At 42.2% G+C, this 118,585-nt stretch overlaps 17 protein-coding genes, 1 non-coding gene and 2 pseudogenes across 22 annotated transcripts; 8 read left to right on the forward strand and 12 right to left on the reverse strand.

The window, feature by feature from the left end:
* The first annotated feature begins 964 nt into the window (after nt 1-964).
* LOC115679011 (glucan endo-1,3-beta-glucosidase-like) lies at nt 965-2,466 on the forward strand. Its single transcript, XM_030602532.2, has 2 exons — nt 965-1,123; nt 1,389-2,466. The coding sequence occupies exons 1-2, from the start codon at nt 1,051-1,053 to the stop codon at nt 2,336-2,338; spliced, it is 1,023 nt and encodes a 340-aa protein (XP_030458392.1). The 5' UTR covers nt 965-1,050; the 3' UTR covers nt 2,339-2,466.
* A 13,382-nt stretch (nt 2,467-15,848) lies between these two features.
* On the reverse strand, nt 15,849-21,671 carry LOC115679181 (uncharacterized; annotated as a pseudogene).
* A 2,280-nt stretch (nt 21,672-23,951) lies between these two features.
* Nucleotides 23,952-26,906, reverse strand: LOC115679130 (protein TRAUCO-like). Its single transcript, XM_030602703.2, has 2 exons — nt 25,494-26,906; nt 23,952-24,464 (listed from the first exon to the last, which is right to left on the reverse strand). The coding sequence occupies exons 1-2, from the start codon at nt 26,656-26,658 to the stop codon at nt 24,199-24,201; spliced, it is 1,431 nt and encodes a 476-aa protein (XP_030458563.2). The 5' UTR covers nt 26,659-26,906; the 3' UTR covers nt 23,952-24,198.
* Nucleotides 26,907-28,574: 1,668 nt separating this feature from the next.
* LOC115679255 (uncharacterized) lies at nt 28,575-30,488 on the forward strand. The gene is made up of 2 exons (XM_056309909.1): nt 28,575-29,579; nt 29,676-30,488. Exons 1-2 carry the CDS (start codon nt 28,755-28,757, stop codon nt 30,231-30,233), a joined length of 1,383 nt encoding a protein of 460 aa, XP_056165884.1. The 5' UTR covers nt 28,575-28,754; the 3' UTR covers nt 30,234-30,488.
* Nucleotides 30,489-30,623: 135 nt separating this feature from the next.
* On the reverse strand, nt 30,624-34,824 carry LOC115679254 (protein RETICULATA-RELATED 4, chloroplastic). The gene is made up of 8 exons (XM_030602861.2): nt 34,220-34,824; nt 33,144-33,212; nt 32,530-32,661; nt 32,380-32,433; nt 32,245-32,289; nt 31,733-31,869; nt 31,079-31,204; nt 30,624-30,991 (listed from the first exon to the last, which is right to left on the reverse strand). Exons 1-8 carry the CDS (start codon nt 34,778-34,780, stop codon nt 30,955-30,957), a joined length of 1,161 nt encoding a protein of 386 aa, XP_030458721.2. The 5' UTR covers nt 34,781-34,824; the 3' UTR covers nt 30,624-30,954.
* A 2,714-nt stretch (nt 34,825-37,538) lies between these two features.
* Nucleotides 37,539-40,326, reverse strand: LOC115679079 (phenylacetaldehyde reductase-like; the record flags this gene model as incomplete). The annotated part of the gene is made up of 5 exons (XM_056309615.1): nt 37,539-37,851; nt 38,301-38,487; nt 39,017-39,181; nt 39,453-39,642; nt 40,129-40,326. Coding segments are annotated over 5 exons (885 nt in total), but the record flags the coding sequence as incomplete, so codon positions are not given.
* Nucleotides 40,327-41,535: 1,209 nt separating this feature from the next.
* Nucleotides 41,536-42,971, forward strand: LOC130137687 (NAC domain-containing protein 1-like). The gene is made up of 3 exons (XM_056309616.1): nt 41,536-41,779; nt 42,028-42,338; nt 42,465-42,971. The coding sequence occupies exons 1-3, from the start codon at nt 41,536-41,538 to the stop codon at nt 42,969-42,971; spliced, it is 1,062 nt and encodes a 353-aa protein (XP_056165591.1).
* A 1,084-nt stretch (nt 42,972-44,055) lies between these two features.
* On the reverse strand, nt 44,056-48,941 carry LOC115679076 (phenylacetaldehyde reductase-like). Its single transcript, XM_030602626.2, has 6 exons — nt 48,721-48,941; nt 47,561-47,730; nt 45,965-46,156; nt 45,513-45,675; nt 44,773-44,959; nt 44,056-44,368 (listed from the first exon to the last, which is right to left on the reverse strand). Exons 1-6 carry the CDS (start codon nt 48,845-48,847, stop codon nt 44,224-44,226), a joined length of 984 nt encoding a protein of 327 aa, XP_030458486.2. The 5' UTR covers nt 48,848-48,941; the 3' UTR covers nt 44,056-44,223.
* Nucleotides 48,942-54,408: 5,467 nt separating this feature from the next.
* Nucleotides 54,409-58,002, forward strand: LOC115679077 (phenylacetaldehyde reductase-like). Its single transcript, XM_030602627.2, has 6 exons — nt 54,409-54,604; nt 55,533-55,702; nt 56,415-56,606; nt 56,825-56,987; nt 57,265-57,451; nt 57,670-58,002. The coding sequence occupies exons 1-6, from the start codon at nt 54,478-54,480 to the stop codon at nt 57,812-57,814; spliced, it is 984 nt and encodes a 327-aa protein (XP_030458487.1). The 5' UTR covers nt 54,409-54,477; the 3' UTR covers nt 57,815-58,002.
* A 216-nt stretch (nt 58,003-58,218) lies between these two features.
* On the reverse strand, nt 58,219-59,350 carry LOC130137770 (uncharacterized). The gene is made up of 2 exons (XM_056309908.1): nt 59,114-59,350; nt 58,219-58,882 (listed from the first exon to the last, which is right to left on the reverse strand). Exons 1-2 carry the CDS (start codon nt 59,234-59,236, stop codon nt 58,403-58,405), a joined length of 603 nt encoding a protein of 200 aa, XP_056165883.1. The 5' UTR covers nt 59,237-59,350; the 3' UTR covers nt 58,219-58,402.
* Nucleotides 59,351-59,475: 125 nt separating this feature from the next.
* On the reverse strand, nt 59,476-70,053 carry LOC115679253 (phenylacetaldehyde reductase-like; annotated as a pseudogene).
* Nucleotides 70,054-73,665: 3,612 nt separating this feature from the next.
* On the forward strand, nt 73,666-75,518 carry LOC130137833 (NAC domain-containing protein 2-like). Its single transcript, XM_056310235.1, has 3 exons — nt 73,666-73,930; nt 74,357-74,673; nt 74,773-75,518. The coding sequence occupies exons 1-3, from the start codon at nt 73,678-73,680 to the stop codon at nt 75,391-75,393; spliced, it is 1,191 nt and encodes a 396-aa protein (XP_056166210.1). The 5' UTR covers nt 73,666-73,677; the 3' UTR covers nt 75,394-75,518.
* Nucleotides 75,519-76,952: 1,434 nt separating this feature from the next.
* LOC115679075 (photosystem II 5 kDa protein, chloroplastic) lies at nt 76,953-77,520 on the forward strand. Its single transcript, XM_030602625.2, has one exon. It carries the CDS (start codon nt 77,054-77,056, stop codon nt 77,390-77,392), a length of 339 nt encoding a protein of 112 aa, XP_030458485.1. The 5' UTR covers nt 76,953-77,053; the 3' UTR covers nt 77,393-77,520.
* A 449-nt stretch (nt 77,521-77,969) lies between these two features.
* On the reverse strand, nt 77,970-82,531 carry LOC115679073 (sulfite reductase 1 [ferredoxin], chloroplastic). The gene is made up of 8 exons (XM_030602623.2): nt 82,298-82,531; nt 80,643-81,425; nt 80,254-80,550; nt 79,886-80,083; nt 79,233-79,367; nt 79,020-79,136; nt 78,770-78,928; nt 77,970-78,604 (listed from the first exon to the last, which is right to left on the reverse strand). The coding sequence occupies exons 1-8, from the start codon at nt 82,496-82,498 to the stop codon at nt 78,398-78,400; spliced, it is 2,097 nt and encodes a 698-aa protein (XP_030458483.2). The 5' UTR covers nt 82,499-82,531; the 3' UTR covers nt 77,970-78,397.
* Nucleotides 82,532-85,007: 2,476 nt separating this feature from the next.
* Nucleotides 85,008-87,277, reverse strand: LOC115679074 (uncharacterized). Its single transcript, XM_030602624.2, has 2 exons — nt 86,962-87,277; nt 85,008-85,464 (listed from the first exon to the last, which is right to left on the reverse strand). The coding sequence occupies exons 1-2, from the start codon at nt 87,173-87,175 to the stop codon at nt 85,217-85,219; spliced, it is 462 nt and encodes a 153-aa protein (XP_030458484.2). The 5' UTR covers nt 87,176-87,277; the 3' UTR covers nt 85,008-85,216.
* Nucleotides 87,278-97,901: 10,624 nt separating this feature from the next.
* Nucleotides 97,902-100,443, reverse strand: LOC115679229 (uncharacterized). 4 transcript variants are annotated; one of them, XM_056310001.1, is made up of 2 exons: nt 100,073-100,443; nt 97,902-98,754 (listed from the first exon to the last, which is right to left on the reverse strand). In XM_056310001.1, exons 1-2 carry the CDS (start codon nt 100,276-100,278, stop codon nt 97,983-97,985), a joined length of 978 nt encoding a protein of 325 aa, XP_056165976.1. In that variant the 5' UTR covers nt 100,279-100,443; the 3' UTR covers nt 97,902-97,982. The 4 variants fall into 4 exon arrangements, with proteins under 4 accessions (XP_056165976.1, XP_030458691.1, XP_056165977.1 ...); XM_030602831.2 differs by having other exon boundaries at nt 100,283-100,442; XM_056310002.1 differs by lacking the exon at nt 100,073-100,443 and having other exon boundaries at nt 97,902-98,483; nt 98,612-98,748.
* Nucleotides 100,444-105,557: 5,114 nt separating this feature from the next.
* On the forward strand, nt 105,558-107,658 carry LOC115679218 (chaperonin-like RbcX protein 2, chloroplastic). Of its 2 annotated transcripts, XM_030602817.2 has the most exons (5): nt 105,572-106,250; nt 106,508-106,599; nt 107,066-107,123; nt 107,334-107,399; nt 107,474-107,658. In XM_030602817.2, exons 1-5 carry the CDS (start codon nt 105,909-105,911, stop codon nt 107,594-107,596), a joined length of 681 nt encoding a protein of 226 aa, XP_030458677.2. In that variant the 5' UTR covers nt 105,572-105,908; the 3' UTR covers nt 107,597-107,658. The 2 variants fall into 2 exon arrangements, with proteins under 2 accessions (XP_056165762.1, XP_030458677.2); XM_056309787.1 differs by lacking the exon at nt 107,334-107,399 and having other exon boundaries at nt 105,558-106,250.
* A 486-nt stretch (nt 107,659-108,144) lies between these two features.
* On the reverse strand, nt 108,145-111,921 carry LOC115679217 (putative pentatricopeptide repeat-containing protein At3g23330). The gene is made up of 2 exons (XM_056309786.1): nt 108,900-111,921; nt 108,145-108,663 (listed from the first exon to the last, which is right to left on the reverse strand). The coding sequence occupies exon 1, from the start codon at nt 111,847-111,849 to the stop codon at nt 109,282-109,284; it is 2,568 nt and encodes an 855-aa protein (XP_056165761.1). The 5' UTR covers nt 111,850-111,921; the 3' UTR covers nt 108,145-108,663; nt 108,900-109,281.
* Nucleotides 111,922-112,066: 145 nt separating this feature from the next.
* On the forward strand, nt 112,067-112,148 carry TRNAS-GCU (transfer RNA serine (anticodon GCU)). Its single transcript has one exon. It is a non-coding gene; the product is annotated as a tRNA-Ser (tRNA).
* Nucleotides 112,149-113,636: 1,488 nt separating this feature from the next.
* LOC115679252 (transcription factor MYB46-like) lies at nt 113,637-116,554 on the reverse strand. Its single transcript, XM_056309184.1, has 2 exons — nt 116,187-116,554; nt 113,637-114,914 (listed from the first exon to the last, which is right to left on the reverse strand). Exons 1-2 carry the CDS (start codon nt 116,468-116,470, stop codon nt 114,215-114,217), a joined length of 984 nt encoding a protein of 327 aa, XP_056165159.1. The 5' UTR covers nt 116,471-116,554; the 3' UTR covers nt 113,637-114,214.
* Between the last annotated feature and the right edge of the window lie 2,031 nt (nt 116,555-118,585).

The raw sequence follows: 118,585 nt of genomic DNA on the forward strand, positions 1-118,585 counted from the left end.
ATCCGGGTATTATTGACACCCCTACTCTTTTGCCCGTATCCTCAAGGAATATGGCCAAATACCTTACGCACTCATAAATTGCCAAGCGGCAACATCTTTTTCATCGGCATCTCATAAACACTTTCTCGGGACTAGCTATTGTCTTGACTTCTTTGATCAATTTCACTCGATCACAGTAACTATCGAGTTTTACCTCAAAATTATAATTGTTAGGTGAATCTTCATCATGTCATTTTTCATACGAAAACAAAGCACGGTAATGAAGCGCGATTTCCCCAAACGGTTCACAGAGGCAGGCCGCGAATAGATGGATGTGTTCCATCTTTCGTGCTCGCTCTTGGCACTTTTCTCAAGTCAATTTCCTAAATGAAGAAGAGAAGATACCTGTGAATTGTGATCGTTCCTAAGGATCCAATTTGACCCCCTTAAGTCTAAATTGCCACGTGCCATGCTTTCTATCGTCAAGAGAACCTCAACACTTTGGTGTTGCACTTAGTCGTGCCGTGTTCTTGGAGATACTTGCTTTGAATAGGGGCGGTATGTCGTACTTGCAATTACCAATCTTTGATAATCGAAACGCAAAGTCATTCAACTACGAACAATGTAGTAGAAGCCTAGCTTTTGTTGGACTCATCTAGTATTTATTTAGGTTAGGCATGTTGGACCGGCATCCTTAGCAGCCTGAGGTAGATGAGAGAAGAAGAAGCAAACAAGGGTATGTCTCTATCAAAGAAAATTCTCCCGCCAGTTATGGCGAAACGAGAGAACATGCACATGGCCACGCAATTTCATCAGGTGTCTATCCTGCATCATAAACATCCAAGAAACTGGTCGTACTATGTTACATCACATTGAGTGATTGACCTGGCAAGAAATCGTCTGCTGATCATCTGGAATGATAAGGTCTTAATATTCGAAATTTAGGCCATTGAGTTGCATATAAATAGATGGTTTAGGTCTATATACAAATGCTAAACCGGATATCTTTGGAGATCAGCAACTGGGGTTCAGCTCCGTTCCCTTAGTTTTTCTCATAGTCATTTCGACAAAATGAGTAACAAGAATGTTGTGGCTTTGCTAATGCTCGCTCTCGGCCTGCTACTAGCAGGAACAGAAATGACAGGTTCTTCTTCTACTTTGCCTTGAGCATGTCTCATTCTGTAATGAAAACAGATGTTTTCTTCGACCCGAGGTATCAACCAACAATATTCATGACATGTCGAAGTCTACATGGTGATTGATAGAGTGATTGGTGTAGATGCTTCTATCGAACACTATAGTAGAAACAAATTCATTTCCTAACCGTGCTTAACTGTTTGATTGCTCATGAAACTATAAAAAAGGTCACATTCTCGTTTCATCACTGCATCATTTCATTTCCTATCTAGGTGCACAATCTGTAGGCGTCTGCTATGGACGGAATGGCAACAATCTGCCCAGTCAAGCGGAAGTGATCGAGCTATTCAAGGCAAACAGCATTGGAAGGATGAGGATTTATGATCCAGACCAAGCTACTCTCCAGGCTCTGAGAGGATCCAACATCGAACTCATCCTCGGCGTTCCTAATGACAACCTCCAGGCCCTAACCGACGCCTCCATGGCATCCAACTGGGTCCAAAACAATGTTGCAGCATTCTCGTCCGATGTCAAAATTAAGTACATCGCAGTCGGGAACGAAGTCCCCCCAGGTGATGCAAAAGCCCCATACGTCCTCCCCGCAATGCAGAACATCCAAAATGCCCTCGCATCTGCCAATTTGCAGGGCCAGATCAAGGTCTCCACGGCAGTTAAATCGGATCTGCTAAGCGAAGGATCCTACCCCCCATCGAATGGGGCATTCAGCGACACCGCAAGTCAATTCATAAACCCCATAATTAGCTTCTTGGTTAATAACGGCTCACCGCTCCTAGCCAACATTTACCCCTACTTCAGCTACACGGGGAATATGCAGAGCATTGATCTTGCCTATGCTCTATTTACATCACCAGGAGTGGTGGTAACAGATGGTGCATATCAGTACCAAAACCTTTTTGATGCATTGGTGGACACGCTTTACTCTGCCTTGGAAAGAGCTGGTGGGTCAAGTTTGGCAATTGTTGTATCGGAGAGTGGATGGCCATCAGAAGGTGGCACTGCAGCTTCACTAGACAATGCAGGCACTTACTATGCAAATTTGATCAGCCATGTGAACCAAGGCACGCCCAAGAAGGCTGGCCAGGCCATTGAGGCATACTTGTTCGCGATGTTTGATGAGAACCTAAAAGATGCCGGGTTCGAGCAGCATTTTGGTCTCTTCACTCCCAGCAAGCAACCCAAGTACCAACTCACTTTCCCTTGAGAGAAAAAACCGTGTGAGACTATAATTATAGTTGTAATAAGGGCGCTTTTCTGCTCCACCACTGGAAATGTAGCTGGGTATGATTTCGAATAATAAGCAAATATAAAATGTGAACTGATTGTGTACCATTACAAGACAGATATGTCAACGTTTACACTTTGATATTCCTAGTAGAAACCATGAATCCTATTGTCCTCCAATAAAGATAGCTCACGAAGAGAAGGGAAAGTATGTCTGCTATCTACGAACAGTGATCTACGAGCATTGAGCGTCACATGAGACTGAAGGGTTTCGTGTTCTACTCATTTAAGTCAGATTCTTACCGAGCAAAGCAGTCCACCAAATGAGTAGGTCATTTACTTTTCATTTTCCAAGGCAATAACACAGTCAGACTACTGTTGTCGGAGTAACAAACAGCTAACGACCTAAAACAAAAGACTGAAATCTCCAGCTGCTTGATAAGGGTGATAATCCAGTCTTTGTAGAACTGTGACTTGTCAGAGCAATGGAGCATGATTCCCGATCTAATTTGGAGCTCATAAGAAAAATAATAGTCTATAGGCACTGACCTGTATCTCCGCCTCTGATGACTATAGATCCATAAACCAGTCTAGTCTTTAGCTAAACGAAAGAATGTGGAAAATTTGTTTTTCACCTAAAAATGAATGATGAAAAGAGGCAGTCAAGCTTACAGCGAAACTACAAGAGATCCACGCACTCTCTCACCGTGGTCTTAAAGAACTCCGAAACTGCGTTCTGTATAGGCTTGTATAACCAGCAGCAAAGCCCCCGCCGCTTCCACCAGGTAAACCTGGTTTATTTAGCCTCGGGCAATGGCATCTTTCCTTCTCCAAATTCCATTGAATTGGAACAAGCAAGCACTACAAAAAAACTAGGATTTTGCCACGAAAATTTGCGACGAAAAATTTTTCGTCGGAATTCGTCGCTAATTTCCAACGAATTTAGTTTTCGTCGCAAAAGTCGTCGCTAATTTCCGACGAAATTTGCGACGATTAATTTTTCGTAGCAAATTTCATCGGAAATTTGCGACGAAAAATTTTTGTCGCAAATTTCCGACGAATTTTGCGACGGAAAAAAAATTTGTCGCTAATTTGCGACGCGGAAAATAATTTTTATGATATCCATCCTCACCCCCAATTTCTCTCTCTCGACTGATTCCTCATATCCCTCTCACTGTTCTCTCTCCCTCTCTCTCTTTCGTTTCTCTCGATTTACCTATCTGCGCACGGCAAATCAATCTCGGTAAAGCTTTTACGCCGGTAAGTGTCGTGGCTAATTTTGTTAATAATTGGTGACGAAAACGGTTCGTCGCAAAACTATTCATCGCTGGATTTGTATTTTTTGGTGTTATTGAAATTTTTTTTTTCCCTTCCTTACTGGTTTGGCCGGTCGCCGGAGACATCGCCGGCCATGGGGCGAGGTCCAGCGGCCTGGCCATGGCCGCCGGTCCACCTCGCCGACGCCCAGGTGGCTAGCCTCGCCATGGTCGGCGAGCTCGAGATCTGGGCGAGCTCGGTCCTCGCCAGTGCCGGCGAGGGCTAGCCTCCCATGGGCTGACGGCGAGGGCCGAGCTTGCCATGGCCGGCGAGCTCGAGATCTCGGCGAGCTCGAGCTTGCCGGCCATGGCGAGCTCGACCCTAGCCAGTGCCGGCGAGGGCTAGCCTTGCATGGGCCTCGCCATGGCCGGCGAGCTCGAGGCTCGCCCCGGGCGAGCTCGAGGCTCGCGCCGATCTTGGCGAGGAACTTGCCCTGCGAGCTCGAGCTCGCCCAGAACTTGCCCGGGCGAGCTCGACGGCCATGGCCAGCTCGAGCTCGCCGGTCGCCGCACCGGCGACCGGCCAAGAAGAAAGGAAAAAAATAAAAAGAAAAGGAAAAGAAAAAGAAAGAGAAAAAATAGAAAATAATTAAAAATTGCATCTTAAGTAATTTGTTTTTATTTTAGGTACGTGTCCATTTGAAGGACACACAATCCAAGTAAACGTTGTAATTCTCATCAAATTGACCACTTTCTACTACAAAAATTTCAGTCAAATACTTGGTAAATCTTCTTGACATGGTAATTTTTTTTATTTTTTTCAATTTGAAAGTAAGTGTTTCGTAAAAAACTAAATTTTAATTTTTAGAAATTTATGGTTTTAATTAACAATATTAAACAATAGATATGATATTTTTAATATTTTACGAGAATTTTTTTATTTTTATACAGACACAATGCAAAGAGACAGGGGTTGGATGTATAATAAGAACTTACCTGGACGTCGAGGATTGACCGATGAGTTTCGTATCGGGTTGGAACTATTTTTGGACTTTGCTAGTAGTAAATATGAGTTCATGGATGGAAATAAGTTAAGGTGTCCATATAAAAAGTGTAGTAATGGAAAATTTCAAGACATTATAAAGTTAGAGAACATCTTTGTAGATTTGGGTTTACTCCGAACTACTATAATTGGACTTGCCATGGTGAACCATTTATATCTGATGACGGATATCGAAGAAGCGACCAATTTTTAGTTAGGGAAGATCCAGGCAATTATGACCAATTGAACCCATACCAGAGGATGGTATTTGATGAAGCCGGTCATAATTTTGTTTCAGAATCGAATCATGCAAGTACTAGTTTTACTCCTACACTTGAACAAGTGGGAATTAGTCATGCATCACAATTGGAAGAGATAGGAGTTACAGGTTTTGATGAGAATGTGTGTGATGAAACTTTTCAATCTAATCAGTTCTGGGAAGTGTTGAAAACAGCAGATGAACCTTTATGGGCAGGTTGTGACAACCATACGAAGGTATCATGTGACAAGAGCGTTAAATATCAAGGCGAGCATAATGTGTTCGTGGATTGCTTCAACTCTTTTGTTGAAGTAATGCGGGAAACAATGCCTCGTGATAACATCATGCCAAGTGACTTTTACGATATGAAAAAGCTAGTGGATAACTTAGGTCTTCTAGTTGTAAGGATTGATGTATGTAGTAGGAGTTGTATGTTATATTGGAGAGATGATGAAAATGCAGAATCTTGCAAATTCTGTAGCCAACCTAGGTACAAGATTAACAGGAGGCAGGATCGTAATTAGAAGCGTAGACCATGTAATCAAATGTTTTATTTGCCCTTAATCCCCAGGTTGCAAAGGCTTTATGCGTCTCAAGCCACTGCTGAACACATGACTTGGCATGCAAATCATGAAATAGAAGAGGGTCTAATGTGTCATCCTTCAGATGCAGAGGCATGGAAACATTTTGATAGAACATACCCCGAGTTTGCGATAGAGCCTCGAAACATCAGGTTAGGTCTGTCTGCTGATGGATTTGCCCCATTTGGGAAATCAGGAAAAAGTTATTCATGTTGGCCAGTTATCTTAACTCCGTACAATCTTCTACCCGGTATGTGCATGAAGACACCTTATATGTTTTTGACATTGATCGTGACTGGCCCGCAAAATTCGAAAAAGTTGATAGATGTTTATATGCAACCATTGATTGAAGAGTTACAACGGCTATGGGATGAAGGTGTCCCTACGTATGACGTTTCTACCGATCAAACATTTGTAATGAAGGCTGCTCTTCTTTGGACGATAAATGACTTTCCAGCTTATGGAATGTTATCTGGATGGACTACAGCTGGGATCTTAGGATGTTCGATATGTATGGAGAGATCGAAGTCATTCAGATTAAAACATGGTAAGAAGCCTAGCTATTTTGACTGTCACAGGCAATTTTTGCCGCTAAATCATACATTTAGAAGGAATAAAAAAGAGTTCATCAAGAATAGGATCGAAAAAACACATCCACCATTGAGGTTGACCGGTGAGCAAATTTGAGAGCGAGTGCAGGAGTTTTCAACTGTTGTTGAAAACCCTCACGGCACAACTATTGCGTACGGAAATACACATAAGTGGACTAAACGCAGTATATTTTGGGATCTATCATATTGGAACGCCCATCTTATTCATCATAATTTTAATGTCATGCACATAGAGAAGAATGTTTTCGACAATGTCATAAATACTGTGATGGATGTTACTGGAAAAACAAAAGACAACTTGAATGCAAGAAAAGATATGAGGGATATTTGCGATCGGCCAACACTAAATGCGGATGCAAGCGGCGGGGGACCAAAACCAAAAGCAGTTTATACATTGGACAAGGAGCAGAGACAGGTCGTTTGTCAATGGTTGAAATCGGTGCGATTTCCTGATGGATATGCTTCGAATCTCGGAAGATGCGTTGATTTGAATGAATGCAAGTTGACAGGTCGGAAGAGTCATGATTGTCACATATTTATGGAAAGACTAATTCCAATAGCCTTCAAGGAACTTCTACCAAACTTTGTTTGGGGCGTCATTACAAGTTAAGTAATTTCCTGCATGATATTTGCTCAACAGCGTTGAAAGCATCACACATGGAGAAACTAGAGAGAGATATTCCAATTATTCTTTGCAACTTAGAAATGATATTTCCTCCATCGTTCTTTGATTCAATGGAGCATCTCTTAGTTCACTTGCCTTATGAGGCCAAAATTGCAGGTCCCGTCCAATTTTGATGGATGTATCCATTTGAGAAGTAAGTTTTTTTTAAATAAATTTGAAATTACTTCATTATATATTATGTTCCAATAAATTTTTTTCTATTGCAACTAGGTTCTTATATCATTTGAAGAAAAAAAATGAAGAATAAGGCATGTGTCGAAGCTTCAATTTGTAATGCATATATTGTGGAAGAAGTGACAACATTTGCATCATACTATTTTGAGCCGCACATGCAGTGCAAGAGGCGGAGAGCAGGAAGAAATGATGAGGGCCCCATTGATCTCAATTGCAAACCATTCTCTATTTTCAATTATTTGGGTCGACCAAGCGGCGCATGTAAGTTTTGTCACTTAACAGGTGAAGAAAAGCAGGCAGCCCATACATATATTTTACTGAACTGTCCAGAAGTTCAGCCATACTTCGAGTAAGTGTACATTTGTAAGTATAAGTATTGTGTGTCAAACATTTGCTAATATATAAATGGTATTTGTTAATAGGATTTTCCAAAATTCAATGTATGGACTACCACCAAATGAGTTTGATCGTTTGTGCGAGGAATAATTTGCAACATGGTTCATAACATATGTAAGTTGTATATGGACGAAATCCAAGTTATTCGAATTTTTTATACATCATATATTAAAATATATATTATTGACATTGCGTGTGTGACCTTAGATTCACAGTAATCATGATCATGTTGGAGAGCAAGGATTGCTATATCATCTGTCGTGGGGTCCAAAGTCAAGAGTACGAAGTTGGCCAACATATTTCATAAACGGGTATAATTTTCACACTTGAAAATATGGAATGGGAAAAGCCACAATGAATAGTGGTGTGTGTGTTCAGTCATCCAATGGTGGCAGTTCGAAATATGATTTTTATGGCTTGTTGGATGAAATCGTAGAGATAGAGTACCATGGACCATTAATGCGGGTTGTGTTATTTAAGTGTATGTGGTTCAACCCCGTCAAAAGAATGAATGTGCATACGAAATTTAATTTGGTTGAAATAAATCACAAGAAAAGATATATGAAATATGAACCATTTATCTTGGCACAACAAGCAATTCAAGTATATTATGCATCATGTCCTAGTTTGAAACGTGACAAAGCCGATTGGTGGGCTGTATGTAAAACCAAAGCACGAATAAAAATCGAGGAACACTGGAAGGACACAGCATATCAACAAGAGGAAGTTCGTAACACGTTTGAAACTGATGAATATAACATTTCAACTTTACGAGATCCATGTGGAGCGATGATCGATGTGGATCCAACTGAAATTCGCGAATCAAATTTTGAAGTAGGTACAGAATTTGATTTTGAGACAAATGATGAAGATGATGCTCATGAAGAAGATGAAGATGAAGACGGAGATGAAGACGAAGATGAAGGTGAAGATGAAAGTGAAGATGAAGATGAAGATTATGATTTTTAAGACTTTTTACTAATTATGTGTGATTATTATTATTATTATTGCGACATGTGTTTTTTGTTGTTGTCATAACTTTTATTATTGTTGTTGTTGTAATTATTATTGTTGTTGTTGTCGTTGTTGTTATTATTAGAATCCGTGGCTAATTAGCCTCAGATTTAGCCACGGAATTGAAATAGTTGGGAAAAAGCCACGCGACTATATTTTAGTGGCAAACTTATCACGAATTTAGCCATGAATTTTCCCACGAATATATTTCCGTGGGAAATTTCCCACAAATTTGCCACGAAAATAGTCTATTGTGCAATACTTGCCGGAAATTTGAAATTGTGGCAAAATTCGTGGGAAATTTCCCACGAATTTTGCCACAATTTCAAGTATATAGGAGAATTATATATTGCCTCGAGGTTTTTAAATTCGTGGCAAAATTCGTGGGAAATTTCCCACAAATTTTGCCACGAAAATAGTCTATTGTGCAATACTTGCCCGGAAATTTGAAATTCGTGGCAAAATTTGTGAGAAATTTGCCACGAATTTCAAGTATAAAGGAGAATTTTATATTGCCCCGAGGTTTTTAAATTCGTGGCAAAATTCGTGGGAAATTTTCCACGAATTTTGCCACGAATTTCAAGTATAAAGGAGAATTTTATATTGCCCCGAGGTTTTTAAATTCGTGGCAAAATTCGTGGGAAATTTCCCACGAATTTTGCAACGAATTTCAAGTATAAAGGAGAATTTTATATTGCCCGAGGTTTTAAATTGTGGCAAAATTGGGAAATTTTAAATTTTAAAAATAGTGGCGAAATTTGAAATGGAAAATTGGGAAATTTCCCACGAATTTTGCCACAAAATAGTCTGCAATAGTGCTGGGAAATTTATTAATTTTGCCAAATTTCAAGTATAAGGAGAATTTTATATTGCCGGTTTTAAATTGGTGGCAAAATTCGTGGAAAATTTCCCACGAATTTTGCCACGAAAATAGTCTATTGTGCAATACTTGCCCGGAAATTTGAAATTCGTGGGAAAATTCGTGGGAAATTTTCCACGGATTTTGCCATGGATTTCAAGTATAAAGGAGAATTTTATATTGCCCCGAGGTTTTTAAATTCGTGGGAAAATTCGTGAGAAATTTCCCACGAATTTTGCCACGAAAATAGTCTATAGTGCAATAATTGCCCGGAAATTTGAAATTGGAAATTCGTGAAATTTCCACGAATTTTGCCACAAATAGTCTATTGTGCAATACTTGAAATTTGAAATGGAAAATTGTGGGAAATTTCACAATTTTGCCATGAATTTCAAGTATAAAGGAAAATTTTATATTGCCCGAGGTTTTTCGGAAATTTGAAATTCCAAGTATGAGCGGAAATTTGAATGTGGCAAAATTCGTGGAAATTTCCCACGAATTTTGCCTAGAAATTTCCACAATTTTGCCAAAAAATTATAGTGCAATAATTGCCCGAAATATTTGAATTTCGTGGGAAATTTCCCACGAATTTTGCCACGAATTCCAAGTATATAGGAAAATTATATATTGCCCGGAAATTTGAAATTCGTGGGAAAATTCGTGGGAAATTTCCCACGAATTTTCCCACGAAAATAGTATATAGTGCAATAATTGCCCGGAAACTTGAATTTCGTGGCAAAATTCGGAGAAATTTCCAATTTGGCAAAATTTGTGGCAAAATTGCCCGAACTTTGGCGTGGAATTTACACGAATTTTGCCACGAATTTCAAGTATATAGGAGAATTATATATTGCCCCGAGGTTTTTAAATTCGTGGCAAAATTCGTGGGAAATTTCCCACGAATTTTGCCACGAATTTCAAGTATATAGTGCAATAATTGCCCGGAAACTTGAATTTCGTGGCAAAATTCGTGGGAAATTTCCCACGAATTTTGCCACGAAAATTGTTCATTGTACAACATTTGCGCCGAGACTTGACTTTTGTGGCAAAATTCGTGGCAAATTTGTCACGAATTTTGCCACGAAAATAGAAACACGTGTTTATATTCTTCAGCCGTCCACCCCGCGTCTACGGAGTAATTTTGGCCCAACCAAATATCCTTCCCGCCGTCCTCAGCACCGTCCTCATCGCCGTCGATTTCGCCCAGAGTCGACGCCGTCCTCCTTGCCGTCGCCGCCTTCGCCGTCCACCTCGCCGTCCTCCTCACCGTCCACCTCGCCGTCCGGGTCGCCGTCAAGTTCGCCCAGAGTCGACGCCGTCCTCCTCGCTGTCGACGCCGGCGTCCTCGCCGTCCACCTCGCCGTCGAGTTCGCCTAGCGCGGTAGGTAAGCGAGCTCTATTCCTTGAATAAAATGGTGTCGCGGCCGTGATTCCAGGGGGAGGGGGGGTCGCGGCCGAGTTGGCCGGTGGGGGGGTCACGGCCGAGTTGGCCGGATGGGGGGTGTTGCGGCCGAGTTGGCCGGAGGGGGAGGGTGTCGCCGCCGAGTTGGCCGGAGGGGGGGTGTCGCCGCCGAGTTGGCCGGAGGGGGGGTGTCGCCGCCGAGTTGGCCGGAGGGGGGGGGTCGCCGCCGAGTTGGCCGGAGGGGGAGGGGTCGCGGCCGAGTTGGCCGGAAGGGGTGTCGCCGGCGAGTTGGCCGGAGGGGGGGTGTCGCCGCCGAGTTGGCCGGAGGGGGGGGTCGCCGCCGAGTTGGCCGGAGGGGGGGGGTCGCCGCCGAGTTGGCTGGAGGGGGAGGGGTCGCGGCCGAGTTGGCCGGAAGGGGGGGTCGCGGCCGTGATTCCGGCACTGTTGTCGATTTTTTTTAATGATTTTTTTGCTAAGATCTAAACTTAGGTAAAAGGAAGCTTAAACAGGGAACAAATTAATGGGTTGCATTCGTGGCAAATTTGCTTGTTGAACATAATTTGTGATCTTTTTTCTAGGTCTGTACTAGAACTTTGCGAAATGGGATATTCGGGGCATAAATTTGTACAAATGTGGCATTAGACTTGATACTTGTTGTAATTCGTTTTGCACATTTAATATGCTTCCTTTTATTTTTCATGCAATCTGATATGGTCAAAATTTCAATAGGTTCCTCCGACGAGGGCCAAAGATTGCTATTTATTAGAGGCGATAGTCTGTTTGTTTCAATTTCTCAAGTTTATTTATTGCTCTCTGAAACAAAATGGTAAGCAAAATGACTTCGTCATTTTCTGTCCCTAATACATGTTCATATTTTTAAATATATCTGTCTAACCTTTTTACTTGTTAGTATAAACGTGGATGTCTCATGCGTGGTGCGGTTTCACAAAGAAGACCAGCCCCTTCCGCTTCCTCGTCCTCGTCCCCGTCCCTGTCCTCTTCCCCTGCCCTTCATGTAACCCTCAACCACAACATGTTCATGGACAACACGGACACATTGGCCCATCCTCCGACCCTCAACAACATATTAGGGGAGAACTTGGGGACATGCGAACTTCAGTTCCATCTCCTTCAGTTCCATCTCCTTCGATTCCATCTCCTTCGGTTCCACCTTCTTCTTCAGTGCAACACTCGAATGACGAAGAAGATAGCCGATTCATTATATGCCCATATGGAGATTCGTAAGTACTTCATTTTTTTACGTATATGTAAATTATGGATGTAAACAAAATTGTCCATGTTGCGAATTATTCGTATGCTTCATTGTCTCATTGTCCATATTGTTATAACATGTTTTCAGATTCACGGATTCTACGTATGTTATGAGGGAACTTAATAGAATAGTCAATAACTGTTGGATGGGGCAGTTTACTACTTTCAGCAGCGCTCCTAAAGAAGTAAAGACTTTGTGGTGGAATGAGTTCAAGGTTAGTGTTGTCCTTCTATTTTTTCACAAACTAAGTTCGGTGTAGCATACTGATGGTCAATAATGAATTTTGTTACGAATTGTCTGGTGCATTGTAATGGATATGTGACCTGTGACCCTCATAATAACTTTCAGTTGCTTTTCTATTGATTGTAGCGTAAGTTCATGTGGGATGAAATGGAAGAGTATGAGGTTAGAAGAATTTTCAAGAAGAAAGTCGGTGATCACATGCGATATGTGATAAATAGAGCGAAGAGAACAAAAGAAAAGCCGGCTTTTTTTACAGCTGACAATTGGACGGAAATTACGAGGACTTGAGAAACTGAGAAGCATAAGCAAAGGTGTGAACAGAATAAGAAGAATCGAGCTTCTAGTTCTAGTGACGGGTCTGCGTCTGCCACATATGTTAGGGGCTCTATCAGCATCGGGGAGCATAAAAGAAAAATGGTAAGTCTGTTTAAACATGTTAGTTCATTTAATTCAATGATTACTCATGTATGTTTCTATTTTGTAGGCAGATGAATTGGGGATGGAACCCACATTTACGGCTACATTTGAACGCACATTTCAAAAAAAGGATAAGACATGGACTGGCGCTCGAGCAAAAGCTATTAAGGTATGTAAGGTTATAGTTCGGACTTTATGGAAACTAGAATGAAAATCATGAATGTTTTTAATATTTATGGTAATATATATGAATTTATTTTATTCCATCTATATTGTTAATATAGGAAAAATATGATGAACTTTTAATGAGCATTGCTAGTGGTGATGGTGGTGGTGATGATGGTGGTGGTGGTGATGGTGTTGCCCTGTCTGAGCCATCGGTTGACAGTATGGCATTATGGGTGGAGGCAGCGGGTGGGATGAATGAGGAAAAATATTTGGGATGGGATCCTTGTCAAGGATGTACAAAACGAAGGCTGCTGCAACTTCATCCTCCAATGCGGCTGTTTCAAGGAGGACACGACATGAGGAGCAAATGACTCAAGAATTGGGCCAACTGAAACAGTTGCTTGTACAGAAGGACGAAGAACTGAAGCATTTACTTGGACAGAAGGACGAAGAAATAAGGGTGATGCAACAACAAATGCAAATTATCATGCGACACCTCGACATCGATCGCAATGAGGTTCCTCCTCTACCTCATATTAATCCAATAGGTGATGGGCATAATGCTGAGCCACACAATGATGCGGCGATTGGTGATGATGATGATGCTGATGATTTTATTGTCAGTCCTTCCTAGTTCATTCTCTTTGGGGCCGACCAGTCGTTGTGGTCGTCCCCTTGCGGCGAGCTGCCTCGTCAGTCCGAGGACAAGCTTCAGGTGACGTCCTCGTCTCTCGGCTTTAGGAGTTAGAATTGTGACGTTGCTGCTGGTTTCATATGTTCTTCTAATGGATGTGAAAGTTGACTTATATTCAAATGTAAGAACATTGGTCCTTCGACGTTTTTTTAAAATCCTCCTACTTATTTTTTTTATAGCTAGTTCCACGTCCATGCATAAATGCTTTTTTAATATTTTGGACAAATTCGATATCTTTATTTATGTATCCATATTTCATCAGGTGTCGATAAAGGTGATTGTTCCTGATGTCCTGCCGAGTACCAAAGCTGCCAACGTTTTATGGTTGTCCCGCGTTCTTTCAATGTTTTGAATGTATTACATGATGTTCGTTAGTGCTTAGCTACCTCTATGTATTATGAGATTGAATATCGAATACCATCATGTGAGATTTTGCAACTTATACATTGTAGAAATTAATATTGCTAATAATTAGATTTAAAATCGAAATTGTCCCTAAACAAAATTCGTCGCAAACTTAGCGACGAATTTTGTCACGAATAGATTTCGTCGCAAATTACCAACGAAAATTGAAATTTTTTGTCGGAAAAATTCGTGATTTCCCACGATTTTTGCAACGAATAATTTGCGAATGCAACGAATTTTGCCACGAATTTTGTTTTTGTCGCAAATTACCAACGAAAATTGAAATTTTTTGTCGGAAAAATTCGCAATTTCCCACGATTTTTGCAACGAATAATTAGCGACAAATTTTGCAACGAATTTTCCAACGAAGTTAGCCACGAATTTTGTTTTCGTCGCAAATTACCAACAAAAATTGAAATTTTTGGTCGGAAAAATTCACGATTTCCCACGATTTTTTTGCAACGAATAATTAGCGACAAATTTTGCAACGAATTTTCCCACGAATTTAGCCACAAATTTTGTTTTTGTCGCAAATTACCAACGAAAATTTAAATTTTTTGTCGGAAAAATTCGCGATTTCCCACGATTTTTGCAACGACTAATTAGCGACAAATTTTGCGATTTGCATGAATTTTGCGCATGAATTTTGTCCCAAAATTGATTTTCGTCGCAAATTACCAACGAAAATTGAAATTTTTGTCGCAAAAATTCGATTCGAACACTCAATTTTTTTCATCCCTAATTTGTGGGAAATTCGTTGTGCCACGAATTTTGCCACGAATAATTAGCGACGAATTTATCCACGATTTTTCCAACGAATGATTAGCGACGAATTTTGCCACGAATTTTGCAACGAACTTTGTCACGAATTTAGCCACGAATTGATTTTCGTCGCAAATTACCAACGAAAATTCAAATTTTTTGTCGCCAAAATTTGCGAAAAAAAATTTGCGACGAATTTTTTTGTTCGTCGCTAATTTCGTGGGAAATTCATTTGCCACGAATAATTAGCGACGAATGTTGCCACGATGTTTGCAACGAATAATTAGCGACGAATTTGGCAACGAATTTTGCAACAAATTTAGCCACGAATTTATCTACGAATTTTGCCACGAATTTTTTTTCGTCGCAATTTACCAACGAAAATTTTAAATTTTTTGTCGCAAAAATTTCCGACGCCGAATTAGCGACGAATTTTTTTCGTCGGAAATTAGTTTTGCCACGAATTTTACCACAAATAATTACCGATGAATTTTGCCGCGATTTTTGCAACGAATAATTAGCGACGAATTTTGCAACGAACTTTGCAACGAATTTAGTCACGAATTTTGCCACGAATTTTGTGACGAAAAAATTTCGTCGCAAATTACCAACGAAAATTGAAATTTTTTGTCGCAAAAATTTGCGACGACGAATTTTTGTTCGTCGCTAATTTCGTTGGAAATTCATTTTCCAACGAATTTTGCCAAATTTTTCGTGGCAAAATTCGTGGCAAAACCCTTGTTTTTTTGTAGTGAAGTGCCGCTTTGGTGTGACTATTCAATACGATTCACCTCATAACAACATATCTTTCCACTTTCTTATATATCCTAAAACCTTTAGTACTGGTTAATCAATGGCAAGGACGCCCGATATTAACTTGTTTACGAACCGAAATACAATCCTCGGGGTATTTGTTCAATTTATACCCACATTAAACACTATGTCAGCGTATAATCAAGACTTAGTAAAAGTATACAATATGTATACATATATAGTATGAGAACATCAGTATTAGCTAAAGAAAACAAAAGAAGATGGAAAGTCAGAGAAAAGCAGAAGAAAGGAAAAACTAACCATTATACTCCAGTATGCAAGATGTATACATATACAGTATGAGAACATCATTATACGGTTTGGATATCAGTTTTTTTTTCCTCAAAACAAAAAAAGTTGCGATCATAATTTCTTTAGTGTTCTTATACTATTATTTAGAAATCGCCAATGGGAAGGATATACCGTAATATCTAGCTTTTATACGAAATTAAGTATGATTTATACCACAAGTAGTTCACTGTTTGTCTAATTTACAACCACATACGAATGACGTGAGCGTGTGATCGCCATCCATGCTGGAAATATTCTAAGTAGATGTAGTATCATTTCCCAACAAAAAGGAAGAAGAAGATAGCCAAAGAAAAGAAGAAGAGAGGAAGCAAAATGGGCCAATTATACAATGACGCTTGGCATCAACAAACAAATAGGAAGTGGCAACACCATCTTGGAACTAGATCATGCACGTCATGGCAAGTTCTTGTGCTTCTCCATTATTGCTTCGAATTTGGAGGGTGATATTTACAGTCATGATGCCATAGCAGTCTAGTAGTTCGCCACACATAAGCTCGTCGGCGTCCCTATAATACGCGACCATGCCCAATCCGCTTCTCCTAATTGTCGCATCTCCGCCAACTGCCACAGAAACATCATGTGAGGAGCAATATTGGATAACTGTGATTCTGGTTATGGTTTTTCGATTCACAGGTATCATGCTCTAAGGTTATAATGGCTAAGCCATTATAGTCATTGATCTAATGTTCAGTTTTTGAGATGTACTCTAGACGTTCATGTACGTAAACTATGGGCGACATATCATGTTTGTAATGGTAAGGCAATAGTGGCTCACCCTTCCGTCTTTTAGCTCAAAGATCACCGAGTCATCAGAAAATGGAATTGGCCTTGTGGGGGCGACCTGTAATTTGAATCACAATGGGTGAGTTTTGACAAAACTTGGTGTCCAAGCAAGACATGGCAGTGATGCATGAACTAACCTTTGTGTCACAGTTCCTGTTGAGGTGTTCCTTCTCGACTGCAGCATTAGTATCTTCAGGGACGCAAACTGCATCATTCACATCACTTACTTTTGTCTCTCTCTGATCCTCAGAGGCTGTGTTTCCTACGTATGGGTAACCAAAGCTTTTCCATTTCCATGTCCTCTCTTCCGTGTACCTTAGATATACTTCTCCGTCTGAACCGATCACGAATAATTGATTATTCTCAAAGCATGGACCCGGTGGATTTACCAATGTGACGGCTTTATGTGGTGTTCCATGTTCCACCCAATTCCACCCGTCGACCGCGCTCCATTGATATTCCACTAATCCACCGTCTCTAGAAAGAATAAAAATGGAACCTTCTAAGGATAGCGAGGATGGACGCATCACGGTTCCAGGTGACCTAGATAAGAGCAAGTGCCGAGATTGGTAATGCTCATGCCACAACTCTGTTACTTTGTTGTACTGATATAGTCTTCCATCTGTGCCGACAACAAATACTATATTTCTTCTGAATAGTTCCTGATCTATGATGCACGAGACCTTTGTATTTGGAGGGTTTCGGCAATCTTTCCATTTGAACTTCCTCATGAAAACCTGCAAATATAGTTGAGTATTACATTGCAATAATTTATCTTAAACAAGTTAGTGCAATGAAAAATCAACAGGGGACAATATCTATATCCATCTTTGTTCTGTCAGGGAACGTCTAGCAATTTGAAAATTGAAGCAACATTGTGGATCATTTTCATTACTGAAAGAAATTCTTGTCAACAAGTAATTCTTTTGTGCTGTCTGCCCGACCATGTTTGTAAGAATCCTCTGCTACTATTTTAGCAAAAAAAAAAAAAAAAGAATCCTCTGCTACTAGATGGAATATGTGAACGCACAAGGATGCGCGAGAAAATCTTTGATTATTCTGAACGATTTGAATCTTAATCATCATTGCCATTTCAGCAAATTAAGACATAAAAATAACTGACCTATAGGTAAAGGCATTCTAGTTGGATGTGGACTACTCACTGTGAATTGCATCAATCTTCCACCTTTGCTCACGAAGAAGAGCGCATCATCTACTGCGAGTTTAATTTCTCTGCCTGGTATACCATCCCACGGAGGACCTGCTATAACTTGTCTTCCTTTCCTCATAGCTGTGCAATTCACCCACATGAGCTCGTTGCTGCTTCTCTCTCTTATCAGCAAACTCTTGTAAATGTCAACAAGAAATAGACTCCCATTGTAATTCCCTAGCGCCCCTTTCATTGGTGTTGGGTGGTCGTGCCGCAGCCAAAACCAAATATTCTCAGCATAGAGATACTCAAAGGTCAAACCACCATCTGTTATGAGGAAAAATGATTTGCTTCCGTGCATCACTCGCAGCCGAAAATTAGTGTTAATTTTATCATCTGGGAAAGTATGTTGCTGCACATTTGTTCTATCTGATGTGCCTGGAAGTAAGTAACTTTGTTGCGTTGCGCTTGCCTTTCTCCTCCTTGTTACTGTGCTTGTAATTCCTGAATCATTTGGCTCGTCTTTAGTGCCTGTCATGCAATTTGCAGGTCCACGTTCTTCAGTGCAATACTCTGCATTCCATCCTTCACTTTCTGGGGCATCTAATATTGACCAGACATACTTTGTCGATGGTTTCTTCCGGATGTTGGGTTGACCAGGGCCTGAGTTTTCACCCCCGAGTCCCGGTAGGTGTAGCTCTGCAAGTCTGCCATCATCAAGTGGGAAAATTACTCTTCCGATCTGTAACTGTACTCCAGAAATACCTCTTGCAGCTTTACCATGCATCGGATGCACGTGATTAGCCCAGGCATCCATAAGTGGCTTTTGGACCACTTCTATGCAATTCCAAGGCGAGGAATAACATAATAGCAATAACCAACCACAGAGAAAACATTACTGGTGAGTTCGAGATATACATTTTTTAGCTCCAATGCCAAATAAATTCTTTATTGACGTGAAGACAGATTTTCTTTTTCATGTAAATGCATGATGAGGTTTCCTAATGCCAATACCTGAATGTTTTGGTATTCTATATTCCAAAACATATCCTGAGGATGTCGTGAAGAAGAGAGAGTACATGTTTTCACTGGACTCATGTTGTAGAACTAGGGTCATGGATGTCAGATTATGATCCTTCGGACTTCCATGAGATATCCATTTCCACTTCTGTTGGTGTATTCGCCTTTCAATGAGATCACCAGCCTGTATGAGGAGTTTGTCGATATAAAGCAAGCAAGAGATTTGCAAACATACAAATATCTTAGTTTTATCGATAAGTAGCTCTTCACTTTGGTCCTTTAGCACTTTCTAAGATCCTTACAATTTCAATACATAACATCAGCAAAATGTTGAAAAGTTTAGCGCAGCATTTGGCAAAGTTCATGGATATCTCCAGCTGACATCTTCAAAGGATTTGTCCTTATCCATTCATATAAATGTGACATGAAGCATGCCTTATTTCAGTATGGTCACTTTTATCATGTCACTTCAGCAACCTGGATTACTCCTGAGATATATCTACAAAAGATAGATTGGTACGCGTAAGTAGAAGTACCTTTGTAAGAAGAAATATGGAAGCGGAATGATCTCCATTCATCCCCAGTAAAGTACAACCCCTTGCGACTGTCAGAGAAGCATCTTCTTCTCTTCCCTGTTTCATGATGTGCTTCTTCCATGGCGGCTTTGAGCTTTTATCATACTCGTAAAGATCACCTTTCGAGCTGCATTTAATATCTCTTGCTCAGTTGACTCAATATAGGCAAGTTGGAACAGTTCATCAAATAATTCAACTGCACATGCTTACTAGTACACATTTTGTAAGTGAAGTCTTTTGCCAAGTTCGATCTGGTCTGGTCGTATAGTTAAGTTTTATCAGATTGTGTGTTGGTATGCCAACTGCTTTGGTTAAGTTTACTGGCAGTGATATCAAGGGACAAAGGCAGCAAGAGATTCTACCTTATGATAAATACTGCTTCTGGTCGCAAAGTGCCCGCATCAGTTATCGCGGCAACATTAGCACCAGGGGGTCGGCTGTGATTTACCCATCTGTGCTTAGAGGACATACAAGCTAATGGCATATGAGTTTCTTGACAAATAATCTAAGAGACGAATTTAAAATTCATGTCATTTCCTTCGCTACGATATTTGTCTTGTGTACAATATCACATATCTGGTTCTTACCTTGGAGGCTCTATGTCACTCAGCTCCAACAATGCTCCGTTCTTTGTGCAGAAATACACTCTCCTGGAAAAAGGTGGTCTTATGTTCAGTTGTTATCGCGAGATGTCCGACTGTGTTAGTCCCCATTACAATTAACTGACTATGTTCTTTCAGTTCCTATGGTTGCATACTGGAATTTATTTACTCACATTCCATCAAATGAAACAACACCTGACTTTATTTGGGTGATTGAAGCCTTTTCCTTCTCTCGACTCAAGCTCGAATTGAACATAACAGGGACCTCTACCCAAATTGGCTGTGAACTTTCACCAAGTTGCATCTGGGAAAGATAAATAAATGCTTAAGTCAGCTTACTTCAATTCAGAATTTTACGATACTCTGCCTTCAGTTTTGCAGGGAAGAAGAGACGAACAAGTAAAAAGTTAATTCATCTATGGGCAAGTGCAACCAATCTCTCGAAACTAAGAGAGATTAGTAGATGAGATTAACTGCGAGGAGATTACAAACTGTCATGCTCTGACAAGAGATCAACAGCTGAACTAAGAGCAGATAAGCGAGATATGCCTCGCACATCAGACTTAACTGACCCTTGTACTCGTCTTCGTGGGCCTAAAGAGCCTCCTCTTCTTCTTTGTGATTTCGGAGTTTTCTCTTAGCATCCGAAACAAGTTTAAAGAAATAGAACTCTACCTGGTATAGTTGACCCGCTTCAGATAGAGCAAGTATCGTCTGGTTGACGATGAAAACCGATACCGCACGACCTGCTGACATGGTGAAATCATGGGGTGCCAGAACCCATTGCACTCCGTTCCAGAACCTCTCATAGATAGACCCGCTCTCGCCCGTGATCCAAATCGACGTCTCAGACATCTTAGTAACAGAGAGCCTCTTTCTGAGAGGCAGAACCACGCCGGAGCCATCCGCCGCTTCTCCTCTGTCATCTTTAGTCGACACCTCACTTTGTTCAGGAGCATGGGATTGCCTTTCGCATCGCTCCTCATCGCGCGACCTCCGACCAATCAAACCAACCTTGGTGCAATTGTCATGAGCACAGGCCACCAGGTCATAAGGCAGTTTAACTTCAACCCAGTGGTTGGTGTGCTCATCAAACTCCCAGAACCGATCAGTTTTCTGCTCGAATTGCCGGACGCTATGCTGGATATACTGATGAGAGTACCACGAAGCGGAGCCACGCCCGACCGGATGATTCGCCGACCCGGCGACCCAGATGAAGAACAGCACCACCCGCGCAGCACACATGTTGGAGACGCAAAAGGCCCTTTACAACCGGGACATGGAGAAGGCGTCAGGGACCCGATATGGTTGGACGACCGTACTCGATGTGGTGACCCATCAGGCACGGAAGCATCAAAAGGCCAGGGGGAACCGAACTACTCGACAGGACCAAGTACCCAGTTTGGCAAACAGAGAGCTCTTCTCTTGGGGGTCCATGCTGGGGTAGAGTGGCAGTAACGAAGGTTCAGGTTTTTTTATAGAAGACACCTACCTCTGTGGTGAACTCCTCTGCGTTTGTCAACTCTAGATGGTAAAAAATTATACTGAAGCATCAGCCCTCCCCCTTCGATGGGGTTAGCTTAACTGCTTATTCTCCTTTGAGTACCTTTATTTCTTCTCTTACCTAATGCCAATGACTTTTTGACAGTCACAGGGTTGGATTTTCTTTACTTTTTCACCCGTTTCCAATCAGTTGAAAGTGAGGATGCATGATTCAATGGAGCAGCAGAGAGGTTCTTGGCTTTTCAGTAAAGTGTGTGATTATGATGAATCCAAGATATCGATATCTCCTTTTGAAATTCCTACACTGAATCCATTACAAAAGGCATAGATTCAGGGGTTCCGTGTGGATGTTCTGCCCAATCCTGTCGAACCGTCCGATGAGCATATCCTTTCTTTTATCTTTTTTCCCTTTTCTTTGTTGAGCAAGTGTCTTCGTGATCACGTAACCACACGACACACGTTGTTCCCGACAAAACGCTCAAAAATCAAAGTATTGGGTTGGGGAAGAGAAGGGTGCTTATCAGCTGAGGTAAGATGTCACTAATTCTCTTTAATGTAAAGCCATGGCTTCCAAATGCAGACATGTCACAAGTGGGACGTCCTTGCTAGAGATTGGATCATGGTTCGCAGACACATCGCCATTTATGGGTCCACAAGTGATCATCGTGGGGGCCATCCGCTTCTCACCAATTATAAGAGTACTCTTGACATCTCGTACCGGACTTAACACAATTTACGAATGTCAATTTCATATTACCGAGAATAATACTCTCCAAATGCCCGAAAATTTCGCGCTTTTACGCTAGACCCCACATACGCGTGGATCATCGCCTTGTGATGGCATGATTTCTTAATAACCCAAATCTTATGGAATCGATGCGATCAAATGGCCAAGCCTTGGTTTCGCGGCCAAGCCTTGGTTTCGCAGCCAAGGCATGTGGGTTGAGCTGTGTGGATCTCAGCTCTTTTGTTCATTGATTTGGAATCTTGAGATCGGCCGGACCCGAAGAATCTTAGCTTTCCGGGTTAAGTGGCTCTCAAGATTCCCTGCTTCATTATTTTTATTTGGTACTTTGTACTTAACTATAATTTGACTTCCGGTATCTTGTATCGATATTACTCTTTCAGATATTTAATAGATTCTTGATGGGGACTGATTGGAACTTCGTACATGTTCGTCTGCACCTGAGAGCGGGTCCTTCATTTGATATTTCGCCGTGACTTTTTTACTTTCCAGTGGCGGTTGAGGAGTTGTGATGTGATAATTGCCGTTTCATAAACGTTCTAGAGTGATCCTTACGGGTCTGATACGGAATCATTGAATCCTGCTTACGGGTGGGGTGACTCATCTGAACAACAGAACGATCCTGTTCCATTTCGCAAACACCAAACGATTAACGGGATATCACGACCCATTCGAATTCGGCGGTGGATCGACTTGGCGTAGCGAACCGTTCTCTTTTTCGAGCCTGCAGAGATCTAATTCTGTGCCTGATAGAGCTTTGTGATTCTCTGCAGTCAACCAAATGGCTAGAAAAAAGAGAGGAGGTTTCAACAGACTTGAGGACGGGGCATAAACAGTTGAACCACAGGGCAGACATTTTCTGCTTGACAAATTGACACGACACACGACCTTAAATTCTTACGTCTATACGCCACTTTCCCGCCAAAGTTCAGACAAATGACCCTTATTGCTTGACCCGCTGTCATAAAACCAGAAATCTAGATGGTCCTATCGCAATGTCTGCACCATGAATTGGTGGCATCCCAAATCTTGACTTTCACCAGAACGGTTTGATTTCGGCGAGAACATATCATACGCATATCTTGACTTACTACGACGTGGACGAAGTGCGAGATCACGAGAACTTGGGGTTCAGCAATGAAAACGTACAGATAAACATGAATGTCAAGATTGATGAGGTAAAAGTGAATAAGAGAGTCACTACTATGCTGAGGTCGTAAGGCAAAGATTGATGAGTTTTGAGCTTTATATCTAAGGAAACGCCGTTCCTTAATAAATGAATGTCAAGATCATCCAAAAGGGAGGTTTCGTCAGCTTGAAAGAGAACCATATAGCATAATTAGGCACAGAACAAAGAAAGTGGTCCATACAAGAGGATATGGGGACTCGAACGCATCTTTCTGGTAGAGCTACATAAATTATAGATGCTGAACTTGATCTATTAAAACATGTTTGGGCAATATATTCTAATGGAAAGAAAAATCATACGCACTTATTCTATCATGAATACGATATGCAAAGTCAAACATAGTTTGCTACCATGACGAGTTTTGGATTTTCTTTTTATGTGCGGGCCTAACATGAGTCTCACCATCTTGTGATGTGCCAGTTGTTTAATTTATTCTTGGACAAGCTAAGAAGAATCATCTGACAGATTAATTGTGCCCAGTTGAAATCAACTTTATGATCAGGAGAAATTAATGACTTGGGAAGAGAATTATAATCAACGGACAAAACCCAGTGACTGGGCCACAAAACTTCTTCTGTATGTAGTGTTGAACAGAAGTTTCGAAAACGTACCTGGAAAAAACCAGAATGCAGTACCTGCACAGAACAAGAACCTAGAGTCTGATAGAGATCATACGTCAAACCTCAAATAGAAGGATAAACGCGACTAGTTCTAATCAAGTTCGCTGGTCTAATACAGTCACAGATTCACTTTTCATGACCCAAACGAAAAGCTTTACACTTTACATCAAGTTGCGACTTTTCAAGCCCCAAATCCTAGTAAGACCTAAACAAAAGGTTGAATGCAACTCCCAGTTCTCTATTCCACAAAAAGGAGCTCATTAACCAAAGCAACCCCTCCAAAATGGCTAATTCTTCTTTTCGGGGGGCACATCATTCTCAACCGGGTTCACGACCCCATGGTAAGGCACTTCAACCATCAGCCTAGGGAGTGGACGTCCCTCAAAATCATCAGGAAAGCATTCAAGTTCAGGCCCGAAATTGAACCTGACCAAACAATTAGGTTGATTAGGAAGAGTATACATTGAAGCAGCTGGGTAGTATCTGCCTCCATACAAATCCTTGAAAGCAACCCCTTGGCAAACCCCATTTTTGAAGAAAGAAATCTCGCTCCCTGCATTAGAAGATTGCAATTACTGATGAGTAAAGTATAGAAAGGATGCCACTGTTTTGGCTACAATAGCCTCCTGAGGAAGGATTAAACAAACACTAAAATCCTACTAAACATGGAGAATGTCAGGTTCTTTGGCCATTGGCTATGAATGCAGGCAAACCTGACCTCAAAGGATCAACGCACATCGGTAGTCCAAGAAAAATCAAAAGATCCTATGAATATGTTTTATCTCCGGACTGTTAAGCTATAAACTGGAAAATTGGGTGGCGCCATTGTGGCAAGTTCTAAGGGCTGCCAACCATAAAATCCAGCTCATCAATTTAAGTAATGGCCTCAACCTATTCAAGAGAATGAAGTCTATAACATTCACTTTATTTTACTCTCGTAGTATGTCAGCTAATGTTTCTTATCAGTCCACTTGAATTGAGAGTGCTTTAAATTTTAAACTGTCATAATTCATGTACACAAGCAGGACTGTAGGACAGGCTGCTGGCCAGTTACTGTTATGAGATGAAGTTCTTGTATAAAGTAAAGAGTCTCTGTATACTAAACTCGGCTCAAACATTTATAACATGATTGATCGGCAGAACTAAATGAATAAACCCAAAATAAAGCTTTACACTTGACCATACCCAAAACCTTCCATGTGCTACAGCAATGTACAATCCAGGCATAGATCACTTGACTCCAGACACACATTAGCTGAGCTTGACAGAACTTGTGTCATATTTAAAGCACGAGCTTGTACTGCTAAGTTTCTTACTGCATTTAAACAGAAAAAGAAAGTGTCATTCAGCCGTGCCTTACCTTGCTGCTATAAAATTGATCTCTCCGGCAAAAGTATCATTTTGGAAGTAAATCCCACGTACACCAGCACAAGTTGCCTTAAATATTTAGACAGAGTCACTACCAGAATCCTAATATTCCCGACTATTTCATTGTGCAATGGTTACCATAAATAAAAATAGCGACGCACAATCAACAACTTACATAAACACACCCCACAGAAGCACTGAATAACCAACTCACCAGGCACCACCTTGGGCGGATCCTCCTTCGGGTCGGCCGTGGAAACATATCTCTGCCCCTTAAACAGCACCAAGCGCGGCGGCTTTGGGGCATACCGCTCACCGTCGGGCAAATTAATGTAGAAACCAATGACATCACCTTCCTTGTACTCTTCATCTCCATACTTCTCCCTGAGAGCCTTGTGCACCTTACACCCATCAATGTCCCTATACCCATAGCTATTCCCATCATACCCAACAGGTGCCTGCAAGTCACCTTTCTCTGTAGACCACCCTAACCTGGTGTGCCCTGTGTCACCCAATCTCTCCACCTTTATTTCAAAGTACCAAGCGCCCTCCACAACCCCTCTTGTGGCCCTCACCATCCTGTACCCCTTCGTGCTGCCGGCAGTCATCCGGTCCTCGCTCAATTCGACTTTCTCCGCCTTGTAGAACTTGGATAGGCAGATCCCCATCTCCGGGTTGTCGTCGGTCTTGTCGGGGAACCGCGGCAAGGGGGCTACCAGGACCTTGTCGCTGATGGCCGAATTGTGGGCATTGTTGGTGTTGTTGGTGCCGTTCTTGCTCTTGCTCTTTTTGCCCTTCCGGGTGGACTTGGGGACCCACACGTTGCTGCTCTTCTTCTTGCTCGATTTCTTCCCATTGGTCGTGGTCGCAGCCGCTCCGTTTTCGGCGACGCCGCTCGCATTACGTTCCACAGAGCCGGCCTCGGCTTCTTCTTCTTCTCCTCCTCCTCTTCCTTTGGTATCTGCCGGGTCTTCGAGTTCTTGGCTTCCGGGCGGGTGAAGGGCGAGAGAGGACGAAGGCTTCTGCTTCTTGAGAGACGGGTCTTCTTCCTCTTCTTCATCCTCCTCCTCCTCGTCCTCCTCCTCGTCCTCCTCTTCTTGGTCGTCGTCCTCGTCGTTTTGGGAAGTTCTGGGTCGCTTGGGGGATCTTCGGGGCTCGTAAGAGGCAGGGGTTCCTTCGTCGTCAGTGGATGAACCGTCGGAAAAGGGTCGGGTCTTCAGAGGGGTGGGGTTCTCCGGCGCGCCCGTCGTCGTCGTCGGCGGCGGCGGCGGAGAGGGTTTGTCGGCGGGGGAGGGAGGAGCGGGGGGCGGCGGCAATTCCCCTGTTTCGTCGTCGTCGTCGTCGTCGTCGTCTCTGTACATGGCTTGGAGAGAGTCCATCACAAAGGTGATGTGGGACTGCGAAAACAGCCGCGGAGCGCGTGAAATGAGAAACAGAGGAGGAGCTCTTTTGGGTTCAGCTTGGCAGGGAGAGGCGAGGGAGGGAGGGAGAGATGATGGAATTTGCAGGGGAAGATTTGGAGGAGGGAAGGAAGATCAGGCGAGCGCCATTGAAAGCGGGATGGGAAGACGCCGTTTTGATTTTTGGGAAGCCGCGGTGTGGTGTAGTTTCTGTGGGGGTGGGGTTTGCCTTTGCCTACTACTATGGTGTCGTAGTTAGGTCGTGAAATAAATGAAATGAAAAATTTGAATATGGTTCGGAAGGCAAGTAATTAAGGAATAATTTGGAAATGAAGATGGCATAACAGACATACTAAGAATTCGGGATAATTGGTACCTGAATTTTGGGCCCGATATACAATGTGGTCCCCTGAACTTTAGCCCATTATATAATGTGGTCCATGGATTTTTTGTAAATGTTCAATTTAGTCCATAGAATTTATGATTCGAATTCAGGGATAATATCGAACATTTTCATATAATCTAGGAAATAAATTGAATATGCACCAAAAGTCCAGGGACTACACTACACAAATTAAAAATTCGGGTATCATATTGCACATTGGGTTAAAATTAAGAGATCACATTTAATAAATTAAAAGTTTAGGGACCATGTTGCATATTAGGTCAAAATTCATAAACCATTTGTGTCATGTATTTGTTGCAATTATAGATGTGGAATTTCGTGAGTCCCAACTTTTTGATGACTATGGTAATTTCGATGCTTTAATTGCCGTTTTCAACGGAACTTCATCTTCGATAATCATGGATCGTCTCATTTTAATAGGAAAAGGAAAAAATAATGTCATTGAATCAAATTAAACCAAAGAAACTTCTTCCGTGGGCTAAAGAGTAAATAACTAAGTTTATTTATCGGACATATAAATAGGTTTGGGGATGCCCAAAACAGATGAAAAGAGACTGCGGTTAATGAAGATGTTAATGATTAGCAGAATCCTTTGTTACTGAAGATGTTAATGCTAAGGCAGCTTCAATATGGAAAGATTAATGAAATTCGTATCTAGATGTACTTAACTATATTAGATGGCAAAGGCGATTGTGACTAATATTTCGGGTATATTTCTATCGAAAGCCATAACTTAATTAAATTTAATGTATCGACGTAGAGAATTAAGAATTCCAATTTGTTTCGATCTAAGGTTATGCCCTGAATTAGAGTTCGTCAGAAAATCAAGTAAGAGTGAGCATGGACCGGTCCGGTTCTTAAGTTTCGAAAATTGGGGAACTTGTTCTGAATGGCAGATTTCAAGTGGAAGTTTTTGTGTTTTTCTTGTTTTATATCTTCACATGATCCTATAGCATTCTATGATATTCGATGATGAGTGTGTAATTTGAAATCACTAATATGAGCTTCCATTTCCAGCGATATTCTATGATTGAGACTTTTACTTTGTTAATGTTTCATGTTCTTTATGTGTCTAAATATGAATCGTGATTAGTAGATTATAGCAAATGATGGTCATTAAAGGTAATGATTCACTACAATTGTTCAATTAAGAGTACATGTAGAAGCTAGGTAGATCTTGAAACCTATGGTAGGGTAGGTTCTATGTTCCTAGGCTTGCAGGGCAGATTTTGGGTTCCAAAAATTACGGAACCTGTTTGAAACCTTGAACCCTAGAATCTATAACCGCTTACCCCTAATATCAAGCAAGTTATAGAGTAAACTAATCTTCTGGTGCGATCTTCATCCTGTCTCAGTTGCGTGATTATGCAAGTCTGTTCAATCTCAACATGCATATCATCACCAACCACTCACGAGGAAAGCATAAACCATCTCATCTTTCTCCATACGCTTCACAAGACGCACGTCAAAATTATCGAAAAGGTTACACAGCTTCACATGCATTTGCACATCAAACCATGCGAGATGCAATGGCTTTCACTTGTAAAAAAGATACAGTTTTGAATAGCTTAATTAAGTGATGAAGTATGTCTTCTATGTGTGATTTCGCGCTTCGCTTGTCTACATAGTTGTTCTCGATCTATTTTTGATATCCCTTCCGCTAGTCGAGATGTCGCGAGAGATGTCGCTCTATCATAGCGCGGCCAAGCAGAAACTCAGCCATTTTTCTCTGGGAAGTTCATGCAGATCGGTGGCTATTTCAGGACTGCTTTTGCTCCTGTTCTACACGTTCTCCTTTAACTACCACAACAGCCAATCTCCGGTTGCCTCTTACCTTCCCTTCAGGCTCAGTTGGCTGTCATCCAGTCCCGACCCCTGCACCGACACTCCTACTAACATCAGCCACCTTGTATTCGGCATAGTTGGCTCTGTGAAAACATGGAAACAGAAGAGGCCCTACATCGAATCGTGGTGGAGACCAAATGTTACTCGTGGGTATCTCTTCCTGGATCGAGCTCCTTCGAAAGAGCTTCGAGATTGGCCTCCTTCTTCGCCTCCTTTCCGAGTGAACAAAGATATAACTAAGTGGGAAGTATCCCGGAAAATCGCGGCACCTGTCCAAGTAAGGATTTTCCGAACGATCTTGGAGACGTTTAGACAGGGAGACAAAGATGTGAGATGGTACATAATGGCGGATGACGACACCGTACTCTTCCTGGACAACCTCGTGGAGGTTCTGTTGAAGTATGATCATACCAAGTACTATTATATCGGCTCGAGCTCAGAATGTGTCATGTCCAACTTCTTCTTGTCCTTTGAGATGGCGTTTGGAGGAGCTGGCTATGCTTTGAGCTACCCTCTGGTTGAGATGCTGGCGACGGAGTTGGATGCTTGTATAGAAAGAAATCCAAGGTTGTATTCGAGCGATTTCATGTTGCATATATGTTTAACCGACTTTGGAGTTTCCCTGACCAAAGAGAGAGGATTTCATCAGGTATGAGTCACAAATTTGAGAATCTACTTGGCCTATATAATCTGGATTCCTAAGATTTTTCTTTTTTCCTAAGAGCAATACTTTTCCTTGCCACAGATTGATCTCCATGGTGATATATCAGGTTTTCTATCGGCTCATCCGCAATCTCCTATCTTATCGCTCCACCACATCGATACCATCGACCCAATTTTTCCCTCCATGAACCGCTCTGAAGCCATCAATCAGCTCATGAAACCTGCACAAGTCGACCAATCTCGTCTCCTGCAACAAACCATCTGCTACCAGAGGGAAAGAAACTGGTCAATCTCTGTATCATGGGGTTACTCTACTCATATATATGAGAACATACTTTCTCGAAACTTCTTACGGCGACCCCTTGAGACATTCAGGCCATGGATGAAGAGAAACAAGTCACCTCTCTATTTGTTCAACACGCGGATCCTCGAGGACAATCCATGCACAGTTCCTCATGTATTTTTCTTGAAATCCATGGAGAATGCTAGTCGTAACGAAATTGTTACTACTTATACTCGAGCGTCAAAGAGCGGATTACCAGCTTGTGCACTTGGTGGAAATCATTCTGCAAATCCCATCTCCAGAGTTGAGGTATTTTCACCAAGACGAAGACACATTGAGGTCAGTGTTTTCATTTAATCTGCATACGAGCATGCAACAAGCTGTCGTATTTGACACCAATCATATATGTCAACATATTCATCTTTGTCCATTTGCTCTTTCAGGCAGGAAGAATAGAGTGCTGTGATGTTCTAGCTGACAAACAGAACACCACGAAGGTCAGACTAAGGCCCTGCATGTTCGGTGAAGTCATTGCCTAAGAACCAAACGACATGAATGTGTCGTCAGTTTCAACATGTTTTTCAGATTAATGATATCTCGGATCTTAGGATGAATACTAATATATTCATCCATTTCAAAGCCAAAAAATTTGGTAGGTTGTGGAGTTGATAAAGATGCAATGGTCCGACTCACGAGAGAAATTGCTGCCAAAAAACAAAACCATAGTGGCAGAATATACAAAAAATGTTTGTGCTCATGATGATAATGGAAACTTTATCATAAATTCTTCAACTCTTCCAGAATTACAACCGTATAGTACTGCTGATGTCCGAACTACATATATTTCTTAGAGCACTCTTGAGACCCATAAGTAAGAAGAAATCAGAAAGTTAAATTGAAGGTCATTTATTTGTAGGATAAATCATGTGTACAATAAACCAGTCATATTGAGAGAAGCCTCGGTTTGAATGAATCAAAACTGGCGGCAGCTTCAGGGATTGCCGCATGCTGAGGACATGTAGATTGATGTTTCAAATGCCTTCACAAAGAAAATCAAACAAATTGTTTGACCTTGGGTCTACTGAATACCTATCCAACGTGCATAATCTACCCACCTGTCAAATAATCATGTAGTTCAGTTCCTTTAACCGAGGGAGTACAAACTCGATTAGTCAAAAAGATCCAGATAAGACAAGTCTTACAATAGTGAGCCCAAGAATGTGTTGCCGGTACGAACAGCGAAGCAAATAGCACTAAGCATTAATTTGTGTTGGTGTAGCAAGGGCTCTAACATCCTCTGCTCAATTACACCAGCCAGCACTTGGTACCTGTTGAACAATTAGAAATTTAAATGCAGGCCAAAAACATAATCTTGACATGTAGCTGGACAGGTATAAATGACTAGTTCTCTTTCGTCACAAGTAGCAGCAACAAGCAAAACATAATAAACCTTGGATTTCATGAACAAGTTTTTAGATTCAAGTAAAAAGAAAGATAGGTCTTCAAGTATGGTTCATTTGATGGCAGTCCTGCCAAGCTCTTCTGACTAGTCTAAAGAAAAGTGCATGCTTTGCATCGGGTCTTGATGAAACATCCAAGCAGAATGAGCCAGAATGTAAAAGCACGGTACTTTTCTAAAAAAGACCAAGAATTATACTCTAAAATCAGAGATACAAAAAAAATCCCTGTCAAACTTTAATCCTCTAAAGAAATTGACACCCTCTGTAAGTGTGGGCTGTTCAAAACAGACAAACATTGATGTTTTCCTAGGAGGAGTCACAAGAAAACAATCCTTTACGAGAGAAAAATTATATGAAGGCAACTGCGGATGCAGGTATTGGGTAAAGGCGGCAAACCTGAGATTACTTGAAACAGCCATGTAAACACCGTAGGCAGCACTTGTTGACAGAATCGGTACATTTTCCACTTCAGCAGAAGCGTTATCAACAGCCTTCCTTGCGTTAATCAAGGCATTTGTCACAAATGTACCAACCTGAGTAGCAAGAAAACTTTGATTATCAAGATTTAGAAACCGTTATATGCAGAATTAGAGTCCCTTAATTTTCCTTTAGCTAATCTAGTCCTTACAATCTGCAATGATGAAAGAAGAAAGATAATTGCACTTTCACCTTCACTTAATTGACATGAAGTTAAGGAATATGGAGAGAAGACCTCTTTTCAGCATCCAAAGATGAGAAAAGACATGCCATGATGTAATTCCTTTTTAAGCTACTGTGTTAATTGTCCAACAATGAGTTAGACAAGTACAACTTGCATACGAAGTAGAAGCTAGGACTAGGCTACAGTGATGACATCTTTGATTGCTGGATTGTAGTGAAGATGTCCTGGAAGAGATATGAAAACTCACCAACGATGATGCCGTACCGACTGCAAAAAGCTTTGTGCCATTACGCTGCATGATATTAAAATATGAGGCTTAACATGCACAACTTCAGAAAATGGGCATATGAAGCAACAATTGAAAAGGGAGGGAAATACTTACCAGTATGGAACCTATCCTCTGTAAGAATGAATATGATATTCCAGGAAGTGCAATCTGCAGATGACCAAGGATAAATTAGTGAATAGTACAGAAGCAAGGCCCAGAGATCTTCATTGAAGAGCAGCTGAATGTAATAGAGGAAGCAGTAACCTGAAAAGCATTGTCGGGACAGCTATAGAAGAACTTTGCCAGTGACCCTGCATTGGTTGCAAGAGCAGGGCGAAGAGAAACCGTAGGAGCAGGGAGATAAACAAGCATGAAATCCGCAAGTATTGCCATTACCTAAGAGAGCAAGAGTTGGAAGCATAACCAAATCGTATCATTAAGTCTTCATCTGTAACAGGCATGTCACTACTCGGGTAGATGGGAAAGTGGGACCAAACAAAATCAACATCTTCTGAAATTCAACAGGAGCACTTTCAAAATTTTACTAAACATTCATAGCTGGGAACATTTTCTCATTCACTCGAGAAAACACAGAAAAAGACATATGAGTGGGTATGTTGGTGTATCTTCACGTGCTTAGATATAATTTCATCCAGTAAAATAAGGGGTGTTCTTTGAAGTACAATGCCTCCAGATTAATCTATTTGTTTATTTGGAATAGACGGTATCATAAACACAAAAACTTGTGAAATCTTTGAAATTGCTGTGGAGAGGATGCCCAAGTTGGTTTTACAAGGAATCCTACCAGTAATTGATGAACTTGCATTAATACCAACATTCTTAACGAAGACTTATAATAAGGGGCAGCCAATCCATACCACATCGGCGAAAACAATTTCCAGCTCGTCGAAAAATTTCTCTCCCCGGCGTTGATACTCCGCGGCGGTCTACAAAGAGACATAAATCCTTGTAGTTGGTTTGTTTCACGAAAAAAGAAAGGAAAAAGAAAGATAAGCGGCACATAAAGAAGAGGAATGTGTGTGCAGGAATTATCAGAAGATCATCACCATTCATCTATCAATCACATCAGTTTAAGGAACTCACCCTCGATCAGGCAGGAACAAGCCCATGGCAGGGCAGTAGACAAAAAATCAACCTAATAATGTAAATTATTATTAATAGCAGATATTATGTGAAGGATCCTGTTAGAAGCACTTGTCAAACATGCTTTATAAGAAAAAGAATACAATTTTCGATGCATTGACTGTGCATATCACGAGGACAATCGGTGAATTGGAAACTGCAAGATTTCCTTAATTCGTTACTTAGCAAGTGCTCATGGACACTCGAGAACAAAATCCTTATGCAAAATAGCTGCCCCAAAGGGATGCCCGAGGCTCTGACATTCACTTCGAATCTGTAAGAGTTGACTCGCTGCTAAGGCGATGGGAATTCATATACTTACTTAAGAGGCCATAGAAAATTCAACTTTTTTCATCATGGTTCAATCTTTTATCTGTGCAGCGCTCTTAAAATTTGTACGTAGCAGATTTATTTAAAGTTATAGAGTCTTTCCCTCGGTCTTGACATAATGAGATATACAGAACCCTATTAAAGAGCAATTAACCAGATAGTCAGCTCAAACGAAATGCGATCTTTTTCTCTCCTCCCTAGACCAAAAAGAATGGAACTTAAAAGACTAATCTCGCATCAGACAGCAATCCAAAGTAATGAATACTTTCAGCAGAGTCAAAACTTGGATCACTAATCACGCAGAATGAACCACACAAATGTCAAAAGCGAACTACAAACCTTAAAAGAATGGAACTCAAAAGACTAATCTCGCATCAGACAGCAATCCAAAGTAATGAATACTTTCACAAGAGTCAAAACTTGGAGCGCTAATCACGCAGAACGAACAACACAAATGTCCAAAGCTATAACTACTACACACCTTAGTGAAGAGCCCGACGCCACATTCAATCCCGACCTTGGCCAAGAACAGATCATCAGCCAACAATCTTTCCTTGAACCCACCGAACTGAAGCAACCAGCGGACCAGCGCCGACTTCTCCAGCTCGAAGTACCTCGTAACCACCGACCCCGGGATCTTCCCCGCGCCAAGAGCCGCCGCCAAGTCGCCCGGCAAGCTCTCCACGCCTCGGCCCCCCTCCGCCAGCACCATGAGCGCCTCTTTCTTGTTCTTGCCGCCGGCATTGTCGCCGCCCCCGGAGGAGGGGGACCCGCCGTCGTCCCCGCCCCCGCCCCCGCCGCCGGAATGGCCTCCGCCGCCGCCGCCGCCGGAGCAGAGGGCCACGTGGAGTGGCGGGCGGCCTTGGTGGGTGGCGAGAGGGGCGGGGGAGGCCGGGGAGAGGCGGAGGCGGAGGCGGAGAAGGGGAGGCGGCTGCGAGGAGGCGGGGGCCTGGCGGCGGGGGCAGCCGTCGTTGTTGACGGCGGCGGCGGCGGGGGGGCTGTGAAGAGAGACGGTGGGGTTGAAGAAGGTGGCGATTGCCATTGTTGCCCTCTCTCTCTCTCTCTCTGTGAATTGCGCGGGCTTGGAGGCCGTTCTTTTTGTCTTCGCGATTCTGTTTTCGCAGCGAGCGTGTTGCGTGCTATGTAGTTTTTTCGGGCGTGGAAATCGTAGCGATTTTCTGAAGAATCACACAGTTTCTCAGCTCGGGGCGCGTGGAGCCCGCGCCCCCAATTTATTAAAAATTTAGGAAAAATGTTTTTATTACCGCCGCGGAATAAATGGAAATCATAGTTGGTGGGTGGGACAATTTTTCCCCATCCAAACGTGAATTGTCTGAACTACATATGACTTTTCTTACCCCCCCCAAAAAAAATATTTAAATTTGGAATTTTTTGAATTAATCATATATCAATAATTATAATCTTAAGCGCAATCTGAAGCGAAAGGCCGACGGTATATAAATCTTAAGCTTTTCTTATTTGAAATTCGGATTTGCAGATTAAATAGTTCGTGTGTGATAAACTCGTTTCGGGACATTCAAAGTAAGTGCTGAAAAATTTCGAGCGCCGGAATTTAATTGTCGAAAATCGAAATTAGAAAGTTTGTTTAATGGCGATTGACAATTGATAACTGAATTTGATCAATTTCGTACCAAAGATAGAAATGTGATCATGTTTCAGCATTATAAAGTGATTAGATTTTTTGGTTGTCATCAACTATTTTGGCTATTGAATGAACTAAGCAACTACTGCTCCTCACTCATCACGTCATGTGCAATTTTTTTTGACTTAGTTGAGCCTACGAAGTCAATGTTGCGTAAGGTAATTAAAGTAAATTTCATCTCATTAAATGCAGGATTTTCAATTTTCAGTATTTTATAAGAGAGGCCATAAGTTTGATTGGTCCAAAAGAGAAAAAAAAAAGATAGAGGGAGAATTCAGACATCCTAGGTCTCCTACCCGATTGGACGGTGGGAACACGCGCTCGAAGCGAGCGTGATGCCGTGAAGTTGGAAACGGCCGGGTTTTGGTCGGGGAGTCCCACCCATTGTTCCAGTGGGCCCCCTCTGGATTTAACAGTTAATATCGACTAAAAGAAAATCGATTTCATTTTCTTTTTCGAAGAAGCCGTTATTCTTCTGCGCCCGCTTTTGTTTCGTATTCTCACTTCGCGCCCGCCGATTTTCCCCGTCGTTTTCAATTTCGCCCCTATCGGCTGGCCCATGGGAACGTCGCTGGTCAGATATGAGCGTGGTTGGGGGTCTCGCGAATCGATCTTTGAAGGAATTACACCTGTGTCATCATCGGTCGCTCGAAATCATGTCGCTGTCCTTTCGGATGACCCCGAATAGCTTCGAGATGACAGTGCGCGCTTGGCCATGGAATTCGTATTATATCGTTCCGAGGACAGAATCCATTTGACTTTGATATATGATGGATTATTGAACTCATGGCTGAGCTAGGAGGTTCAGGCTTTTCTTTTTCCCTTTTAGAATGTTGATCGCAACAGAAAATTTGCCTTCTGGAGAGATGCGGCTAATGTATCGTGTAAATGCCGCGTACGCAAATTATTCAATGCTCGAACATTTAGGTCAATTCGTTGTCGGCCTCCCGTTTAACTAGTCTATGACTCTTCTGTTTTTTTTTTTTTATAAATAAATTATGCCGCTTAGAATTTTTCAACGTAGAAGTCCTGGTATTTATAGGCTCCTTTTATATATGAACCACATGGGTCACTTAAGTTACTCGTTGTCCCGACACCGTCTCATCATTTCACCATATGGTTATGTTCGCAAATAGGACTAAATGGATGTTTAGTGTCGATTTTACTTTTTAGTTTATGAATTTTTCTTTTCACAATTTCAGAGCTTGAAACCACACTTCTCATTTGATGTTGGATTCCTTAAACATTTCAACTAATGTAACGATGACATAATTAACATATGAACATCGCCCCTAATTTTTTCATGTTGGTGTAAAAAATTCTTCTTCTTTTTTTTTAAATTTTTAGGGAAAATTTGAATGTCACTTAGTGGGTGGTTTAAAAGCTCGTTCAAATATCCCGCTTGCCATGTACAAGTGCGCGTGAGAGAGAAAGAGTCGAGTTTATGTGATGCACTGAGGGCACATGAAAATGTAAAGTCGCATGAAAATGTATGGTCGCGAACGCGAATTAGAGAAGTTTAGGGTAAGGAACGGCAATAAACACGTTACCGAGGGGGGGCCTTGATGCAAAAAGAGAGAGCATTCAATTGGTGAGCTGGAAGCCGACAGGTAGGGCGGGGCATGGGTTAGGTGATTTCTCCCAAGAACTCGGGAAGCCCAGACGTGTGTTTTATTTGTCACCTCGGCAAGTCCGTCGGGGGTTGAAAGTGCTGTGTCGGGACGAAATAAATATCAGAGGATTCTCGGCCCGCAAAGACCGTTCGACTCCTCTTTGCGCGCGTCTGGTTCAACCAACGACGAATATATGGTGCGGTGTCCGTCTATTCTGTCGTGCTTACCAGGTTATAGTTGGCAAATTGGGAAGCAGTGGTTGTCGATTAAATGAATGAATCCTGCTGTCGCTCTGCTTCTACGAGGTTTCGTTTGCCGCTAGAACTGATTATTCTGTCAACTGTTAAAGGGGTGTGACCTCGAAAGTTCGTAACGAGTTACACTACCGAGGACCGCGTGAATTTCACGAAGGGATAATTTCGAATGCCCTTCCCGCGCGCTATTGGCCATGGACCTAATAAGAAGATCGCCATCAGTTGGACACTCGGTGCGTCCTGACTCAGCGGCGGTTGAGAAAGAACGCATCGATGGTATTCCTTGTTTTATTACTACGAAGATGAGGACAGAGGAGCAGGAAGATTCATGATTCCTGCCTTTACCTATGTTCATATGCAAACACATTTCATGGGAACAGACAGCAAGTATAGGTGAAAAACCTCTCGTTTACATTTCTGACTTGGGAAAATTCTCTATCAAAACTTAACAAATCCCTTCTCCTTCAGGCTTTCCACAGTTTCCTTCAAACACTGCCCTGTATCAATGTACTCGATCCCCAATCTGTTTGCTTTCTTCGTGGACACCCAATAGATCGGCATGTAAGGCTTGTCGTCCTCACACCTGCGAAGCGAATTTCAAGTAAAATCAGCTGTCTCCCGGGGAAGCAAACCGACGCAAGATACACATCATGGGGAAAATGAGACGTAGGCTTGGTAACTTATTAGTCGTGCCTACTTAGCAGCCATCAATCATACTCTCCTGATTAGGAGGAAGTGGATTTTAGAAGAAGAGGAAGAGTCATATTTGACTGAAATTAGAAGAAGAGGAAGAGTCATATTTGACTGAAAGGTGGCTTCACCTTCGAATATATATATGTGAGATGGTAACTCCAAAAGTTTCTACCACCAGAAATTAAAGTTAATGAAACAAAATTGAGTAAATCAGCAGCACATGATTTCGAAACAATGGCATCTCCCAAGAAAGACTTGTCTACCTTCACACAATAATAGAGAAACCTCGATACTCTACAGCTCACTACACACTTAAAAGGTAAAGGTCTAACTACTTACTTTTCCGGAAGTTGAAGAGAAGGGTAAAGCACGCGAAAGAAACGCACGATCTCATAGTAGTGTGGAACACACTCAACTAAACAATATCTTCTGCGGGCTGATGGGACCACAAATGCCAGTATATGAGCCTTTGCAACATCTTTGACATTCACCCATCCACAACTTTCATCTGGAAAAGTTGGTGCACCTGAGTTGGAATCACATGCACACCACATTGGAAAGAGAAAATCCTGTTTAGAAGGGATATAACAAAGCTTCGAAGATACTAGGCTGCATTTAACAAGGATGGCTATGGTATGGTGAAAACACAACCAGAAAATTGATGGCAATGAAGTAGGTGATGGCGTACCTCAATTCAACTAAAATAAAAATATCCACCTTGACCACAGCACATACTTCATAAGTTTGATATACTTTCTCCTTCCTCCCCGGAAAAATCGTAGAAACAATCAAAATCACACAAAAAACCAAGATGAGGACTTCACCGAGTAGGACAGATACCGCCGACGCCCCATAACTAAATTGGTAAATCGGTACAACAGTAACTTCCAACAGATACAACTGAATTGGGATGGTAAAGAAACAAAATAGCAGTGCCAGCTTCCTTGTTAGTTAGGGCAGAGAGCTATTTGTCAATGCAATCATGCATGATCGATGCAATGAAACACAAAACAACTCTAAAATCTGGAGAACTTTCATGGTTACTGCTGAATTACCATTTATCAAATTTACGATCGCCGCAACACTTGTGTTAAGTGTTGGCTGCAAAAGAGGACCAATCACCATACCCGGGTTGATTGTGACCATGTCAATGCCCTTTTTTCTCAAAAATTCACAGGCTGCTTCCTCAGCCAAAGTCTTTGAGAGCTCATACCACATCTACATGGGGGCAAAAATGGGAGAGATAATGCATTCACAACGAAAAAGAATGGCATTATGAAAACCACTGAGATGTAACAAAATGCAATGGACCAACTCCTCCACCAACCAGCCAGCTGGTTTTGTGTCAATAACCAGAAATGTAAAATGGGAAAGATCGCTTTAAGAGGAGTGGTTAACAGTGAATGGTTAAATTTCACTCATGTTGAAAATCTCAGCAGGAGTAGAAAATAACGCATGAGAATGAAATCAAACTGGCCAAGATGCGTATGTTATTTTTCCTACACAAGTCTGGATCAGAAAACCAATCTTCATCCACCTCAACATTGGGTGTCAGTGGTGTTCCATCATGCTCAACTGCAGCCATAGATGATGTCAAGACCACACGCTGCACAGAAGGTGTTTTGGAACACGACTTCAGAACATTAAGAGTTCCCTTCACAGCAGGATCCAGTAATTCTGCCTGAAATATGATGACAATTAATTAGCCAAAAGAGAAAAAAATAGCAGAAATAACGAGAGACTAAATTACGTTACTATATCTCATAGAATTTTTTAATGCATCCTTAGAACTTGAATTATAAATCCTACTTCGGTTTTTTCCCCTCGCCAATTCAAGGTTTCTCAGCAAGGAACAGCCAGAATTTTGACATCCACAATCTTATAATATGACAAAGAGAAGAGTACGGTCACTTCAACTACAGTTTGCAGGCACCCTTCATTCCCTTTCGTAATCAAAAGGCAACGCTAAACTAAAAAAAAACTGACAGGAGTGACCATGTTAATGAACTTGGTTATGGTTACTATTGAATAAATTCCTACGCTCTCAGGATAAGCATAAAGCATGCTAGTTGGCCTCAATATAATAAACTGTGGCAAAAAAGGACTAACGAAAAAGGGAAAAAAAAACTACTCTGCAAGTACTAGTGTGTGAATTCTGGAACCAAACCTGCGGATCCTTGACATCATGATAAAAGGGTGAGGCAGTGTGAAAAACGCCCGCACAACCCTCAACAATAGGATCAAATGAACCCTCTTCCAGCAGGTTTGCTTTGAACAGTTGAAGTCTCTCCTTCGCTCTGTCAAGTGCAAGCAGATGTTCAGTCTTTTTTGGATCATCTGTTGGAGAGGCAAGAACAATCACTGTAAATTAGCTGTTTGGATATAGGGAAAGCCGCAAAATTCAATGACCATAACTCATCCACCAAACTGGAATGGCTCGAGTCAAACAACATCACGGCTCTTCAACAAAAGTTCGAATGAAGCCATTTTCACGGAAGTCGAAGATATCTGGCTTTTTCCCCAGAAACTAAATGATTTGGAGCATGGCACTGTTATTGAAATTTGACAGCCTCATGTAACCCAAGATCTCGTAACTTTTTCAAAGATTCCTGAATGTTCTCTTTCATTTGCCTCGCCTACCAATGCAGGAATGATATTCGAGTAACAGCTGCAAGATCATTCTTAATATAAACAAATACAAGCCATAAAAGATAACTGGCATACCACACAAATCACGATCTTATTGAGGAATGTCTTCGGAGCTGGCAAAACAATCCTAACTAAGGCGCAGTTACTCTAGTTCTGGAAAAATGACCTTGCGTTCGGCATGTGCAGGCCAAAAAAAAAAAAGGTTTAATTAGATTGATTATATCTCTAGCCACCCTCATCTGGTGATCAATAATCTTGCGAGATGACTCCTCTATACTATAGAAATGCTCGGAAAAGAAGCCGAAGGAAAACCTTTCTAACTATTGATTTTTATATTAATCGTCGGTACGAGGGTTTGGCTTACCGTAATAAATAAAAAAAATTTAGTTGGGGTCCCACGTAATGCCCCCTCCCCCCATGCATCAACCAAAGTTTCTTGAACGACGATAAGATAATTTCCAACTATTGATTTCGTTTTGTTTCCTTTTCGTAATCTCATTTGATAATTTAAACTTTTAATTGGGCGAATTCACCCCCCAACCAAGATGCATGAAGAATTGCAATTGAAGGTGTTCAAGCTTTAGGATACTTCCGTGCCTCGAAATTTACCCAAACATCTCATTAATCTCGAAGCGCTGAAGTGAATGTTGATAAATAATCTTATTAATGATCAAGGAATTACAAAGATATTTTCCACCTTGGAATTGAATTCTTAAAGTTGAGTAGGTTTTCCAGTTTAAATCAGTTAAAAGGATCTGTTATTTTGGATTCAAATATTACTTGTGTACATATAATAGGCGGGTGATGATTTTTCACCTATTTATTTTATTATTCGATCGCTTGTTTTTCGCGACACCGACGATGGAGAATAACGATCAGAGCCGTGACGGTGATTGGGATGATCGGCCTAAGGGAATGCGTGTGGATGGTCAAACGAAAGTTGGTGTCGACCCATGCGTGCCCTCTTCGCCGAGACCTTGGTGGCGACGCGCCGCTGCCGCTGTCATCTGAGGCCGAGTTCCTGCTCGAGTTTCCGCTCGAGTTCCCACCCACGGACGAGGAGCTCATTCTCTATTACTTGAAGCCCGAAGTCATGTGCGATCCGTTTCCGCTCAGCGGCTTCTTCGCCGACGTCGATCTCTACAAGTTCGACCCCAGAAAGCTCATTGGTACGTACATCTTTGAATTTCTCGGCGTTCTTTGAGCTTTGTTTGGTTTTCTCTTTCTTTGACTTTCTTGGCCTTTCTTTGATCCTTCCTTAATTAGAAACTGGGTGGCAAATTCTTTGTATAAGTTCGTGTCAGTGCAAGCTCGTGCTTACGTGAGATTGCAATCGCTCGTTTATATTATGAGAAACTACGTGCATGGAAATGCTAAAGAAATTACTCTGATGCAACTCGTTTCTACGATTCTCCAGAGAACCGCAAGGGAGCGGGCAAAGATGAGGAGGAGTGGTACTTCTTCAATCCGAGGGACAGGAAGTATCCGAACGGGTCGCGGCCGAATCGTTGCACGCCTGGCGGGGTTTGGAAGGCGGCCAGGAAGGATAGCATCGTCCTGATGAAGAACGAAACGATTGGATACAAGAGGTCGTTGGCCTTTCTACGAGGAACCTCGGAAAAACGAAGCGACGTAACAGCCTTGAATATGCATGAGTATAGATTGGAGGAGGACGAGAAGAGGAGCCACACCAGTACAGATAAGAGAAAGGGAGTGAAGAACGAGAGGGTTTGGATTCACACGTTCATGTTGACATCATAGTATGTTAGTTTTCCTTGCCATTACAGTTAGCGTGAATTTTGATGTCTTTGTGATGTTGTATTGTGGCAATTGGATGAGTGGGTTCTGTGCAAGGTCTACACGCCCAAGCATGCAAAGCATTCGAAGAACGGCCAGAAATCTGATCATCCACCAAAGAAGAGGAACAAACAGAATCATGATCGGCCGAACGACAACAGTGACAATGCCCCGACGACGGCCGGAAAGAATCAAGGCCTGAAAAAGGCTATTATTGTTAATGATGGTTACTTGCAAGAGCTTCAATCCGTGCCAAATCACGAGCTCAAGACGAGCCGGCAAGTCGACGTGGCCAACAATTATCAGCCGCCTCAGAGTTCTCAGATCAGTGCTCTCGGCGGTCCGGAGACCAATCAACCGGCCTACAATGTTCTGCCTTATCGCAGCCATTCGCACCCCAACTTCGCGGCACATCGCCCGAGTGGGACGCGGATCAGCTTGCATCTACCAGTTCAGCATGTGGTCACGCAGCCCGCGAGCTATCTCAGGCCTCCTATTTGGCAGCTGACCGACAATCCTCCTCCCGAATCCCACCCAAGCGGAAGCTCTTGCCTTCCGGGGTGATCCACTCAGCCAAAATCCTCGTCCGGTGGCGGTGTATAACTTCCACGATTTAGTCGGCACCAACTCATATCATTCGTCACCAAATTATAGGTGATTACTATGCAAGCGAGCTCTTATGATATACATTGACACTCAAGGTTGATTAATTCACTCGTGTGGTTTTGACCATTCTTTTTTCTCGTCATGCTCTTAGATTGTTTTTGGACGGATACCCAAAATATGCTTCTTGAGCGTCAGAAAATAACGCGCAAAGAAACTTAACTTTGGAATCGTGACAAAATCTATGTATTGAGGATAGATAATTATGTGTTTGATAACGATGCTCGGTACAAACTCTTAGATGCAATGCAAATTAGAGAATTGTATGATAAGGAACGACAAGAAAACATGTAATTGAGGGGGGCGCACCATTCTATTGGTGAGCTGGAAGCCGACGTGTCGGCCGGGGGTATGGGGCAGGGAGAAAATATTAGGTGCATTAAATATACCACGTAGGATTTGTATTAAACCATACGGTGATCGACACCTGTCAGAAATGTGGTCAAAAGTCGAAGTTCAGACGTGTTTCAATTTTACCTCGGCTAGTCCGTCAGGGTCGCGCCATTTAGAGAAAAAATAATATGCGAAAAAAGAGGAATTTCATACTCGAAGACCGTTCGACTGCGCTTTGCACTATAGGATCAAGCGACCTTCTGTTCTGTTGTGTTGCCAGATTATATGATCATACTATCACTGCGATTCAACGAGGTCACATTGCCTCTAAAACTGATTTCAAACGACCTTCTGTGCTGTCGTGTTGCCAGATTATATGATCATACTGTCACTACGATTCAACGAGGTCACATTGCCTCTAAAACTGATTTTTAGGTCAAACTAGAACTGATTGTTATGTTAACTATAAAAGGGTTTAAACTTGAAAGCTCTAAAAAGTTATAAATAACCGAGGATTGGCGAGAATTTCGTGAAGGGATAATCTCGGACGCCCTTCAAGCAAACCATTGACCGTGGACCTAATAAGAAGATCACCGTCGGTTGGACACTCGGCGCGTCCTGATTCAGCGACGATTGAGAAAGAACGCATCTTGACGGGTATTTCATTGTTTTATTATTACGAAGATGAGGACAGAGGAGCAGGAAGATTCATGATTCCTGCCTTTACCAATGTTCATATGCAAACGCACACTTCATGGGAAGAAACAGCGAGTAGGGGAAAAGCCTCCCATTCACATGTTTGACCAGGGAAAATTTTCTATCAGACTTTAACAAATCCCTTCTCCTTCAGGCTTTCCACAGTTTCCTTCAAATTCTGCTCCAGCGGAATGTAATCGATCCCCAAGCTTTTCACTTTCTCCCTGGACACCTGATAGATCGGCACGAAAGGCTTGTCGTCCGCAGACCTGCGAAGGCGAATTTCAAGCAAAATCAGCTATCTCCCTTGGAAGCAAATAGAGGCAAGATAGACATCATGCGAAAAATGAGACGTGGACTTAGTAACTCACCATTCGTGCCTAGTTAACAAGCACACATCTTAGTCATTGGTAACACTTTCAAATATATATATATATATATATATATATATATATATATGTGTGTGTGTGTGCGCGCGCGCGCGGGGTGTGCGTGTGTGAGATGGTAACTCCAAAAGTTTCTACCACCAGAAATTAAAGTTAAAAAAGAAAATCGTGTAAATCAGCAGCGCATGATTTCCCAAGAAAAACTTGTCTACCTTCACACGACAATAGAGAAACCTTGATACTCTACAGCTCACTATACACGTACAGGTAATGGTCTAACTACTTACTTTTCTGGAAGCTGGGGAGAAGGGTAAAGCTCGCGTAAGATCCTCACAAGCTCGGAGTAGTGTGCAACCCTCTCAACTAAACAATATCTTCCACTGGCTGATGGGACCTCAAATGCCAGTACATGAGCACTTGCAACATCTTTGACATTGACCCATCCAAAACTTAAATTTGGAAAAGTTGGTGCACCTGAGGAGGAAGCACAAGCAGAATGGATATCAAACTAAAATACTCCTGGTTACAAGGGATACAGCAAAGCTTAAAAAAAAAATAGGCTGCATTTAACAAGGATGGCTAATGTATGGTGAAAACACAAGCAGAAAATTGACGACAATGAAGTGGGTGATGGTGTACCTCAATTCAACAAAAATAAATATATCCACATTGACCACAGCACATACTTCACAAGTTTCATATCCTTTCTCCTTTCTCCCAGGAAAAATCAGGACTTTACCGAATAGGAGAGATTTTGCTAACACCTCACAACTAAATTGGTAAATCGGTACAATTATATAGTCATCATTTGTGAAGAAGTTACAATAGTAAATATTCATCTTTCCTCCTCTCAAATAATAACTTCCAACAGATAAAACTAAATTAGGATGGTAAAGAAACAAAATAGCAGTGCGAGCTTCCTTTTTAGTTAGGGCAGAGAGCTGTTTGTCAATGCAATCATACAAGATCGATGCAATGGAAACACAAAACAACTCTGTTATCTGGAGAACAGTTACTGCTGAATTACCATTGATCAAATTTGCAACCACCGCAGCACTTGTGTTAAGTGTTGGCTGCAAAAGAGGACCAATCACCATAGCTGGGTTGATTGTAACCATGTCAATGCCCTTTTCTTTCACAAATTTCCAGGCAGCATCCTCAGCCAAAGTCTTGGAGAGCACATACCACGCCTACAAAGGGGCAAAAATTAGAGAGATATAATACATTCATGACAGAAAAGAAAGCCACTTCCAAATTGATGCCGTAATAAAAGCCACTGAGATGTAACAAAACGTAATGGAACAACTCCCCCAACCAGCCCGCTGGTTTGTGTCAATAACCAGAAATATAAAATGGGAAAGATCACTTTAAGAGGAGTTGTAAACAGTGCATTTTGACATTTCAACTCATGTTGATCATCCCAGCAACAGTAGAAAATAATACATGAGACAATTTAACTAAACTGGACAAGATGCGTACGTTGGTTTGCCTGCACAAGTCTGGATCAGAAAACCAACTTTCATCCACCACGACATCAGGTGTCCGCGGTTTCGCATTGTATGCAACTGCAGCCATAGACGATGTCAAGACCACACGCTGCACAGAAGGTGCTTTGGAACATGACTTCAGGACATTAAGAGTTCCCTTCACAGCAGGATCAAGTAATTCTGCCTGAAATATGATAACAATTAATTAGCCAAAAGAGATAAGATAGATAAAATAATGAGAGACTAAATTGTGTCACTACATGTCATAAAATCTTTTAGTACATACCTAGAACTTGAATTATAAATCCTACTTAAGTTTTTTCTCCTCACCAATTCAAGGTTTCTCAGTGAGGAACGGCCAGCATTTTGACATCCATAATCTTATAATATGACAAAGACAAGGGCATGGGATCAGGAAAGGCTACATATTTGACTTAATGATCAGTATTTTCTGAAAAAAATAAATCTAGAGGAAACTTCCCATTGAAGACCTTTGACATACTCATTTGGCCTGGATAGACAAGCATTAATTAGCAAGGCACTCAGGAAATATGACATGTTTTAGTCTTGTAACTGATTACCTAACACATCACGTAAATAAGAAATAAAGTGCTGAAGAATTTAATTAGTATCAAAAACATAGTCCACTTATATCATGGAGACACCTCATTAGTAAATCAAAATTCAAAATATCTTTCAACTCTGCCTAACTTCACAAACTTTAACCTGGTACGTACTCAATAATAGAAGGATCTCCATTGGTTCTGTGTAGTTCTAGTCAGAGAACTAGTTGTACGTATCATTGTAAGTAGCGCAAGTATGAGGGAGGTCCCCATATAAATGACGTTTCTCTCCCAATACACAAAAACTGACAGAAGTGAACACGCTACTCTATGATCCCGCTCGTTCATAAAAGAAATATATCCAAGTCGAGAGAAATCTAGTCGTAAACAGGTTTTGTTATCATCAATTATCAAGTAAAAGATGTCACGAAATAAATGAACATTTAAATCTTTCTGAGTCTGAGGGAAAAATTATGTAAGGTCCTAGGACTCTTATTTCCTTGCCTGTAACTTATGAATGTAAGGAAACATAATGAGATAGACAACCAAACTATTATCGCACTAAAAAGAGAATACATTAGCGGATACTAGAGTAGAGGTATACAAGCGAACAACCAAAAGATAAGCCGAACAAATTAAAATCCTGCATAGAATTGATCCTAAACAATTTTCACAAACACTTTGCAAAGCTGTACATTAGAAGGTGGTGAGAGATGTGCTTGATGAGAATATCAGATTATGCAAATCAAAGAGCAGAAGAGTACAGTCACTTCAACTACAGTTTCCAGGCACCCTTCATTCCCTTTGGTAATCAAAAGGCAAAGCTAAAGTATAACAAAACTAAACGGGAGTGACCATGTTGATGAACTTGGTTATGGTTAATATCGAATAAATTCCTACTCTCTCCAGATAAGCATGAAGCATGCTAGTTGACCTCAACATAATAAAATGTGGCAAAAAAGGACTAATGAAAAAGCGAAAAAAACTACTCTGCAAGGAGTAGTGTATGAATTCTGGAACCAAACCTGCGGATCCTTGACATCATGATAAAAGGGCGAGGCAGTGTGAAAAACGCCTGCACAACCCTCAACAATAGGATCAAATGAACCCTCTTCCAGCAGGTTTGCTTTGAACAGTTGAAGTCTCTCCTTCGCTCCATCAAGTGCAAGCAGATGTTCAGTCTTTTTTGGATCATCTATTGTAGAGACAAGAAGAATCACTGTAAATGGGCTATTTGGATATAAGGAAAGCCGCAAAATTCAATGACCATAGCTCATCCACTAAACTGGAATGGCTCGAGTCAGACAACATAATGGCTCTTCAACAAAAGTTCGAATGAAGGCATTTTCATGAAAGTCGAATAAATCTGGTTTTTTCCCCAGAAACTAAATGATTCGGAGCATGGCACTCTTACAGAAATTTGAAAACCTCATGTAACAGTACCGAGAGAACAAACCCAAGATCTTGTAACTTTTTAGAAGATTCCTGAATGTTCCATTTCATTTGCCTTACCAATGCAGGATTGAATTCGAATAACAGCTGCAAGATCACTCTTGATATAACTAAATACAAGCCACAAAAGATAACCAGCGCACCACACAAATCATGACCTCGTTGAGGAACGTGTTGGCAAAACAATCCTAACTAAGGCACAACTACTCCAGTTCTGGAAGAATAAACCTTGCATTCGGCATGTGCAGGCCAAAAGAAAAAAAGGTTTATTCAGATTGATTATACCTCTAACCACCCTCGTCTGGTAATCAAAAATCTCACGAGATGACTCCTCCATACTCTAGAAATGCTCGAAAAGAAGCAGAAGGAAAAAAAAAACCAACTACACCCCCAGTTTCAGTCAAACCCCACTACTCAGCTGCTAAAACCTCGATTACTTCAAAGCAATCCAGCCAAAACAGAAACTACTTCACCCGGCCACTGTCCGAAACTGCATATGCACGAAACATCCATCTACGACATAGAACTACACGAAACGACGACGACGAAATAGGCCGCGCCGCACGAATATGCATACAACGCGAGAGAGAGAGAGAGAATCAAGACCATCGGGACGCAAAATCAGTCGATCGGGGACGATCGACGGCCGCTCGTCACGCAAAGGCACGGCTCGAAGCCGGAAAAAAACCAAACTCGAGACGAGAAGCGGAAACGAGAGGGATCGAGAACGGACTGGGATCGCGAACGGAGGCCTTGACGGTGTAGCCGCGCTGCAGGAGGAGCTTGACGAGCCACGAGGCGATGTAGCCGGACGCTCCGGTGACGCACACGGCCTTCCCGGCACCGATCGCCGCGCTCATCTTCGTCTCCTCCGGTCCTCCTTGCCCTTCTTCTTCTTCTTCTTCGTCTCGAGGAGGCAGCGGCTATCGCTCCGCAGCTGCAGTTGCTGTTGGCGTGCAACGCCCGGGCGCCCTTATATAGAGGAGCAGGGTGCGCTTTTCAATATCCATTTCCGAAAAACGCTGACGCGCGTGGAAAGGAGCGACGCCACGTGGCGCCATATCGGCCGTGGGATGTGAAGGGGACCCACTCCGAAGTCGCAAGGTATTTTTTTAATAAGTATTTTTATATTCTTTAAAGGGGGGTTTAATTGTCGGTATGACGCGTCGGCTTACGGAATTTAAGCCAGGCTTTACGTCATCACTCAATTAAAATTGAATTTTCGAGTCACCAAGTTATACGTCTCCTCTCTTATAGCAGACTTACCACTTTGTATCGATTCAGTGACTTATATCAATGATGAGAATAATCAAACGGAGAGATATCGTTCACATACTAATCTCTAATTGTGATGATTTCACTGCTATTGACCAATGACTCGAAAAAGTAAAAAAAATAAATAATAAGACCCTGGCTCGTTTTGAATTATATACGCGTCTGCCAAACCTTATCGAAGTAGAAAGAACTCCGTGAGTGAATTTGTATAAAATCACTAGTAAACAAAAGCAAAGCGTATTAGAGTTTCTTCATATAAATGGAAAGATTAATATCACAGAAAATCCCAAATGGGTATATACCACAATTACCCTAAATTAATTTTTTATTATAAAAAATCTCCAATCGATATACCCATGCTACACTCGTTGCCACATTTACCCTAAAACAAATCCCGGTACGAGTACGACTATACCAGTCCGAGGCAAATGTGGCATAGACTTATCTGTTAGAGATAATTAAGATAATTCTCTATAATATTTTCCTATATTATAGATAATTAAAATGTTTCTGTTGATTTTCTGTATCTCTCAAGATTGTGCAATATCCCCTTTGATTGTGCATATCTTTATTGATAGACATTGCCTTTGATAGTTTCTCATAAAAACCTATAAATAGGCTGATGCACTATTTATTATAATATATCGAAATATATATAATTTCTCACATTTCTCTTTTCCGCAATTCTTATATTTAACTGTATCAGTTCGGGAGTTTTTTGCATTACAAAAATTAATTTGGAGTAAACGTGGCACAAATATAATGGTTTGTAAATTTTTCGTGATATTAACCCTAAATAGAATCGGAAAATGCCTTGTGCATATAACAAATTTTCTCGAATAACAACAAAATAATGTCCAAACTATTGATTTTTGTTTTCTTTCGGTCTCCATAATTTTTTTTTTCGACAAGGAAAAAGACTGATGGAGTGAAAGATGCTTCCATTGAGACATGCTAATTGCTAGGCCTGTTTTGGATGTAGGGCCCGTTTGGTTCGGCTTTTCAAATGTAACTCGGGGGAATGCAAATACCTTTAGGTGAAAGCCACTTGGGGAAATGTAAGTGGTGTTTGGTAAAAAAAAATTTGTGAAGCTACTTTGGCCTAAGTAATGTTTGGTAAATTTTTTTTTGCAAAGAGCTTTGGCAATTTTTAGTTTTAATATTCCGGTTTTGTCACTATTACTGTTCATCTTCTTCACCGGCGAGGGCAGATTTGGCCGACGAGGGTGGCTGGCGAAGCGCCGGCGAGGTCACCCGACCCAGGCGACGGCCTCCTGGGGTCGGGCGACCGCCTAGGCCCCGTTGCCTGGGTCGCACGACCTCAGGCGACGTCGGCCTGGGTCGGGACCCAGGCGGCCGTCGCCCGGAGTTGCGCCACCCAGGCGGCCGTCGCTTGGGTCGCGCGACTCCGGCGACGGCTGCCTGAGGTCGCGCAACCCCAGGTGACGGCCGCCTGAGGTCGCGACCCAGGCCGACGTCGCTTGGGTCGGGCGACCTCGCCGGCCTTTCGCCGGCCACCCTCGCCGGCCACCCTCGCGGTGAAGAAGATAAACAGTAACAGGGGCAAAACCGGAATAAAGAAATTTGAGTGAAGACAATTTGGAAAAGAAAAAATAGGTTTCAGCATTTGTGGGATGCTTAAAGCCCAAAGCTGGTCCGGACCAACTTTAGGCTTTCAGCATCCCAAATGCTAACTTTCGGCTTTCCGTTCTCCAAATGCTGAACCAAACGGTTCAGCATTTTGGGAAGGGGCTTTTGACCCCGAAAGCCCCTTCCCAAAGCTGAACCAAACGGGGCCGTAATGGTATCTTTACTTTTTGTCTCGACACTTCCTTTTTATTTTCTTGTTATTTTTTATATAATTTCCGAAATTACTCGTGGCAATGAAGATTGAAGTTGTTGACGGCTATGGAGACGCATGACGATCTTGCTTACCCTATTTAGGCCAATCTTAACATCACTCAATATGAATTGTCATGTGCTGTGGACTGTGCGGAGCCGCCGTGTTAGATCCAATCATTCTTGCGACTGCATCAATAGTCAATAGTCAATATTTATAGTAATCAACAGTGCGATGTCATTTCTTGAATGGTACCGCCAAAAATAGTAAACTGTTACACCCTTGACAGATTTACACTTAACTAATTTTCATCCGACGTCCCGTTAAAATTAGTGACGTGGAAACACACATGGTGTGCAGCTTGCCCCACACGGATCCGATGTGGAAATTCAAAATAAATGGCTCTCTACAAAGAGCGTTGTTTTATAAATTCAAGCTCGTTATCCCAATCTTGTGAGAAAGAGAAAATCTTGGAAAGAGTCATGGGCCGTCTTAAGGCGAGCATTCGAATCCTAGCAATGTATGTCTTCGCAACTTATGAAGCCTCATAGTCATAGATTCTCCCTCACTTTATCTCTATCCAGTAGTATCGCCATCTTGATGGCCGCGGATAGCAACTCCTCTCCATTCTTGCCATCTCCAGCAGCTTCCTTTCCAAACAAGAGCTCCCTCTCATTTTGCAAATTCGCTGAAATCCCTAATTTTACCTTAAGATTTTGGTGATTTGGGAGAGAGTGAGCAGATTCAATTTTGCCCTAATTCCCAATTCCAGTTCATTTTCTTTGGATCTCGTTTCCCCATGAACTGTTTTTGTTGAATTTCCATGTCTGATCCACGTCAAACAAGTCACTTGTCACGTGTGTTTTCACGACAAATTATCACCAAAACAACCGAATAAGAGAGAACCAACCTTGAAGGAAGATAGAAAGGAGAGGAGCGAGAATGTACTTGGATCGTGAACTGAGGCGTTGATGGTGTAGACACATTGCAGGAGGAGCTTGACAAGTGATAGTTGCTGTGTGAAAACAAACGTGTGACAAGTACTTCGTTTGACGTGAATCCGACTTGGAAATTCAACATAAACGGTTCTTTTAATGACATCGTCATGGGGAAATTAAATCCGAAGAAAATGAATTGGAATTGGGAATTAGGGCAAAATTGAATTCGCTCATTCTCTCCTAAATCACCAAAATCTCAAGGTAAAATTAGGGATTTCAGCAAAATTGCAAAATGCGAGGGAGCTCTTGTTTGGAAAGAAAGCTACTGGAGACGGCAAGAATGGAGAGGAGTTTCTATTTGCACTACCAGATATATATAAAGTGAGGGAGAATTTACAAGGCTTCATAAATTACGAAGACATATGTTGCCAAGGATTCTAATACTCGCTTTGAGACAGCCCATAACTCTTTTCGAGATTTTTCTCTTCCTCGCAAGATTGGGATAACGAGCTTGAATTTCTAAGGCAACGTCCTTTGTAAAAGCCATTTATGCTGAATTTTCACGTTGGATCCGAATCGGACAAGCAGCTCACCATCTGTGTTTCCACGTCAGAAATTCAACGAGATACTAGATGGAATCTAGTGAAGTGTGAATTTATCACGATACACCAGTTTATGTTTTTTTATGATACAAAAATTAATCCGAGACAAATGCGTCGTGGGTGTATCATTCCAGAATTTTTTGTGGCAACGACAATAAATTTTGATAAATATCGTCGTGCACGTTACAGTTTGGGATTTTTTACTGTACTAACCCCCATCTTGAGTGATGTCTCATCGTTGATTACTATAAAATGTTGACTTTTTTTTTGGGGGGCGTAAGCAAAATGTTGACTATTGACTATTGATGTAGTCACCAAAACGATTGGATACAACTCAGGCTGCCCCACGGTCCACGTCATAAAACAATTCCATATCGAGTGATGTTAAGATTGGCCTAAATTGGGTCAGCAGGAACGTCATGCAGCTCGACTGCATGCTTGTCGGTAGCCGTCAACAACTTCAAATTTCATTACCACTACTAAATTCGGAAACTTAAAAAAAAAAAATAGAAATAAGATGAAAGGAATCGGCCAGACTCCAAAGAAACAAAAGGTACAGACACCATGCATCAAAAAAATCTCTCAAAGGATGCATCTTTTGCTCTTTGTTAGTCTTTTCCTGTCGGAGAGAATATATGAAAAACCGGAAACTTTGTTTAATACCACTAAAATCTCCCAAATGAATATACCCGTGCCACATTTTCCCAAATTAATTATTGTGTTGCAAAAACTCTCGATACACTCGTGACGCATTTACCCTGAATTAATTTTCGTGTCACAAAAATATGGCATGCACCAATTTGGGGTAAATGTGATGCGGATGTACTGGTTCGAGATTTTTTTCTTTGATAAATGTGGCACGAGTATATCGGTTTGAGATTTTTTATGGGCACAAACACTAGGGCAAATGTGGCAAGAGTGTGTCGGTTTGGGATTTTCGGTGGCATTAACTCATATATTTATATAAAAAAAAACTCAATTAGTTTTCTCCTTTTTTTTTTCTTTGTAAAATTATACAAGTTCACTCACTGAGTTTTCTTTTAGGTTAATACCACAAAAAACCCCAGATTGATACACATATGATAAATTTACTCAAAACTTATTTTTTTAACCACGCATAACCCTAAGCTGGTATACCTGTAACAAATTTATCCAAAACTAATTTTTTGACTACCAAAAACCTAAAATTAGTGCATTTGTGACAAATTTACTCTCCGTTATATTAGATAATACCACGAAAATCACAAATTATTACACACGTGACAAATGAAGGGTAAAACCCGAAACAAATACGTCAATTGCCTCGTGTCATTTAATTCATAAATTTGTGAGTAAAATATAATGAAAGGCGACGAAGAAGTAAATTTATTACGGATGTACCAATTAAAGTTTTTAGTGATTTAAAAATTAATTTCGAATAAATTTATCACAAATATATCAATTTAAAATTTTTCGTGATATTCACCATTTTCCTTTTAACATCTTCACGTAATGACAAGATAAAAGTGGCAGGGCTAGGAGAGAGGAGATATACAAGTTGGCCACTCTCGCTCGATTTACTCGAGTGATGACGTAAGGCTTGGCTTAAATTGCGTACGCCGACACGTCACACCGACAATTAAACCCCCCCTAGAAGAACATCCGCCACGTGGCGTTGCGCTTGGGTCGGCGCCGACGGGCGCCCGCGTTTTTGAAATGGGACATTGAACCGCGCGGGGGCTCTGCTATAAAGAGCACTCGTGGTTGCTCGCCAACTTCAACTGCAACTGCAGAGCGAGAGCCACCTCCACCTCCTCGAAACGAAGAAGGACTAGAAGAATAGGAGAAGGACGAAAATGAGCGCGACGGTCGGTGCCGGGAAGGTCGTGTGCGTGACCGGAGCGTCCGGTTACATCGCCTCGTGGCTCGTCAAGCTCCTCTTGGAGCGTGGCTACACCGTCAAGGCCTCCGTTCGCGATCTGAGTCCGTTCTCTATTCAACTCGTGTTTCTGTTTTCGTTCGAGTTCGTTTTTGCTTCGAGCCATGCCTTTTTGCGCGATAAGCGACCATCAACTGTCCCTGATAGACTGACTTTGCTTCCTGATGGTCTTGATTCTCTCTCTCGCGTTGTGTGTATATTTGTGTGATGTGGTCTACTTCGTCGTCATTTCGTGTAATTCTATGTCGTGGATGAATTTCGTGCATGTGCAGTTTCAGACTGTGGCCAAGTGAAGCAGTTTCTGTATGGTTTTTTTTTCCAACGACGTGCTTTGTAGAAAGGTTTTCCTTCTGCTTCTTTTTCGAGCATTTCGAGAGTATAGAGGAGTCATCTCGTGAGATTCTTGATTACCAGATGAGGGTGGTTAGAGGTATAATCAATCTGAATAAACCTTTTTTCATTTCGCCTGCACATGCCGAATGCGAGGTTATTCTTCCAGAACTGGGGTCATTGTGCCTTAGTTAGGATTGTTTTGCCAGCTCCGAACACATTCCCCAACGAGGTCATGAATTCTGTGGTATGCTCGTTATACTTTATGGCTTGTATTTGGTTATATTAAGAGTGATCTTGCGGCTGTTATTCGAATTCAATCCTGCATTGGTAGGCAAGGCAAATGAAAGAGAACATATATTCAGGAATCTTCAAAAAAGTTACAAGATCTTGGGTTTGTTCTCTCGGTATTGTTACACGAGGTTTTCAAATTTCAATAACAGTGCCATGCTCTTCTGGTGAAAAAACCAGATATCTCTGACATTCGTGAAAATGAATTCATTCGAACTTTTGTTGAAGAGCCATGATGTTGTCTGACTCGAGCCATTCCAGTTTAGTGGATGAGTTATGGTCATTGAATTTTGCGGCTTTCCTTATATCCAAACAGCTCATTTACAGTTATTCTTCTTGTCTCTCCAACAGATGATCCAAAAAAGACTGAACATCTGCTTGCACTTGATGGAGCGAAGGAGAGACTTCAACTGTTCAAAGCAAACCTGCTGGAAGAGGGTTCATTCGATCCTATTGTTGAGGGTTGTGCAGGCGTTTTTCACACTGCCTCGCCCTTTTATGATGATGTCAAGGATCCGCAGGTTTGGTTCCAGAATTCATACACTACTCCTAGCAGAGTAGTTTTTTTTTTCCCTTTTTCATTAATCGTTTTCTGCCACAATTTTATTTATTGAGGCCAACTAGCATGCTTCATGCTTATCCTGAGAGGGTAGGAATTTATTCAATATTAACCATAACCAAGTTCATTAACTTGGTCGCTCCTGTTTAGTTCTCTGACTAGAACTACACAGAACCAATGGAGATCCTTCTATTATTGAATATGTACCAAATTGAATTTCGTGAAGTTTGATGGGGTTGAGTGATAGCTTGAATTTTGATTTACTAATGAGGTGGCTCCATTATATAAGTTGACATTATTTCTGATACCAATTAAATCCTTCAGCATTTCATTTCTTATTTACATGATGTGTAACGTAATCAGTTAACATGACTAAAACATGCCGCGCCTTGCTAATTAGTGCCAAATGAGCACTTCATACCAAGTCAAACATGTAGCCTTGCCTTGTACCATGCCCTTGTCTTTGTCATATTTTAAGATTATGGATGTCAAAATGCTGGCTGTTCCTCACTGAGAAACCTTGACTTGGCGAGGGGAAAAAACTTAAGTAGGATTTATAATTCAAGTTCTAGGTATGTACTAAAAGATTTTATGACATGTAGTAACACAATTTAGTCTCTCATTATTTCATCTATCTTATCTCTTTTGGCTAATTAATTGTTATCATATTTCAGGCAGAACTACTTGATCCTGCTGTGAAGGGAACTCTTAACGTTCTGAAGTCATGTTCCAAAACACCTTCTGTGCAGCGCGTGGTCTTGACATCATCTATGGCTGCAGTTCAGTGCAATGGAAGACCGCTGACACCTGATGTTGTGGTGGATGAAAGTTGGTTTTCTGATGCAGACTTTTGCAGGCAAATGAACGTACGCATCTTGTCCAGTTTAATTTTATTGCCTCATGTATTATTTTCTACTGGTGCTAAGATGATGTTAACCACAAATCCAGCTGGGTGATTGGTGGAGGAGTTTGTCCCTATCATTTTGTTACATCTCAGTGGTTATCATAACGGCATCAAATTTGGAAGTGGCTTTCTTTTTCGTCATGAATGCATTATATGTCTCTAATTTTTGCCCCTTTGTAGATGTGGTATGTGCTCTCCAAGACTTTGGCTGAGGACGCTGCCTGGAAATTTGTGAAAGAAAAGGGCATTGACATGGTTACAATCAACCCAGCTATGGTGATTGGTCCTCTTCTGCAGCCAACACTCAACACAAGTGCTGCGGCGATCGCACACTTGATAAATGGTAATTTAGCGCAACTGTGAAAGTTCTCCAGATTACAGAGTTGTTTCGTTTTTCCATCGCATCAATCATGTACAATTGCATCGACAAACAGCTCTCCGCCTTAACTAACGAGGAAGTTGGCGCTGCTATTTTGTATCTTTACCATTCCAATTCAGTTTTATCAGTCGGGAGTCACTATTCAAGGGGGGGAATGATGAATGTTTACTGTCGTAACTTCTTGACAAATGTGATTATTTAATCGTACCAAGTTACCAATTTAGCAGTGATTCCAACTCAGGTGCACCAACTTTTCGAAATACAAGTATTGGATGGGTCCATGTCAAAGATGTCACAAATGCTCATATACTGGCATTCGAAGTCCCGTCGGCTAGTGGAAGATACTGTCTGGTTGAGAGGGTTGCACACTACTCCGAGATCGTGAGGGTCTTGCGTGAGCTTTACCCTTCTCTCCAGTTTCCAGAAAAGTAAGTATCTAGACCTTTTACCATTTACCCTGTCATGTGGGTAGTGAGCTGTAGAGTATCAAGGTTTTCGGAAGAGTATGATGTATGGCTGCTAACTAGGCACGAACGATAAGTTACATAGTCTACGACTCATCTTTCCCATGATGATGTCTATCTCGCGTCTGTTTGCTTCCTGAGGGAGATAGCTGATTTTTTACTCGAAATCGTCTCCTTCGCAGGTGTGCGGACGACGAGCCTTTCAAGCCCATCTTCCAGGTGTCCAAGGAGAAAGTGAAAAGCTTGGGCCTCGACTACATTCCCCTGGAGCAGAGTGTGAAGGAAACTGTTGAAAGCCTGAAGGAGAAGGAGTTTGTTAAATTCTGAGAGAATAATTTTCGAGTTTTCCCAAGTTAACAATGTAAGTGGGTGGGAGGCTTTTCACCCACTGTACTGGCTGTTGGTTCCCATGCTATCAGTGTTTTTGCAATATGAACAAGGTGAAGGAAGGCAGGGATCATAGATCTTCCTGCTCCTTTGCCCTCATCTTTCATTAATAAAACTGAGTAATGACATGTTTATTGGGGTTCCTTACCCTACACTTCTCCAATTTGCAAGGGTTTGTACCAAGCATCTTTATCAAATATAGAATTATCTATCCACGATACATAAATCTTTTCACGATATCTGAAGTTAAGTTCCTTTGCGTTAAAAAAACGTTCGAGGAGCATATTTTGTGACCCAAAAAAATCTACGAGCATGATAAGAAGAAATAATTTATCAAAATCATATGAGTAAATTAATCATCCTATTTCTTGTAAAACCTCCTATTTCAACCGCTGATCACAGATAGAGTCAATGGTATTATCATAAGAGCTCGCTTGTATATCTAATCACGTACGATGCTATAACGAATGATACGAGTTGATGGTAATTAAATTGGCAAAGTTATTCACCACTACTCGACGAGGATTTTTAGTGAGTGGATTGCGCCGGAAGCCAAGAGCTTCTGCTTGGATGTGATTTCGGGAGGAGAATTGCCGGTCGGCTACCAAATAAGAGGCCCGAGGCTCGCGGGCTGTATGACCATATGCTGAACTTGTAGATGCAAGCTGATCCGCATCCCACTCGGAGCTCGTACGATGTGCCATAAAGTTGGGGTGCGTACGGTTGTGATATGGCAGAACACTGTAGGCCGGTTGGTTGGTCTCGGGACTTGTTGGCTCGTGTTGAGCTCGTGATTTGGCATGGGTTGAAGGTCTTGCAAGTAGCCATTAATAGCCTTTTTCCGGCATTGATTCTTGCCGGGGTCATCGGGGCACTGTCGCTGTTGCCGTTTGGCTGATCACGGTTCTGTTCGTTCCTCTCCTTTGGCGGATGATCAGATTTCTGGCCGTTTTTCGAATGCTTTGCATTCTTGGGCGTGTAGACCTTGCACAGAACCCACTCATCCAACTGTCACAACGCACCATCACAAAGACATCAAAAATTCACGCTAACTGTAGTAAATAACAAGGAGAATTAAGATACGACAATGTCAACATGAACGTACGAATCCAGACCCTCTTGTCCTTCACTCCCTTCTTGTCTGTACTGGTGAAATGAGGATTCACTTTTGAAAAGAGAAACCTCGATACCCTACAGCGCTCACTACACACATAAGAGGGTAAGTGGTAAACTTCATACTTTTCTGGAAGCTGGAGAGAAGGGTAAAGCTCGCGCAAGATCTTCACGGCCTCGGAGTAGTGTGCAACCCTCTTGACGAGACAGTATCTTCCGCTGTCTGGCTGATGGGACCTCGAATGCCATTATATGAGCATTTGCAACATCTTCGACATTGACCCATTTCCCTATCTCTATCTTGGTATCAGAACTGGTGATAACAGTTTAATTAATCTCGGATTACATATCATTCGGATATTCTGATTGTGCTCTGATTCTGGTGCGAGCTAGAACAACTAGCAGTGAACTGGGTTAACAAGTTAAAACAAACGAAGTTGTCCTACTAAACTATTAGCACCAATAAAAAAATATTTGGGCCGTAGGCGTGGGACCTCATAAGAAGACTCTTGTTTATTGCTCAGTCCATCTTATGCATATATCAGCAACATTCTTTTTCCTTATTATCAACAGGAGTAAAGATGAACAGGGAAAATCCCATGATTCCTTCCTTTAAGATGTTCACATGCATAAAACACTTTCAAACATGAAAGAAGATAGCAAATAGGTAAAACCTCCCGTCTACATTTTTCCTAACTCGGGATGGAATTTCCTATTCATCAGAATTTAACAAGTCCCTTCTCCTTCAGGCTTTCAACGGTTTCCTTCAAACTCTGCTCCAGAGGAATGTAGTCGAGCCCCAGGCTTCTCGCTCTGTCCTTGGACACCTGATAAATCGGTGGAAAAGGCTTGTCATCCGCGCACCTGCGTGGAAAATATCGAGTCATTTTAGAGGAAAACTCATCTACCTTCACCTGAATCATGATACGAAAATCGAGTGAAGTCAATGCTCAACAGCACACCACGCACGCGGCGATGTGATTGCTCAAGTGTTCGATACTTGTACGTTGGAATAGTCAGACCTCAGACACGTGCATGTACACATGCAAAGCTAAACCAATGGCTAGTACTTGAACTGCTTACTTTTCAGGAAGCTGGAGAGAAGGGTAAAGCTCACATAAGATCCTCACGATCTCGGAGTAGTGTGCAACTCTCTCAACTAAACAATATCTTCCACTGGCTGACGGGACCTCAAATGCCAATATATGAGCGTCTGCCACATCTTTAACGTTCACCAGTCGCAGACTTGCATTTGGAAAAGTTTGCATTCCTGAGTTGAAATTGCACCGGATTAGAAGGAAAAATATTCTCTTGATTAGAAGGAACGGATGTAATAAAGCTCAAAAAATATTAGGATGACCTCTGTAATCTGGAAAACCTTCATGGTTACCACTGAATTACCATTTACCAAATTTGCGACTGCCGCAGCACTTGTGTTAAGTGACGGCTGTAAAAGAGGACCAATCACCAAGCCCGGGTTGATTCACGATCGGGTTGATTCGCGATCGGCTGGCCAAATCAAATCCGTCACCTCCCTAAAATCGGCCCACACTGGCCCAAAATACTTTCCCGCCATTTCCCGGAATCGGCGCCCGATTCGCGATCGGGTCCCCGGTCCACGTACCGTTTTCCTAGTTAGCCTTTTCCATTGGTCAGTATCCCGCGAGGGGCCAGCTTCGGGCGAGACGTACTAAAATCAAATGAGAAATAATATCCACTTCGTTAGATCCCGGAAATGGGTCGAAATTCAGGATGTTACAACTCTTCCCCCTTATAAAAATTTCATCTTCAAAATTTGTACTGTAAACTTATTTCATCAACAACTGGGGGTTTGACGTCATATGGCCTCTTTGCTTTTCCCAAACGGCACCTTATGTCCGTTGGTGCTCCCAATACACTTTGACCACTGGGACTGTCTTATTATGTGACCCATGATCCTTTCTGTCCTCAAGCTACACTTGCCTCTCCAAGTACGACGCTTCGTCGTCCACGTCTGTCTTCTCTTAACTTGGGTCATATTTGGTTCATATTTTCTCCACATCGACCGGTGGAATACGTCATATACTTAGGATAGATTAGGCGGCGAGGTAAATCGATAGGTCAGTTTTCTAATCTTTTCCAAAATATCAAACAATCCGACATACCTCGGCTCAACCTTTCTTTCTTGTCGTATTAGGGCAATCTTTTCATAGGGAACACTTTGACTCACATTTGGTCCCCAATCTCAAGTTCTAAAAGTCGTCGTTCCCGATCGTGTAATTTTTCTGACGACTCTACTTATCTGTCCGTCTCAAAGTCCCTTTCGCACTGCCAAAAGGTGCGCAGACCTAATCGGTCTATCAGCTATCCTCTCAACGGATCGTGTCTTTTCTGGCTTCTCAGCAATTCCACTACAACATCCTTTGGGGCAAGTTCCCATTTCTACATCGGAAATTTCCGACGGTCACATTAGGCTTCCCGGCTTATAGTGCTGTGCCTTTTCTCATGGGCACATCACACACTTGGTCATAAGCTTGGCCACATTTACTTTCACCCCATTTTTCCGGCAGTGTCGCCACAAATCCTAGCACATTTTGTACTGCCCGTGTGAACGTCGTAATTACTCTCATGGGTCTCAAATAAAATTTCTTTCTTACTCCCTACGTTGCTGGACACACCTTTGTGCTACTCGGGTGAACCTTATGCTTACTGCGGAAATTTCCATTCAAATTTTTCCTCCTCGAGTTTCGCCTCATCGGGTACACACAATCATTCCTAGAACCTCAAGATTTCTATCCCCGAATATATGGAAATCTGACTTCCTCTTATCGGCATTCACCTCAATGACTCTTCGTATCTCGTGATCCACATAATGCCATTTCTTGTTCTGGGCCTGGATTTCCAACTAATCCTCAAGGCGGTCAACAGATTCCACATCCAGTTCACCTCAAATTTAACTTCCAAGTCCCTGAGCCCTCCCAACGAGGTTCATTCCTTGATCACCCCATACGTCCCAATCGACTCACGACTTAGCGTATCTATTACTCATCCAGTCTTTCCATGGCGATACAGGGTGTTGCAGTCAATTTTCCGTTATGCGTCGGGTAATTCTTTTCACGTGGCCTCAACTGGCACGACGCATAATTTGCTACTCTACCGTGTTGCATCAACACACACCCAAGTCTTCTTAATGAAGCGTCACTATAGACCTCGAATCCTCCCGGTTCAGGTTGAATATTCAATACCGAGGCAATTATCAGCCTACGCTTTAGCTCTTGGGAACTCCGTTCACAGTGATCATTCCATTCAAACGGATTTTCTTCTCAATCAATCGTGCCCATAGCACGACTATCAACAAGAATCTTCTACAAAACGTCGATAATCGTCAGCTAAATCTAAGACACTGCCAACCTCCGTTATTGGCATCAATCTTGGCCACTTAGTCATCACCTCAACCTTAGTCGGGTTCACTGTAATTTCATTTCTCCTAGATTATATGTTGAGGGAATATTGTTCTATTGAGCCAAAATTCGCACTTGCCATACTTGGCGTGGAGTGCGTGTTTTCTCAAGGTTCGCAACACCTCAGTCAGACTCGCTTCTTGTTCCCAGGCTCCTCGAGTCTCCCAATACATCATCAACGAAGACCGTTATGAACTAATTCCATAATTCTTGGAACACTCGGTTCATTAGGTCCACAGAAGCAGCGAGGCATCCCTTAGCTCAATGGGCATTACTATGAATGCGTAGTGCCCATACCTCGTCTGTTAAGCAGTTGTAATTACATCCTCTTTCATGTCCTTAACGGAAAATTTCCAGTCCGTAACACAATCTTAGGAACATTTTCCTTTCGGAGTCTCCATTGGTGACATCAAGTTCGTGGTTCAATCTCGGAGAACACTGAGGTCCTTACAATTGATCAGATAGATCATCGATCCTCGGCAGTAGGTACTTACTATTTACCATTGACTGCTTCAACTGCCAGTAGTTTACATACCATCTCGATGTCCCGTCCGTTTTCCTTATACATAATACAGGAATTCCCCACGGGGGCACACTAGGGCGAATAAAATTTTACCCACGAGTCCTTACATCTGGACTTTCAATTCCTTTAATTTCCAACAGGGACATTCAATACTATCTCCTCGAAATTAGTTCCACTCCGGGGCCAATTCTTTCACGATTCCACTTCCCGTTCTAGTGGCAACCCCGAGATTTCTAAGGAAAGACCTCGGAAGGTTATCCGACTTTAGTTCCGTCATAGTCGGGTCAACCACATTCACCCCGTATCCTTTGCAACTATTATCGGATATCTAGTCACCTCAAGCGAGGGCATTCAAGGAATCGAGATTCCTCCTCGACTTTCCTGAAGATCAAACCTAAGACATCCAACCGGATTGAACTGGATCGTCCTATAGTGGCAATCCATAAAGGCTTTCCGTCTTATTAGCCAATCCATTCCAATTTTCAAATCAAAATTGTACCTGACCAACACTGTCAGGTCGATACTCTTTTCTCTACTCCCGGTCACTATCTCATAGTTATGACGCCCCAATGACATCAACACCTTATCATTCGAAAAGGGGTTCGTTATAACAAGCGTGGGTGCAAGCGCTATAAGCTTAGTCCCAACCGATCGAACAAATTCTCCAAGTTTCCACCTTTACTATTGAACTTAAGAAAGTTCCACTCGAGAGATTATTCCACCAGTTGATGCACTCGCCTATTGGCCACTATGTAAGCTTAACCCTACTGGCATTATTTCCGTTCATAGTAGTAATCACTGCTACCTCACCAAGACGACCGAATAGGAGAGAACCCAACCTCGAAGGAAAACGGAGAGGAGAGGGATCGAGAACGTACTCGGATCGCGGACGGAGGCGTTGACCGCGTAGCCGCGCCGCAAGAGGAGCTTGACGAGCCACGAGGCGATGTAACCGGACGCTCCGGTCACGCACACGACCTTCCCTTCGCCGACCGTCGCGCTCATCCTCGTCTTCTCCGATTCTGCTGCTTCTTCTTCTTCTTCTTTGCTCGCTGCAGTTTCGCGAGGTTCCTTCCGTCGCTCTTTGCTTTTCAATGGCGGCAGTAGCGCGCTTCGATGTCCATTTCACAGGCCGGCTCGTACGAGGACAATTCAACGTTGCGTAGGGACGACAACGTTTGACTTGTTCGGGTGCTTGTATGGTTAAAGCGAACGTGTATAATATTTCCCATAATAAATAGCGACATAGCGGCATTAGGTTAGGTTAGAATATTATAGTGATAGATTAAGAAAGGAGTTAAAATCCAACCAGGAGCCACCTCCCCATTGTGCTAGTCATACCACAATCATCTAAATATATGTAACATTCTGTCAAACCACTTTTCAAGAGGAAATTGTCCGATCACTCTTTAAAAAACTTACTATACGGATGTCCATTTAATCATATACTTTTCAATTTTGCCAGTTTAGTCATAAATCTTTGCGTCGAAATTTCAATTTAACCCTTCAGGCTAATTGTCGCCGGAAATCGACGACATGGTGGGTTGCCGCGCTGGACGGCTGGCAATGGCCTGAACACCACGTCAGAGGATTTCGGCGAAAATTAACTGGGAATACTATGTTGGAATTTAGCACAAAGATTTAGGATTAATTGGCAAAATTTTTATCCTCGTCAAGTTGCTGTGTATAACTTCAACGATTTAATCAGCACTGAACCATATCATTCGTCACCGCATCATAGGTGATTACATATACAAGCTAAGCGAAGGTCTCTAATATATACAAAAATTATCTACAAAGTCTTAAATATATTGTACTTTTATCAATTCAATCATAAATCTATTAATTATGTCAATTGAATCATAAATATTTTTCACGTTTTTCCAATTTTGGCTGAAAATCGCTGACGTGGATGCCGGCCGTTGTGGATAATTTTAAATAATATTTTAATATTTTATTGAATTTTTTTGAATTTTTCTTTTTCTTTCCTTCTTTTCTTTTTTTTCCTATCGTGGGCTGGCCGGCAAGGGCCAGAGACCCTCGCTTGGTCTGGGCGAGGGCCTCCAAGCCCTCCGCAACGCAGTCCTCGCCTGGATCTTGGCGAGGGTTGTGATCTTCACTACAAAAAAACTGGATTTTTGCCACGAAAATTTGCGACGAAAAAATTTTCGTTGCAAATTTGCGACAAATTTTCCAACGAAAAGTAAAATTCGTTGGAAATTTCCAACAAAAATTTTCGTCGTAAAATTCGTTGGAAATTTCCAACGAACTATATTTCGTCGCAAAATTCGTTGGAAATTTCCAACGAAAAAATTTTCATTGGAAAATTAGTTGGAAATTTCCAACGAAACAAAATTCGTTGGAAAATTCGTTGTAAATTTCCAACGAATTACAAAAACCCAGTCTTGTTCGGCATTTTTATATTCGTTGGAAAATTTGTTGGAAAATTCCAACGAATTTTTCAACGAATTTCAATTTTCCGGGCAATTATTTCAGTTTGTGCAATTTTCGTTGGAAAATTCGTTGGAAATTTCCAACGAATTTTCCAACAATTTCAATTTTCGGGCAATTATTTCATTGTATACAATTTTCGTTGGAAAATTCGTTGGAAATTTCCAACGAATTTTCCAACAATTTCAATTTTTGGGCAATTATTTCATTGTATACAATTTTGTTGGAAAATTCGTTGGAAATTTCCAACGAAAAAATTTGTTGGAAATTTCCAACGAATTTTCCAACGAATTACAAAAAACGGTACCGTTCGGCCACCGCCACCGTCCAACCGACTCGATCTCTCTCTTCCTTTCTCGGCCGCGTGAGGCTGCGAACCGCCGCCGCCGGTCCGCGGGCCTCGCCGGCCATGGCGAGGGCCGAGCTCGCCATGGCCGGCGAGCTCGGCCCTCGCCGCCGGCAAGGGCCATTTTTCGGCCAAAAAAATTTTTGAAATTGAAATTTTTCGACCAAAAAAAAAATTTGATGGAAAAAAACTTTCCACGATTTTTCAATCAAAAAAAAATTTGTAATTTCCAACGAAAAAAATTCGTCGGAAAAAAAATTCGTTTCAACGAATTTAGTCACGAGTTTTCCAACGAAATTTCCAACGAAAATATTTTCGTCGCAAATTTCCAACGAAAATTAAAATTTTTCGTCGGAAAATTTTCCAACGACCTATTACCAACGAATTTTTTTTCGTTGGAAAATTCGTTGGCTTCAATTTTTCGTTGGAAATTTCGTCGGAAAAAATCAGTTTTTTTGTAGTGCTTGGCGAGGGTTGTGATGCTCTCGCCCAGGCTAGGCAAGGCGTCGCTGGCCCTCACCTGTGACTGTGATGCAGAGTTGTAAAAAAAAAAGGGCAAAATGATAAAAATTTGAAAAATAATATTATAAAAATCTCGGGTGAAAATCTATGATGCTGGCCTTCATCATGCAATTGCTCCCGTGCAGAAACACTTGAAGACGGGAACGAACAGCCTCCAACTGACATTTCTAACTTGGGAAAGTTCTCCCTCAGGCTTTCAACAGTTTCCTGCAAACACTGGTCCAGCGGAACGTAATCGAGCCCCAAGATTCTCACCTTCTCCTTCGACACCAGAGAGATCGGCACGAAAGGCCCGTCGTCCGCGCACCTGCGGAGACAAATTTCCAAGTAACATCAGCTATATATCTCGCTCGGAAGCAAGCAGACACAAGTTACGCATCATGGGAAAGAAACCGAGACGTGGACTTCAGTAACTTCTCATTCGTGCCTAGTTAACAACCATACATCATTCTCTCCTGATTAGGAGGAAGTGGGTTTTAGAAGAAGAGGAAAAGTAACATTGACTGAAATGGTAAAGGTCTGAGCTACTTACTTTTCTGGAAGCCGGAGAGAAGGGTAAAGCTCGCGTAAGCTCTTCACGATCTCGGAGTAGTGTGCAACCCTCTCGACTAGACAGTATCTTCCGCCGGCTGACGGGACCTCGAATGCCAGTATATGAGCATTTGCAACATCTTTGACATCGACCCTTCCCATCGCTGCGTTTGGAAATGTGGGTGCATCTGGGTTGGAATCACACGCACGCCACATTAGAAAGAGAGATACACTCCTGGTTAGAAGGGATGTAATCATATAACAAAACTTCGAAGATATTAGGCTGCTGCATCGAACAGGGATGGTAGAAAATCGATGGCAATGAAGCGGGTGATGGTGTACCTCAGTTCGACTAAGAAGAATTATATCGACATTGACGACAAGATGAGGACTGTACCGAATAAGAGAGGCGCTGCTGACGACTCAATCAAATTGGTGAATTGGTACAATTAAACAATCGTGGTTTCAAGAAGTTATAGCGGTATTCATCTTTCCTCCCCTCAAATGGTAACTTCCAACAGATAAAACTGAATTGGGACGGTAAACAAACAGAGTAGCAGCACGAGCATCCTTGTTAATTAGGCCAGAGAGCCGTTTGTTAATGCAATCATGCATGATGTATAGAATGGAAACACAAAAACAACTCTGCAATCTGGAAAAATTTCACGGTTACTGGTGAATTACCATTTATCAGATTTGCAATCATCGCAGAACTTGTGTTTAGTGTTGGCTGCAAAAGAGGACCAATCGCCATAGCCGGGTTAATAGCAACCATGTCAATGCCCTTCTCTTCCGCAAATTTCCAGGCAGCGTCCTCGGCCAAAGTCTTGGAGAGCTCATACCACATCTACGAGGGAGCGAAAACGAGAGAGATAAGACATTTGTGACAAAAAAGAAAACCACTTCCAAATTGATGCCGTTGTGATAACCAGATGTAACAAAATGAAATGGAACAACTCCACCAACCAGCCAGCTGGTTTTGTGTCAATAACCAGAACTATAAAATGGGAGAGATCGCTTCAAGAGGAGTTGTCGACAGTGCACTGTTAGATTCCATTCATGTTGATCATCTCAGCACCAGGAGAATACAATACGAGACTATACAAAATTAAACAGGACAAGATGCGTACGTTATTTTTCCTGCACAAGTCTGGATCAGAAAACCAACTTTCATCCATCACAACATCATGTGTCGATCTTCCATCGTACGCAACTGCAGCCATAGATGATGTCAAGACCACACGCTGCACAGAAGGCGTTTTGGAACTTGACTTCAGAACATTGAGAGTTCCCTTCACAGCGGGATCAAGTAATTCTGCCTGAAACATGATAATGGTTAATGAGCCAAAAGAGAAAACCTAGCTGAAATAATAAGAGACTAACATGCTACTATATGAGCTATTTGGCTAGTTCATAAAAGAAACATATCAAAGTCGAGAGAAATCCATTCGTAAGCAGGTTTTGTTTGTCATCAATTATCAAGTAAAAGATGTAAAGAATCAATGAAAATTTGAATATTTCAGAGACTGAGGTAAAAATTAGGTAAGTCCTATTATTCACATGCTCTTATTTCCTGGCCTGTAAAACTTCCGCATGTAAAGCAACAAAATGAGATAGACAGCTAAACTATCATTGCACTAAAACAAGAATACATTGGCGTGATACCAGACTAAAGGTACAGAAGCGCATAACCAAAAGAAAAGCTGGACAACTTGAAATCATATATGGAATTGACCCCAACCCATTTTCACAAACAATTTGCAAAGCTGTACATCAGAAGGTGGTGATAGATGGACTCGAAGAAAATATCAGACTATGCAAATCAAAGATCAGAAGAGTACGGTCAACAGTTTCCAGGCACCCTTCGTTCCTTTTCGTAATCAAAAGGCAAAGCAAAAGGTATGGCAATGCTAAACATGAAGCATGCTAGTTGGCCTCAATAAACAAAAATGTGGCATAAAAGGATTAATGAAAAAGGGCACAAAAACTACTCTGCAAGAACTAGTGTATAATTTCTGGAACCAAACCTGAGGATCCTTGACATCCAGATAAAAGGGCGAGGCGGTGTGAAAAATGCCTACACAACCCTCAACGACAGATCAAACGAACCCTCTTCCAGCAAGTCGGCTTTGAACAGTTGAAGTCTCTCCTTCGCCCCATTAAGTGCAAGCAAATGTTCAGTCTTGTTTGGATCACCTGTTGGAGAGACACGAACAATTACAGTGAATGAGCTGCTGGAATATAAGGAAAGCCACAAAACTCAATGGCCACTGCTCATCCACTAAACTGGAATGGCTCGAGTCAAACAACATCATGGCTCTTCAACACAAGTTCGAATGAAGGCATTTTCTTGAGAGTCGAAGATGTTCAGTTTTTTCCTCAACTAAATGATTCGGAGCATGGCACTCTTACAGAAATTCGGAAACCTCAAGCAACAGAGGAAACAAAACCCAAGATCATAACACATTAGTGTTCTCTTTCATTTGCCTAGCCTACCACTGCAGGAATAATTTGAATTACAGCTGCAAGATCACTCTTATTATAAACAAATACAAGCCATAAAAGATAACCAGCGTATCAGACAGATCATGGACTCATTGAGGAATGTCTCTGGAGCTGGCAAACAATCCTAACTAAGGCACACTAATCCAGCTCTGGAAGAATTACCTTGTATTCGGCATGCGCAGGCCAACAGAAAAAGGTTATTTAGATTGATTATACCTTCAACCACCCTCATCTGGTAATCAACAATCTCACGAGATGACAACTCTGTAGTCTAGAAATGCCCGATAAAGAAGCAGAACGAAAACCTTTCTACAAGGCACACCATCGGAAAAAAAAGCAGCCACTACAGGATAATTGTAAAAACCTACTCAGGTAAAACCCACCAGCTCCTAACACCTCGATTACTTCAAAACAATCCAGCTAAACAGAAATTACTTCACTCGGCCACAGTCTGAAACTACTTATGCACGAAACGTTCATCTACGACATCAGAATTACACGAAATGAGACGACTTAGAAGCTGTCGGACAAGATACACAACACGGCCGAATCAAGATCATCAGGAAGCAAAATCAGTGGATCATGACCAATTAACGGGAACGAAAGGTATCGAGAACGGACTCAGATCGCGAACGGAGGGCTTGACAATGTAGCCACGCTGCAAGAGAAGCTTGACAAGCCATGAGGCGATGTAGCCGGACGCTCCGGTCACACACACGGTTTTCCCGGCACCAACGGTCGCGCCCATTCTCCGTCTTGGCCGATTCTTGTTGTCCTTCTTCTTCGTTTCAGGAGGTTGTTCTTGCTCTGCAGTTCGGGAGTCGCCATCGGTGCTCTTATGCCAGAGTTGCGCTTCAAAATAAAATGGATCCGACCTCTACAAAGTCATGTTCGACTTGCCGACAGGAGCCAAGATGTCTGTTTGCCGGCATCGATTAGGTAGTGGCGTTTGCATTTGTATTAATCTCAAGATTCTCAACTCAAACTTAAAATAAGAACAGTGGTGGGAAACACACAAACAACATTATTGATTCTAATACGTACATGACAAAACCATGCAAAAATACAAAAATAAAAAACAAAACCTTTCTACATCCCAAATAAAAAGACTTGGCGTCATGAAAAAGGTCGGTATAAAATAATAACAACTTGTCCAAATTATTCGGTCTCTCCGTTAATAATTACTATGGCGATACGTGTTCCCTCGCCACTCTATATAATCAATCTAAAACAAATGCTTATTAATTTAACCCTAATAAAATCGCTTTCCGAAAATTACGGACATGAAAAACACAATTCGGACCTTCTGTGTACTACGAAGTTAGTAATCCAACTGAGATTCCACAGGTAGCTTTATATCCTACGTATTATTAACTGACGTCGGAATTTCCAGATGTCGCATACCCGAACCAAACCAAAACACATTCTCGTCCACGAAGAATGTGAACCCTTCCAAGAACATCTAAGCGACACTGCGAACCAAACTATGAACTCCAAGGCTCGCATTATCTCAACTCATCATACCGTCCAATTCGACTGTAAATGAAGAATTCTCCCAGAAAATTTTAATTCACCAGTGAATATTGTCAAAATGTTATTTCACAACCACAAAGTATACACACGCAGACAAACAAAAAAAATTCTCATGGAGGAGGGAGGGAGATAGGGGTGTGCAAAACGGACCGCCCGGACCGGACTGGACCAGCCGGTTTGGTCCGGTTCCCGAGAGTGTCGGTCCGGTTCTCGGTTCCTAAAAGTGAAATCAGTGTCTAGGTGGTCCGGTTCTCAGTTTCAAGGGGGAACCGGCCCGACTGGATCGGACTGACTACATATACTTCTTTTTTTTTTTATTTCTTCAAAAAAATTAGTAAAATATGAACTAAACCTAAGTGAACTTCATTGACATAGATTCATTGACAAAAATTAGTAAAACATGAACTAAACTCTAAATGACCGGTTCCATTAGACCGAACCGGAACCGGATCGAGAACCTATCACCCCTAGAAAGAGATCATCAGAGAGTGCAGCCACAGAAGACAAAGAAGAAGCAGCGCATTGCAGCCAGGGCTAGGGACTCTAGCACCACGATGACCATTCAGAGCACATCGTCCACGACGAAGTCGATTAGCCTGAAGCTTCGTGTCGTGAGGTGCGAGAAGAAGCCGAACTTCGGCCAGCGGAAGACCGACGTCGGTAGCGAGAACTATAATTCCGACAGCCTTTCCGATCACCGTAGACCACTACACGTACATTGGGCTAGAGATTCCGCCGATGCTGGTGACTTCACTACTGTAATGATTCTCTCTCTCCATGTCTGGGTAGGTTAGGATTCTTTTTTTAAAGAAAGAAAACCCGATCCTTGAATTGAACCGAACTTACTGGAACTGTGTTTTCGGTTCGGGTCACAATAACCATACAACAAACATGTGCTGTTTGGGTTGTGTCAGATGGAAACCAACTCAAATTGAATCAAACAGTTGACACTCTATGCGCCAAGCTCTCTAGCTTTGATATCATGAAAGATTTTTTGGGATTACTGCCAATCGTTTTAAAGTATGAAGCTATGTTTGGTCACCTGGATTTCTAGTCTGGATAAGACTGGATAAGAGAGGATATGAAATTCATGATTTTTTTTACATCCTATCCACTGTTTGGTAAATCGCAATTATAAAGCCGGATTTATTCACATCCTATTATGTCTATCGTTTGGTATCAACGGCATATCGGTACAAATGAATCTAAAAATTGCACAAGCTAAGACGGTAAGAATCTCTCAGGTCATTCTTGCCCACTTCATTTTTATTTGCTTATTTTCTTTATTATTTTTTCCTCTCTCTTTTAATTCTTTTCTTTTTTTTGTTCTTTTTTACTCTTCCATCATTCTCTAATAAAATTTTATTAAATAGTAAACTATACTAATATATCTAAAATACTGAAATACCTGAAATATGTAATAAATATAAATATTAAATATATATTTAATAATATTATAAGATCGAAAGAAATCCCATCCACCTTTATCCCAACTTCCCTGTGAGAAAATTTTATCTGGGCTATATCCCTCTTATAATTCTATCCGACTTTATCCTATTTTAAATAAGATCCAAACACATGATAGGATAAATTTTATCATATCATGAATTTTATCCTGACTACTAAACGTAGCCTAAGCTATTAGATGGAGATGTAATTTGATATTCAAATATTTCAACACTTTCGAAGTTATGGTTTTCAAAAAACTATTCTAAAAACGCGTATTACTAAAATATATGTAAGGTACACCAGTTATAATAAGTGCTATCCAAAATAGACCCCTAAAAACCTTAAAGAGTCCTTTAGTTTAGTTTAGGCTTCTTTCTACTGTAATTGGGCTTTTCAAGACTAACTTAACAAGCAATAGTTGGGGTCAAAGTCATTGGATTGTCGTTTACTGATTTCGGAGCCTAAAACTAATTGGGGTTGAACATAAATTAAAATCAATTAAACAACTTTTACATGTAACAATTAAAACAGTAAATCATCTTAGTTGGGTGAATTGACCCCATCAAAATACATAAAGAATTGCCATTAAGGTGTTTAAGCCTCAATATATTTACAGAACATCTTATTAATGTTGAAGCAATAAAGTTCTAGATAATGCTAAGCTATATATCAAAATCACATATCATCAGTTAATATCAATTTGTCTGTGAAATCACGGACATGTCGGTACAAAACGGATAATCAATTAAAATATATTTTAGAGCGATTTGCATCTTAATCGATCACTAATTTTGGTCGGTGTCTCAAAATCAAAGAGGCAAGTTTAGTTTTTAAGATTGAGTTATGTTATGTTAAACTCAAAAGGTGCGGGGGCAACTATAGTTTAAATTTTTTGAAGACAAATTTATTCAACGCCTAATAGAAATTCCTACGGCTACGAAAATTCGCCAAAGTAATTTACGGAAATTTATTAAATGATAAAGAAATCAAGAAGGAGAAGATGATTGTTAGGTTCCTAAACCCTTCCAGATATACTTCTCACGTTGGAGTTGGATTCCTAGCTTGAGTCGGTCAATCCAAATATTATATACAAGAGGCGGGTGATGGTTTTTGCCCATTAGTCAGCGGAGGAGTTTTTTGCCATGACAAAAAATTGCGAGGCGTGTTTGTGAATTACTTCCCGAAGAAATCGCAAGAGTTTTGAAGCCAAGAAGTCTAGTGGAAAGATTTCTTAAGTCTTTGGTGAGATTGAAAGATTGTTTTGTCAAAGATTTTTCTGTTGTTCTTCACATTAGGTACACACTTAGAGCAAGAGAGGCACTATCATTAAGGCAAGATGGAGAACAATGATCGGTGCCACGACCGTGCTTGCGATGATCAGCCAAAGGGAATGCACGTCAACCGTCAACGGGAAGTCGGTGTCGTCCCATGCACGCCGTCTTCGAGCCAAGAATTGGTGGCGGCAGCGCCATCATCCGAGGACGAGTTCCCGCTCGAGTTTCCATTCGGGTACATATTTGCCCCCACCGACCAGGAGCTCATTCTCCATTACTTGAAGCCCAAAGTCATGGGCGATCCAATTCCGCTCAGTGACTTGTTCGCCGACGTCGATCTCTACAAGTTCGACCCCAGAAAGCTCATCGGTACGTACATATACGCGGCCAATACATAGACTCGAATTCTGTGTGTGTTTTGTCTATCGTTTCAGCATTCAATTAGGCTTGTAATGTACGTGCATGCATGCTTGAAGATGAGATTTCTTGTTCGGTCGTTCCTCTCTCTTTGAATTTCTTGGCTCTCTTTGGGCTTGTTTGGTTTTCTCTTTCTTCGACTTTCTTGGCGTTTCTTTGATCTGTTTTTTTTATCTCTTTCGGAATGTATTTGAATAGAAACTGTTTCTTATTTTACATGCACGCTTGGCGTAAATAGATATGTCTGAGTGTATAGGTAGAGTGCCATACACAGTGAACGAGTCTTGTTAAAGAGTAGTTTATTCGGCGGTATAGTTAGAAACTATGTGCAAATACCAAAGAAATTACTCAGATGCAACTCATTGTACGATTCTCCAGAGAACCGCGAGGGAGTGGGAAAAGATGGAGACGAGTGGTACTTCTTCACTCCGAGGGACAGGAAGTATCCAAACGGGTCGCGGCCGAATCGTTGCACGCCCAGCGGGGTTTGGAAGGCGACTGGGAAGGATAGCATCGTCCTGATGGAGAATAGAACGATCGGATATAAGAGGTTGTTGGCCTTCTCTCCTTCCTTTCGGGGAACCTCGCAAAGACGAAGCGACGGGACGGCCTTGAATATGCATGAGTATAGATTGGAGGAGGACGAGAAGAGGATCCACACCAGTAGAGACGAGAAGGGAGTGAAGGACAAGAGGGTTTGGATTCATCCGTTCATGTTGACATTATCGTATCTTAGTTTTCCTTGCCATTACACTTAGTGTGAATTGACGTCTTTGTTTTGTGCATTGTGGCAGTTAGATGAGTGGGTTCTGTGTAAGGTTTACACGCCCAAGCATGCAAAGCATTCGAAGAACGGCCAGAAATCTGATCATCCAACAAAGAAGAGGAACAAACAGAACCATGATCAGCCAAACGGCAACAAAGACAATGCCCCGACGACCGCTGGCAAAAATCAAGGCCAGAAAAAGGCTATTATTGTTAACGATGGTTACTTGCAAGAGCTTCAATCCACGCCAAATCACGAGCTCAACATGAGCCAACAAGTCGACGTGGTCGACAATTATCAACTGCCTCAGAGTTCTCAGATAAGTGCTCTCGGCGGTCTGGAGAACGACCGACCGGCCTACAATGTTCTGTCACATCGCAACCATATGCACCCTAACGTAATGGCACATCGTCCAAGTGGGATGAGGATCAACATGCATCTACAAGTTCAAAGTGTGGTCACGCAGCCTGCGAACCTCGAGCCACCTACTTGGCAGCCGACCGGCAATTATCCTCCTGAATCGCATCCAAGCAGGAGCTCTTGCCTTCCAGCGCATTCCACTCGCCAAAATCCTCGTCAAGTAGTGGTGTACAGCTTCAACGATTTAATCAGTACCAACCCATATCATTCGTTACCGCACAATAGGTGATTGGTATGCAAGCGAGCTCTTATGGCATACATTGACTCTAGCTATCATTAGCAGTTGGGATTGGAGGTTTTACTAGGGTTAGGATCGTTAATTCACTCATGTGAAATTGATACTTCTCTGTTGTTATACAGATTTTGTCGATTGTACCCAAAACATGCTCGTCGAGTGTCAGAAAATAAAAAGCAAAGAAGCGTTGAACTTTGATATTCGTGAGAAAATTTATGCATTGAGGATAGTTTCATGACAATGCTTGGTACGAACTTCTGGATGCAACCTCCAGGCCAAATGGAAGAACATATGTTCTATATGTTTCAGCTAAAAAAAATGAACAGAAAACGAAAACTATCTCTTGGATTTTGTGGTGTTTTATTGCCCATGTTACTACTTTTCTTTGCTAATTAAACAAAATTGGCCTCGTCTTTTTGGATTGTTGTTTGTGAAGTTTCATGTATGAAGGTAAATGAAAATAACTTAAGATGTTCCTTTGAATGATTCTATGGGTGGGCGGGGTCTCAAAGCCCCTGCCCAGGCCGGCCACCTGGTTCATCGGCCGATATCGGAAAAAAGTCCCAAGCCCGGCGAGTGAGCCAAAAGAAAGTGGCCAAGTCCGCCCATTCTCCAGGCAGGCTACGCTGACGTGAGAAGAAACATTATCTGAAAACAAGAACGTTGTATCAGATAACGTCGACAATAGAGATTTCTCAACTGTGACCTAATAGACCACCAGGGGTGGACCTGGACCTGTTGACTCCCCAGCATGAGCTGCCCGCTCCCGGCGGGCGGCTAGCCCTTATAACATTTTGATTGAACATGGAGGAACTTTGTGTAGAACAAATGTTGAAAGACAGCCCAATTTTGTCCAGCGGCTCTAGGATTTTCCTCGTCACTCTCTCTGCATGACGGTCAAGTGCTTTGTGCAACAAGTAAAGACAAGATAGGAAGTCGTGTTGTTTCCCTGAAACATTGGCAATCTGATTCAGCTCGATTACCCCTTTATAACATTATTGTGTAAATGTGCATTTTATCCCTGACTTTTTTAAAAAATAGAAAATCCTGCTTCTTTTCCTGGTTCTTATGGAGTCTCTTGCTCGACACTAGCAGAATTTGCAAATCTTTCGAATGGTTTTTACTAATGGAAGTAAGAACTGAACCACTGGAGAAGTTCTAGGAAGGTCAGTGTGATCTCAAACTTTTAGTTTGAATTGATGACTTGTCTGGAGCTAAAATCATGAGCCTTCATCATATCCAAGTCCCAGCTGCTTCCTGGGATATATATGACTATACTGTGCATACAATCCAATATTTCTCCGGCATTCGTCGACATCATTCCTTTGTACAAAGATTTCCAATAAAGTGGTAAGACAAAAGTTATTTTTTTGGGGGGGAAAACAAAAACAAAAACAAAAACTGAAATGCCAAGAACTTTCTAGCCCAGGCTTTCCTCGCCACCGGTTTCTCTTCAGATAACAAAAGATACACGTGGCAAGCACCCATTAGGGCCATACTTGTCTCAAGATAAGGAAATGGATGATGCCCTCTCTCCCCAACAAGGGCTTTGCGTTTCCATTCTTCTTCACAACCCACAAACATAAAGTTGCAAGTGAGAGAAGCTGAGAAGAAAGAAAGCGAAACGCTCACTCAACCAACACTCGCAGCAGCAATGGCTTCCATGACCATGACAGCCTCCTTCCTCGCCGGCTCGTCGGCTGTGGTCGGCAAGCTACCCTCGGCCAAGGCCTCCACAAGAGGCCTCGTCGTGGCCAAGGCCTCGAGAGCCACCGAGGCCGAGAAGGCCAGCCTCGAGTTCAATGCCGACAAGGAAGAGAGAAGCAGTGGGAGGAGGGACTTGGTCTTTGCCGCTGCAGCTGCGGCCGCCTGCGCCGTCGCGAGGGCCGCCATCGCAGATGAAGATGAGCCGAGAAAGGGTACTCCCGAGGCCAAGAAGAAGTATACTCCTATCTGTGTGACCATGCCCACCGCTCGCATCTGCCACAAATGAGGGTCAAGAATTGGCAACTCCTTTTCCCCCACCCTTGATTTCGTGTTGATTTGGGAATGATATATGTGTAAAACCTTGTATTCTAGTTTCTTGCTATCTTGGGACCAATCGATCACCATTCTATCTAAGTCCGCTTCTTTGGTCTGAGTCACACTCCCCTCTTGCGTTCCAACTTGAATGTTTTTTGCATCAAATTGTTTCGATGTCAGGCTATCCTTTCTTACTCGCGCGGGTACGATTCTGGGTAGTTATCGGGCAGTGAACGTTCGAGCAAGAAAAGAATTTAGGCACATATTTTCTTCGGACTTGGATTATATCCCAATGCTCTCCTAGTACCGGCAATCAGCATTCACCGGAGTAGAGTTCCCCCATGGCAATGTGTTAGCATTCCAACCTAGTAGCAACGGCCAGTTCTCATTAGGTCCCGACTCATCCGTCAACCATACCGCATATCCAGCTTTCATGTACAAACAGTTGCTGCGTATCAACAGAACCAACTCATTATTGTAGTAACTACAGAGAAAACATCTAGTACATGAAATTTTACTATGTTCTGCAAGAGATGCCTCTTGCAACATGAAAAGATGAAGCGATTCAACTGAACCGCATCCCGCACATGTTCATGGTTGCCGCGGCACAATCCCCATAATAAGGCCACCGGTGTTGGTGCCGCGTCCTATTGCCAACAATATTGTAAAGGCCAGCCAGCATAAGCTGAAGCATACTAAGCTACTAGCAGCTACAGGCAACCGAAGAAATTACATCACTCAAGTAAAGGAAATTACAAAAGGGAAAAGAAAACGCAATTGTTTACACCGACTCCAGGTCTTGCAAAAGCTGGAAAAAGAAACTGATGGAAGAAGAGGAGTAAAAAAACAATGACACCTCGCCCTGCATCTACTCAACAGAGCCGTTACCACGGCATAGACAAAATGAATGGTAGATCGTTTTCTTATTCAACTCCGCATCAGGCAGGCAATAAAGAGATCGACTTGGACCGCTATCTCATTCGGCCTTCCCATTTTGCTGGGCGGCGACAAAGTTCCGGACTACTTCTATGGCTAATTGATGAGCACTTTTCTCCTGCACCTTTGCCAGTTCTTCCATGGCCTCATACGTCTCCTTATCAGCAAAGAGCTTAAGGTTGTAGCGCGCAGGTGCCTTTACCACACCATCCCACTTGTCAACCCACTCTTGAAGCTTCTCAAATCCCTGGTAGAAAATAAGACCGTTAGAGAAAGATAGCTAGGCCATAATGAAGGAAAAGAAAGGATGTAATAACAACCTCGTTCTCGACAAATATTGGCTACTAGTATTCCTAATCTGATAATAAGAAAACGATAAAATACTCGCGAGTTGTAATTATTTGGTGCTGACCATGCGGTTAGTGAAGTCGCCGAACGATTCCTTGGATTGTCTCTTACGCTTCCAGTAGTAGAAAAGAGGTTCAAAAACCTTCTCGAGATCCTGAACCTTAACCTTATTCATAAAAGTTCTTGCTATTGATGTCTGATTTGGTGTCCCTCCAAGCCAAATCTGTTTTTCCACACAAATTGAAGGTTAAAATGAATTTATTCTGATAGGTTTCAGGAGATATAAGGCATTGAGAAAGTGTAATAAGATGTACCTGGTAACTGTTAGGACCATCACCAACAAGTCCAAGTTCAGCCACATATGGTCTAGCACAGCCGTTAGGGCAGCCAGTTACCCTTATTACAATAGATTCATTGTACTTGAGACCAACCTACAATGCCAGTGCCAACAAACCTCCATTTCAGTTATTGTACTGCGATATTATGATATTACATGACTCAGCTGTCATACATGGGTAGTCATATACCTTATCAAATACCGCTCGAGCCCTCTTAAGTATATCGGGTATTCCTCTTTCAGCTTCAGTTATTGCCAATGGGCAAAGAGGCAATGCCGGGCACGCCATTGCAGTTATATTGAGAGAGTCCACATGTTTAGGTTCCTGTCCACAATAACAACCTTTTTGTTATGAAATATCCTGTAGTGAAATAAGCACACCAAGCAATGGGTAGACAAAAAGAAATAATACAATCTCTGAGAGTCATAATATTAAAGACAGTCTGGATCTGGAGTCAACAGCAATGTCCTCTAGGAGGTTCCGACCATATAAATAAACAGTTTCCATGCCGTATTCAACTCTAGGAAGCAAAAGGGATTCCTTAGGAGATATTTCTTAATGAAGGCACTGGAATCCTTAACACATCCAAGCACAGCTTAAATAGCCATACAAGCAGGAACTCAATTGTGCACGTGTAAACATGGTGATTCAAAAAAGCATGACTCTGTTTACAGATCTTTGTCCCCGACAAAAGCACATACCCTCCATGATAATGCTACTGAAACAGCGCGCAAATGGAAATGAGATGCTCTTAACTAGAGTGAATGAATTCTTAAATAATATTAAATCATCGCACAACACTAACATCAGAGTAAGAATAGTATATCTTCAACGCAACTTACCAGAAAACCACCCTGCGCAAGAGCTTTTGTGATAGGACGCTTCCATGCATTCCGTATATCACACAATATTAAGTTCTGGTTTGGTGTGATACGAACATTGAGATTATATTTCTCTATTATCTCTCTAAGTGTCTTTTTCATATTCCCCCCAATACGTCCATTATCAACATGAAGCCCACAAAACCAACCACCATCTCCCTGCCAAAAACATTTGAGAATCACAAATCAGAGATCAAATGGGCCAAGCATGGTACAAGAATGTTTAGGCGCGATATAGGCCACAGGATTATTATCATAATGAAATAGATATCAAAATCCCTCGGACCAAGAACAAGAAAACAGTAACAAATAATGAAAAATACACACACCTGCTTCTGCCATCCCAGGTAACTCTTGAACTCCCACTCTGGTAATTCACGAATTGGCTCAAATTTCTTGCCATAATACTGCTCAACAACGCTTCTGAACTTTTCAATCCCCCAAGAGCTAACCAGATATTTCATTCTACTATATTTGCGATCATCTCTTCTCCCGTTTTCTCTCTGTGTAACAACAATAGCCTTTATTGCATACAAAATGTCCTCTTTCGGTACATAACCCAAAGGTTCTGACAGACGGGGGAAGGTAGTCTCCAACCTATGTGTTCTTCCCATACCACCACCAACCTGCAAAATTAAACATTATAATTATGCAATTAAAAATGAAACATTAAAGAAAAAATGTCAGTCGATATCCAATAGAAACACAGTCATCTTACATATAGGTTAAATCCCTGAGGCTCTCCCTCCTCATTAGAAATGACAACAACTCCAACGTCATTTGTAAAGATATCGACCGAGTTATCTGTGGGCACAGTAACGGCAATTTTGAACTTCCTGGGCAAGAATTGAGTTCCATAAATTGGCTCGGGGGAGTCGGGGAAGTTCGTTCCATGAGAATTATCGTTTCGAGCCTTCACAACCTCAGCAGGTTCGTCAGAGGTGATTTTCTCCCCATCCACCCACATATCAAAGTAGAAACCTGACTGCGGTGTAAGAAGGGCAGCGATATTGTCTGCGGTTTCTTGTGCAAATTTGTAATCCTTTCCAGCATACGGGGCAGCGGGGGCAAGAACATTTCGGTTCAGATCTCCACAAGCACCGAGAGTTGAACCCCTGTTCATAATTATCGAACTCATCACTGTCTTGAGGTCCTTCTTCAGGACTCCATGGAGCTGAAATGTTTGTCTTGTAGTCAAACGAAGTGTTCCAATTCCAAACTGATCAGCAAGATCATCCATGACCAAATAAAGTTGGTTGGGAACTTTTCCAAACGGGTTCTTCGTACGAAGCATGAACGAATATGATCTCGCCCCACGTTCGTCCCTGTTGTACTGTTGATAGCTCCCATGGAACTTGATGATCTGGGTAGCAGATTCATTTATGTTGGGTGCATCTGTCAGAAGTTCCTCGTTGAGTGGGTATCTTATGTAATTACTTTTCTCTTTAATTATTTCGACCTTGCTACGTTTAGGCTCAGCAGCAGTCTCAGGCTTTATGGGCTGCACATTGTTAAGAAAAACTCATCAAGAAAGAGGCATAAATCATCTGCTACTTAGAAAGCAAAAGTTCAAGTCATAATAGCTTCCTGTCAGGACATAGGTTACATCCGGTTTTCCCCATCGCTTGTACATGATCCAAATTTACAGAGAAAAAAGCGAGATGAAGAACAGTGATGAAGAAAGGAAAATGATCCCCGGGTACTACTAGTCAACCCATGTGGGAAGCCGAACAGGGCGAATTCGAGTACAGATACAAATTAAGCTTGCTAAGCCAAAACAGATGGCATTAACAGTCCAAGTCTGACATAAGGAATGCTTTGTTTTATCAGAGTTTGGTTACGGTGGCGCACGTTTTCCCCCCCTGTAGGAACTGACTGGGTGCAGGTCCATATCCATGGCTAGCAATTTATAAAAGGAAAAAGATTGTCGGCAGCGCGCCTTAAGCAAGAGATCTATCGTTGTGAAAATGGAAAAGCATTCTATTTTTCGCCTAAAACAATTTTCTTTAGCAGTGCTCTTTAAATTATCCATCTATTTTTTTTTTTCAAGAACGTTTCGAGCAGAATCAGTGTTCTTATCAACCGCCGTCCCAGTTCCCACCCACCAATTTCCTAAACCAAAGAAAGAACAAGAAGAAAAAAAAAAAAAGCTGCCAACTTTCAGTCCTTCATTTTCATTCCTACCGATTCCTGAACCAATCTTTGCCCCCAAAATCTCAACAGTCTCCACATACATGCAAAGGGATGCCCAGCAAAAAATGTCAATTCGAACAAAAGGGAAGGCAACGAGAACCAATCCAGACAGGAAAAAATGCAAACGAACAGGGAACAAAATAAGACTGAACACCCCAGAGCCAGCGACCAGGAACTCACCGTCGACACGGCCCTCACGACCGACGCGCTCGAAGGAGGAGAAGAGGAGGAGGACGAACCGGAAGAGAGCGCCAACGCGCTCAGCTGCCTCGCGAGCGGAACCGAGCTCGAGGAAGGCCTGAGCCCGGTGAAGCCCCGGAACATCGCCACCTTGGGATCGCTCGCCACCGCCGCGCTCGCAGCTCCAACCGCCGTCGCCATGATCGATCGAACGAACGAACGAACCAACCAACCAACCACCAAACCCCCTCAAAGGGCTCCTTCCCAAGGCACGGCACGGCCCGGCCCGCCCGGTCCCGCTGCTCGGACGGAGAGCTAGGGTTTCACGAAAACGAAGGGCACACAGTGAAGCGGAACAGAGCGAACGAGAGAGAGAGAGAGAGAGATATCTGGCCGCGGGAGACAGAGGGATTGGGTGGTGCTCGCGGTGATGAAGAAGACTGGGAAAAAGCGAAGTTGGGAGTGCGCGATTATATCAAATCATAGGAGTGACTCTCGCCAAATCGGCCTTTTCTTCATTTCTTCCATTTATTTATTCCTTTTGTTTTTGTTTCTTTGCGGGGATTTCTCTAGCTCGCGGGGGAGAGGGAGGTCCTCTAACGTGCGCCGCCCCGTCACGTGTGCCTGACACGGGCAGCCGGGGGTGGGAGGGGGGGGGGCCGGCGCCGGCGAAACCCCCACTCGCGCCCCCCCGGGGCACGCGCTCGCCGGAACGGAGCTGCCGACGGCGAGGGATGGGATGGGGCCGCGCGGCGCGTGGGTCTTTCGTCCCCCGGCGGGGGGAGGCGCGAGAACCCAAATTTGGCTACGGCGTTACAGCGAACCTGGACGGGATTTTGCACTACGGAGAGCGAGAGAGAGAGAGAAAGAGAGAGAGCGGGACCGGGGGTCAAACTAGGGCCGGCGGCGGGTTTTGCTTGGGTCTAATTTTAATTGCCGTTGCCGATAAAAAGGAAGTCCCATTCGGAAAAAGAGTGGGGATGATGATTCGATGCGGTCGGCTCCACGAATTGTTATTCTTTACATTACGGATCACGACAGAGATTCTTTTCCTTTTGCTTGACTCGCTCGTGTCGTGAGTGGGGCGAGCACCGAGTCCGGTATTTAAAAAACAAAAAAAAAAGATAGAGATACTTTTGCGCACGTAGAAAATCGAAACGTGATTTTCGACACGAAGAAACAATATTACAATCGCTTGACCGATAAATTTTTTTTTTTTTTTGTGAAATGGTGCGCTACTTAAATTTTATCGTGAATATCTGATTTTTTTTTAAAACAAAAATTTGATTCGGTTCACGATTCTACCTAGGAATCGAACAGGAACTAACAATTCGGTATCCGATTGAAATCGAGAGTCACAAGGTCAGTCCCCGGTTTTGAGCCGAGAACCGATCATCCCTAACTCACGGTACCACAAGAAACCCCTCGTCATCAAAGAGAGTGCATTACCATTTTATACATCACTACTAATAGCGAAAATGGACCCGAGCATGAGTACTTGGGTCCCGAGCAAGAGCACAGGCACCGGGCATCAAGATCTCGAGCCTCGATCACAATGGACCCGAGCTCGGGCACAAGGGATCCAAATACGAACACAAGCATCCCGATCCCAGCCTTTGTGGGCTCTGGCATGGGCACGAGGGCCCTGAGCTCGACCTCAATGGACTCGGGCACGGGCATTGGGATCCTGGGCCTCGGCCTCAATGGACCCGAGCTTGAGGGATCTTGGCACGAGCACCACGGATCTAAGCCCGAGCGATGGGAACCGACGCGCGACCTTTTGGAGCCAAGCCAGGGTGTAGAGCATCGAGCATGGCCACTAAAGTCTAGTCTCGGCCTCGATGGACCTGAGCTCAGGCGTTGAGGACTCGAGCACTGCCATCAAGGTCTCAGCCCTGATCTCGATGGACTTGGGCACAAGCGCTAGTGACTTGGGTCCGAGCGTTGGGGACTTAGTCTCGAGCGTAGGGACCTGGGCGTGAGCATCGGAATTTTGACCCCGGCGCAAGCGCCGAAAACTTGGACATAGCCGTTGAGGTCGCAGGTCCGGCCTCAATGGACTCGGGTCCAGGCGCCAAAGACCCAGAAACGAGCATTAGGATTTTCATGCTCAAGTACAGGGTTTCTGGTCCAAATATCGATATCTAATTATATTTTGAAAATTGCTTTTTTCAATTTATTAAAGAGCAAATTATTTTTCTGAATTTAAGTATAAATTTTCTGTTGACCCATTTTTTTAAGCAAGATTCAAATGTCGAAAAATTGAGGAAAATGCACGAAATAAACAAACGCCACATCAGCCTTACGTGACAAGAAACAATCATGGGTTTCAAAAGCTCTTGAAATTCAAGAATTTGAACATCAGATGGACCGGCACGTCAAAGAAATGAAGAAGGGCCAGGTGCGCGGCGCGCTGCACAGGGATGTGCATAAAGATGTCGCAGGCATCTGCTAATGATTAGGAAATACGATTTTAAAAAGTTGAAAAGTAAAAATTGAATTCCTCTGACACAGCGTAGCAGCCAGACAGAGACAAGAGACGGGAATCCCACGTGAGGGGGACAGAGCTTCGACGTCCCATCCATGAACATGTCTGCAAGCCCGCCCAGCTTGCCCACGGGCCTGCGTGGGCTTTAGTCCGATGCAGATACAAGACCAAGTTTTCTGCAGATGTGCCATTGGGTTCGGTGATCTTCAGGTGTTGAAGATAGACCTCAGAAATGGAACAGTAAATTATTTCTCTGTAGGAAGATCTTTCGCTCGACAAAGGAGTGAACAAAAGTCAAACACCGAACGTGCTTTTTCCACAAAAGCCTGGAGGTGTGATGCTTGCCTAATTTATCAATCTCGTGCGTTTTGAAAGTAACTCAGCTAACTGCGGTTTCGCCGATGGCACCGGATCGCGTTGCCGCGAATGTATTAAGGAGTTTCGAGCAGTGGTGGCGATGACTGGGGTGAATCCGCAGCTTCTGAAGCTAGTGTTGTGATGGGAGTTTCCAAGGGAGAGTCCGGTCCATCGATGGAAGGTTTGATGACGGCGTAGAACAACAGGTTGTAGAGGAAGGTGAAGAGCAGGAGACCACCAGCTGCGTACGATAGGAAAGATCCCGAAATCTCCACCCCGACTTCTCCTGTCATTTGGTCACTCGTCAGCTTCACATCTGAAGCTGCATTGTTCAAGAACACATCAAATAAAAAATTCACGTTAGGGAGTCATCTTTCTAAAAAATTTTCTTAAGAGCTGGTGAAAGAGGTTCACGACAACAAACCCACGAGACAATAGAACACCACCACCCCACCCCATAAATCAAATGCGACAGACTGTTCGGCTAGAGTCCATTGGCCACGTCTTGCATGTGCTAAAACTTAGTATTCTTCATGGTACCGTATTGTGGATTTGCGGTGAGAGAACAAAACATATCACGGGGTAAGAGTAGGCACAAGAAGTGTCAGCAACGACTCGATATAGTAAACCAATCCAATTTTCCCTGAGGACAGATTGGGGTATCTACTATCTTGGAGATTGCAGTCATGGACTGTGCACCCTTAAAAACTCATTTAACGCATGCCTGGTGACGGCTAGAACGCAGTGGTGATATTCCAAGACCTGAAACTCCAACGTCAGACTCAATTTTCGACCCGCTACTGGTGGAAACTTAATTGCCTTGCTACCCTCTGTCACTGTGCGACCACAAACCAGCGCCACGGACAGAAGCTTAAATTGGGGTGCTAAACTATAATGCCGTCAAACATGACACTTAACTGAAGCTGCTCCATGATTCAAACTTCTTCATCGCTGCCCCAACAAAAAGTCTACGTAATGCTTATCCTTGACACGCCTATAGCAGTGTAAATGAAGCTACAAATACAAATTACGCAGCTTGACAAGAGCACACCCGAGAGAGTAAAGACATGGGAATAAGAATTGACACTACGCAACGGGCAGTCGCGGAGGCTGCAGCGAGGAGTCTTTTCCAAAGGTTCAGAATTTTCCAAAAAGTAACATAATTGTCAATTTTGGCTTGAATCTATAACCTTCTGTCTTTCATTGACATTGTATGGACTTTATATTGTTCGGGAATAACTTTTCCTCAGTTGACCTATTAACGTGTCTGGAAGACAAATCAAATTATATATATCCTTCAAGGCATTTTAAGCTTAGAAGAAAGTACCCAACTTCTCTTTGGGTCCAAAGCTGTGGACTATATACTTCTCTATCCTATAGGCCATAGAAATTACTTGTGAATTAGTGCAAGAAGCCCCAGCAATGCATAGCCCAAATCTCCTATCTCCCTAGTCCTCTAGGTTCACGGAACATGCGGCAACCGGTTCGTCACCGGTGAGAATTCTTTTAGCGCCGCCAGTACCGGGGTCTGCTGGCGGCGATACCGTTAAGAAACGGCCCGTTCGCGCCGTTTTTTAATTCCTTTCAAGTTGTGATTATCTGACGGCAAGATTTTCGCTTTTTCATTATTCAATTCACGTGACATATTTCTAATCATCTTTTCACAGGCTCAACATCAAGCATCTTTATGAAACCCCGAATCCGACCATCTAATGAAAGCCCACGAAAAGTTCTCACTGCAAACTCAGCAAAGAGAACGAGAAAGGAGAGAACTCACAAACAAACAAGACGCACGATATCAGAGCAGAACAGGGCGTACCCTTAACTTTTGGGGAAGGGGTTCGTTTCTGGGACAGTGTCTGAAGCTGCTGGTCGAGCTGCTGAAGGGCTTCGCGAGCCTTGTCTTGGTCCACCTCGAACTGCTTCGAGTCATTCTCCACCGCACGCACCGCCGCGAAGTGGGCTCTTCTCTTGGAAACTTCGGACCCTTCGCGGACCAAGAGCTGAGGAGACGCAACCCGCAGCGAAAGCATCTGAGTACAGAGTGGCGCGTCGATCAAGAACTGCAGATGGGTTTCCGAGCTTGAAGATGAACCACACGCGAGACAGTGTTTATCTTAATCCGAAAATGCGTCTTGTTCTGCGAGGGAAAAGAGAGGTCAGACGCGAACCGCGAGAGGATCGCGAAAAATTTGCAAAAACGGAAGGCTCAAAGGGCCGGCGTGATATGGGCCTGGTCCGGCCCATCACGGCCCATCCCCGGAAAGGCCGCGTGTCACGCTTGGCGGTCAAGGAAAACGGGCCGGCCCGGCACCGTCAGCTTGTAAAATGGGTCGGATCGGCCCATTTGATACCTCGAATTCGAATGGAAAAATGGCACGAGTGGTCTATGAACTTTAGGTTAATGTGCAATGTGGTCCCTGAATTTTTAATTTATTCAATATGATCCTTAAACTTTTGGCACATGTTCAATTTAGTGTCTCAACCCTATGAAAATATTCAAAGTTGTCCATGAACTTGAAATTAATGAAATGACAATATTGAACATTTTCATATGATTCATGTACTACGTACATTGAACATAACTAAAAAAAGATATTTGGAGACCATTTGTGTCATTATCCCAATTCAAATATGAGTTGTTTGATATTTCCATCACTCAACGCCTCGCCCGATTGAGTGTACAATTTGATTTTTGTGAAAATTGAAGCTTTTGGGGAACCACACATGCCCCAGCACAATGATTCTCTCCAATAATGAAACTAGAATTACATTAAGGGAGCGGAGCGACTTTAAGGTTCAATTTATATCAATCAACATCAAGTAATAAACTAGTATAAAAAGTGGATTTAAGTACGTAATTTTTTGTTTTCAACAGTAAAGAAAATTATTGAAATAATTTTAGTTAGCGAAGTGTACCGTGTTTATTTAATGAGAATTTGTCTTTTTATGAACTCGCCAAAATTTAATTATTACAAGTACTCCACTTTAGACTACAAAAATCGATTTTTATCGAATGTCACGAGTCCTTGCTTGTGTAAATTATGGACAATCACATTAAAAGATTAATTAGTAAAGTTCGATTGCTATCCCGCTAGTTCTTGGTGGGGTTGGGGGACAACCCAGTTTAAATGGCCCTTGATTATCTCGTCGGCCTCGTTCGGTTCAATGCGGCACCGGATCCCTTCATAAACGAGATTTCGATTTTATACAATTTTCTTGTTCGACAAGAAATCAAATGTCGGATTTGATTCCGCATAGAATAGAAATTCTCAAAAAGTGCAAAATTGGGATTACCTAGCAATAATTAGGATTGGATTGGGATTTCAATGCTACATTCCTAATACCACAAAACTATTGAAAACCCAACTTTAGTACCGCTGCCACGGTCGGTCGCCACCGACTAGTCCCGCTATCGTTCGGGCGGGAATTGAGAAATGTTCTTTCTTTGAAGGCCACAACATTTTGCAATCAAAATTATTAAAAAGAAATGTTATTTCATGAAATGGGATTACTAGAAATGAGAGTCCAATTGAGGATTCCTTATCCTGAAATCAAACGGGGCCTCATTGCAAACACAATTATTATAGAATGACTGTCCGAACAATTCTATCCATATAGCAGTGGCCTTTTGCATTGCTAGAAGTGGGACCCGGATCTCGGACTCAATTGAGAAATTCCCAAACACTTCTCCAAATAAGACCACCGCTTTTGGTGATAATTCAGACATGTTAGTATCGAATCTACTTAATCAAGGAAAATGACACAAATGGTCCCTAAACTTTGTATCAATGTGCAATATCGTCCATGAATTTTTAATTTGTTCAATATAATCTCTAAAATTTAGCCCAATGTGCAATGTGACCCTTTAACTATTGATTTGTTCAATGTGATCCTTGGACTTTTGGTATATGTTCAATTTAGTTTTTGGACTATGAAAATGTTCAATGTTGTTCCTGATCTTATGTTAATAGAAGGACAATATTGAATATTTTTATATAGTTTAGATACTACATTGAGCATATAACAAAAGCCCAGGGACCACAATGAATAAACTAAAAGAATTTTTGAAATTTTCACTCCTTTGTCGACCAGTACTGTTGTCGTCTTTTGAGAAATATGCTTTCTTTGAAGACCAAAACTTTTTGCAATCCAAACATTTTAAAAGAATCTCATTCCAAAGAACGGAATTATTGGATCGAAAAATTCCCAAACACTTCACCAAAATAAGACCATTGCTTTTTGGTGATAATTCAAACATGTTAATATCAAATATGCTTAATTACTTAGATTTTTGGGATAATGACACAAACAGTTCATGAACTGTAGTTTATCGTGCAATGTGGTCTCTGGACTTTTAAATTATTCAATTAGTCCCCAAACTTTAGTTTAATGTTCAATGTGGCTCCTGAACTTTTAATTTATGTTGAATGTAGTCCTTGAATTATATGAAAATATTTAGTATAGTCCTTAAACTTGAATTAATGGAAGGATTACATTGAACATTATCATATAGTTCGGGGACGAAATTGAACATGTACAAAAAGTTCAGGGATGACATCGAACAAATTAATTGTTCAGGGGCCACATTGCACACTGGATTAAAGTTCAGGGACTACATTAGACAAATTAAAAGTTCAATGACCATATTACATATTGAGCCAAAATTCGGGGACTGTTTGTGTCATTTTCTCTGAATTTTCCTTTTAAACACACCATTTTCCGGTAAATCCCCTCCTTTTTGGCCAAAGCCTAGGATGCTCGAGTCCTTCTAGGAACTAGCAAAACATGGGAAAGTCTCCTCGTTCCTTAAGGCGCCAACCGTCGTCTTAAAAGTAGAGCGTCCACCGCATGGTTCCCCCGCCTACTAATCCCATAACCCGACAAGAGTGTATGGCCAAAACACCACCTTTAACCCTCTTTAATTAAACCATTAACTTTGACCCCGAATGAGAATGACCCCGTGTGAACTTTGACCCATGCTTTCAAATGTGCTCTCGATTATGGAGGTCCACTCGACTGTTATTCTTCTATTTAACAACCTACGATATAGTCTATAGATAAGTATTGAACAGAAGTCAAATATCAAATGCTATTAAAACGAAAACCATCAAGAACCCAAATCATATAGATTGTAAAGAAACTACTCAACACCCTCTTTACTAAGAAGCAAGACAGATCAAAATTGAAAGTAGAACTGCTAAAATATACTCTTAAATAGAACCGCGACTGCGCCATTGAATAGGATCAAGAGATTTCATTTCATCTTAACTTAGTCTAATTGATTATGTTAACCTGGGGGTGTTTTATGTCAACAGGATCTACCGCACTGGTTTGACCCGAAAGTTAAAGAAGATTGAAAATCCTTTGTGAAAGAAATGGGGGCAACCTCGGATTCTAGAAAAGTTGGCAATGCGTAGAACCTAGAAAAAAAAAACACCCGATAACACGAAAGAATAATCACCATGTGTCTTTGATTTGTCGGGCATTTCAAATCATAATTAAAGTTCATTCCTCACCCAAGGACAACCATCAATCCAAGCTCAGCTTCTTCGGCCGTTCAATTCGCGCATATTTTCCTCATTCCGAGGTGATTCTGAAACCCTAATCATAATATATATTTTCCTCATGCACACGCACGTACAGTACCTAGGTGTTTAACATTATACCTTCACGGAGTAAACACGAATCTATCTGCAGTGACCGAGGTTGCACGGACCTGTAAAAGACGAGGATTTGAGTTTCGCAGTCCCTTGCATGTGAAACATAACGTCCGGTGTCTTCTTCAATGGTCGAACTTTCAGATATCACATGCATCTCCACCTCGAACGCTGTATTTTCCATGTCTATGCTGTAAGATTGAGTGCGGATCAATGGTTACTTGAAAAACCCTAGTTAACTCGGAAGATGATGAGGTACATGCAAGCGACCATCATCATGCCCAACAAAGGTTTGGGTCCACGCGAATTTGAATAAAGTGAGAAAAGGGGAAAAAGGAGGAGGGGGGGACTTAATGATTGAAGAAGCAGGAAGGGGGGGCTTTGCAATGAATGCGGTTTGTCCTTCACATATTCCATCTTCAATTATGGACTCGGGAAAGCTGAACGCAAAATGGACGTCCAAAGCTGAAAGCTTTTCATCCACTACGCAAATGGTCCCTTTTAAGATCGCCTCATCATCTGTTGGGAGGAGGAGTGATGATGACTCTTGTTTCATACATAACAATCTGTTGGCCTAAAAAAGAGGGACTCTGTTCCCAAAACTTTGCCATATCTGCATTCATCTTTTTGATAGTTTTGTTTTCTAATACGGGTTTCGTTCGTGCTTATTTAACAGTTACCTCGAGTTCATAGACATTAGGGGGCAAAATAGATTCATGGGTTTCTTATCTTCGTCGAGATTCTACAAGTGCTATTAAGACTATCTGCTTATGCTAATGATGAAGTCGTAAATCGTCGAATAACCACATTTACCCACTAATCTATACAAGTTTCATCCTTTCCGAGGTTGGTCACAGACCTTATTGGAGTAGGGCTAGCTGTTTCATTCTCTTTACACGGGCAGAACATAGGAAAGTACAACGAAAAAGAATCTCATGTCGCGTCTTGTTTGTGCATGGCGTTAAAGAATATGATGATTTACCACGGGGCGTCGTCCGTTTCTCGAATCGAGTGCTGGTGATGGGGGGAAGTATGTGTTGGTGAAAGTAAAGAATGATTGATGAACAGTGAAGATGTGTGATGAGTGGAATTTCTTGAGATTCTCCAAGGCTTAGATTTTCTCAGCAACCCGCACGAGTCCTCTCATCGGATTCCCTTAACCTTTTACTCTCTCTCTCTCTCTCTCTCTGTGTGTTTAATTGGAGGTGTAAATTCTTCTTGTTTGTTTCAATTCTGAAGCTGCATATTTGATTACCCTTCAAGATCCCCAGAAAATTTTGGAAATATATAAACTCGATTCTTTCTTATGAAACAAATTAATTATGGGCTCCAACATCTATTAAAACTTAATCTCTCTCTCTCTCTCTCTCTCTCTCTCTCTCTCTCTCTCTCCATATTGATTGATTTGATGAATTTTTTATTAAATATAAACATCATCTCCCAGATTGACCATCTTTTCCTCTAACTTTCTGTCATGTCCATACCATTTGTCTCTTGAAGATTATATTATTTCTTTTTCTAACAGAGTAAACATGGCAAGGGGATTAGTATCTCACCCTTCTTCTTAATCCTCCTTTAGCGTGAAAGTAAAGCATAAAAAAGTTAAGAAAAATGAGATGGGACCAATAAAACATCTGGCAGTAATTTAAATTAAATCTAAAGAAACTTTATTCCAAAAAAAAAATTAGTGAAAGTAATTTGACTCTAATCTATACATTCAGGAGCCTCATTTACTTTGAAATTTCATTTTAGATTCATAGTTAATCCATTGAATTTAATATTCTTTTACTTTTATGAATATAAAAACTATTTAATTCTAACATATTGTATTCAATTTATGAACGGCGATATTTATCGGAACTTAATGACTTAAGGATAAATGATTTTCGAGTAAACTAATTACTATCAAGTAGGCTCATTTCCTGTGTAGATCAATTATGCCTATTCGTAGAATATCCAACAAAGGAATGAATTCGAAATAAATTTATCTGCAGTAAAGTATAGCCCAGGTCATATATTAGTCTTGAATTAAATTAGTTGTAGTGGCAGACATTGACATTTTGTCATACCGAGTGACTCTCTCTTAAACAAGCACTTAATCATGAGGTCACCACATCTCTAACTCAAGAAGGCGAAGGAAAGGAGAAAGACAGGTATTATGCTCTCCATACTCGAAATAACAACAGAAAAAGTAGGAAGAAAAACTTTTTCTTTTGCTTTATCAGATCAACTTTTGACAATCAAGGAAGATTACAACACTAACATCACACTCACTCACCTCTCTAACCACCCACTACAGCTTCACTTTCCTCAATCCCGAAAGGTCAGAGATACATTAGCCCAAAGAAAGAACAAAAAAAGGTTTTGCAGTCACGCTGAATTCAGCTGGACCTCCCAGCTAAAATCCAAGTGATTGATTAGTCATTCCCTACAAATTTGAAGGCCAGGCTTGGGATTGGCCACGAGGGAAGCAAGCAAATCGAGAGCTTAAAAGGTCCCTAACCCTATTGCTCAGAATCTTCAAATTCTCACACTGTGTCACACTACTATGACCTTCAAACGCCTACCTAAAAGTGATTCATAAAGAAGACCAAAAACCAATAAGACATAGTCATCTTTTACTTTACATGGAGACACACACTCACAAGCTTCAAACCGAAATACCGCGAAGCGCGAAGAAGAAGAAGAGCTCTATATCTGGAGGAGCGAAGAATGCAATCGGCCTCCTCTGCAGGCAGCAGCTCGACATTACTCTCTGCTTCTTAGGTGCCGGTGGGCACGTCTGGATCTTCGGTATCCGGAATCTCTGCGCTTTCGGAGTGGAGCAGTTGCTTCCACAGATTTTTTCACCTCCCAATTCTGAGTCGGTTGGTGTATTGCTGATCTCGGGGGAACTGTCAGAGCAGATTGTAGAGGATGAAGTGGAGCTTTCTTGATTCTTCACTTGCGGAGACCTTTTCTCGTAATGGGTCCTTCTCGGTTTTGTGGTTGATCTTCTTGTTCTCGCTCTTCTGCTACCCTTTGATGCCATTTGGCAAAGAACAGAACCTTACTCCCGTAAGTATTGGATACTTGAAGATGAGTGAACCTGGGAAATTAACAAGGAAAGTGAGAAACTTTGCTAAGTTCAGAGAAAGAAAACTCTCTCAGAATGCTAAATTCGAACCTGCAACTACATGTGTGCTTTAAAGCTACTAAATTTGACCCAAAAGTGATCAAAAAAAGCTCAAGGTGGGTGGTGACAGCATCTTTGGAAACAAACCTTTATGAGGCTCAAAAAGAAATCCTGATAAAAGAAGAGAAATATCCCACCAAGAACCCGGAATTTGCAGTGCACTTGAGTCTTCTTCCACAAGATATTGCGCTTGCTCGAATGAAGAAACTTTCTGAGAGGGAGAGACTGGCTGACTGACTTCTTAGCTTTCACGGAGCCCCATATGCGATCATCAACCAACTTTTGCAGAAACTTCCACTCACAGCAAACAAAGCAACTGTCGTGACAGCAAGTTGTGTCACCCTCGGAAGCACTTAAAAGCACTCCACTAAACCCACCAGAAGGTTCATGATCAATACAAGGTCCTGAGGCAAATAAGGATCATCTGTACGTGCCTAAGTATTTAACGAGAGAGAGAGAGAGAGAGAGAGAGAGAGAGAGAGAGAGAGAGACCCACTTCGCAGTGAGGACGGCCTTGAGAAGCCCTGATCAAGAAGCATAAACCCCTGGGGACAAGAACGCGGGAGAGAATGATGTCACCAAAGAGAGAGTGATTTCGCCATTCGATTTGCAGCTTAAGACATTCTAGGAGTTCGAGTTGAAGACCAAGGCGATAATCAGGGCAGGCCTGCCCGCTGCCCGTGTAGACTTTTTCTTTTTGTAAGGATGATTTGCATCTGAAATTTATTCAGAAAATACAATCGAGTTTTAAAACTCTAAAAAAAATATAATTAAATTTTAAGATTCGTTAAATTGATACAATCAAATTTCTCTGCTAATTCCGTTTAATTTGGTTAACGGAGATGGCGTGGCTTTTGTCATTTATTCCTCTTTTCTATGTGGATAGTAATATATAGCTAAAGTGTGTAAGCATGGCCAAAACGACCTCATTTTCTTAATTAAATTATATTGAATTTTTTTTATAAAAAAGGTCTTAAAAGAAAAGGAAAACAGAACATAATGACTAATGATGCGTTTGTTTAACAGAGAATAAATGATTTGAAAAATATTTTCCTTATAATGATCGTTTATATCTCTTACAAATATGAATGAACAAAAAATATTTTCATTGTCCACGAAAATATTTAGATAGAAATCGTTATCAATAATGAATATTTTTTAATTGACTAAACATTTCAAACGACATAAGTGATTTTTTTTCGAAAGAATTCATTTTGCCGTTTTGATCTCAACCAGTTTCCGATGGTATAAAATGCCAATATATGATTGTCAAAGCTTATTAAATATTTTTCTCACTGGTTTTGAGCTTAGTTTTTGAATCAGTCCTTGCTAATAATATATCTCTAGACAACGTATTCGCATTCTCACAAGCCATAACAAGATTCAGAGCCTATATGGTATGACTTTCACGCAATAGTTACAATTGTGAAAGTGGATGCTTCGGCTTTTATTGAGGTAAACTCCTCGGACGAGAACACGGTGCGCTATGGAATGACGCAGGCTGGGGTTTTATAGTTGTCTTTGATCTAGATAAGGATGTCAATTCCTAAACTCAAAGCAAGTAGAATTCGGGGATAATGATACAATTGGTTTCTGAAATTTGACTTAACGTGCAATGTGGTTCATAAACTTTTAATTTGTTCAATGTGGTCCTTGAACTTTAGTCCAATGTGTAATGTAGTTTCTAAACTTGTAATTTGTTAAATATGGTCCCTAGACTTTTGGTATATGTTCAACTTAGTCCCTTAACTATATGAAAATGTTTAATGTTGTCTTTTCAGTAATTCAAGTTCAGGGATAACATTGAACATTTTCATACAATTCAAGGACTAAATTGAACATGTACCAAAAGTCCATAAATTACATTGAACAAATTGAAAGTTCATAGACTACATTGCACATTGAGTTACAGTTTAGAGGTCACATTAAATAAATTAAAAGTTCATGAACCATATTACACATTGGGTCAAAATTCATAAATCATTTGTGTCATTTTCCCTGGAATCCGAGATGACCATCAATCTCACTATTGCAGATAAGGTAGTAGTTTTTTTTTGCCCCCTTCTTCAAGTTCAAGTGGTCGGTTCAGCCTCATCCTCGGACGAACCCTAATCAAAATTCTAATTAGATGACAGTACGCTCACAGGATTGTTATGTTAAAAGGGCAAAGTGCCAAATGATCCATCCGCGTCCTGAAGAAAACTCGAAAAGCACCTTCAACCTCAAACTTTCGCCTAAAATTTCCACATTAGCCATGTCCGAGCACGGAATCGAAACTTCTTTTCTATTAAACAGGGAAATATCTAGGAGCCGTCGCTATAATCGCTGTCGTCGTCCGCGTGATCACCATCAAGAAGGATCGATCCTCTTCGCGCGTGAAGATCATACGGACCACCATCCAACTCCACCGACATGAAAATCGTCCGGACAAGTTAGACATTCACGGACAGATTCTCTAGGGTTAGTACATGTCATGTCTCAGACAATTTTTTTTCTTTTTTTAACGAAAAATTCTACTTTTCACGCACCAGCGTAGAGAGAACTTAAGACTACTACTTGTCTATCATATTTGTTAACATATGATTAACGTATGTACAAATGTATGTATGCTCGTAATTTACTTGGTCAAATGACACGTGGCGATCGAGACTTCCCGACAAATCAAGCCGGTCCCCGTCCGTCGGATGCCGGCAGCATAATTCCTAATCCCGTGGCTCCTGCGGATTGACCCCTCGTATCTACCAAACCCTAGTCGCAAGAGCAGATAGCAAAGCGACCATCTCTGGGATTTGATTCTAAGTTTATTTCTAAGATAATTTTTGATCTCATCGGATGCCAATTGGAGCGTGTTGTTACTTATAGGCTTAGAGTGGGGCTCGTTACGAAATGCCCGATCTACTCCTAGCATTTTTCTAGTGGGCTCGATATCGACACGTGTCGTTATTACACAAGACAACCTACTACTACATGTGGTAACCTATCGGCATGTCTATTGATTTCACCCAAATTGTTGGAACGCAAAATCTTGTTCAGATATAATCGAAGTGACTTCATACTAAATACTACCATCGTTCATTCATTTGGAAGAATTTGCTTTTTCTTAACCTGTCGCAATCTCCTTTTGCTTCCTTGTGACCCTGAAATCACCTACGGCCATTTTCCACTCACCCGACATATATGCTCACCACGATACATCTGCATCGAACCTTGGTATGTCCTTAAGAGGCCTCATCTGGATCACGAGATGTAAAAATAAGTTTGGGTATTGCTGGACTCGGGGCAAGAAAAAGATTCTAACCTAACAGGGGAGATTGGGGCATGCCGGCACCATTACATTAAAATAAAGAAGGCATGGGTGAAACCCGACCAGTTACGGAACAGGCCGCTCAAGACCCCAGTAGCAATGAACTCTAGGGCTATCATCTCATGTCTTCGCTAATTCGTTCTATTGAGACTCGATACCAAAAGCCTAAATTGTCTAAAGTGGTCCACTGAGGGAAATTTCATTTCCTCCCAGGAAACAGAATGAAGAAGTAGTGGGCCGTGAAGGTTTTACTTTGGAAAGAAATCTCACTTTACTCTCACGATTGGTGGGCCTCACAATACCATGATATGCACAGTTTCATTTGAACATTCAATCTCTTAAAAATTTTAAATAGATGCAATCATTAAGGTCTAAAGTATTTGGAACTTTATTCAAACATTTAAAAAGCTTTTTCTCATGTGGTTGGGCTTTTTTCGGCTTGGAGAAAAGCTTAATCAGGAGCCAGCATCCAACTCACTTGGCCTCCTGGGTTTCTCCAGTGCTTCAGCATATGCTAAACGCCACCGACAGGAACACAAAAATTGCATAATCCAAGGCCAAAACTGACGCTTGCTTTCTCCATGCAAAAGGAAAAACTTAATCCTAACCTAACAGGCCTCGAAAGGAAATTTCAAACATTACAGTGCAGCCAAATAATGTTATCAGTCACAAAGTAGCATACACGCGAACTAAGAAAAGAGTCACCGTCCCCTTGAAACAGCTTCATCCAACTCCTCGAGCGTTGAGACAAACAATTCGATATACCGACTCCCCAGTGTCATCCTGTCCTTGGCCATAGCGGCTCTAGAATCTTCTGCGCTCGCAAACTCGGCGAATGCTTCCCCAGAAGGCCTCCCCTCGGAGTTGAAGACTATATGGATAGAATCTTCAGACAACTCAAAGTCCTTGAAAAATTCCAATACGTCATCCTTGCCAGCTGAAAATGGCAATCCCCTCAATCGCAGTATTCCTGTGTGCTCCGCAGAGTCCTTCCTCTCATTAGAAGACTTTCCTCGGGATATGCTCCGGTGAGGAGATCCTCCACGAGCTTCAGAAACTTCATTCGCTATCGCCTTATAGTAGTCCTGCCTCTTACTTCTGAAGACTTCAACATATCTACGACCCATGCTTTGCCTGTTTCTTTGAAGGGCAAAATCGACTTGAAGAGGATAACCCAAAACGCAGAACGCTTCTCCCGTGAACTTCCCATCGTTGTGAACAAACAGAACATCGACGATGTCCAGGCCATGAAAGAACTCAGCCACGTCAGCTTCAGTGCAATTAAAAGGAAGGCCACGAAGCCGCACCAGCGGGAAAGGTGGAGACTGACCAGTGTTAGCATAAGGTGAAGCATTGTACATGTAGCTTGAACCAGGAGAAGTGCCATAGAACGAAGAGCCCTGATCAAATAGGCGTTGTCGCTTTGGAGCCATTTCACGCCCGTCATCATAATAATCAAACCTACCGAAATTTCTGGTAGAAGGGAAGCAGAGCAACAATATCATGTAAGTATGTCTGTAAACGATACTACAGTAAAAAAAGAAAAAGCCCAAACTATGGTTTTTAGCCATTCTTTATTTTGAGGAAGAAAATGATCCTTCAAACAACTAAAGTAAGCACTACTATACTTGTGTTTGTCCAGGCATCCAAAGCAAATCGTCCTTGGTAAAATTAGCAGCCAATATGTGCTCATGCATGAAATAGTGAAACTACTTCTCCTCTTTCAACGAACTTGCAAGACGACAACACCTATTGTCTCCCGTGAAAACTAATGTCACTAGCTGCTAACAGAGCTGAATTTTGTACTTAAAAAATGGGGAGACTACATCTTTTCCACGGGCTTCCTCCATTCAATTGTTCAATCATCACAAACAAGGAATAAACTTTAAATGCAACCTTAAAAACTTAATAGCATATTAATAAAACATTTCAAAGCCTTCAAGCTGTAAAATCCATTTCTCATGAACTATCAAAACACGCACTGGCTGAATATGGGAAAGGAAATCAGTATTGCCCCATGCACTGCTTAAGGGGTCGACCTAAACATCTATCCCTGAATACAAAAGCTGCTTCTTTACCTAGAACTCCTTCAAATTTGTGGGCAATGCACCAAACCAGAGGTGAGTGATTGGTATATATGAACACCTACAGTTTTAATCTACACAACTAATCAGGAATGAATTTGGGACAATGAACAAAAATAGCTCGGTGAGAAGAGAAATATACATAAAAATACATGCAAGGCAACAAAGTTCGTGCTGGAAGAACATCTAAAACGACGGCACTGACTTGACATATCCCTTGTCACGGTGAACAGACAAAGCCCATCCCCTAAACCATTACAATACATCAAGACAAACAGTTACTACTGACTATGCTACACATGACACTCATAAACCTTTACATATCTGTTGAATGCGATGACGCCCCTGAGCCGGAATTTATCAGAGTTAGACCATCAGGCCAAACAAAATGGCCTCTTTCTAGGATAACCCCAGCCATTGCATCTACATCATCAAATGCACAGTCCCCATAATTCAAGCACAGTAAAGGACATTCCCAGAACTCGTGTTCTGCAGCTAACTCTAACCAGCCGCACCTTTGCAATTCCAACTCAATCCGCCATCGACCCAGAAACCGAAATCCGCAACAAAATTAAAAAGGGGGGAAAAGGGATTCCCAAGATGGGGTTCAAGTTCCATACTTGGAGACACGAATTGGAATCAATCACGAATGCAAGAAGGAACCCAAGCTCCAGCAGGACTCCAAAAAAAAAAAAAAAACCCCTTACAGAATCCAATTGCAACGGAAGATGCTACGTGCGCTGGAGAACAACAACAGCCAAATCATTCGCAGGAAAAGAGGAAAGGCATCAAATTTACGAAACCGCACGGAGAAGCGAGCAAATTGGTCGTGATTTATCGAGGAGCGAAGCCCGACATCGGCGAGGAACCCGAGCACGACAGAGAGGGAAACAAGATGACGCGAAATCGACATTTACCCTCTGTAGTACATCGACATGTCTGGCACGCGCGAAGCTCAGCAGTTTACGAGCGGGTCGAACACAATCGCGCCGATCTTCTTCCGCGGGAGAAGCTCGAAGCTCTCTCCGCAACTTGACGGCGGCGGGCGGCGGCGGCGGCGGCGGCGAGGGGAGGAGACGGGAGAGAGAGACCCGGGGTTCCGGAATGCGAGACGACGGAGGGGAAGAAGAAGAAGAAGAAGAAGAAGAAGAAGCTTCTGGTTAAGGGGGCCGAGGAGGAGGGCGAGGTGGTGACGTGGCGTCCGCGCTTCTTCCCCCCACGACACGAGCTAGAAACGACGGCGTTCCCGGAGCGTGGGCTTGATCGACGTAACCGGGCTTTCGGCGTTGACTTTCGGTGTGGGCTTTTTGCCCCCAAATTCCCACGCGACGTTCCAAAAGGTGCAGGCGAACGGACTCCCGCCGGGCGAAGGGCGATTTCGTCCGGAAAACGTCGGACGGCCCCGCCTTCGCTACGCATCAAACTCAGTTTCCGGCGATTCCGTCGTCCACGGGACGATAGTCGCCATCCTCCCCCCGTTCGCCAACTTGTCGTCACTGACCGCCATCCTCTCTCTCTCTCTCGAGACGGTCGTTTCCCTCGACATCGCAATAGCCGATTCTTATCGCTGATTCCCAAAGTGCACCGCATCGATCTCGGTTGCCTTATCCTCCACGTTCTCTTTCCCCGGTCGCCAACCACCTCACTCGCCTCCGTCGACGAGAGACGTCGGCTTCGTCCCGGTCGTTCTTTTCTACATTCGCCTCCGCTTCTTAGCATCTCCATTGCTCTTTGCAGTGCAGCAAATGGCGAGTGGGACATTTTCATGTAAGACCTTTTTGTGCGGTGTACTGAGGACCAGGAGGGGCATCAACCTTCTAAAATTCCACAATTGCCCTCACGTGCACCGGAAAAGGTCAGATGAATTTTTGTTCCGAAACGTTTGTATTCGATGCAGGCAGGGGTGGGGCCAAATTGACGCGATTAAAAAGTTTAGGACCGAATTAATAGAATTGCGTTAAGACTTTTTTTTTTGATGAGTTTCCCGAGCCGGATGTCGTGACTCTCGGATTCGAAAAGCTTCGTTCTTGTCCTGCCCTTTATTCCTCCGCCAGACGTAACTCTGAATTAACGGCTCTCCAAGCTCGTCCTCGATGTCTAGGGTGCGTCTCTGTTCCCTTTCTTATCAAGGAGGAAGACGACCGGATCTGCCGTTTCAAGCGCGGTTTAATGTTCCTCGAGCTTTGCCAAATTCGCTCGATTGAGGTCTCCTCCCGACTCGTGGTGGTTTTGTTTTTTAAGTTCGATAATTTGCAAAACGAAAGGAGCAAAACCAACAAAGCTATAGCTATAACCATAGGAGTTGCACGCGTTAAGCAGCTCAGCTTCTTCTTCTTCCTCTTCCAATGTCTGCAAACAGCTTCTACTCTCCCCCCCCACGTCGGTGTTTCAATAATAAACCGCGAATATGCAAGAGAATCGCATGATGGCGACATTGCACGTCAGAAGGGCGCGCGCACGCGTGCCGTGTGATTGCCCACCGTGTCGTCCCCAGCCCGTGGAATCCTCCCGCGCTAACCAACACGGTTCCGAGCTCTCTTGCCGGGTGATGGAGAAGGGGGCATAAGAGAAGAGGAGCCACAGTTGCTTCGAGCATTGAGGAGAGTTCACATCTGCTCCCTAATCTGGTCCTACTCAGTAGCGCCTCACACGTAACATCTTTGATCGTCACAAGACAAGGAGATGTTGATTGTGGCGGAATTAAGCAAGAAGTTTCGGGGGCGTTGGTGGAGGCGGCGGCGGCGGCGGCCGCAATTATGATGGAGAGGTTTTTAGGGTGATTTAGAAGCAGAAGATAACTTAATTTCAAGTACACGTTAAGCACAACATAAATGCTTTACACGTACATGAAAATGTCGTGTCATATCATTTACAGCCGGTTGGTAATTTACAAATTATCATCGATGCTGTTGAGAAGCTGTAAAAAGATATGTGCCAATACACCATGAAACAAGATAAAACCTACTCCATCTTATACGTAAAATATAATAATTCATAAATTCATAAATTCAATATCAAATCTGTAGAACTCAATGGCGAGTCAGTAGATACGCTCACCACACAATTCTTTATAGATTCGTCTGATAGATACGATTATTTAAATTTTGAATCAAAATGAGCCGTTGTGAGAATCAAAAGATATCGATGACAATGTTCGCACGAGGCATAAAGAAGCCTGGAAATAATGACAATCATATTGGGTATGATGTCATTTGACGGGAAACATCTCTTACTGGCTAGTTGAATGATTAATATAAAACCAAAAGTAATCTTCTCTTTATGGGATCTAGCCAAATGGCAACTGGATTCTCCAGTTCCGAAAGATTTGGCATCGAATTAAAGAATAATTCTAGAGATATTCAGAACTACCATAACTAATTTACACATAAAATATCAGACTTGGTAAGAAGAGATGTTTATATGGCAATCCTTATAGCAGTGTAAAAAAGGAAAAAATATAAAAGGTAATACGGTAATTCTTATAAAAAAAAAAAAGGAACAAAAATTAAAGGTTACATTATGGTTATAGCAAGTTGGCGGGACATGCTCTATTCTTCATCCTTAAATAGCTTAATGATGTTGAAATTGGAGCAAAGATACCCACAATGAGGGATTCATCAGGTAAGCTCATATTTATTTGTTCTTTATTACTAACTAGTTGTGTGGGAAATGTTTGGGGCAGGACACATGTTGTGATCTACAACAGTTTCCCGGCTGGAACAACTCTAACGGTTCATTGCAAATCCAAGGACAACGATCTCGGGGTCCATTATATAACGAGCAGCTGGAATTTTCAATTCAGACCCAGTTTATTTGGGAATACGTTATTCTTTTGCAGCTTTGCATGACCGAATAATTTTCAGCGGTTTGATATATATGTGCAAAGTAGGGACGCTGATCATTGCACCACGTGTGCTTGGAAGATCTGGCCCACTGGTCCTTGTAGATTCAACGAAAAGACCTCAGAGTATGATGCTTGCTTACCGTGGAATCCTCCTACCCAATTAGGGAGGAAGCCTCTTACGTGAATGTGTGAGAGAGAAAGATGACGTCATGAACTGGTTCATCACGGTTTACAATGGAATAAGAATCATCTTAGCTATATACATATGTATACACACACGTGTGTGTTTCTTCTAGTATCCTCAAAATTTCAATTCCTATTGGCATCTCTTTCTTAATAGTTGTGCCGTCATTTTGTGTCATTCTACTTATAGTTATTGTTTTTATCGTTTATTAACACTTTCGAAAGATTTCAATGCAAGTATTGTCTTAATAGAAAAAAGGTAAATAAGTGTCAAGCCATGTCGGTTTCGAATCTATAATGCCGGTGTCCTATCACATATCAACACTCTTGAGTTCGTAAGTACGTAAAATTGGTTCATTTTGAAAAATATGGCAAAAATATGAGAAAACTGAATCGATGGGAGCCATTTTTAAGTTGACAGAATTTTTGGCCTTTGATCTTTGAGTGATACTAACCAGAGATTTGCAATGGCCAGTACAGGTGCGGGGCATGTGAGAGGAATAATAACATTCTTGACCTTGACTTCAAATAATGTTTCTTTAACCTTGCTTCTTCAGACAATGCACGGTGGACATCCTTCTCTATTTACGTTTGGAGTTCATCAATGAAAATGACTAACATCTATAGCGTTTTGCACGCACGATAGAGATCTTCGCATAGCCTTACGAAAAGAGAATCATCACTATTATGTCTTAGAACTTTAGATAATCAACATTTTTTTGTCAACATAAGGGGATATATGAAATTTTTCCCGAGCCCATGGATACCATATCAAATCAATTGATTCAGTATATTTTTATTTTATTTTATAAATATCATTATAACCTTATTGGGACACAACATGATTGACATGACGCGACACGACACGAATTGTCGGCCCTATTTTTCACGAACAATATCTTTTGCTTGGCACATACCAGGCTCGGCTCGCAGAGGTGGGTCCAAGCAAATAATTTCTTTCATAAGGCTAACACGTTCGCTTTAACTTGTCTAGGCCTGCTCAGGCCTGACCAATTTTATATAAAGGGAATTGCTACTTTCCGAGTTACCCGTGTTTCAACACTAACTTTTTTTAAGCTTTTTCGTCGTGCTACATGTATTTGTTGACCCGTGCGAGTTAGGCCGAGCTGGAGGAGGCAAAGTTGAAGAAGACTCTCTCCTCTTCTTTGTATCATAGCACCTTGTGAACCAATTCAACACGTTCCTGCAAATTCAAGGACTCCACGTGGCAAAGAATCCGGGAAAATTACCAAAAAAGTCCTAAATCTTTTTGCAATTGTACCAATTCAGTCCTAAACTTTTTGCAAACCACCAATTAGATTCCATTTTGGCTGCCGGCTGCCTGACGTGGCCGGCCAGCTAATGTGGTGTATGCGGCGTCACGTGGCAATATTTTAATATTTTTTTCCTTTTTTCTTTTCCTTCTCCCCCTTGGCCTGTCCGGCCAGGGGGGAGGCTCGCCGGCAAGGGCCCAGCTCCGGCGAGGCGAGCTGGGCCCTCGCCGCCGCTGGGCGAGCTCCGCCCTCGCCCAGCCATGGCGAGCTCCGCCTCGCTAGATCTGGGCAAGCTCGCCATGGCTGGGCGAGCTCTGCCCTCGCCTAGCCATGGCGAGCTCTGCCTCGCCATGGCTGGGCGAGATCCGCCCTCGCCTAGTCATGGCGAGCTCCGCCTCGCCAAATTTGGGCGATGGCGAGCTCGCCCAGATCTGGCGAGGCGGAGCTCGCCCAGCGGCGGCGAGGGTCCAGCTCGCCTCGCCGGAGCTGGGCCCTCGCCGGCGAGCCTCCCCCCTGGCCGAACAGGCCAGGGGGGAGAAGGAAAAGAAAAAAAAAAGAAAAAAAGGAAAAAAAAATTCGAAAAATAAAAAAAATATTAAAATATTGCCACGTGGACGCCGCCCGGCGCCACGTCAGCCGGCCGACGGCCACGTCAGCGTCGGCCGGTCAAAAAGACTGAATTGGCTGGTTTGCAAAAGGTTTAAGACTGAATTGGCACAATTGTAAAAGGTTTAGGACTTTTTTGGTAATTTTCCCCGATGAATCCCACCAAATCTCCCAAATTGGAGGAACCGACCGACCACTTCCACTTGTTGTCCTATTGGACTGCTTAGACAAGATTCAATGAAGCAGGAGGAGGAGGAAAAATGAAGCTTTGGTTGGTGGAAGATTGTGGACCTCAAATTTCGTCTGGTTAACGTTCACACACCTTGAAAAAACACACGCAGATCCCCCCAAAATCCTCCCTTGCAGAGCAAAGGAAACACCTCTTCCCTTTCAAGATTCTCCCTCTCTCTGTGTGGCCAATCACCCAACTCGTGAATCTTTGACTGCTCTTCTTCTTTGATCTCGTGTATTCTGAAGTACCCATTTGCCATTTCCCTCGGAATTCCTCTCGTGGTGGCGCCCCTCGTTTCGTAGATACACTTCTGACAGGAACCCTTTTCTTGATCTTGCCAATACTCAAGGAGAACGATTTGTTTTTGTGTGAAATTCTTGTCAGCTCTGTGAGAGGGGGAGGATATGGTGGGGGCTCTATCCGTTGTGGGCTCATCGGTCGTGGAATCACACGCGTCTCCGCGTCTGTGCCTCGATTCGCTTCCTTCGAGCATGAGCCTCAGGAGTCGTGGGGATCTAGTTAGTCTGCACAGAAGCACGTTGGGAAGGAAGCAACTCTGGAGGCCCGGATCGTTGGAGCTGGGGAGCTCGTTCCTCTATGCGTGGAACGATTGGCGGGTCGAGGCCAAGGCGATCTCCGGGAACGCGCGCCGCTGCTTCTCGAGCAAGCCGCGGAAGCACCGGAGCTTCAAGGTCGTGAGCGAGGTGGCCGGGCAGTATGAAGACAGTTTCGAGGATGTCAAGACGGTGAGCATCCTCCGTCCGGCATGCATCATAGACTAACGGTTTCATGCTCATTTCTGATAATTCAGATGTCCTGATTTGTGTGAAATACTCTTGTACTCTGCAGTTATTTTTACTATTTCTATTGAATTATGTCCTCCTGTCATTACAAAGGCACAAGAACTGGTGACATAGCCAGGAAAAAAAGAGGCAATCGGTAATTTTCTTTGATTCATTTTTATGAAGCACCTGGTTTTATGGAAAACATTTCATGCCTGCAGCAAATACTCAACTATTTTACGTATAAAGCCGTGAGGACAGTTCTCAACCAGCTGTACGAGATGAACCCGACGCAGTACCGGTGGTTTTATGAGTAAGTTTCCATCTTCACCTATCATGCGAGGTAGCTCGATCGTAGCTCGTTTGTGTACATGTCGAGTCGCGACAGTCGGTTATCTGCTGAATTGCCTGTAACAAAACAGAAGGTCGATGGCTTATTTACTCGTGAAGATTTTGCTTTTTCTCCAATTCATTGTGTAAACTTGTCAGAAGATCCTTTGGCTCTCCACGAAGAATAGTCGATCCTATATTTCAGATTTTGAAGTTAACTGTAGATTTTATGGCAAAAGATTAAGAACTGCAGATTTTGATGAAGCTTGTATCAAAACGAGGGGAGATTTCTCCAACCTTGGATTGTCCACCCAAGCTCTAACTTCAAGCAGTAGCATGAAATAAGGCGGACTCTCCAGCTCATGCTTGTTGTCACTTTCATCTTTGTGTGCAAGTTCTCGTACTCCATCATCATGTCTAAGCGTTGTTGCTTCATCTCTAATGGCCAGATTCGTCGCGACAAACAAGCCTGGAGATGGAAAGCGTTTCATCAGAATACTGGGAAAGGTATTCTTCAGAACTCTGCAATACCATTTTTGTTATGGCATCATGCAAAAAGAATGACCGAACCTGCATTTAAAAGCCTTAGGGCGCAAAGTTTTGACCCGCTAGGGCCACATTAGCAGAAGAAAAGAGGTTACGTTTAGACTTTTTTCACCCCACTGGATATGAAAGAAGGAATAACTTTGCATGTTCTCTCTCCCTCTCTGATCTTAGGAGAAGCACGATCTTGCTGAGAGAGTAATGATAACACGTCTTCACCTTTATGGGAAATGGGTCAAGGTAACAAAAGTCGACAAGTCAATAGTTTCTTTGTGTATGTGTAATCCAGCTAAATTCGTGTCATTGTTGTATAGAAATGCAATCATGCTGAAATATACCAAGAGATATCTGACGAGAACTTGGAGTTGATGCGTGAACGGCTCATGGAGACTGTTGCTTGGCCCTCGGATGATACAAACACAGAGAAGATTGGCTAAGATGTTGCAACTTCACATTCCATTCATTTGGTTACACTTCTGTCAGTTGTTAACTTACTTCACCGTTACTAAGCTTCGATCTTAATTTTCCCTTGCCTACAATATGTAAATAGTTCCTAGATACTTTACACAAGCAATTATTAGATAGTGAAAATTTCCCCTTTCATCAACATTGTTACTTCTGAGAAGTTCAAACTTGTCATTTTCATTTTAAAAGTTGAAACCTTCACCTCTTTTGAAAAAAATTCCCAATTAATAAGCTTGAACACCATTCGGGGAAGAAAAGGCTTATCTTCACTTGACAATGGACAAAAGGTTTTACTGCTGGTTGCAAAAACCCCTACACCAAACTGGCAACAGATATGAATGTACCATACATGCAGAGTTCACTGTAGTACGCCTCAATAGAAACTGAATACGTCATGTTGCAATATAAAACACTCAAGAAATTGAAGATTAGACCAAGTCAGGTTGCAGGGCTTACCGACGGAGAGAGCTCCACACAGCGCCGAGCTAAGATAATTGGCGCCAGAAATGTGTTGAATTGCTGCTCTTATTTTGTGGCAGAAGGTTCGGTGCTGTTATCATGATATTCCATCTAAGCACCAGTTTTCTACGTCAATTACCTTGATGTGCTTCCAGCCTGCATCCTGCCATCTTATTAAGGAGCTTGTACTCACATGCCGAAAATACATTGCTGCCAGCTTCTTCGTAGTTTAAACTCTTACGACATATTCCCACTGGAAAGGAGGAGTGAAATGAGACTAAACTAGGTGTGGACTCATTTGGTGGATCTAGGCAGCAAGTTTGGTTCCATTGATGGTTGAGACGGATGATTTTGGAAGCACCCTTTCCTCTTGTATACACGGCATGGGCGCTTTCCCATTAGAGATCGTATCCGGGATCAAAGGAATGCCTTACACTCTTGAGCTTTCATTCATGGGTTAAGAGATCGCTGGGGCCCAACCCACCGCCTACTATATTCCATTCTCCGCTTCTTGATGCTTCTGTCAGAGGCACATAGCGACTCCACCAACCTCTACTTCGTAATGCCAAAAAAGAGGAAGCTGGAAAGGAAATATTGTCAGAAATTTGTTTATGGTCTTTTGACTGGAGCAGAAAAGACATACGCCCCGAATAGGCAAGAATTATTTTAATAACCCACACATTGTCAACTACTCTCCTAAGAATCTTATAGCCCAAAACTGGAAAAAAAAAGCCAGTTTTCAAAAATTCAGAATCATTTAAGCTCAAGTATGCGCCCTTTACTGCCATGTAATATGTTACATTTTGGCTTGCTTACCAGCGAAATCATGCATCCGAATTAATAGCTGATTACGCCACCCCCTCCTAAAACCATCAACTTCAACTTTTGAACATCCATGCGGTTCTGAATAATACCAAGAAGCTTTTCCAAACTTCATAAGCACGGTTTCCCATAGAAGGAGCTCTACAACAAACTTCAAGTGCTTGATATCATTTGTAGCAGGGTGCCCTGAAGTTCGGCCACACTAATTATGGGATGATAAATCATGAACACTACCTTCCATCCTAAGACTAATAATTGTCAAGGTGGTCTGAGGAACTTGCAGATCTTATGAGGAGACTTTGAATATTTAACTACTCATCAATGTGTAACAGATCCTCTGAATGTTTATCTAACTCTCTTCATCAAGCAGTATCCATTAAATATCAGAAACATATCCAGCGTCCTTGATGGAGCACAGCAAAGAACTTAAAATTGCATAAATCAAATCCGTCTTAGGATGCGATTGATCTCTGGCAGTGAAAACATGAGCTTGATCTCTTGTAACAATCCAACTAATTCCTGGAGGTTTTCTTAGACCTTTCTCTTTCAGCCATGCCCTTATAAGCCTGACCTCTGACCAACGATCTGCGGCAGCATAGATATTTGAGAGTAAAACATAATTTCCCTCATTCATAGGCTCCAATTCAACGATTTTCTCAAAGACAAGCTTGACAAGCTTGGTATTAGAATGGACTTGACAAGCACTGAGCAGAGCTCTCCACACTGAAGCATCAGCTTCAACAGGCATTGAATTGATAAATTTTAGAGCTTCATCTAAGAAGCCACCACGCCCAAGAAGATCAACCATACAACCATAGTGAATAAGTTCAGGGTTCACCTTAAACTTGCAAAACATTGAATTGAAAAGCAGCAAACCCTCCTCTATCAATCCAGAATGGCTGCAAGCAGATAAAATAGATACGAAAGTTGCACTGTTTGGTTTCATACCATCTTCCAGCATCTGTAGAAAGGTAGATATAGCGCCTTCTCCCTGGCCATGCATTCCATAGCCAGTTATCAAAGCATTCCATGAGATGACATTCCTTCGCCAAATCAAGTTGAATACTTTCTCACCATTGTGCAGACTGCCACATTTTGCATACATAGTTATCAGAGCATTTGCAAGAGATGCATCAGAACCAATAGATGATTCCCTCCTGGTTATGTAAGCATGAATGCACTGGCCTAGGTGAAGATCAGCTAGTTGGATACACGATGATAGAACATTTATAAGCGTGACCGAGTTAGGTTCAACTTCCGAGATCATACGTCTAAAGAGCAGCAGAGCCTTGTGAGTCTGGTTGTTTCTAATGTAACTGGCAATCAAAGAATTCCATGAGACTATGTCTCTGTTGGAGCAGCAGGCAAATAAATTCTCCGCTGTCACTTCATCACCACAGTTCATGTACATCTCTGTCAGTGCAGTGTTCAAGGGTATGTTAATATCAATGCCATGTTTGATTACATAGCTATGGATAGATCGGCCAATGTTGAGTGAAGGTGCGTCATCACAGGAAGAAAGAATTGATATAATTGTATACGAGTTGGGTTTGATTTCGGACTCATGCATCCTTAGAAAGACTTCCAATGCTTCAACTTTGGAGTTGCTATTGGCCAATGCCGCAATTAAAGTGTTCCAAGATATTACATCAACGTCTGGTAGTTGAGTGAAAGCCTTCTTAACAGCTTCGATACAATTGGTCTCTTCGTACATATTCAAAAGTGCATTACCGAGAGAAACATCCATAAGCATACCCGCTTTAATTACATGTGCATGTAAACTTCTACCGAATCTCATCCCATCTGCTAAGTCTGCACATGAAGACAACATGACGATAATAGTTCTTTCATCTGTCTTGACATCCTCTGCTATCATTCTCGAGAACATCCTCTGAGCTTCTTCAGGACAGCAGAAATCAATGTACGTTGACAGCATTGAATTCCACAGCGCAACATCACAGGTACGAACAGATTTAAATATTTCATATGCAAACTCTGGTTTCTGTAGCTTACTATACATATGGAGCAAGGCATTTGCTGAGTAGACATCACAACTTAGATCGGACTTAATAGCCATTTGGTGAATTTGCATTGCCAGACCAAGAGATCCATGCTCTGTGCAGGCCTGAATCACAATCAACATGGTGACCTCATCAAGTTCGCCCCCATCCTCTAGAATCCTCACAAAAAGCTCCAAAACCATTAAGCAGTCACCAGCTTCAAAATAACCCGTGATTATTGCATTCCAACTAACCATGTTCTTCACCTCCATCATATCAAACACATTGTGCAAAACCTTTAAGTTAAACTTTGCATAAAAACCTATTAAAGCAGTTCCAACATGAGGGTACTCATGAAATAGCCCACTCCTCAAAGAATAACAATGTATTTCCTGCCCCATCCTCAACTCCATCGCCGGCCCACAGGCCAAAAGTAACGCCACAATAGTACGAGAGCTTGGTCTCACACTCTGCCTCCCCATTTGCACGAACACCGAAATCGCCTCCTCATGATCACCCACGCCCACATACCCGTTTATCATCGCGTTCCACGAAACAACATCTCGCTCGGCCATTCCATCGAACACATACCGAGCATCACCCACGAGCCCGCACTTGCCGTAAAAATCGACGAGAGCAGTAGCCACCCGCACATCCTCCATCAAACCCGTACCCAGAACGCTCGAATGGATCCTCTTGCCGAGTTCCACAGCGTTCAGCCTCGAGCAGGCCTTGAGCACCAGAGGCAGCGTGGCCCTGTCGGGGGACGCGCGTGAGGACAGCATGCGGGCATAGGCCGAGAGGATCGCGCCGTCGTTCTTGAGCTTGGCGTGGCGCTTGATGAGCGCGTTCCAATCCTTCGGGTCATTGCTCGGTGGGTTGGGTTGCGCAGGTGGAGGTGGAGGTAAAGGCGGGAGCTTGAGATAGCTAGAGCTCAGCGACATCTCCGTTCGAAAGGCGCGCGCGCGTGTCTCCGCGTCACGGCAGCGACCGTTAATGCGGTTGTGTATTCTCCAAGTTTGGGGGATGCTGGTTGGGCCCGACCGAGCTTGGGCTGGCCTATCGGGCTTTGAGGCCCATTGCATTGTTGGGCTATATTGGGCCCATACGAACACAAAACATAAAGTTAGTTTAAATTTTAGTTGAACCCTAAACATCAGAGTCGCTTTGGCCGAGTGGTTAAGGCGTGTGCCTGCTAAGTACATGGGGTTTCCCCGCGAGAGTTCGAATCTCTCAGGCGACGCAACTCTTATTCCCTCTTTTTCCGCTTTTCTCTTTTTGATTTTTCACGAGCCACGGCTTTTACTTGCGTCGAAATACACAAATTTTCTTTCTTTTTCCTTTTTTGGATAAATGCACTCGAAATCCTTAAACTTATCATAAAAGTGCAATTTGATTATATTTTTTGACAATTTTAAGATTCGATTACATTTTCGTGTCACGTTTTAGGATTTTCGATATACTTTTTTCTTTTTCTAAACGGGGCCCGTGATAATTTTTGTTGATCACTGTTTAGTGAGTGTAAATCTTGAGTAGGGTGGGGGGCGGAGATCTCTCAGACATCATGGCTTATGAGAACTCTGCATCTGTCAAAATGAGGTAAAAAAAGAAAAGTCAAACTAACCCATCATGCCATCTAATGCTCCAAGACAAAGCTGAAGTTCGTTTGCATGTCCCTTTCCCTCCCTCGGATTGGCCATTCCTTCTTGGCTAACGTCTTACGCCAATCCCCCTTCTCTTCTAGATGTCAATAATATAAACCTATGATCATCCCGAGTTTTTTCCGAGCTCGAATATGCTACATTGGCTGTAGATTTAGAGATAATTGAATGATGATGTGACGTGCGAGCGCGCTTCGATTTTGCTAGAATTAGAACCTCTTCGGTCCGATTTATCTTTTGTCTAGAGTTGCAGAGCCTTGAGGTTGAACAGAAAGCTTCGGTAACGAAATCTCTGCTTGATAAGGATGGCATGGGTTGCTTACTTACCTTATCAGTTAAATGGCAAATGGATGGATAAGCGAGAGGTTTAGGTAAAAAAGCTCCCTCGACGTTGGCATCAAGCCCTTAGAAATCACGTACGTGACTTGTCCGTCAAGTTTTCTTCCGTGGCTCAACGGATAAGCTCGACTTTATTAGCGGCGTCTAAATTTTGTAGACCGACACCGATGCTCGCCTCGACGATCCCTTTGCGTTTCCAAGAAGTGCAGCGAGTGGCATCTCTTTTCGTACAAGGGTCTTTCAAATCAACGTTGAAAAATTTTACCGGCGGCTTTGCCGGTACGAGTTAAAACGTCCTTGTCTGCATGAACCATGCACTAAACAGGAATGTGCTGGGAAATCGTCATATTGAGGTCATATATTCGCAAAGACTGCCTGTATCAGCTGCCCTTTATTCAACACAGGTGGCCTTAGGTGTCTATTCTTCCTCGATGCAGTGATTATGAGAGCCATAATTACGATTAGAAGTTAACCATCGAGGATAAAGAACGGATCAAATATAATACTAAGATAATATCTGCAAGAAATGAGAGCAAAGCTGACTAAGTATGCTTAAGTGTCCATTTTTCTCCCAATTGGACTGCACAACTAACTGATTTAACTCCATTATCAAGCATACTCATCTTCCTATGAAGTCTAGAGAGAGAGAGAGAGAGAGAGAGAGAGAGAGAGAGAGAGAGAGAGAGAGAGAGAGAGAGAGAGAGAGAGAGAGAGAGAGAGAGAGAGAGAGAGAGAGAGAGAGAGAGAGATTTTCACTTTAAATCAGATAACTCTCCACTAATAACAACTTCCACCCCCCAACTTTCGATTTGTACATCACATGATGATCACAAATTTGCAAAACCTACCAACTTGATGTTTCCCTCTACTTTTATTCGCATGTATACATCGACCATTATTCCGGAACTTGACATGATCGCTATGAGACAAAAGCGACCACAGCAAACTACTTACAAGCAAGAGTGTATCAAACAACCCGGGAATGCCTTTCGCACCATCTACCTTCCAGATCCAAGTGCCAAAGCTCACTTTTATGGGGGGAAAAAGGGATATACACTATAAACTACCATGGTGTTGTGGCCCGGTCGTCGCAAAATTAAGCGAAAACAAGAGAGAAAGCTGGGGAATTTATTTTTGTGGTGGAATATGTGACAATAGCAGACGGGTTTCCTAAGTTCATGAAAGTATATATTCTAGGGTTCTTGCTCTTTTCTTAATCCAAAGGGAAAACGGTTTGACTATTCAGAGTGGGGGACAGAGAAACAAAGAAAAAAAATTGCTGATGATTTTGGGAGAGAGCTATCACCACCTATTGAATAACCTGGAAATCAGCAGAAGAAAATGAAGAAACATCTTTCATCAACTCCTCCAAGTCCCATTCACCCACTTTCATCTCCTCTCCTCCATTCCACCCTAAACCAGCCATGCTTTCTATTCTGCCATAGTTGTTAAAGTTGCCTATGTTATCAACGACATCATCATTGGTATAGTTGAAGTTGTTAAGGTTGTTGCTACTATTGTGTTCACTATCGTATGTGTTCTCAGTTTTCACGTTTTCTTCAATACTTATGCTCTCTAGCGGAGGAACATAGAACTGATCTCCATTAATCCCACAACCAACAGCACCTCCGAATCTCCCGAATTCACCGCTAACTCCGCCTTGCACAGTGCAGCAATTAGGGTTCGAATCACAGTATCCACTTAAACCGGGGAGGTCAAGGCCTTGGTTGAGCGAGGGTAATAACGGATCGATAATCTGGTTGAGAGCCAAAGCTTGCACGGATGACAATGAGTCCACATAAAGTGGCATGAGTCCTTGTTCCTGAAGGGAGATGAGACCTCCCATGACATCTTTAGGGTCTGATGATAAGGAGGAATCACTCGTGTTTGGTGAGTGTCTAGAAGAAGATGATGAAGAGTTCTTGAGCCTCTTCTTTATGGTCGAGTTCCAAAAGTTCTTTATTTCGTTGTCGGTCCGTCCGGGCAACCGAGCAGCGATTTGCGACCACCTTTGAAGAAGAAGAAAAAGAAGAAGAAGAAGGCATAAGGCAATATAAGACTCATTGTCTGCTGATATAAAAGTTAGGGTAGATAAATCTAGTTGCTCGCGTGACTTCCAAGAACATGCATGATAATTATGCAAGGCATTGAATAATGCTCGGTGTGATAATCCTGATGTGGAGTACCTTCAACTCAAAGGCCAGAAAATGGCACCAGAGCATGCCGTTGTCCTTTTCAGCTTTTAGTCCTTTGGTTAGGTATATTATAATACAGGAGCATCAACAACCCAGCTAGACTTCATTAGCCTTGTATTTCTATATACTATACAGTACGCTTTTTTTTATGCAAATGCCTCGTGCATTTGACTGGATGCATGGTACCTCATGGAGACTTACTTCAGAATAATGTCCTGGCGCAATTTATTTTCTAAGTACAACCAAAGTCCAGCGAAGCAGCATGTAATACAAACATATAATTAGTTAGAGACTTATTATTCTCTATTCTAAAGTCCTTTTAACCCCTGTAGATTGCAGAGAGGTTGCTCTCGTGTCTTTAGCACGTATGCATGCAAGATTTGTTTTATCATTTTCATGTCAATTGTTCGTAGGACTTGACTTCATAGGTTGCTCGGACTTTGCCCTGCATATTGCTACACTTCTCGTGTCATTTTTTATCTTAGAGAGTATCATACTTTAGCAGGATATACACCTCTAATCAGTGACGTCCTGTTAATTTTTTGAATCCATTAAAAGGAAGATGGGATGTGATAAAATGACTATCATTACGTACACATTACAGATTTATCTCCGTTTACCACTGCACAAGAAAAAATGTTATGGTACTATAAATGAGAAAATATGTTATATATGTGTTGATGATATAACGAGTGGTTGATTGTGTCTAGCAAATCACTTAAATATCCACACATCTTACCTTAAAAAACACGACTTAGCTTTTTGCTAATTAAGTAAATTATCAATCAACCGGCTTCCTTTTTTCCAGATATGTGTTTTTCAAACTTTGCTCCACAACATTATAGATTGATGTGAACGCTAGAGAGTGACCAAATCGGAACATTTGTCTATCGATTCTATCCATTGACGATGGGCATCGAAAGATCGGTTATTCGCCTTCAATAATTACATGAACAAGAATTTCCTCTTGATCAGACACGAAGGAGAATATGCACTGTACGCAAAATTACCAAAAACGTAGAGAGAGAGAGAGAGAGAGAGAGAGAGAGAGAGAGAGAGAGAGAGAGAGAGAGAGAGAGAGAGAACCTGTTGCCAAGGATGGAATGCAAGTGGATGATGAGCTCTTCCTCTTGGGGGGAGAAAGCGCCTCTCTTGAGGTCAGGCCGCAAGTAATTGATCCACCGGAGGCGGCAACTCTTGCCGCACCGCTGCAGCCCAGCGTTGCGGGCCACGTCGCTCCAGCAGCCCTGCCCATTATTGAGCATGTAGCTCATCAATTTGTCGTCTTCTTCAGGTGACCAGAGTCCTTTTCTCAGCTTGTTAGTGTTGCTGTTAGAGCTGCTGTTCCCATAGGAATCAGGCTTCCTCATTTTGACAGATACAAGATAAAAAAAAAAAACAAAGGGGTGGTGGTAACTTGCTCACTCTCTCTCTCTCCCAACCTGGATCAAGATTGACGGTCGTTTTATAAGGATAGAAAATGAAAAGAAAGGTAGTGAAAGGCTGTAAGGGTTCATGATCATCATGATGGTGATGGTGGTGGGCTTTGCTTGAAATATAGGGAAGAGAGAGAGAGAGAGAAGAGTTGGTTGATGGGTCTGAGTAGACAACGGTTTAGAGAGGGACCTGTGAGAGAGAGAGGGAGAGAGAGAGAGAGAGAGAGAGTGAGTGAGAGAGAGGGTGGTCGTCTTGTCCTTGAATCCATACACACCTTTTGCCTTTTTCCTTCCTTTCTTTCTCTCTCTAGCTCTTAATGCATTTTCTTCAATCTCAAGGGAATAATCATTTGTGCATCGTGGAGAGGAGAGAGGGAGCGAAACCATCCAAAACAAAAGAAACACACCCGTTTGTTTTCTAAACAAGCCAACATTTCTTGCTTCCACTTCACATAATCTCTCTCTCTCTCTCTCTCTCTCTCTCTCTCTCTCTCTCTCTCTCTCTCTCTCTCTCTCTCTCTCTCTCTCTCTCATACACACGTGTGCTTTAAGATAGAGCAGGATCAATGAGAAAAGAGTTCGAAACATGACTATTTCACGTGTTCATTTGGATACTCGATGTATGTGATAGCAAAGGGATTAAACAATCATGAACAGGTACTTCTAGACTGTTACTGGTATGTACGTCCTAGCCATATGTGATACGATGCATTCGGTGGTGAGCTTATTACTTGGCATCTCTTCGATGAGATCGAGTTTACGGAAAAATCAGGATGATCTACCACGACATGCCCTGTAAGGAACACAAGGCTTTGAAGAGAAAAAACGGAGAAAAGGACAAGAATTTTTTACGTGGAAAACCATTTCAAAATTAGAAAGGGAAAACCATGATGCCGCAATAGGTAATCTTTTCACTGTCAGTGTTAGTATTGAAGTTTCAAGTTTCAGGGTTACAACTACAAAATGTATTGCCTCAATATAAAGTAGGAGTTTAGGCCATTTATGATGGAAATTACACGTATGTCATTAACAACAGTAAAAAGCTCAATTCTCTACTTTAACATGAAAATTACATATTGCCATTAGTAGTAAAAGTTATGAGCTTTAATATAGCTTTTCTCTATCAAACTCCATAACTACATCAATCTGCCTCTCGGAGGCCGATTCTCAAAACAACAATAGTCTTTCATAGTTTTCACTCGTTTTTGTAACCCAGCTTGTCCTAATGCGGCAACCCCTCATCACTAACCATGGAGGCCAACTGAGGCAATGCACAGCCTTAATTTCTCATGGTGACAACCTTTGTTCAAAATATCAATTGGATTTTTGGCACCAAGAATTCTCTTTAGTAACAATGTCTCATCATTTATTAGTTGATGAATATGATGACATTTAAACTCAATATGCTTTGTCCTTGATTGAAATACCAAACTCTTTTCAAGACAAATAGCACTCTGATTGTTACTTAAAAAAACACTACTATCCTACTCCTTGCTTATATTTTTCAACCAAATCACCTCCCGGCCAGTTTTAGTTATAGCAAAATACTATGCTTAAGTAGTTGAGAGAAAAAAACACTTCTGAAGTTTAGACACCTAACTGATTACAGTGCCACCTAAGGTAAAAATATAACTCGAGGTACTCTTCTTATTGTCCAAGTCACTACCAGGATCTGTATCAACAAAGTCTTATAAAGCTACATTGTTTTTATAAACATAGCGACATCAACTGCCAATAGCTAACGCATAAGGTACCTTAACCATACCATCCCGCTCTTCATTTGTCTTTGTCGATTACTTCTTCGAGAGCTTGAAGTGACTTCCTAAAGGACTAGGCTTTACATTCTGAACTTTGAATATGTTCAGCACATTTTCAATGTACTTTTCTTGAGATTATTTTAGAATTCCTTCAAATCTATTTCACATGATCCTCATCTCAAGAATGTGATTTGTTGCTCCCAAATCCTTCATCTCATACTTTTTTGATGATTGCTGCTTCAGTATGTTGATCTACCTTATGCTAGATCCGACAATAAGCATATCATCCACA

This window comes from Syzygium oleosum, unplaced genomic scaffold (genome assembly GCF_021117445.2).
Source record: "Syzygium oleosum isolate NSW1041296 unplaced genomic scaffold, Sole_v2.1 Sole_v2.03, whole genome shotgun sequence".
Taxonomy (NCBI): Eukaryota; Viridiplantae; Streptophyta; class Magnoliopsida; order Myrtales; family Myrtaceae; genus Syzygium; species Syzygium oleosum.

What these genes read in the sequence shown, in the direction of transcription:
- LOC115679011 (XM_030602532.2), top strand. Translation starts at nt 1,051, where the DNA reads ATGAGTAACAAGAATGTTGTGGCTTTGCTAATGCTCGCTCTCGGCCTG. An exon ending in AGCAGGAACAGAAATGACAG is followed by an intron (nt 1,124 to 1,388) that starts GTTCTTCTTCTA and finishes TTTCCTATCTAG; the next exon opens with GTGCACAATCTGTAGGCGTC.
- LOC115679130 (XM_030602703.2), bottom strand. Translation starts at nt 26,658, where the DNA reads ATGGACTCTCTCCAAGCCATGTACAGAGACGACGACGACGACGACGAC. An exon ending in TCCGCCCAAGGTGGTGCCTG is followed by an intron (nt 24,465 to 25,493) that starts GTGAGTTGGTTA and finishes CTTCTAATGCAG; the next exon opens with GGAGCGAGATTTCTTTCTTC.
- LOC115679255 (XM_056309909.1), top strand. Translation starts at nt 28,755, where the DNA reads ATGTCGCGAGAGATGTCGCTCTATCATAGCGCGGCCAAGCAGAAACTC. An exon ending in AAGAGAGAGGATTTCATCAG is followed by an intron (nt 29,580 to 29,675) that starts GTATGAGTCACA and finishes TCCTTGCCACAG; the next exon opens with ATTGATCTCCATGGTGATAT.
- LOC115679254 (XM_030602861.2), bottom strand. Translation starts at nt 34,780, where the DNA reads ATGGCAATCGCCACCTTCTTCAACCCCACCGTCTCTCTTCACAGCCCC. An exon ending in GTCCCGACAATGCTTTTCAG is followed by an intron (nt 32,434 to 32,529) that starts GTTACTGCTTCC and finishes GGTCATCTGCAG; the next exon opens with ATTGCACTTCCTGGAATATC. An exon ending in GCTGTTTCAAGTAATCTCAG is followed by an intron (nt 31,205 to 31,732) that starts GTTTGCCGCCTT and finishes ATTGTTCAACAG; the next exon opens with GTACCAAGTGCTGGCTGGTG.
- LOC130137687 (XM_056309616.1), top strand. Translation starts at nt 41,536, where the DNA reads ATGGTCAAACGAAAGTTGGTGTCGACCCATGCGTGCCCTCTTCGCCGA. An exon ending in CGACCCCAGAAAGCTCATTG is followed by an intron (nt 41,780 to 42,027) that starts GTACGTACATCT and finishes ACGATTCTCCAG; the next exon opens with AGAACCGCAAGGGAGCGGGC. An exon ending in AGGGAGTGAAGAACGAGAGG is followed by an intron (nt 42,339 to 42,464) that starts GTTTGGATTCAC and finishes GTTCTGTGCAAG; the next exon opens with GTCTACACGCCCAAGCATGC.
- LOC115679076 (XM_030602626.2), bottom strand. Translation starts at nt 48,847, where the DNA reads ATGAGCGCGGCGATCGGTGCCGGGAAGGCCGTGTGCGTCACCGGAGCG. An exon ending in GGCCTCCGTTCGCGATCCCA is followed by an intron (nt 47,731 to 48,720) that starts GTCCGTTCTCGA and finishes TCTCTACAATAG; the next exon opens with ATGATCCAAAAAAGACTGAA. An exon ending in ATGATGTCAAGGATCCGCAG is followed by an intron (nt 46,157 to 47,560) that starts GTTTGGTTCCAG and finishes ATCATATTTCAG; the next exon opens with GCAGAATTACTTGATCCTGC.
- LOC115679077 (XM_030602627.2), top strand. Translation starts at nt 54,478, where the DNA reads ATGAGCGCGACGGTCGGTGCCGGGAAGGTCGTGTGCGTGACCGGAGCG. An exon ending in ATGATGTCAAGGATCCGCAG is followed by an intron (nt 55,703 to 56,414) that starts GTTTGGTTCCAG and finishes ATCATATTTCAG; the next exon opens with GCAGAACTACTTGATCCTGC. An exon ending in GATCGCACACTTGATAAATG is followed by an intron (nt 56,988 to 57,264) that starts GTAATTTAGCGC and finishes ATTCCAACTCAG; the next exon opens with GTGCACCAACTTTTCGAAAT.
- LOC130137770 (XM_056309908.1), bottom strand. Translation starts at nt 59,236, where the DNA reads ATGGCATTCGAGGTCCCATCAGCCAGACAGCGGAAGATACTGTCTCGT. An exon ending in TCTCTCCAGCTTCCAGAAAA is followed by an intron (nt 58,883 to 59,113) that starts GTATGAAGTTTA and finishes GCGTTGTGACAG; the next exon opens with TTGGATGAGTGGGTTCTGTG.
- LOC130137833 (XM_056310235.1), top strand. Translation starts at nt 73,678, where the DNA reads ATGCACGTCAACCGTCAACGGGAAGTCGGTGTCGTCCCATGCACGCCG. An exon ending in CGACCCCAGAAAGCTCATCG is followed by an intron (nt 73,931 to 74,356) that starts GTACGTACATAT and finishes ACGATTCTCCAG; the next exon opens with AGAACCGCGAGGGAGTGGGA. An exon ending in AGGGAGTGAAGGACAAGAGG is followed by an intron (nt 74,674 to 74,772) that starts GTTTGGATTCAT and finishes GCATTGTGGCAG; the next exon opens with TTAGATGAGTGGGTTCTGTG.
- LOC115679075 (XM_030602625.2), top strand. Translation starts at nt 77,054, where the DNA reads ATGGCTTCCATGACCATGACAGCCTCCTTCCTCGCCGGCTCGTCGGCT.
- LOC115679073 (XM_030602623.2), bottom strand. Translation starts at nt 82,498, where the DNA reads ATGGCGACGGCGGTTGGAGCTGCGAGCGCGGCGGTGGCGAGCGATCCC. An exon ending in CTCAGGGATTTAACCTATAT is followed by an intron (nt 80,551 to 80,642) that starts GTAAGATGACTG and finishes TTAATTTTGCAG; the next exon opens with GTTGGTGGTGGTATGGGAAG. An exon ending in TTGCGCAGGGTGGTTTTCTG is followed by an intron (nt 79,368 to 79,885) that starts GTAAGTTGCGTT and finishes TATTGTGGACAG; the next exon opens with GAACCTAAACATGTGGACTC.
- LOC115679074 (XM_030602624.2), bottom strand. Translation starts at nt 87,175, where the DNA reads ATGCTTTCGCTGCGGGTTGCGTCTCCTCAGCTCTTGGTCCGCGAAGGG. An exon ending in CCCTTCCCCAAAAGTTAAGG is followed by an intron (nt 85,465 to 86,961) that starts GTACGCCCTGTT and finishes TGAACAATGCAG; the next exon opens with CTTCAGATGTGAAGCTGACG.
- LOC115679229 (XM_056310001.1), bottom strand. Translation starts at nt 100,278, where the DNA reads ATGTCGATTTCGCGTCATCTTGTTTCCCTCTCTGTCGTGCTCGGGTTC. An exon ending in TTCCGTTGCAATTGGATTCT is followed by an intron (nt 98,755 to 100,072) that starts GTAAGGGGTTTT and finishes CCCTTCTACCAG; the next exon opens with AAATTTCGGTAGGTTTGATT.
- LOC115679218 (XM_030602817.2), top strand. Translation starts at nt 105,909, where the DNA reads ATGGTGGGGGCTCTATCCGTTGTGGGCTCATCGGTCGTGGAATCACAC. An exon ending in CAGTACCGGTGGTTTTATGA is followed by an intron (nt 106,600 to 107,065) that starts GTAAGTTTCCAT and finishes TCTAATGGCCAG; the next exon opens with ATTCGTCGCGACAAACAAGC. An exon ending in TTTATGGGAAATGGGTCAAG is followed by an intron (nt 107,400 to 107,473) that starts GTAACAAAAGTC and finishes ATTGTTGTATAG; the next exon opens with AAATGCAATCATGCTGAAAT.
- LOC115679217 (XM_056309786.1), bottom strand. Translation starts at nt 111,849, where the DNA reads ATGTCGCTGAGCTCTAGCTATCTCAAGCTCCCGCCTTTACCTCCACCT.
- LOC115679252 (XM_056309184.1), bottom strand. Translation starts at nt 116,470, where the DNA reads ATGAGGAAGCCTGATTCCTATGGGAACAGCAGCTCTAACAGCAACACT. An exon ending in CATTCCATCCTTGGCAACAG is followed by an intron (nt 114,915 to 116,186) that starts GTTCTCTCTCTC and finishes TCTTCTTCAAAG; the next exon opens with GTGGTCGCAAATCGCTGCTC.